This window comes from Cyprinus carpio, chromosome A25, assembly GCF_018340385.1.
Source record: "Cyprinus carpio isolate SPL01 chromosome A25, ASM1834038v1, whole genome shotgun sequence".
NCBI lineage: Eukaryota > Metazoa > Chordata > Actinopteri > Cypriniformes > Cyprinidae > Cyprinus > Cyprinus carpio.
This window is the reverse complement of record NC_056596.1, coordinates 15,514,043-15,658,221: the sequence shown is the minus strand read 5'-3', so window position 1 is coordinate 15,658,221 and position 144,179 is coordinate 15,514,043. Positions and strand designations below refer to the sequence as shown.

Sequence of the window (144,179 nt, the reverse complement as noted above, 5' to 3'; positions counted from 1 at the left end):
CAGATGGTAAATTTGTGCTACAAGCAAAACTTAATGTACATTTGTTCATTTCTACAACATAGAAAATTGGTGCCGTGACCCGGATGTTAGATTTATAAAAAATAGTTTGTGCTTCAAGTAAATCTTAATGTAAATTTGTTAATTTCTACACCACACAAATAGGTTTCGTGATCAAGGTGAAGATTTATAATTAAAAATATTTGAGCAAAACCTAATGTAAATGAGTTAATTTCATTTTTTGATTAAATTTCACCATCTTGAATTATTTTATTATTTTTTTAAATTTGACTTTCTTTTTAACAAAATCCAGATAAGCCATTGCGTATCAGTCTTGCCATTGCATAGTAGTTGCTGTTGACCATGATTGGTCCTCGACCTCTGAGGTAAATATACTCCTCCCACCAGTCACTGACCTAAGAGGATGATAGTAGAACAAAGTTAAGTATCCATAATCCGAGGTATGACACAAATCTCAAATAAAAGTAACTCAAGGTTCATTATTTAAGAAGCTTTCATGCTGTTTTGAAAGAAAGAAAAACTTGAACAAGGTTCTGATTCATTTTTATAATGAGATATGATAAGACTGCACATAATTTAAAAATCCCTCAGAAAAAGTTGCTGAAAATGATTTCGAATAGTAGAGAAAAGAGCGAACTTACATAATTGGAGGCCCACCAGGATTTGAGTTTCAGGTACCATTGCAGTTTGGGGCCCAAGTTCTTCTCAAAGTCCTTTGCCAACCCCTCCATACGCTTGTACTGTTCATCGTCCATCAGAGGGTGAGCTGAGTCAAGATACTGAGAAAAAAAAGAAGAGGAAACAAAAATACAATTATATATATATAGATGTGAAGTGAGCGTAATTTAAAACAGAAGAGTATTTAAAATTCAGTCATATTTGAACTTTTAATAAATATGATAATTTTAAAAAGCAGTGAAAATGCTTGACTTACTCTTCTAACAGTGTCTTTTATAGGAGGCACTGGTAACCGTGGTATTGAACTCTGGAAGCTGTACAGCATTGGCTTTGGCCCCGAAAATACCTTCACCAACACCTGTGTGGACAGCGTTAAAATTGGTTCAAGAGTCAAACATGAGACAAGCATGAATTTTCCAATTACAAAACCAGACAAGTTCTAGTGAACAGCTGTATATCAAAAGCTGACAAAATGACGCAGAGATAACTTCAAAATTAATTAGTGGAACAGTGCTGAAAGTGTGTTATAAAACAAACTTATTAGACCTTGGACTCTCTCTGAATATGATGAAGGGAAATATTTACAGCACTGGGAGTGTTAAAAGTATAGTGCACCGTAAAATTAAAACTCTGGGTCATATGGTCAATGAAAAAACAATGCATAATACGACATAATGTTTGGGTTATTTATTATTCCTTTAAGTGATCAATTCTCCATCAAAGCCACACTCACCAACCAAATCTTTGTTTTTAAGGACAAAGATCCATGGCGATTGAACATCCAGCCGTGCCAGGACAGCAGGTACTTGAGGGCGTTCCTCATAACGAAAGTGACAGCAATCCACAATCCGGTCCCTATCAGCACACCACCAACAACACGCTGCCCTTCTTCTGTTACATACTTACTGCAGGGAAACAAAGCTATTAGGTGAGAAATTAACTGCAGTGCACTTTCAAAAACACTGTAGTTATTAGTTTGTTTGTTGTTGTTTTTTCAGCACTCTATGGTGATATCAACTAAAATAGTTCAAATAGTCTAAGAATCTTATTTTTTAATGACAGACGTGGTAAATATAGTAAATATATTTTATTAAAATAATACTTCAAATAATAATGTTTAATAATTTACTAATCTTTTTTTAATTATTGAAATTATAAAATATTAAATCATCAGAAATCATAATGATTTGTTATTATCAGCACTGTAGTTACACTGTAAGTATTTTACATGGCTCATGCATGCGTTAAACGTTTAATATGTTTTTCAGAGACATGGGATTGTTTGTCAAGACTACTCATAAAATAAGCTGGTGAACAGCGTGTGACAAACATTTCTTGTATAACATTGTAATCTGTTTTGAAGATAATAGAATAAAAGAACTACAAACAGAAACATCTGATTCTTGAGCTTTTCATTAGCAGCGGATTTCAAACGTTCTATAAAGTCTCCTACTACAGGTACAAAGCAAAGTTACGAAAACAACAAAACAAACACAAAACAAATCATCTATAAACAATACATTTACTAGTTAAACTACAACACAAAGAATCAGACCTTTGTGTTTTGAATGTCTTTGGACTTTAGACAGCTATAGTTTTTAACAAAACAAACAAACAAAAAACTGTAGTTAAAACTACAAAGCAAAGAGTAAGACTTTGTGTTTGCATGAGACTCTAAATTTGGGACAGCTATAATTTTCCTATTAAAAAGACTGTCACATTAAATTATGGTAATTTTCACTACAGAAGAAATGCCATATTGACTTATTAATCTTCCAAATGTATCCTAATAAATTGCTAATAACTAATGACAAACGGGTGACCGTTCTTTGGTGGTTTACCTGATTGGTAGGTGTTTAGACAGTTTAGTGAACATCCCAAGGGAAGGGTCTATTTTGGCATATTTGGTTGTGGACATGTAACCCACCAAAACAACCAGCAGCCCTGAGGGACTTCCTGGATAAACCCCTGTCATGACACCATTCTACAGTAACACAAAATAATATCACATTAAACAAATATAAAGAACAGAACAGAATAGATGAATAGCTTTTTAATTAGCATTAATTAGAATTAATATTTTAATAAACTTTACAGTTTTATTAAAATGGTCTTTGCAGTCATTTCCAGAGAACACACTATCCTGAACAATTCAATGAAACATTGATATTTCAAAGTGACATTCAGGTCTAATTAGATAATGTTACTCATGTACAGTAATTTATCAGTTAGATAAGGAGGTCAGTTGTGAGGTCACCTTGAACCTGATGAACCTCTTCTTCCAGGAGTGGAGGCCAGACAGGTAGACCTGGCGCAGGGCCTCGTGACAGAGGTGCAGGTCGATGCCATCGGGAGTGACGGTGAACTGGAAGGCCACCGCCTGATGTGCTTCTGCCATGCTGACTGCACACTCACACTGTGACAGAGAAGAGTAAGACGGCAGTTACACAAGAGTCATAATCAGAATTGATAAAATACATGACTCACAGTTCGGTGGAGTGTGCTGGAACTTTATAAATGGCTACTATGATAACATAAAAAAAAGATAGTGAAGATATCGGATAGTAATACATAAGACCACTAGTGAAAATGCTTCTAGTTTGCATTTATATATATACCCAAAACACCCAAAACCCAATACATTTACTCACTCTCAGACCATCCAAGATGTAGATGAGTTTGTTTCTTTATCAGAAGCTTCACACAGCTTTTCACTTCACAAGACATTAACTGATGGACTGGAGTGGTGTGGATTAATTGTGGATTATTGTGATGTTTTTACCAGCTGTTTGGACTCTCATTCTGACGGCACCCATTCACTGTAATGTATCCACCGCTGAGCAAGTGATGCAATGCTACATTTCTCCAAATCTGTTCCCATGAAAAAACAAACTCATCTACATCTTAAATCAGTTGCGTGCACAGGGAGGGCTCTGGGGGGCTCGTGCCCCTTTAATCGCCAACACTAAAGTACCCTTTTGGTCTGATCTACGTGCCCCTAGACCGTGGGGTAGCACATTTTCAGCAAATACTCATTTTTGGGAGAACGATTCCTTTAAAAAAAAAAGTACATGAACAAACATCGTATTACATAACACAAAGCCATAATGTGAATTTCAAAATATGTTGTTGTAATAAAACATTAGCTGTAATGTAATCTAATCGCATTTGTTCTGTTGTTCAGCGTGACCTCAAGCATTTAATTGCATGACATAACAGAGCTGATTACAGAATGAGCTTTATTCACGACCTCTCTGACTCTTTCACAAGCACTTAGTACTGTAAACATCGCTCTGATGTAAATAAATAAAGCTGCATGGATGTTTGATAGGTCACAGTGATGTCTGACTTTTCGGAGTAATCATAACGTGATAGTTTAAACAATGCATTATATTTAATAACAGGTCTGAAATAACTGAAATAGAATAGAAAGTGTGTATTTAGGGTTTATGTCCTTGTCACATTTTCAAAACAAAGGTGTATTGACCTCTCTTACTGTATGTTAATGGATGATAAACTGGTTTGTACAAGAAACAGGCAGACCACACTCTTCCCTAAACCAGCTAGACAACTTCATTCATACACTACATTGTAGTGTACTTCGAATATATATATATATAATATATATATATATATATATATATATATATATATATATATTATACTCTATATATAAATATATTATACTTACAGATCGTATAATGCAGCTTAAATTAAACAAAAGGCCACTAAGTGCACTTGAAGAGAGTCCACTTTCTTCTTTACACACTTAAGTACACTTTTAAAAAGTGCACTTCGCAATCATGTCATATTAAAAGTTTTAAAGTACATTTTAAATCGTTATTTTTGATCATCTTTTATCGTGCTCTAAAGAAGTACACTTACACTGATGTGTTGACTAACATACTAAAGTACAGAATTATAGCTTTAACTAATTAGTAATATTCCATTTAAAGATACTATATTTTAAATAACTACATTATAACGTTATTACTAATGTGTGATTACAAAGAATCTTTAATACATGACAGAAGATTCAATAGTAATTACATTCAAATATGTTTTAGGACATTCAGCAGCACATTTTAACCATATTTCAATGGCAATAGAAGTAATTATAAAATGACTGTACATATGTGAAAGTGACGTGACGTGTAGCTAAGTATGGTGTCCCATACTCATAATTTGTTCTCTGCATTTCAGCCATCCAAATGCACACACAGCAGTGAGTAGTGAACAAGCAAACACACACACACACACACCGGTACAAGTCTGACTCTCTAACCATTAGGCCACGACTGCTTCAACAGTCCTATTAAAGTAGTTTTTAAAAGCATTCCGAAGAGTACTTCCTTTATGGTGTCCACTGTGGTGTCCATAGAAACTAATGGCAAATGCCAGTAACACATGGTTTCAGCACCATCTGAAAACAATTATGAAACTACACAGATTCTGTTGTACCACACACACACACACACATACACACACACACACACACACACACACACACACACACACACACACACACACACACACCTACATAGAGAAAGTAAATCTCTTAAAATCCTGACCAGCAGGACACAGCAGCATTGGCTCAGCCTGAATTTGGGGGCGGGACTATCTGTTTGTTCAACCAATGACAGATGAGAGACTGTTCCGGAAGCCTAATATGAAAAGACATGATTCAAAAGTTTCTATTTAAATGCACAATAATAATAATAATAATAATAATAATAATAATAATAATAATAATAATAATAATAAAAACTCTTCGGCAAGCTATTTCAAATGTTATTGCAATTTTAGTAAACATATTTTATTACGAATAATAAGAATAATGTAAGTGTTATTATTATTATAAATAAATAATATATTATAGTTTACAACTTCAGACTTTCTTGCTCAACGACCACTCAAACCTTTCTACTTTACGGTACATAAATACAACATTATAATAAGATCGTAATAATTGTTTATGACAGTGATATTATCATCATCTAGTGCCAATCTAATAAAAAATAAATAAATTAAAACAAAAAAAATACTACGAAGGTTAAGTTTTGTAAAGAGGGCGCTATGTTATGTATTAGCAGTGATCACGTGACGCACCGGTGTGGACGGAAACTAGGCGAAAGGTCACGCGCTACTGTGTTGATGATACACACTGCTCAACGCCATTATGGCTCATATGGAAATATGCTTAATAGGTTGGTATTAAATATTCTGCCACTTGTACTGAGTTATTTGATCATACAATAGAAAAAACCACATGTTTGTATATCTATTTGCATAGTCCATGCTCTACGAGAACTATTAAATTAAAGGGACAGCTCACCAAAATATGAAAAAAAAAAAATAATAATAATAATTCTTCATTTACTCATACTAATGCTATTCCATGCCTGTAAGGCTATTTTTATTCTGTATAACACAAAATGAGATGTTAGCCAGAGTTTAGGAAATTGCATTCACTTTTATTGCATTGTTTTCCCTTACAATGAAAGTGAATGGTGCATAATATCTCCTTTCGTGTGGGTCAGCATGAGGGCTAGTAAATAATTATAGAATTTTACATTTTGGATTATTGATTTCTGATTTAAAGCTATAACATATGCGTTATTAATATCTTTAAATGTAACAAGTTAAGCTGGGAGCAAAGCTATTTGTTGTATTGCGTAATTCGTAAGGATTCTCGATAGTAAACTTACTTGGCACCGAAACAAATCGAAACTATGTAACAAGAGGACAAACACTTTGACAAGTTCCCTGATATTATTGCAATCAATAACTAAAATCAAACAGATTCCAGCGCAGCAGTTTTTGCGCGCGCGTAACAACAGCAGCTGAACTAACGCGCTTCCAACTTTCAGCTTATGCCCTGCATGTGTGACACCCAAGAGCACCCACTGACCTCGTCCTGCCACATTCGGGTGCTCTTGGGTGTCACACATGCATTCATTTATAAACATAAAAGCATAAATGACATCCATTAGTGTTTTATTCAAAGAAAACCTGCGCTGCCGTCCGGAATCCCCTTGGGGTTTTTTGTAGGACGTCTGTGTCAAACCATAGGACAAAAATATACCAGGCTGTGCGCTCGTGCACTTTCACCTACTTAACCGGTGTACGAGCTTTACATTCAGTCTCGTGTAGCTGCGTGAATATATAGCTGATTCATTCTGGATTCTTACCTCTACGGCTCTTCTGAGATATGGACGATGTGGATTACTGATCAACGGTTTGCCGCCGCCTGCTTTAAGTGTGAGCTATGAATGAATGTAATAATCAGTGTAATTCACCAGACCCGCCCCTCGCCGTGACGTCACGCCGCGTTTAGGATTGTAAATGTGACATCAGAGGAATCCGGTTTTTTTTCCTCTCGTGTATATAATCATTACAAGGGAAACGTAGAATATCTGAGAATTATATATATATAGTAATCTGGGGGGGGGGGCACTTACAGAACACTATATAAATATGTGTGTGGTGTGCGTGTGTGTGTGTGTGTTTGAGTATATTTACAGCTTAAAATATATAGCCTAGATTTAAATTATATTTATAAAATATATTTTAATGATATTTCTATCAATATTTTATATATATACCAAATTATATTATATAAAAATATATATATTTATATAATAATTATATTTATAAAATATATTTTAATGATATTTCTATCAATATTATATGTATATATTTCAAATGATATTATATAAAAATGTAAAAAGTATATTGCAAGCTAAATATAGTTATTTCATTATTTTTAGTTTTTATTTCTTTATTTATATAGGTGTATTATAAATTATAAATCCCCTCACTACCCCCCACACACACCCATATATATATATATATATATATATATATATATATATATATATATATAGATAGATAGATAGATAGATAGATAGATAGATAGATAGATAGATCGATAGATAGATAGATAGATAGATAGATAGACAGCGCTTAGGAAATATGTACAAATATTGATATAATTAAATTTACTTAAAAATATGTTTATAACATTATATCATGTGAAAATAATTAAAAATAAATGAAAAGTATAATGCATGCTACATATGGATATAGTTTTAATTTAATATATTGCGTTTGGAATGTATTTTATTCAAAAGTGCACAAAAAAGGTTTCCATACACGAAAAATGTAATTGAACGACAACTTTATAAACGGATTATATTAAATATAGCCTATATTAATGCATTAGATGCCTTCTAAAATCATGAAGGTCGTTCTGCAGTGTTGATTAGGGGAAAGCAGGCAGTCTGTGCCCATCTAGAGAGAGAATCCAGAAAACTATTTTGTTCAGGAGGGAGTGACGTGGAGCAAGAGCTGAAGCAAAGTGACATTTTCTTTTCTTTTCCTTTCCTTGTTTTTTTTTTTTTTTTAAAGAAAGAAAGAAGGATATATGGCAGCATACTGTACTTATTCGTGTTATTTTATCAAAAGGCTGCAGTTAATCCGCAGTTCTGAACCATTCCGTTCTTATTAAAGAGGGATTCAGCACACTAACTAACAGCAGAATCATCGTTTTAGCATTTTTACAAGTATAAATCATTCAATTAAAGCGTAAGAGTTTATAATTGAAACGTTTATTAACTTAATTTGAGAACGGCCTCCCATTTAAACAATCTGTAGTTATAATGTACTCTTCGATACGAGTGCGCTACACAGTACGCAGCGCAACAATGTCGCTACCAATGACGTTTCACGATACAGAGGCGCGACTCTGATTGGCCAGTCCACGTGACCCGTGACAGCCAGTCGTCCAATGAGAGTTGAGGATGATGCGACATGCCATCGCACTTCTCCGTCTGATAGAAGCGTGCGGACGGTCTGGAGCGTAACGTGGGGGTAAGTCAAAGAAAACCTTGTTTTATTGTTGAGATTGAAGCTGGTTGCTCATATGTCGTGGTCTGGAAATGACATATGTGGTTTTAAAAGGCTTTGATGACTTAATCGCAGTGTGTTGTAAGGTTAAGAGCTGTAGTAGTTAAGGTGTTGACAGATACATATGCTGCACATGTGCATGATGGGACATTTAACAGCCTTGGACACATGCATGACAGCAATAAGACTAGTAAAATAATTCCCTTGAGCTTGTATTTATTAAAAACCACATCAATGTACCAAAAAGGTAGTTAATCTTACATAAAATAACACAATGTCATAATAGAAGTTTCACTAATTAATGGGAAATGGAAAAGAGACATAAAAGGGGTTATTAAATCACTCAATAATTCATAAGCTTTATGATGCTGTGATGCACACTTAGTGTCAGATGATTAAAAGCTATGATTGACAGCTCCATTTGTTTTGCAAACCACACATGAGTATCATCATTAAGTACTTAAAGCCATGCTGGTGTCAGTCATACTTTGACTTCTTATGAATACAGAAAGAACCTGTTAAATTAATACATTAATTGTTTGTGATTACAATTTAACGAACAGGAGAAGGCACTGTATGACGCATTTTAATTTGAGCATGACATTTACTTATCCTATTTTTTTTTTCTTTGCAAAATAGCTGAGGTGTAGAAATGGACAGAAAAAATGAAAAGAGTGAAGCCAAAGGTATGTTTTTGTGTTATTTATTTACTGTATTTACTATTTACGTACATATATTGTGATATACATTGAATATAATTATGTTAGTGTTCTAAAGAGCTCCATTATTTTGTGGTACTTTATTTTTATCTTTCAAAATAATAATAATAATAATAATAATAATGTTTTAGCAGTAATAACCAGAAATTATACATCTATCTCTATGACAGCTGTGAATATATAAACACACTTTTGGTGAAATACATTTGCTTAAAATGACATTGAGACTTTAAGATGTAATTGCTTTATTTTTGACCCCAGGCAAAGGAGGAAATAAACCTCCTCAGTCCGACAAACCAGAGGGATTTTTACAAGTAGAAAGGTACGACACAGTTTTATATGCATGACTTTATAAAACCAGTATGATTAAGAAAATCACAGACTTCACATCTGTAAAGCTTTGTACAATTTCTGGGAAGTTTCGAATCTTGTTCTTCATAAACATTTGTAAAGTTTACTAAACTTGGGGTTTGTATACATCTGTAAAGTGTTATAATGCTTTTTCAGTTAAGTTTTGTACCATGTTGCTTTAGTAAATGTCTGTAAAGTAAACGTGTTTCATAACCATCTGTCAGATTTAGCAAAGTCTTGTTTTAGTAAACATCTGTAAAGTTTAATAAAATTGTTTCATAGACATCAGTAAAATTTAGCATATTAATGTTTTATAAATATCTAAAAACTTGTTTTAGTAAACATCTGTAAAGTTTAATAAAATTGTTTCATAGACATCAGTAAAATTTAGCATATTAATGTTTTATAAATATCTAAAAAAGTTTTATAGTGCTTTTCATCTGTTCTGTTACTTTGTCTGTAAACTTTCATAAACTTGTTTCATGAACATCTGTCAAATTTAACAAACATCTGTAAAATGTCATAAACTTAAGGTTGCTAAATTTGACTGATCTTTATGAAACAAGTTTACAAAACTTTAGTCATTTACTTAAAAATGTACAAAACTTAACAGATAAAACTCAAGACTCATCTGTTGTACTTTAAAGTAAGGCTGGGCGATATGGCCAAAAAAAAAAAAAAAATCAATGTTTCATATCACTCAATATTGATAATTATCACGATCATTTTAAAATCTTTATTTCTTTCAAGTTTAAAGGCAGATTTTTGCTCCTAATTGAAAGTAGGAAAAAACAGATAATTGTGGTTGTAAACTACTATGGTCAGAAAATGACGAATACTTTTTTACACTCTTCCAGTCATTTTTTTCCTTAACACCATACATATCTTAGTAGAAAAATAAATTTCTTAGTTTCTGCATGTTATAATGAGTGATATTGTGTCAAATCATGAAACAGGGTTGTGTTGTCTGACATTGACATGTATATTCAGCACAGTTTGCAGTGCAGGCCGCAATATTAATAATATTATTAAATTTTTTTGGTCTCTTAAAGCTCCACTTTGACAGTAGCTTGAGTTGACAGTAGAAGTAGCTTGAGTTAGGATGCAGATTTGTGTTCATTATCAAAAGCAGTAATATCTGTAGAAATTGTTACAACCTCATTTTTTTGTGGTGGAATTTAATTATTCTGATTGTTTGAGTTTTATTCAAATTAACCATTGCTCTTCCATAGTGGCTTACATTTAGATAATTATAACCACAGTTAAAACCTCATTGGCATGGTAAAAATGTATTTATATGGTTTCTACATATTTTTATGGAAAAGAATAGTCTAAATAAATCTAGTGTAAATGCACAAACGCTTGATCTTAAGCTTAATCACAAAAAAAAAAAACTCATTATTCCATTACTCCTTTAATACACGTCTACATTAATATATTATAAAGTCCAATATGGATATCCCATATTTCAGCCACAATACCATGGTGTTACTACAGTAAATCCATGGTAAATGATGGCGATTGAAAAGCTTCTGATTGTATCGTTGTGCACAATGTTTCTGCTGTTTGTCAGCACTGTTTCATCTGGCTTTAAACTAGTTAAATCAGCAAATCATTTCTGTTATTCGCTGAATTGAAGCACTTCACACTAATTACCGTTATCATTTTATCGCCCAGCCCTACTTTACAGGTGTTTACAAAACATGAGTTTCATCTGTTCTGTGACTTGTTTTAGTAAACATCTATAAAGTTAAATAAATGTAAACTTTAGCAAACGTTTGTTTTGTAAGCATCTGTAAACTTGAGTTTCATCTGTTAAGTTCTGTGACTTGTTTTAGTAAACACCTGCAATTTTTCTTTAATGTGTTTCGTAAACATCTGTGAAGTTTCTCAAGCTTGTAAAAGTCTGTTGTAAAACTTTGTCTGACTTTTGTCTATCTAGAACAGCGAATTTCCAGCTCCTGCCTAAGATCGTAAAGAGAAGAGTTTATGCCCTGAAGAGGCTCCAGCTCCAGAGCGCCAACATAGAGGCCAAGTTCTATGAAGAAGTCCACGAGCTCGAGAGGAAGTATGCTGGCCTCTACCAGCCCATCTTTGACAAGGTATGCAAATGACTCTCTGTTGAACACGCTCTGTGTACCAAAGTTAGGTGGGAGCTGGTTCACTGAAGTATTTAACCCCTCGCAAACCCTGAACGCTTTCCCCAGCACGAAAGTTGACCTTCAGGTACTACCGTTGCCTGTACGTTAACAATATGAGTGCTAAAGTAAATCCAGCAGAACGAATGGCCAACTGCTCTCATTCAAGCCTAGCCATTTCCTTGTCTGGAGACAAGCTACCAGTTCAGCTGTTACCCACAATGCATATAAAGGGAATCCAGCCTTCCTGTTACAGAGATCGTTTCAAAACCAACGGAATTAATTGCTTTGGTTTTGTGTTACACACTTGTTTACGAAATGAATGCTATGAGTGTCCTGCCCTTGAAATGATGTCATGCAAATGAAATGATGATGTCACATAACACAATGCTGCTTTGTTCAGAGACGGGACATTGTGGCCGGCGCCATTGAACCCACGGATGAGGAATGCGAATGGCAAAGTGACAGGGAGGAAGAGGAGCTTGCTGTAAGTGGATGCTTGTGAGAAAACTGAAAAAACATCATATCTATTGCATATTCAAATTTTCAAGCATTTCATGCCTTTCTATGGAAGCCCTGAGTTATTGAATGTCCAGCTTGAGGATGATAATGGTCTATTTAACAAAATGATTTTGACCCACAGGAAGATTTGCAGAAAAAAGCTGCTCTGGAGGAGAAGCAGGCGGATTCAGCCGGCGCCGATGATCCGAAAGGAGTCCCGGAGTTCTGGCTCACCATCTTCAAACGTGTGGATATGCTGGCAGAAATGCTGCAGGTGAATGCTGGCATTAATTCTCCTTAATATCATCACAAAAAAAAAAAAGACCTTTTCTAGATTTGGGGTCATTTTCTGTGTTTCTCAGGTTTTCTGAGTTGAGTTTAATTATGGTGGAAGGGTGTGAAAATATTGGATAATTTGGTTTTTAATTACAGTTTTAAATAGAATTGAACAGTAATTTGGTGAAATAAAGCAAAATAAACCCTTGCAGCACAGTTAATTTACTTTGATTTAGTGCTGTTATGCACAGCATGAAACGCTGGGCAATAATAATAATAATAGTAACAATTATTATTATTATTATTATTATTATTATTATTATTATTATTATTCATTTAATAATAATAATAATGACCCATAATTTGGAGTATAATTGGAATATTAAATAGAATTTAACAATAATTTGGTAAAATAATAAATCAACAGTGAATAGTTACAGTGATTAACATTGAATTCGCTGTGGTTTAGGATATGTGAGTTTGTATTGGTGCACGCAGGATCACATGTCATTTAATAATGTATAGTTTTCTTGAAATGTCTTTTGTATATGTTAGTGATCGGCAGGACTGTACAGAGTCTGCATCTTCAGAGTTCATCAGTTGATTTTTCTGTGGATTCTCTTAACTTATAAATCCATTTCACAGAATGATTGCCCCTAAAATCAGTGCCGAAAACATGAAGTTGAATCCATGCTGCCTAAGATAAACCATTCTCAGATCTTTTTGTTTCCTGTAGGAGCATGATGAGCCGATCCTGAAACACCTGCAGGACATCACTGTGAAGTTTTCAGAGCCTGGCCAGCCGATGGTTTGTCAAACAGCTAAACATGCTTCTGTTTACTTATAACATTTTTGGAGCAAATAGATACAGGTTTCATATTTAGTAATGTTCAATTGTTTGTCACAACAGAGTTTCACATTAGAGTTCCACTTCGAGCAAAATAGCTACTTCAGTAACACGGTCCTCACTAAAGTCTACAAGATGAAATCAGAGCCGGACGCAGAAGATCCATTCTCATTCGAGGGGCCGGAGATCATAGACTGTGAAGGGTAAGATGGAGAAAAGGCCCATGGTGCTCGCTAATATAAATCCTAACCAAAAGTATTTCAGTATATAGAGCGGTGAAAAGGTTTGAATAATTAAAATATTTTAATGTTTTTGAAAGAAGCCTCTTATGTGCAACAAGGCAGCATTTATTGGATCAAAATAGAGTAAAAACTATAGTTTCAATTAAGTGTCTTCAATTTGAATATACAGGTGCATCTCAATAAATTAGAATGTCGTCGAAAAGTTCATTTATTTCAGTAATTCAACTCAAATTGTGAAACTCGTGTATTAAATAAATTCAATGCACACAGACTGAAGTAGTTTAAGTCTTTGGTTCTTTTAATTGTGATGATTTTGGCTCACATTTAAACAAAAACCCACCAATTCACTATCTCAAACAAATCAGAATATGGTGACATGCCAATCAGCTAATCAACTCAAAACACCTGCAAAGGTTTCCTGAGCCTTCAAAATGGTCTCTCAGTTTGGTTCACTAGGCTACACAATCATGGGGAAGACTGCTGATCTGACAGTTGTCCAGAAGACAATCATTGACACCCTTCACAAGGAGGGTAAGCCACAAACATTCATTGCCAAAGAAGCTGGCTGTTCACAGAGTGCTGTATCCAAGCATGTTAACAGAAAGTTGAGTGGAAGGAAAAAGTGTGGAAGAAAAAGATGCACAACCAACCGAGAGAACCGCAGCCTTACGAGGATTGATTAATATATTAAGCAGCAAAATCTTAATAATAACTATTATTAATAATTGAGCACATAATAATAGATAATTGAGTAGCAATCAGCGTATCAGAATGATTTCTGAAGGATCATGTGACTGAAGACTGCTGCTGAAAATTCAGCTTTGTATCACAGAAATAAATTACACTTCAACATATATTCAAATAGAAAACAGTTATTTTAAATTGTTTTATATATATATATATATATATATATATATATATAGCATATATATATATATATATATATATATATATATATATATAATATATAAATTAGGTTTTTTTTTTTTTTTGGATAAAGATTACTGCTTTTTACTGTATTTTTTTATCGAATAAATTTTTAGCATTGGTGAACACAAAGAGGCTTCCTTCAAAAACATTAAAAATCTTAATAATTATTGCAAAACTTAGACCAGTAGTGTATTTATTTATTTATTTAATTTTTTAAAAAATTTAACTCTTCAAAAAAATTAAAAAACTCAAAATTAATTTAAATGGCACCTAAGTTTGTCACCATTTTTACTAACAGATGATTTTACCATGCCACCTAAGTTTGTCTGGCTTTTTATGATGAGAGGATGACACTCTGCGTTCACATTTGATTCAGTTCTCACATGAATCTGGATTACCAGTGTTTCTAATTGGTGCATTTGCCATTGTTTTTTAGTTGTAAGATTGACTGGCAAAAAGGCAAAGACGTGACAGTCAGAATTGTTAAGAAGAAGCAGAAGCACAAAGGCAGAGGCACGGTTCGGACCGTCACTAAAGAGGTTCCTCAGGATTCATTCTTCAACTTCTTCAGTCCGGTTAAAGGTAAGAGAAAATGTGGTTTCCAAGGCTGAAGAACAGAGAATCACGTTAACAGCACAAGAAAAGACTAAGCCTCATCTCAGTTAGTGAAATAAACCTAAACAAGTCTCATCATTTTCTATTATGTAATGTGACCCAGACTGAGTAATGAGATCTTCTTTGTATGATTTAATTAGACTGAAATCTTGGGATTTAGAGAATTGAGTTAGTTTTCAAATGCTTTGAGATCCATGAAAAGGCTTTTGTTATTATGTGCTATGTCAGTTAGTTCCTGAATAGGTTTGCTGGTTTGGCCAAATAGTTGGTGGTTAATATCAACATAAAAAAAACTTAAAGTCCTCTGTGTCTCTAATGTGTGATTAATTCTAGTATATTTGTGTGCAAATGTACTTTTCAGTGTCTTCTGGACAGCAGGGGGCATCACACAATTATTTTTGTCTGTATAAATGGACCAAACATCCACTGGGTGGCAAATCCTTCTTCCTCATAACTATTCTGTATGTAATACAAACTGTCGTCGTCCAGAAGGCGCTCGATAACTGAATCTCCCATTGAGCTCCGTTCAAATCTCTGTCTTATTGGAAACATTTGGATAGAGAAAAGTGTAATCATTTGAATCTAATAATTCTACAGATTTTAATTGGCAAACAAATGGAAATCCAATGTAACGACAGCATCTGTGTGCATCTTCAGCAGTGGTCTGGACAAAAATACACCTGAATATGACTGAATTAATAGTTATTGAACCATCTATTATGTGACCAGTTAAGGACAACATAATAATAAAACAACATTGTGTCACAGTGACGATTATTTTATATTTAGTTGAATTTGACACTGTTGCTTTTCCTTCACTTCATTCACCCTTTTTAAAAAATGCTGAGCATTGAATGCTTCGCATTTTAAGCACTATATTTCCCGTCAACCCCTCTGATGGGGCGGCAGGTAAAGAATGCCGCCCGTCCTGAACACGGACTGTGGGAAAGAGACGCTCTTATCGTCAATGACTGTGTCGCCGGATGTGTGTAATTCATCTGTTACTGAGGTGATTTGCAAAACATTCCCGTCTGAGGTGTGCCACTTTCACTGAAACAACAGCAGTTAAGCTTTAACTGAATGATGTAATGCTTTCAGGGCTTGATGGATTTCCGAAAAGACTCTGAAGAGACGTCTCCTTCAAGCCAGACTTTGATCAGCTCCTTTAAAAAAAAAAAAACGACTTGCGTTTGCATGTTTGAATCTCACAAAAGCTGTCAGGAACAAGGCTGGGTCATATTACACTATGTTTCTTAAATAGAAAGTAAATGAATATTTTGCATTACAACCTAATTTTAATGACAAATTATTTTTTTTTTTTACCACAATGCTAAAATTGCTTATTATTATCACAGTTGAAATTAAGATTTTTGTGGAAACCATGAAAAAAAAAAAAAAAAAATTCAGGACTCTTTGATGAATAGAAAGTTCAAAACAACAATGTATTTGAAAAAAAAAAAAAAAAAATTCTTGCAAAATTAATATTAATATATTACATAATATTAATAATTATTGCAAAATTAGAAAAAAATCAGGATATATTAAGGTAATGAGAATTCAGTTGAAAATGTAATTAATTGTAGAAAATAAATGATCTCAATAGGCTACATTTGCGTCTACACGGAATATGTTATTTTGGGATTCAGGCTTATGTAAATAAAACTTGTGTTGTGCCAGAATTAATACAGTTTTCTTCTCTTTTCTTTTCTAGCGTCGCCTGATGGAATGGTGAGTGAGACGTCCTGCGCTCTCAGTGTTTTGTTGTGTTTGTAAACCACTGAATAATGGCTAAATGCAGCACACGTCTTTTAGCTGCCTACACAAACACATACTGTAGCCCAGTCCTCCTCTGCAAGTTTAGAAATCACGTCACCAACAAGAAACATCTAAAGAGTTTCCGCGTCAGTAACGCTTCTGCTCGTCATATAGTAACGTGGCTGCTTAAAAAAACACAAGCACAGTCATTGTACAATGATTTTTCAGTTGGCGCATGATAACATCTCTAAACTGTCAAAGTGTTGCATAAGTATGACATCCAAAGATGCTATTTTCAGTTCTGTAATTATAAAGGACCCATTCAAGTTTTTAATGCAGTAATTTACTTTAATGCTCATTGTGTGTGTGTTTGTGTCCAGGATGAAGATTTGGACCTCACTTTAGCTACAGATTTTGAGATCGGACACTTCTTCCGAGAGCGGGTCATTCCCAGAGCTGTGCTTTATTTCACAGGAGAGGCCTTAGAGGACGACGAGAGTGTACGCCGGCTCTTTTTACTATTACTATCACAAGGAAATCTGGGATTGACTTATTATGACTTTAGGCTTGGGTCCTTGAACTGGTCGCTTTTTAGTAGATTTTCATCGTTTTGTTTGCTTTACATTGGCTTAATTGTAATTAATGTGTAATTGGCTTTTTTTTTTTTTTTTACTTTAGGCTTGGGTCCTTGAACTGGTCGCTTTTTAGTAGATTTTCATCGTTTTGAATCACAAATAATGCACAAAAAAGTGCATTAAAATCTATGTGCAATGTGTTTTAATTTTATAATGGAAACAAAATAATATTGTAAATATTGAATGCATCACCCAGACCCTCTGTAAAATAAAATATAACACTTATTTTTGAATATGCATGTAATGCCACGCTGTTTTGCAGTTTGAAGAGGAGGATCTTGAAGAAGGAGAGGAGGAGGAGGTGAGGATCCTTTAATAGACACATTTATCATTTAATAATAGTCCAAATATATGGGCAGTTGTAGTATAACAGCAAATTATTGTGTGTCATTCAGGACCTGGATGAGGAAGGTGAAGAAGAGGATGAGGGAGAATTTGATCCCACGGTGAGCATTTAATTCACCTGGTTTCCTATCATGCATTATCAAATATAATTTTTTTTTTTATTATTATTTTTTTGCGCTATTGATTAGTTTGAGCATTTTGAGCATTTAGATTTTAGTTGGTTACATAAAGCAGCATGTTATTTTTTTATTGTTTCTTAATAGATTATTAAAATAATTGAATCAATTTTAATCAAATGTATCATAAATTTGCAACATTCTATAACAAATTTTAGACTGTGTTTGAAATGGAATACTGGCATACTAGTAGATACTGTATGCTGCTTTCTATTTTTATATATACTGTATTTAAATGATAATGTATAAAATTTTCAGCAACAGACATAGAATGTCGACTTACTGGTTACTGTGCATTTTATATACAATTTCATGTAAATATGTATCAACTATTGGCATTTGGCAGAAATTTGAGTGCATTGCATAGTGGGATACAATATTCCCACTGTGCTCAGTTTTATACTGCACATATTGTGTGCTGTGCACTGTGTAGCCTACATACTGCATACTCCAATGTAGTAGTTGCATTGTATTCCAAACATAGTTGTTTCTGAATCACTGCATTGAATAGATTCTTATTGCTGATCTTGGTTTGATTGAGGTGGTCTGGATTGAAAGCATTAACTTGTATGATGCTTCATGATCCGTTGCATGCCTGATGTGTAAAACTGTGTGTTTGTCCCCCCACTTCCCCTTTACAGGCATAATTCATTTCTCACTTCATGCATTTCTAGGTAAGAGACACCTGAAGGGATGTGGCACTATTTCCCATCTATCTTTTAAGCCATCTTCCCTTCATTGTTATAGTGTTTCTCCTCTGCTTTCACTCTTATGTCACTTTCACATGAAAGGGTTTGTGTGCTGTTAAGTTTTGCTTGAAAATGGCAGATTTTGGTTCATGTGAACCGCATTGCAGTCCATAGCTGCATAACTACATATCTATTATTAATTACGTATAATTAACATTTTTTTGTTCGCAAATAGATGCTAGTCACATTGATGGTATTTTGCGAACATATCACAGTTTGAAACAACGTAAAACAACTGAAAATAAATCAGCTTGGAGGATGCAACTTTAAGTTTAACTTAACTGTAACTATTAATTACGTATAATTTGCGATCAAAAATAGTAATACAAATAAAAGTAATTGAAGTGAAATAAACACTTTTTTTTTTTCGCATTTCTAACATTCATGTCATGTCAGGTTTTGTTGATTCTCGACATGTTGTAGTGTGTATTTATCATCATCAAACAACAACAATACCCGACAACTAAACGTTAGAAATGCGAAGAAATTGTTTTTGCTCAAAGAAAGTGTTGATGCTCAATACTAGTGTTGGGCGATATGCCCCATAATTATGTCATCTTTTCGTCAGCCTGTGAGATTGCTGATGCATGATATTATCATGCTAATTTATTTAATTATTTCAGCCATAGTTATGTATAGGTATATGCCTCATTCGACAGCTCCAAGCCCGTAGACGCATCTGCCATCTTACATTGACCTACTTGACGTCATTCACCATAATAATCAAGGAATTTTTGAAGATGACACAATCCTGCCCAGCCAATGGTTGTAAAAACAGCTGAGATTTAAATTCCTGAAGAAACAGGATAACCTTTCACTGGTGAGAATGCGAGAGAGGGGCGGAACCATAAGGATTGTGGCATCTCTGAATATTAGGGTTGGGTATCGTTTGAATTTTATCGATTCCTAGTTTCGATTCCAATAAGATAAAAAATATTTAGATGTCAAACATTTATGATGTTTCTTTTTACAAAGCATTCTGTTGCAGTTGAATAACATGAGCAAAAATCAGCAGCCTACAGAACACTGCAAGAGGAATTTTGCCTATGCTTTAAAAAAAAAGCACAGCAAAAACAACTAGATTAATATAAATGTAAAATATTAAAGTGTTAAAGACAAATAAACAGTCAGTAATAAAATAGGAACAAACAAATCCATTAATAGCATAAATTAAATACAACTGAACCAATTTTCAGGTACAGAAATTGTAATTAAAATTTGAAAAATATTGCAAATAAAATATAGATGAATTAAAGTTATTAAATATACTCACTCAAGATCGGTGAATGATTTTCTTTTGTTCTTTGATTAACATTAATGACAGGTAGTGCGTCTATAGGCTGCTGTCGCTTTAACACCAAATAGCGGCCCATAGAAACAGTTGCTAATGAGGCATCTACGTATGCATATCTATGGTTTAAGCGATGACTCAACCGGAACGCATCCTGATTGGACACCGTATTCATAAACTCAGTGGAATCGTGTGTGATTGGTTATAACTTGCAACACTGTAAAAACACAGAAAAAGAAATATGATGGAACAAATAAGCCCTAGTATTAATTAAATAGTATTACTAACCTGATAATTATAATGATGATAATAATAATCATCTTACTATTGTCAAAGGCATCAGCCGCAGGCGATATAGTCAATATACGATACTATCATCTACATGGCTTCTAACGTAATATTGTGATTTTGGGGCAGGACTAACTTTCCGAACGATGACAGATGAGGGTGGGGCCAAAAACCTCTGGAGATCTGAATTGGGAAATGAATGCAATTACAGTGAAACATAGACTTTTTTTTTCATATTTTTAATGTTGACATGTCAGGTTTTTTTGATAATAGTGTGAAAGCAGGAGGACGCAACAGTCGAATTTGAATTGAACAAACAAACGAAAGTGTGAAAATGACATTTAAGACTAAACTTCTCAATTTACGCTCACTAAATTAACCTTAAAGGTGAAGTGTGTAATTATTTTAACATTAAAATACTTACTAAGTGGTCTGACATATCAATTTCTGGATTAATAGTGTGCAGTAGTTGGGTTTTGGAAGTAAAAATGCCATGGGAATTTTTTTTTACCAAAAACCGATAAACATTTAAGACAGACCTACTGCTCTTAGGTTGTTAATCAATGGCATATGTTTTTGTTGAAGCCATCGGTTTACATTATTTCATCTCATGTTTTAAATAATAGTGTTTAACAACCGAGTTCTTGGTGAAAAACATTACCCATGATGCTGTACATAAAATTCAACCAACCAGAGACTCACAATGAGCAAATTCCGCCAAAAATGCACTGAGCTCCACCCACTCCCATGAAGCACTGCAAATGACTTAATGGAGTCCATCTCACCATGCTCAACAAGACACAAAAATATTAAAATATGTATATGCATATTTTGTAATAAATGTAAAATATATTGTTTCTATATACAGTATACAATCAACAACTTTAAATGCATAGTTATATATTTCTCCATTTTTATTTTGATTGTCATTCACAGTGCTTCATGGGATTGTAGTTCTTTCCCTCATTAAACTCATTAAATACACAGTCTTGTACCTTTGTCTTTTTGTCCAATTTTAAAATGCTTTTTTGCTTCAAATAAAAGTTTGAAGCAGTTTGTAGCTGGTTGGTTGGCTTATGATGCTTTAACAAAAAAAAAAAAAAAAAAAAAAAGAATGAATGAATGAATGGGAAAAAAATCCTTCTAGAACCAGCGGTGCTGAAAAAGTGAGCAGCATTAATGCACTCTATAGTGTGATTTTGGGACGGACCATCTTTCCGACCAATGGCAGATGAGGGCGGTGCCAAAACCTGTTCGAAAACAATAGTTTTGCTATTATGTTTGATGCAACTATTGGCGCAGAAATCACACACTTCACTTTTACCAAACAAAGCATGTTATGAATCAAACCATCATTAGGCAAATCATTACTTCCCCAGTGCCTGAAATAATACTCATAATTCTCCTTCTATCTTTTATCTGTCTTCTTGTTCCTACAGAAAGACCCTCCTCCTGCAGAGTGCAAACAGCAGTAAGACTGGTGAACAGACAGCCACAGCACAACTCGGCTGTCTGTCAGACAATACGACGATTTGGACGCAGGCCTGATTTCCTCATGGACTTGCCACACTAATGCAATAGGAAACCAAACGCTGTTTAGGAAATGCATGTTTGTTTGTTTGTTTATTTCTCTACAGTTTACTTTTACAGGGATGACCTCAGTATTCTCATTCATAAGTCGTGTGATTTCGCACTCCATAATTGAACCCGCAACATGGATAAAGTATGAAGACGTATGTTTTTCTTTTAGTTTCTATATTCAAAATGTTTGCCTAGAGCTCTGTAAGAGGGTCTAGCAAAGATGCCACGTGTGTTTTGAATTCTTAAAGTCCATATGCAGCCATTGCCATTTTTGCAACATAGCAGGTTTTTGGACACTCCCCATGATATGAACTCCAGGCGTTGTCCAGTGTAGCATCACTCAGGGTTTTTTTTTTGCCAACAAAATGAACCTGCTGTCTTCATGAATCTGACATAACTTAAATTTCCGATTTAGCTGTTACAATGTAGTTACGAAAGTGTTTTCATGTGGGTCAATGGTAGCTGAACGATGTGGGTTGTGGTCTTAGAATACTTCTGATTTGTCTCCAGGGTTGGGCGTCATCGAATTTCCCATCCTTGAGTGACGCATATCCATGCTATGCACGTGGACATGGAATTTCAACAGTATTTTATTTCGCCATGTGGTTATGTGTCAAGTTGCTTGCAGTCATGTACAGAATTGCATCAGTTAGAGTATTGGGAATGTTAACAAGCAGAAGGTTTACTCTCCGTTTGAACTGTGTGCGAGCCATAGCCTTATCTGGAACTTCTTTGGTTTGTAATGCACTATTGTTTCCATTTTGTACAAAATTGACAAAAAGATTCTATTAAATGTTGTGCGACATGATGCTGCAAAGTCTTGTTCTTTTTTTTTTTTGTGGCATAACTGTGAAATCTGACTTACCGTTCTCACCTGGTGGATAAAGCGGGAAGAATTGAGCCATATCTAAGGAACAGAATATCGCAGAAATCTGATGGTATGTTGTCAGTAAGCAATCATCCAGAACCCTCTAGCAACTCCAAACACCCTAGCAATTACATAGCCACATTTAAAATCACCTAGAATGCACTGGCAACCAAATATCATTGCTTTGAGATCCACCTACAACACCTTAGCATGATGTCGCTGGGTTTTGCACAGGTAAACACAGTTCACATTTCATTCAGAACATGTAAAAACATCTAAATGTTCTGTTAAACATGACATTTCTATTCTCCACACCTCATTAAGTTCATTTTACACCACATTCTGTCCTGTTTAAGAGAAATATAATGCTTGAAATGACCGTGGAAGGCTATAATTATTCTGTAAGTGTAATTAGGTGGAAATTAGAGCGGGAAACCGATCCCCACCAAACCAGATTCCAGAATGCGTCAGCCATGTGAGGAATCTCAACACTGAGACTGCTTCACCAATGTGAGGCTGCTTTGTGTCAAATACTTGCTGGCATTCTCTTTGTACTTTCTCGAGTGTGTAATCTGCTGGTTTAGAACCCATAAAGTTGGATCGGTTCTGTGTGGGATCATTCACACGTTTGCACCTCTTGCTCTGGTTTCTTTTGGCAGTTCGGGATGTTGTTTAAATTATCTCGAAATCTTGTTATACTTCAGAGTGGAATGAGCAGAATTTGGCTCTTGCTTTTTTTATCATCATGGCAGGGTTGGAATGACATTATTGTCATTCTGGTTTTGTGATGAATAAGGTCATGAACGAAGTTACAAAAACTTCTCACGGTTTGATATGCAAATATCAGATAAGAATGCACACAAAAATGTTACATCTAGAAAATGTATAATAGTTTTGCAAATGTATGATTATGTAAACCCACATGTGATGGATGGAGAGTCAAGTCCTTGCAGGAAGCTAAAAGCTGTTTTATTTTTCGTAAGGGTGGTCCACCCTTGTGGTGGTGGCCATCTTGGGATCACATGACTAGCCGACAACTATTTTTTTTTTTATATAATTGTATATTGCACTTTTATGGGGGGAATAACGTTGAATCGCTTTGTGAATGAAAAATTTGTTACTCTGGTTGTATATGACATCATTTTATGGGTTGTATGGGCTTTTAGCATACAACAGCCAAAACTCAAGGAAGTAGAACTTTGCATTACAGTAAACATATTTTTCCTCCATTTTTATAGCTATAAATGTATTGTAACAGATTGGACAATTTCTTATAAAGACAGATCAAAGAATCTATTATTTGGTGTTCCAACAACGCCCCCACAGTTTCAAATGTCACGTCCATTGTGGTCTCCCTCTTGTCGCATACATGTAAACACTCTTTCTTTCTCACCCTTTCAATTTCTCTCAAATTATAATGTCACTTTCACTGTACTGGCACTTTCCACAAACAGGGTACAAAATTGGACTTAATACATTAAATAATGTAATATAGCATGTCAGTACAAGGAGGTCCCTTTAGAAAGTGTTTATCTACTTCAAAAAGGCAGAATAAATATTATCTGAGTTTATTTTATCTGTTTTATTTTCTGTTTATTATATGGGGTTGCCGTTTTTACAATCCTATTACAAAATTGTGAAACATTGGTTTAAAAGCGTGATTTGTGTGATTTTTCCATAAATAAAGGCTAAAATGTCATAATGGGTAAAAGTGTTGATTCAGTCTATATTAGACTGTCAGAAAGGGCTTTTTGTCTGACAAAATTATTGATAATGTTTTCTATTAATTGAAGATTTTTTTTTTTTTTTGGATCATTTGTCTTATAATAACTTTGGTAACAGGGTTGAACGGCTGAACATAATTAAGAACTTTCATATGATTTTTCAGCTTATTTAATTGGCTTCTTCTCATGCTGTAGAAAGGGTTCAAATGTTTGTTACTTATAGTACTAGGGATAGTTCATTTTACGGAATTGTCTACGTTAATAGGTGTAAAACGTTCTGTAACAGAGTTGATTTTAATTCTGTTGTTTGATTAAAGTGACTTTTCATGCTGTGTTTGTTGTTGTGTAAAAATTAAATAATTATCCAAAATATCTTACTTTCTGGGTTCCATCATTTTACAGAATTAGAGGGAAAAATTATTTCAGTAACAGGGTTGATTTTAATATTGTCATATTGTTGCCACTTTACATGCTATGTAAATTTTATGTATACATTGTTATTTAAATGATGTATTCATTATGTTAAATAATTGTTTGTCCAAATTATGTTACTTTATTGGTGTTACACTTTTATGAAATTCATATGGTAACAGGGTTGATTTAAGCACTTATATCATTGCTGCAATGTTTAAATGCTATGTCAAGTTATGCAAGATCTTTTCATATCCAAATGATGTTACTTCCAAAAGGTATGCAATTGGGGGAAATGCATTTGGTATCAGGGTTAATTTTGCAGCGTTATATTATCGTTGACACTTTTAAATTCTATGTTAATTTTGTGCTAGACAATTGTTTATGGAAATCATGTTACTTCCTAGGTGTCGGTTTTATGGAATGATCAATGTTTGTCAAGTAGTTAAATTATGCAGCAATTGGGTTGAATTGAATACTGTTAAAGGATTACAGCCAGTTTTCATGTGGTGTTCATTGTTACTTTAATTGTTTATGGAAATTGTTACTTTTTGTGTGTTAGAATTTTATGGAATTAGGGGAAACATTTATATGGTAGCGGTTGATTTTAACTCATTTTTGTTGCAAAATTTTGATGCTATATTAATGTATGCAATATACTTTTGTATCCAAAACATTTTATGTCCTGGGTGTCCCAAATGTACGCAAATGGGGGAAATGTGGTAACATGGTTGAATTAAACACTTATGTTATTGTTGCCACTTTTACATGCTATGTTAATTTTATGTAAGATGATTGTTTGTGAAATTATGATGCTTCCTATGTGTCACATTTTTTTTGAATAATCAATGTTTATTAAGAAGTTAAATTATGCAGTAACTGGGTTGAATTTAATTGTGTTTTATGATTAAAACACAATTTTCATGATGTGTTCATTGTTTTATTAAAAAATTATTCATCCAAATTGTTACTTCCTGGGTGTCCTAAATTTATGCAATTAGGGTGAAAATCACATGGTAACAGGGTTGATTTTAACACTGTTATACTATTGTCGCCACTTTTAGAAGCTATGTTTTTTTTGTTTGTATTTATATTTTTTTATGTAAGATAATGATTTATCCAAAATTATGTTACTTTTTAGGTGGCCCGATTTTTACAGAATTATCCTTTTTTAAGGGGGGAATCATGAAGTAACACGGTTGATTTTTAACATGGTTATGTGATAATTTTTTTCATACTATGTTACTTTTAGGTTAGAATAATTATCTAACATGTAATACTTCTCACTTTAAATAGCACTAATTTGTGTTTTTGTATTACTTTAAAGTTATGGAACTCCAATGTGTGCCCTATTCATGAAAAGTTGAACCCTTTGCATCAAGACCCAGAATGCCTTCTGTTTGTCTTTGAGTTTCATGTGTTTGTCCTCAGTGGATTAACACCACTTCACATCAAAACTCAAGAGCTTCAAGTCTTAAACCCTTCCCTCAAGTCACACTTGACAGTGACCTTACGTTCTTCCCCAGCTGCCCTTGCAGTCATACTGCCTTTGCCTTTTATGGCTGCCCGGTTTGCTTGACTAGTCCCCACAGAAACTCTTGTGTGAGGTCCTTTAATGTCCCACAGCGGAAACAACCACCACTAAGAGCTCAACAGAGAGATTTGTGTTCTGTCTCGGTCTGGGCGGCCCTAAAAAAGTGCTTTATTGTAGCATAGATGTCTGATAATGCAAGAAGGCGCCGTATCTCCAACTGCACTAAATGACTGCACTGTAATACTGAAAGCAATGAAGAAGTGCTATTAAGATCTCTGTTATGGAAAACGATATACCAGTTATTCATATTGTCTTCATCTGGTAGTTTATGTAAAATCTCATCCCACTATATTACCACACACAGCTGCCGTGGATGATGCTGTTTTATCTCTACCGCCACTGGGTATAAAAATACATTACTACTGTGTACAGTATGTTCCCACAGACTTAAACACAATAAACCTCTGTCTGATTATTTCTAGTGCTTCTTGGTCTCCATGCAGGGCTACATTAATGCACAGGCTTACCTGGGATTAAGCCCAGAGCCCCAGGACTGATGAAGGGCCCCTTGCTCTATGACATATTGAGATTGATTACCACAGTTTACAGTGTGTTGTCTATAGAGGCAAATGTAGGCTTTTCTTCTCCAAACACTCTTAATAAAAGTTCTTTATTGGCATTTGTCGTTGAAGAATCTTTAACATCCATGGAATCTTTCCATTGCACAAAAGGTTATTTAGTGAACCAAAAATGGTTCTTCAGTAGCATCACTGTGAAACCCCCTTTTGGAACCTTTATTTTTAAGAATGTACAATGAAGGTCAGTAGGGTCCAGTGTAGGACTGCTTAATAAATAGAAATAAAATTGATATCACAATATGGTTTAGTGCAATTATCAAATCATGAAAGGCTGTGTCAGATAAATATAAGCATTACAGGTTTCAGAGTGAAGCATGACACTGTGTTCATCTACACACGTGCAGCTATGTTTTTTCTGAATCTCGGTTTACTGTAAATGAACCAGACCACTCTTAGACGTTGAAATACTACATCATCAGTGAGTAAATGAACACAGTGATGCTCTTCACTTTGAAACCTGCAGCGCATTTATTTATGTACTGCCAAAATAAAAGATCAATAGTTTTTAAAATCCATTTTAAAATAAAAAGATTAAGATTTAAATAATAGTATTGCAATTTTATAGCTGTAATGTAAAATTTTAACTAAGTATTCATTTTAGTGTACAATAGTATTGTTGCAATATATTTCTTATTTTGTTTTATATATATATATATATATTTTTTTATTCAGTAATAATCACAATAACGTTATGGTTATTGAAAGGTTTAGGCTGGTACTGTGTAGAGAAAATTCTATTATTTTTTTAATTTTTTTATCACGATTTACCGTATATCTAAAAAAAAAAAAAAAAAAAAAAAAAAAAAAAGAAAAAGAAACATGACAATGTCATTTTTTTCCCATCATGCAGAAGAAAAGAGAAAAAAAATCATGCTGGTTTGGAACGACATGATAGTGAGTAAATGATAACCAAACTTTTTTTTGGGTGAATCATACCATCTCTTTTTTTCCCCCTAAATAGATTAGAAAGACAAATATCATTCAATAGACTTATGTAATATCTGCACACCCTTCATCAATCATCACTGAAGCTAGAGTGACTTGCAGAGTGATAATCTTAGATATAAATGTTGAGTCAGTTTGTCATGTTAGCTCATTCATGAATGTATATGGGATAATTATATGCCCATAAAGAAACAATAGTGAAGTATAACTTGCCTGACACGTTCTATACAAAGCAACTTACAATACAACTCGAGGAACAGGCCTTCTAGGCTTAACCAGTGATTAAGTATATTCCATAAGTCACTTCATAAATCACTCTCACCTGGGAATAAAATTAAAACGTTCCCAGCTCAGGTCTTTTCACCAATTAATGTTTATGTAACCATTCTGCAATGTCACTGCTCTTCGCTATGTGAGATGTGAAGAATGTGAATCTTGCTTTGGATTGTGAAAAAGTAAAACTGAGATATTGAGCGAGATAAAAAAGAACATCCATGCACCTAAACATTGTATGCACAGTGTTCAGTGTGAATTGAAGCAATCAAATGATCTTTTTGAATGCTAATGATCAGTTCTCATATTAATTTTAATGCTATTAAAGTCTATGCAAGGTATATTAAAGTCATATTTTGCACAGGTCACTGAGATACAGCCACTTAAATTTTTCTGAACATTACAGTGAGCGTGAATGAAATGAATGAGATTTGTGTGTGGAGGGTGTAGCAGACTTTATCTGATTCATACATGAGTCTTTGAGAAGTCTTTAAGCATGTTAAGTAGGTGTAACGCTTGGTTGCAAACAGAGACAATCCTTTTTTTAACTCTGTATTTTGCATATTGAAAAAAAAAAGTTTTGTTTTTCAACTGGTTTTGCAATAACAATACAAGTTTTTTTGTTTGTTTGTTTTTTTTACTTAAAATTCACGTTTTAAAATATTAACAAGTTTAAATGAATCAGTCATATAAATAACTATTTAGTAATAAAAGCATGTTGAGCAGCAAGTTTTTAGGCTGCCCTTTTGATTTGGAGCTGTGCTTCAGACATTGCTACACTATTGACAATAGACCCCCCCCCCACCCCGCCAATATACTGTTCCTTTAGTAATATTTGTGGGGATTTCAATTAATTCCATTAACTTCTGAATCCATTTACTAAACATATTAGTTCATACAGATCCATTCAGTGACTCTTTATGCAGGTTAAATCATAGGTGGCCAGTAAAGTGAGTCTTTTTGAGCAAGTTATTGCATCATTGAACTGATTCACTGTGTTTTCACGACCTAAGTCTTATTACACATTTTTAAATCACCAAAAATAGAGTTAAACATGATTTTTTTTCTTCATAAATGTCAGCAAAGCAAATTTGTCTTTTCTCCTATTTTTCACTACTTACAGGGAATTTGATTCATTCCATTAACTCGAATCTTGTGAATTCATAATAACTTGCGGATGAATTCAGTTTCTCTTTATGCAGGCTAAATCATAGTTGGCCAGTAGGTGGCGACAAGTGAGTCTTTTTTGATTGAGTCATTGAATCATTGAACCATTCACCAAAAGCAGATGTTTCACTTCAACTACTAAAAAGACATCAGCTGATTTCAATAATGTACTTACATCATTTTAATAGTAAGACTGACTCCATTACTGACGCCAAGCTAAACAAACAACTCTCATTCAGTCGGCTAGTAGATTCTTGTTCATGAATGAGATCCCATATTTATTCAGTTCATTCACAAATTAGAGATATAAAGGGCATATCTGTATTCGTTCAAATGGTCCAACCAATGAAATACAATTTACAGATTTGTCAAAAGTGCTATTATCATTTATTCAGGCATTTTTCTGGATTTTTTTTACGGTCACCCAATTGCTTGTTTATGGAGTCCTGTATGGAATTAAGTTTATATTAAGAGCTATCAGGCTTTGTTATGGCTCTTGGCTTCTTGACTTGTATGTGTCAGCACTTCTCATCCCTGTGCATTGTTTCACAATAGTTTCTCATGCCTCTCTTGGACGTTTGCGCCATTTGTTCTTTTTCCCACGATACGGTAACATTTGCTCTGGCCTCGTCAGACCTGGCTTATCTGAACAATGCTTCAAATAACTATGGGGACTCAAAGCTGTACGTTCCGGCCAAGAGGGCTACATTACGTTTATGAGTGTGAGGAAAGAGCTGAAGCTTTTTTGTGAGAGATCAAGCTTGGAGATCAAGATGCCAAAAATAGTTGTCCCAAACAATTGGAGAGGAGAGCTCTTGACAGAGATAGGGCTTTGACAGGCGAGGAATCCTGCTTGAGAAGCGTCAGGTAACAGCTGCAGTGTTGTTGTGGCACTGTGGCGCTCAGCCTTTCACTGCATCACAAATAATACCATCTTACAACTCTGTTCAACCTACTCTCACTTCACCTTGGCCAGCTCATTTCCTAGAGAGGCTTCACTGGCATTTTCTAAAATTAGATTCGCTTACAAAAATTATGGTAATGATAATTGTTGTACGGTGGTGTATCAACTGGTATTATCATAATATTCTGATATAAACATTTTCATCTACCAAGGTGTTTCCATGGTACTGTACTTCAAGGTGATTTAAAGAACGCTGTGCTATCTGTCTATCTATCTTTTTATCTATCTATTTATCTATTTGGACTGATTTGTAAGTGTTGAACTATTCCAATAAAATTTATAAACTATAAATTCTGAAAACATCCAATAGAATTTAAAACGTTTATTTAAATAATTTGATATCATTGATGGCAAAATATTTCAGGGGATTTTTAAATGTAATGTTGAAAGTAATATATCATATCATAATCCAGAACATAATTTAGCATTTTGCCTCTTAAATATATATTACTTTTCTATTTTTCAATTATAATTTTGTTAAATATTGAGTAATTTCAGTTTTAGGCTTTTGTAATTTTAGTATATATACTTATTTGTTTAGCCTTTTTTTTATATATAGTATTTCAGTTTTATCTTTGTATATTTCTAGTACTTAAACTTAAACTTCTATTTTCTAATTATATTTTATAGATTCCATCTAATGTGTATGTATATATATATATATCTTTATTTCAATGAATATAAAGAGTTTTAATAGTATATTCTATAACAATATATAATAAAAACTGCTCAACCAAAATTTATGTTTATTTATATGATATTGTTTTAAAATAATGATTAAATTGTAAATATTTAAATATTATAATTGTACATATTTTTATATTTTTATATATATTTTAAATTATATATTAAATATTTTATATCTACTTGATCAAACAATACAATTCTGTTTTCTGTCTATTTCAGATTTGTTATATATACAAATTTATAAATATTTAACATTATAATGTCTATTCATATTATATAAACAACAGACTTCTTTTTTTTTCATGAGGAAATATTAAATTTTAATCAAAATGAAAATTTTTCTAATGATTTTCTAAAAATTGAATGTTGTGCATTTTACACTAATCTTCTTTTTTTTTTTTACACTATATGCAGTTACACAGTTATGCAACAGCTGCTTGATCTATTAAACTAGAGCAACTTATGTTCAGCTTTTGTGAAGTGAGGGTGGAGACTCATTACAGTATGAATCACATCATTGTAGTTATTCATAAACAGGGCAGCCATGAACTGGGCTTGAACAGACTTGATTAGTTAAACCAGATTCTGTATAAAGTCCAAATCATTCTAAAAGACCACAAAAGTCCCTCGCTCATTCGTTTGGAAATTACCAGAAAAATCCAACTTGCTGAAACATATTTCTCCAAAACCAGTCTAAACTTCCTTTCTAAGATCCCAACTCTCATCCCACAGATAATGAGGTCACTGCCTGAAATCAAAATACACCCACCAGCACCCATATTGGGCTCTAGAAACAAAAGGCGAGGTTAGAAAATAAACCTGAAAAAAGGCAGCCACAAGTTCTCCCTCTAAAGAATACACTTTCCTCTGATCCTAAATCAGTTATGACATGGCTGAGATGGGATCAGAAGTGACCTCTAGCCAGAGCTAGAATGAGGTGGTAAAATCCCAGCACTCCTTTTTTGGCAGGACTCCTCCCTCAGCAATCAGGACTGAAGTGAGTCATCCGGCAGACATGCCTGGTCTCTTCATGACGCTGCGCTCACACACACACACACACTCACACACACACACCCAGCTATAACCATAAAACAGCCCACTGAGGAGAGGAAATGAAAGGAAAAGGTAAGATGGTTCATCTAAGGATTTTTGATAGGATTTATGATACTGTCAGTCCATTACCCCGGTCTGGATTTTGATTTTGACATTTGAAAATGACTTCATATAACATTTACACACACTCCCACCTCACATTACTTCATTAATAAGTTACTCAACTCTGTGTTTGAGGAATAGTTGTAAAAGCTTATAATGTATCACACCCATAAATCCTCATACACATGTAAGCTTTATAGCAATAAGCAATACTTACTGTACACCCACATACTGTACATGAGACGTGAATAAAAGTAAAACTGAAATCTTCTGACTTTGAGAAAGTGAGTCGTTATTAAAATCAGGTCATGACATGGTCTATCTATCTATCTATCTATCTATCTATCTATCTATCTATCTATCTATCTATCTATCTATCTATCTATCTATCTGTCTATCTGTCTGTCTATCTGAAAAAAAGTGGAAAATAATTATTTTGATTGTATTTGCCAGAAAGGCTTTTGAAAATAGCATTTCATTGGTCAGTTTCTCTTATAAAAGCAGGACCAATTTTGATATTTACAGTATATTTATATTATAGAAAATATGCCATTAAACATTAAATATTATATATAAATATAATCATTTTTATTAATGAAATTATTTTTAAATATGTATAATAGTACTTTTTTTTTTTTCATTCTGAATTCCCAAAGGCTTAAGTGGTCAGATTAAAAATAAAAATAAAGAAATATTCTTGTCTTTGGCTGTCTGTCACATTTCTTATATTCTTATGTTTACATATTTAATATGATGATGTCAATTTTATAGTCTGTCTTTTTATTTTTATTTTTGAAAATGCTATTTACTCTTTAATATATACTTTACAAATCACAAAAATGTAGTAAAAAAGTACAGATTTGATAAAAATCACTATTTAATTTAATTTAATTAATAATTTTGTGGCTTTAGTCAGAACATCCTCAATTATTTCTGAAAGAAAACCAGCCTTTCTTGAAGGATTGAAAAGTCCCTTGTAGTAGAAGTGACTTTGTGAATTTATTTACAATGTTTTTTTAAAAAAATATTATTATAATTATATTTATTTTAGAAAATAACTTTAATCAAATAATAATAAATATATTAGAATAAAATAATAATAAATATTTCACAATGTTTTCGTGTCATATTGTGGTTGTGCACTAGTGTTGTAGTGATTAAACAATAATTACACCATCATAATTTTAAGTAAACGGACTAACTTCATGAGCTGCATCCTAGGACTGAAGTTCACGTGTATGACACTTGTTTGCTCTTTAATAAAATAAAATAAATCATGTATGATATATTTAAATATGTGTGTAATTGTATTAATAAATAATTAATTGTGTTTTATTGGCCTATACAATACGGTATTATATTATTCTGGCTCGATCATTTAAATCTAAGTTCGGACATGTTAGAGGTATAAAGTTTGCCGCCCACTCGCTTCCATTCATACAATCTAGCAACAGTTGTCATGACGTGCTTGAGGGACGGGCGCACGCGGTTATAAAACGGCACCGGTCTCCGCCGCATCTTACTCGCGTCTGCCTGGATTTTACGCACGCATGAAGAAGCCCAGCGTCGGTCGGCGACTTCAGCGGAGATTATACGAAGCTCTGGGACATTCGTATTCTTGTCTTTTCTTTCAGAACCCGAGCATTACCAAAAGCGCAACCAAAATGACGGGCTCGGATATTTCCCACGTGCTGAAGGAAGGCGAGCTGGAGAAGAGGAGCGACAACCTCCTCCAGTTCTGGAAGAGGAAGACGTGCGTCCTCACCACGGACAGCCTGAACATCTACACGGACAACCAGAAGAAGAACAAGAGCAAAGAGCTCAAGCTGCAGTCCATCAAGAAGGTGGACTGTGTGGAGCGCACTGGGAAGTTCGTGTACTTCACGATCGTGACCACAGACAATAAGGAGATTGACTTCAGGTGCCCGGGCGAGGAGAACTGCTGGAATGCCGTCATCACAATGGCTCTGATTGACTTTCAGAACAGAAAAGCCATTCAGGACTTTAAAACGCGACAGGAATCGGAGAACACTTCTCTGGGACAGCAGGAGAGATGCAAGGCTAGAGCACCTTGAGATGTTTCCAATCCAAGCCAAACATGGTGAGAAATCAGCTAGCTTCTATTGAAATGTGGATATTTGTTGAACAAAGACTGTACGTGAGATGTTTTTGAGTTCTTGATTGACATAACTGGTGTGGTTTAGACCACTGGTTACAGATGAATAGTATTATTTATGGAAGGAAACCTGAATTTGCTGAATTCTCCTCTTTTGATTCATTTAGAGATACAGCGAACTGAATCTTGAAGCTTGGACCAAAGCGAAGCTTTGACGATGTCTGAAAGAAGCCCATGTGCTCAGAGTCTGGACTGTCGTTGAGCTGGTCTGTGAAGGTCTTCGGAATAAACCTGGCAATGATTTCAACAAGCAAAACCCTCAAAAGCACTCAAGACTGAACCCTTGAACTTTCTTAAGCGCCTCCATAAGGCTTTGGATATGTACGTGTAAATGTATCTATTTATTTTTACAAAGGAATGCTGCAAGTACCAGTGTTGTATTAAGTTATTTCATGATCTATGTATTTATTTAAATAAATTTGCATAAAACTGAGTTTGCATTTGGACTTCATTTATGATTCATGAATTTATTACAAATCAGTTTTTAAATTGAATTGATTTATAATGTTTCACAACGTTTTCACGTGACAGTTTGGTTGTGTTCTTTCCTTAAACAGTTGGTTACACCATCATAATTTTAAAAAATAATAAGGTATTTCAGCATTTACATAAAAGTATTATAATGACATTTTGTGGCTTTTGTTATTTCCGAAAGAAAACCAGCCGTTTCTTGAGGGAGTAAAAAATCTTTTGTAGAGGAATTAAAAAAAAAAAAAAAAAAAAAATATTATATTTCAAAACCATAACGTTCACTAGTATATATATATATATATATATATATATTAATTCTATTTATTTAAAAAATAAAAAAAATCATAATTTATAATATTTTACAATATTGTTATGTCATAACGTTGATGTGCACTAGTTTTGTAGTTCTTAAACAATAGTTACACCATAATAATAATAATAATAAAATATTTCAGCAGTTGTTTCCATAAGTTTTACTAGCCATATTGACATATTGATATTTCAACTATTTGATGATACTTCAGTTATTTCTGAAAGAAACCCAGGCATTTCTTGAAGGAGTGGAAAGTCCCTTGTAGTAGAGGAGACTTGTTCATTCAGAAATGTGGCGTCATTGTGCGTCAGATAAAAACTCAATAGACCTGTTGTGTAGCATAGCAATATGCTTGTGTTTTGAGCCACACCCGCTGAAAACGTTTATTACATGCTAACATTTTCATAAAAAATAATAAAAATAATAATAATCCTTAAAAACGAACTCAAGAGCTCAGTGATGTTCCTTCAGGTTCTTTTGATGCTTTATTGCGGCTGTAATCTTTACATTTGCCCTTATGAACAGGTGTAGGCACAGATAAGATTATAAAATTAGTAATCCACCCAAACTACAATAAACGCCGGCGTCTTATCAATAAGTCATGTGATAACTGGAAACCACTCATCATTACATACTATAAATTTATGTCATTTGTTCAAACAGCATTAAAACTCCTTTCTTATTTAGTTTTTTATTAGTTATAATGCATTCAAGGGTCAGAATAACTTGGGTTTTGGTTATGTGGACCTAGCAGTGTATGTTTCTTTGTTGAAGTGTCAATAGAGTAAGTGAGAAAACCAGAGCTCTCTGTGGAATTACGCAGCTTTACAGATTATCAAGGCTGGGCTTTGAAGTCGTATCCAGCTTCTATATGGATCAAAGAGACACGCTGATCTAAGGAGCAGCATACAGTCAAGAAATATGTCTGGCTAATTTGGCCCCTCAGCTATGGGGTCCTGACAGACTCGGAGGCTCAGGTTCACTTTGTATTCTCTCGTGGGGCCTGGAGGTCTGGATGTGTGCGGATATCTGGATGGAGACATTTATAACCCGGGACCATAAACCCTGCATATGTCATAGCTATTTAAAGTTTATCGTCTTATTTATTGTTTTTGAGTCACTTTCGAAGGATGGAAGCAGCATTAATGACATAACACAACCTTTACATGTTTGGCACTGGCACATCTATTATTTTTTGTTATAAGAGTTAAGATATGAAATCACTTAAAGGTCTACTTTATTATGAAATATAAACTCGGATTAGGCTAAATCACTTTTAAACCAGACCAGTACTGTATATATCATTTATATGGTTTATTAAAAAAGGTACAAAGGCTAAACAGCATTAAGCTACAATTACATCAGCACAGTCTTGTACTGTTTACGGCACAAATTTGAATTTTAAATGTTTTTCATAGACATTTCATTGAAACAAAACTGGATATGAATCAGAATCAGAATCAGAAATAGCTTTATTGTCAAGTGTATTTACACACACTTAGTGTTAGGAGCTTCCAGTACAGAAACTACAAACATAGTGCTGGCATACATATAATGTAAGGTAATAAAACACTAATAATAAAGAGAATATACAATCAATTATAAATAACAATATAGTAATAAAATATAGAGAAAAATAAAGTGTCAAAAGACTGAATTGTGGTCGACAGGTCGAATCGGAAAGGGTTGTATACTTAAGGTTGGGTTCACAGCGGAAATTTATTTTTTGTCCCATATCTAAAAGATAAGCTGCACCCACCAGTCACTTGTTTGATCTTAAAATTGACATACCTTTATGAATCATTACTGCAGTCCAAAGTCATTGTTTAGTGCTCAATCATATGACGACGCACTGATTCTTGGGAAAACTTTACCTGCCTTTAGTTTGGACCATACCAAGATTTTCCCTTCGCAATTAATCAGATAGTCGCTAGAAAGTTTTAACGCAAGTGCAGCATCTCATCTGTGTTTCTCTTTATTTATTTACCAAATTATGACGTTTTCTTTACAACTTCTCTTCAAAGCATGACTCAATCCATTCTTCAGTTAGATTAAAATAAATATACCATTGTTCTGGCAACAGCTTTTCATTTAGGAGCCCACTTGTATGATATAGTCAATATTTACCACTTTGGAAAATTTTTTGGTATTTCAAACGTTTATAGTGGATGGCGGAATTTGCCCTCACAGTCAGGTGAGCCCTCACCTGAGTCATACCTCTCATTCTTTACCTGTGACCGCATGAGTAAAAAAGAGCCAATCAGAGACCCGATGAAAGAATGTAACTCCTAAAGTGGCATTCAGTTGCGCTCGCAAAGGGAGTCAGTCATCTATTGTACATTAGAAGTGAAATGTTTTTGTGTGAGGTATTGTGCCCTTTTACATGTAAGGCGTTCTGTCCGTGTTTTTTTTTTTTTTTTAGCAGCGCTTCAGTTCTTTGTGGGTGTACATGTCTGTGCTGAAATAACCTGAATGTTTGGCTTCAGGCCACACTCAGATGCCGCCTGATAATTAAATTCAGTTTGACAAAGACTTGACAAGTTCCTTCCTGTGAGATCAAATTTCAAGGAAATCAGGACAGAGCCACATCCTAAATATCATTATAAAAGTGTTTTTTTTTCTTCTTTCCAGAATTGTTTTCTTTTTCTCACACAAATCTTTACCAAATGTAGTTTTTATATATTATATAGATTTCTTATATTTGAGTATTTTTAACATTTTTTTTTTTTTTGGTTACACTATAGATATTATATATCTTATAGAATATGTATATATTATATTACATATGATGTTACATATCCTGAATTATGAAAAACCCACCTAAATTCCGTCCTGAAATAAATTTTTACAAATCTGATTTTATGTTGAATTTCAAGCCAGACATATAACTTAAGTGATATTTTATGGCGACTCTCTCTGACGTGTCTGAAAATGTGGTAATTTTTAATAACATCTGTTATAAATCTACAGCATAAATGTATCATATTCTGCAGCTGTCTAGAAAGCCACAGAGAGAGAATGAGAGTGAGAAAGTAAAGCAATCTCTCTGAGGTAAAATTACATATATTTGCACTTTTACAGCCTAGCTCAAGTTCTTTGAGAAATGCATTATGACTCTGGGTGGAAAGTCCCTGGCACAAGCTTTTTTCAATATGTTTGACCTCTCATTACTCATTCACATCTCTCCACCAGCAGTACGGTGTCCTGCTTTCTTTGAATTAAGTAAAGCAAACCTTAAACAGGGTGTCTTGGGTGTTACCTAGTCAGGGAAAACCCCTGATCAATGATTCAAATAATCAAGGTTTTGATGACTGATGATGATTCTAGTCTTGTTCTTCTAGAGAAAATGCAATGATACTGCAGAAAATGGGTCGGTTGTGCACAGATTTTGGTGATGTATTATTACCTGGGGCAGTAATTGTCTATTTCGCAGACAAATGCACGTGCTCGCACCCACACACAATCAGCAAGCAAGCCACTACCTCATTTCCTCTTCCGACACTTTGTCCTGTTCTGTGGTTGGGAATGTCATGCACCTGTGCTAGGAGCAGCTGTGCCTTTTCTTATAAATGCATGATTTATGTTTCCACTGTTTAACTTGGGCTCAGCTGGGTAGTAACAGTGAAAGCGTAGGAGGAATTTGCACATTAGGGGTCCAGCCGCAGAGGATGTGCACCATTGTATCTGAGATACAATAGCCCGTCTATTTATCTCTATTCTTTTACGGAATGAATGTGCACGTAAATGAATGAAGGTCTGGGCAGGTTGGTAAATTGAAATGTCAAGTGATCCTGGATTTGTAAATCAATAGATATAATCCTAAGAGCTACAGTTCGGATGCAAGTTTAGGATTATACAATGTCTCTTTTCCACATGGCTATCTGTGAAGCTCCCCAAAGAGACTGTAATGGGATGTTTGGTGCAGTTCTGTTGTTACAATCACTGTAGTTTGCAGACAATGAAATTCCACCTATGGGAGAGTTTTCAAGAACACACTGTTATTTGATATAAGAGTCTGCATGGGAAACAGAAAAGGTATCCTTCCCCATGGTCAATAGTAAAATCAACCCGGAAAAGCATTTTATAAGTTCATATTCCACCCAGATTCAATGAAATCCAGGACATACACCAACACAACTGGAAGACCTTTTCTGGTGAACCTGAAGGTGACTGCAAGGAATGGAGGAAAAGCTAAAAATCAGTTGATACTGTCAAATTTTAGGATCAAACACAAAATTGCTTACTTAATTGCTCTCCAAGTGAGTAGATTCAGACAGCAGATTCTCACAACTCCAACTTAAAGATGAAAGAGTCTGTGTGTGCAAGACAAGAACTGTTATAACTGAAATGGAAATACCTATAAGAATACTTGCAATGTACCATTTGCTTTCCTTAAACACTATGTACCATGTCTAGTGGAATGTGAGCTCCACTGTCCTGCAGAGTTTATCTCCAGCCCTGATCAAGTTTACCTGCCTGTAACTTTCTAGTAATCCTGAAGGTCTTGATTAACTTGTTCAGGTGTGTTTGATTAGGGTGGGAGCTAAACTCTGCAGGACTTTGGACTTTGAGGGTCAAAGTAACCCTGGCCTAGTGGATTAATTTTGTAAGTGTAGTGTTGTCTCAAGTGGAACAATTAACTTTTTTCTAGTGAGATGCGTTCACGATTTCTATTTTAAGGAAATTATGTTTTGAACACTTGTGGTGTGTTAGCATTAGATTCAGCATTTACTGCTACATAGGGAATGCTGCAATACTAATACTAGTACTAGTGTATTACAAACTCCAAAAAATTACAAACTACATTTTGCAGCATGGACACAAAATGGCACAGAATAGTACAGAGGTATGTGGAACAGGATGCACTTAATGTTTTCATTCATTTCAATCCTCAACCCACCACAAATCTAAGGTTACTAGACCAGAGCTGGTGGGCAGAAAGAGAAATACTGTAGGTTTGGATATCTTGATTTAATGTCTTTTCTTTCTAGTGTCTTTTCAACAAACAACATGCAAATGGATCTTGAAGGAACATTGAGGTTATAGGTATATGTAACTAATCCTGGTCACACCACTCCAAAGTGGATTGAAACCAGAGTCAACAGTAGTCTATTGAGTCAGTCGCTAATGCACCTTTTTAGGCCAGCGGAGTGATGTTTACTTCCAAATCCCCAATTTTTCCCTGGGCACTGCAGAAAAAATGGCTGCCCACTGCTCCGGATGTGTGTTCACTACTCACTGCTGTGTGTGCGCACTTGGATGGGTTAAATGCAGAGCAAAAAAAAAAAAAAAAAAATCTGAATATGGGACACCATGCTTGGCCACACTTCATGTCACTTTCACCAGTGCACCTCAGGGAAGTGAAGTTTTGCACAGCTCTTACCTGATAGCCTCCATTACACTCACCCCCATCTGGGTCACAGCACCAGTGCAACCGGTTCCACTCAAACCAGTGACAGCCAGCATGGGAGGTGGACACTAACAAGGATGCTAAAGACAGCAGCCTCTAGCGACAGTTGCTAGTGCACCTCTTGAGGTCAGGAGAATGATATTTTACCTGCACAACTCTTACCTGATGGCCTCCATTACACTCACCCCCATCTGGGTCACGGCACCACTGTAACTGGTTCCACTCAAACCAGCCAGCATGGGAGGTGGGGGCTAACAAGGATGCTAAAGATGACAGTCTCTAAGCATTAGTCACTAGTGCATCTCTTTAGGCCAAGGGAGTGAGGTTTACCTGCATAGCTCTTACCAGTTGACCTCTTTTAAATATACTTTAAGAATAACATCAAGGCACACTTTCATCCTCAGATATGTTGTTAGCCAGTGTCAGTTCCGAATGAGTCTACACCATCTGGTGTCTTCATTAGTTATTTCACCACTGGCATGCATGATGGGTATACATCTACTTGCTGGCACACTGACTCAAGCTGTTCAAGTCAAATCTTCAACCTCATTCAAAATACAGTGTTAATGAGACAAAAGAAGCTCAGAGAGGATCCAGGAGAGGGTTGAGGATCAACTTCAACAGGCTAGGCAATGTCAGGGTCAGTCTTGCCTTTCTAACACCGCTCTGCTGCCACCAGCTCATGTCTCAGGTCTTGGAAAAAAGCATAAGATTGTATTACAAACACATACAACTTCTGTCCACCATCCAACCCCCCCCTCCCCCTCCCCCGTACATACATTTTTTGTAAATACTTCACCCCCACAGCTGTGCCTGAGGCAGCAGGGTCTTGTTTATCGTACCCAGTGCAGCTGTCCATGACGGCAACTGCAAGCGGAGGATTAAGAGGAAATGTGACGGAAGCAAGATTGAATGATGAAAACTAGTTCCTATATTCTCAGTTATGAATTGAAGGAATGTTCTCTTTCTTGACAACCTTCCCATATATTAGATCACAAAACAGGGATAAGATTTGTTTGGGTTGCTCAAAGCATGTCCACGCTATATGTCAGTGTGCTGCCCACAAGGCTATCAGCCCCTCCCCCCGAAAAAAAAGAGAGTCTGAGATGGTGGACAGCAGGCCAGAGGTTAGAATTTCCATTCATTTTAGTGGTAGTAGCATTAAAAAAGGCATAAAAAAAAATCCATGTAATTTATTAACCAATTACATTTTCCTGATATTGTGAAATGTGCATCCAGAGACTTTTCCCATTATGCCATGGTGGAGGAATCATCATATTCATAAATGCCAAGGAATAGTGGCATGACAGATTTTTTATATGGCGATGCCAACATGGAGGATGTAGTATGTCCACAAAGCAAGTTGTCAAATGTAGTACATACTCTGACAATATGTAAATTTGGACGCAGAACCACTGAACTTTTTTAGTCAACTGTAGGCCATAAATGTCATGTGACTAATCACTTCAGGAAAATTAACGTCATGACAACGTTGTTTGGCTGATGGCCCCACAGGAACACACACAGTCTGTACTGATCAGACTACATTTATCTGTACCATAGACTGTAAAAAAGATGGACAACGCTCCTTCATAAACTTCAATTTAAGAAAAGTGAAGCCGCCATTGTCCCAATAGGCGTGGCCATGTTGCGCTGAATTAGGACCAGAGTCTATGCAGTAGCGAACTCGGGACCAGAGTCTGAGCAGTAGAGAGCAAAGTGGAGCCGCATCCCGCCCACACTCCCCGCAGAGTCAAAGCCTGACTGGTCCAATTTTTGTCTGCTGACTTTTTGTATAAGAGGTTTGTGTTAAAATAAGGTAAATACAACTCCAATCTCTTCCTGAAGATCACGAAAAAAGTCAGTTGGTGCCTCAGTTCGCTCAGAGAAGCTGTCAGTTTCAGCTGTCAATCATGATGTCACACTCCCATTTTTGATCAAATCTACATCAAATGACATAAACCATGTTTGAAAACAAAATATTTAAAGTGAAATTTAATTATTTAGTTTGTCCCACGTCCCATTAGATTACATGGAGAGGGCGGGACTTATGACCTATACTGTGACGAGCCACCTGGGGGGCGATCGAAACGCGATGGCTTCACTTTTTGAGGACTAGTGCAGCACACTTGATCTGTACCAACAACAATGCCATTTCTTGATTAGATTATATTCTTGTTTTATGTTTCATAACCCAATTTCACTTGCATGTTGAGTTTCCAGGCCTGTCCTGACATGCTGCATTTGGATACACCCAGGAAGTCATAAATCAGTCCCACAGTCCCACAGCATAATACTTCCTGGTGTAGTGGGTTCAGTTCAGGGCTGTTAACAAAGGGTTGAGGGTTCCTGCAAGATGCAATCCTTGAGCTATCAGCACTGTGCCCTTGAGTAAGGCACTCAGGTTATTCCAGTTGGACTGTCTCTAAAATAAGTGAGCTGTAAGTTGCTTTGGGTCCATTACACCCCACATTTGGGATTAGGTGGTTTTGCTGTTGATATGCAGTGTTTAGAGGACATTTCTTTACCATCACAACTTGCATTGATTTGAAGTGATTTTTTTTATCTATTCATTAATTACCTGGGAATCAAACCCACAGCTTAAATGTTGTACCCTAGCAACCCTAGCATTATGCACTACCACTTGAGCTACAGGGACATGTAGAATGGATTCCAGGAATACTTGGGTTTTTATGAGCTATACATTCACAAATCCTTCAAAAACATCACAGATGGTTTCTCAGATCTCTGTCAAAATGTGATTTACAACACAACTGATGAAGTACAAAAAAAAAAAAAAAAAAAAAAAATCTGAATATGGGACACCATGCTTGGCCACACTTCATGTCACTTTCACCAGTGCACCTCAGGGAAGTGAAGTTTTGCACAGCTCTTACCTGATAGCCTCCATTACACTCACCCCCATCTGGGTCACAGCACCAGTGCAACCGGTTTCCACACTCAAACCAGTGACAGCCAGCATGGGAGGTGGACACTAACAAGGATGCTAAAGACAGCAGCCTCTAGCGACAGTTGCTAGTGGCACCTCTTGAGGTCAGGAGAATGATATTTTACCTGCACAACTCTACCTGGATGGCCTCCATTACACTCACCCCCATCTGGGTCACGGGCACCACTGTAAACTGGTTCCACTCAAACCAGCCAGCATGGGAGGTGGGGGCTAACAAGGATGCTAAAGAGATGACAGTCTCTAAGCATTAGTCACTAGTGCATCTCTTTAGGCCAAGGGAGTGAGGTTTACCTGCATAGCTCTTACCAGTTGACCTCTTTTAAATATACTTTAAGAATAACATCAAGGCACACTTTCATCCTCAGATATGTTGTTAGCCAGTGTCAGTTCCGAATGAGTCTACACCATCTGGTGTCTTCATTAGTTATTTCACCACTGGCATGCATGATGGGTATACATCTACTTGCTGGCACACTGACTCAAGCTGTTCAAGTCAAATCCTTCAACCTCATTCAAAATACAGTGTTAATGAGACAAAAGAAGCTCAGAGAGGATCCAGGAGAGGGTTGAGGATCAACTTCAACAGGCTAGGCAATGTCAGGGTCAGTCTTGCCTTTCTAACACCGCTCTGCTGCCACCAGCTCATGTCTCAGGTCTTGGAAAAAAGCATAAGATTGTATTACAAACACATACAACTTCTGTCCACCATCCAACCCCCCTCCCCCTCCCCCCAGGCCATACATACATTTTTGTAAATACTTCACCCCACAGCTGTGCCTGAGGCAGCAGGGTCTTGTTTATCGTACCCAGTGCAGCTGTCCATGACGGCAAACTGCAAGCGGAGGATTAAGAGGAAATGTGACGGAAGCAAGATTGAATGATGAAAACTAGTTCCTATATTCTCAGTTATGAATTGAAGGAATGTTCTCTTTCTTGACAACCTTCCCATATATTAGATCACAAAACAGGGATAAGATTTGTTGGGTTGCTCAAAGCATGTCCACGCTATATGTCAGTGTGCTGCCCACAAGGCTATCAGCCCCTCCCCCCCCGAAAAAAAAAGAGAGTCTGAGATGGTGGACAGCAGGCCAGAGGTTTAGAATTTCCATTCATTTTAGTGGTGTAGTAGCATTAAAAAGGCATAAAAAAAAAAATCCATGTAATTTATTAACCCATTACATTTTCCTGATATTGTGAAATGTGCATCCAGAGACTTTTCCCCATTATGCCATGGTGGAGGAATCATCATATTCATAAATGCCAAGGAATAGTGGCATGACAGATTTTTTATATGGCGATGCCAACATGGAGGATGTAGTATGTCCACAAAGCAAGTTGTCAAATGTAGTACATACTCTGACAATATGTAAAATTTGGACGCAGAACCACTGAACTTTTTTAGTCAACTGTAGGCCCTAAATGTCATGTGACTAATCACTTCAGGAAAATTAAACGTCATGACAACGTTGTTGGCTGATGGCCCCACAGGAACACACACAGTCTGTACTGATCAGACTACATTTATCTGTACCATAGACTGTAAAAAAGATGGACAACGCTCCTTCATAAACTTCAATTTAAGAAAAAGTGAAGCCGCCATTGTCCCAATAGGCGTGGCCATGTTGCGCTGAATTAGGACCAGAGTCTATGCAGTAGCGTACTCGGGACCAGAGTCTGAGCAGTAGAGAGCAAAAGTGGAGCCGCATCCCGCCCACACTCCCGCAGAGTCAAGCCTGACTGGTCCAATTTTTGTCTGCTGACTTTTTGTATAAGAGGTTTGTCTTTAAAATAAGGTAAATACAACTCCAATCTCTTCCTGAAGATCACGAAAAAAGTCAGTTGGTGCCTCAGTTCGCTCAGAGAAGCTGTCAGTTTCAGCTGTCAATCATGATGTCACACTCCCATTTTGATCAATCTACATCAAATGACATAAACCCATGTTTGAAAAACAAATATTTAAAGTGAAATTTAATTATTTAGTTTGTCACACGTCCCATTAGATTACATGGAGAGGGCGGGACTTATGACCTATACTGTGACGAGCCACCTGGGGGGCGATCGAAACGCGATGGCTTCACTTTTTGAGGACTAGTGCAGCACACTTGATCTGTACCAACAACAATGCCATTTCTTGATTAGATTATATTCTTGTTTTATGTTTCATAACCCAATTTCACTTGCATGTTGAGTTTCCAGGCCTGTCCTGACATGCTGCATTTGGATACACCCAGGAAGTCATAAATCAGTCCCACAGTCCCACAGCATAATACTTCCTGGTGTAGTGGGTTCAGTTCAGGGCTGTTAACAAAGGGTTGAGGGTTCCTGCAAGATGCAATCCTTGAGCTATCAGCACTGTGCCCTTGAGTAAGGCACTCAGTTATCCCAGTTGGACTGTCTCTAAAATAAGTGAGCTGTAAGTTGCTTTGGGTCATTACACCCCACATTGGGATTAGGGTGGTTTTGCTGTTGATATGCAGTGTTTAGAGGACATTTCTTACCATCACAACTTGCATTGATTTGAAGTGATTTTTTTTATCTATTCATTAATTACCTGGGAATCAAACCCACAGCTTAAATGTTGTACCCTAGCAACCCTAGCATTATGCACTACCACTGAGCTACAGGGACATGTAGAATGGATTCCCAGGAATACTTGGGTTTTTATGAGCTATACATTCACAAATCCTTCAAAAACATCACAGATGGTTTCTCAGATCTCTGTCAAAATGTGATTTACAACAACTGATGAAGTACAAAAAAAAAAAAAAAAAAAAATCTGAATATGGGACACCATGCTTGGCCACACTTCATGTCACTTTCACCAGTGCACCTCAGGGAAGTGAAGTTTTGCACAGCTCTTACCTGATAGCCTCCATTACACTCACCCCCATCTGGGTCACAGCACCAGTGCAACCGGTTCCACTCAAACCAGTGACAGCCAGCATGGGAGGTGGACACTAACAAGGATGCTAAAGACAGCAGCCTCTAGCGACAGTTGCTAGTGCACCTCTTGAGGTCAGGAGAATGATATTTTACCTGCACAACTCTTACCTGATGGCCTCCATTACACTCACCCCCCCATCTGGGTCACGGCACCACTGTAACTGGTTCCACTCAAACCAGCCAGCATGGGAGGTGGGGGGCTAACAAGGATGCTAAAGATGACAGTCTCTAAGCATTAGTCACTAGTGGGGCAATCTCTTTAGGCCAAGGGAGTGAGGTTTACCTGCATAGCTCTTACCAGGTTTTGACCTCTTTTAAATATACTTTAAGAATAACATCAAGGCACACTTTCATCCTCAGATATGTTGTTAGCCAGTGTCAGTTCCGAATGAGTCTACACCATCTGGTGTCTTCATTAGGTATTTTCACCACTGGCATGCATGATGGGTATACATCTACTTGCTGGCACACACTGACTCAAGCTGTTCAAGTCAAATCTTCAACCTCATTCAAAATACAGTGTTAATGAGACAAAAGAAGCTCAGAGAGGATCCAGGAGAGGGTTGAGGATCAACTTCAACAGGCTAGGCAATGTCAGGGTCAGTCTTGCCTTTCTAACACCGCTCTGCTGCCACCAGCTCATGTCTCAGGTCTTGGAAAAAGCATAAGATTGTATTACAAACACATACAACTTCTGTCCACCATCCAACCCCCCCTCCCCCTCCCCCCAGTACATACATTTTTGTAAATACTTCACCCCCACAGCTGTGCCTGAGGCAGCAGGGTCTTGTTTATCGTACCCAGTGCAGCTGTCCATGACGGCAACTGCAAGCGGAGGATTAAGAGGAAATGTGACGGAAGCAAGATTGAATGATGAAAACTAGTTCCTATATTCTCAGTTATGAATTGAAGGAATGTTCTCTTTCTTGACAACCTTCCCATATATTAGATCACAAAAACAGGGATAAGATTTGTTGGGTTGCTCAAAGCATGTCCACGCTATATGTCAGTGTGCTGCCCACAAGGCTATCAGCCCCTCCCCCCGAAAAAAAGAGAGTCTGAGATGGTGGACAGCAGGCCAGAGGTTAGAATTTCCATTCATTTTAGTGGTAGTAGCATTAAAAAAGGCATAAAAAAATAAAAAAAAAATCCATGTAATTTATTAACCAATTACATTTTCCTGATATTGTGAAATGTGCATCCAGAGACTTTTCCCATTATGACATGGTGGAGGAATCATCATATTCATAAATGCCAAGGAATAGTGGCATGACAGATTTTTTATATGGCGATGCCAACATGGAGGATGTAGTATGTCCACAAAGCAAGTTGTCAAATGTAGTACATACTCTGACAATATGTAAATTTGGACGCAGAACCACTGAACTTTTTAGTCAACTGTAGGCCATAAATGTCATGTGACTAATCACTTCAGGAAAATTAACGTCATGACAACGTTGTTTGGCTGATGGGCCCACAGGAACACACACAGTCTGTACTGATCAGACTACATTTATCTGTACCATAGACTGTAAAAAAGATGGGACAACGCTCCTTCATAAACTTCAATTTAAGAAAAGTGAAGCCGCCATTGTCCCAATAGGCGTGGCCATGTTGCGCTGAATTAGGACCAGAGTCTATGCAGTAGCGAACTCGGGACCAGAGTCTGAGCAGTAGAGAGCAAAGTGGAGCCGCATCCCGCCCACACTCCCGCAGAGTCAAGCCTGACTGGTCCAATTTTTGTCTGCTGACTTTTTGTATAAGAGGTTTGTGTTAAAATAAGGTAAATACAACTCCAATCTCTTCCTGAAGATCACGAAAAAGTCAGTTGGTGCCTCAGTTCGCTCAGAGAAGCTGTCAGTTTCAGCTGTCAATCATGATGTCACACTCCCATTTTTGATCAAATCTACATCAAATGACATAAACCATGTTTGAAAAAAAAAATATTTAAAGTGAAATCTAATTATTTAGTTTGTCCCACGTCCCATTAGATTACATGGAGAGGGCGGGACTTATGACCTATACTGTGACGAGCCACCTGGGGGGCGATCGAAACGCGATGGCTTCACTTTTTTTGAGGACTAGTGCAGCACACTTGATCTGTACCAACAACAATGCCATTTCTTGATTAGATTATATTCTTGTTTTATGTTTCATAACCCAATTTCACTTGCATGTTGAGTTTTTCCAGGCCTGTCCTGACATGCTGCATTTGGATACACCCAGGAAGTCATAAATCAGTCCCACAGTCCCCACAGCATAATACTTCCTGGTGTAGTGGGTTCAGTTCAGGGCTGTTAACAAAGGGTTGAGGGTTCCTGCAAGATGCAATCCTTGAGCTATCAGCACTGTGCCCTTGAGTAAGGCACTCAGGTTATTCCAGTTGGACTGTCTCTAAAATAAGTGAGCTGTAAGTTGCTTTGGGTCCATTACACCCCACATTTGGGATTAGGGTGGTTTTGCTGTTGATATGCAGTGTTTAGAGGACATTTCTTACCATCACAACTTGCATTGATTTGAAGTGATTTTTTTTATCTATTCATTAATTACCTGGAATCAAACCCACAGCTTAAATGTTGTACCCTAGCAACCCTAGCATTATGCACTACCACTTGAGCTACAGGGACATGTAGAATGGATTCCAGGAATACTTGGGTTTTTATGAGCTATACATTCACAAATCCTTCAAAAACATCACAGATGGTTTCTCAGATCTCTGTCAAAATGTGATTTACAACAACTGATGAAGTACACTTTATCCTTTTTAAGTACTTGTCAGAATAAGAAGTATTGTACTGTCCTTTTTTTCATTGTGGGTGTGCTATTATGACTGTGTTTTGTAGCACAATCATGTATTTTTTCTTGTAGGCATCACAGCAGTTCGCTCTGCATTTGAAGTAATTTGTTCTTCAACAAGACCTGACAAGCTCAATTCAGCCAGTCATGACCCACCCTGCTAAAGGAGGCTGCTCCATTTTTCTTTAGAAACAGGTCACAGCAGTCTGTTGGAAACAGACAGGCAGGGTGCCATGGTTGAAGAAGACAAAGGGGGCTTTGTTTATGATGCCCACTGTAGCTCATCTTGCGGTACTTTGAAATATGGGCAGCTGACAACTCGTTACAAGGAATTTCTATTTGTTTTATTTTTGGTACAACTGCAGCAAAATTTTGCAAGGTTAAATCTAACAACATTTGAAATGAAGCTGTAGGAGTTTGGTGGCTCAACAGACAGCACTTTTGCCTCACATAAAGAAGGTCCCTGATTCAGGTCCTAGCTGAGTGTGGCGGTTTTGACTACTAGTTTGATAAGAAAATAGATTTAATTTCAGAAAACAATTGAAAATAGATCTTGATATCTTATGCAATTTTGCTTCTCAAATAAACATATTTTAAGGATGTTTTGATATTTGTACTACAAAACAAGGCAAAATAATAATAATAATAATAATAATAATAATAATAATAATAATAATAATAAATATAATAAATAAAAAAATAATAATAAAATACCCTGATTACGACAAACTGGCAGTAAAAGACAATGGCTGAACACAACAGCTCCACTACACCTGCAAACGGAAGAGTTCAAACTCTTAACTACTAATGAATCATTTTCTTTCTTATAATAAAAAGTAATTTCAAAAATAACTCATGCAAAAAAGCTTCAAAAAAATAAAAAAACAAAGTAGCAACAATAAGACCTGACTTTTTTTTTTTTTTTTTTTTAAGCAAAACAGTTTATCCTAGAATTACGGAGGAGGATTAGGGCTAAGCAATAATAATAAAAAAATAAATAAAACCATCTCGAGATTAAAGTCATCATAATACAAGATTAAACATGTTAAATTTCAAGAAAATTGTTGAAATAAAATGTTGACAAATTATATCATTAAATTTTGAGAATACAGTCATTGTGTTTCGAGAAAAAAAAAAATTTAGAGAAAAAAAATTTAAATTAAATTGTGAGAATAAACTGGATAATCTAATGTAAATTATAAACACTGCACTGTAATTCTTTATTATACAACAATTAGTTATGTTCCTTAAATTTGATTGGCCAAGCGGCATTTCCAAGACTGATGCGACAGTCAGGCCTGTTGGATTACAGACCTAACATGTCATTTTAATACGCACAAAAGAATAGCGCATCTGTTTTTTTTTTTTTTTTTTTTTTTTTTTTTTTTTTTTTTTTTAACATGCAAATCTAATATTTCAGTGTTGATTCAGTCTTAATTCAGCATTTAGGTCTGTGTGGGTTTAATGCTGATTGAGTGTTGATTTGCATTGATTTAGCAGTTTATGTGTGAACTGAATCGACATTGTTTAAATGTTGAATGAGCATTGTTTCAACTTCAATTCAGTATTTATAGTGTGTTAATTCAGTGCTGGTTTAAAGATGATTCAAGTGGAAAAGCATAAATCAAATTTCTGTGTGATGTAGCACAAACAGTGCAGGACAAGTTCTGCAGCAAAACTGAATACTAAAGATTAAGAATTTGAACAAATCCTAACCCTAAATATGAGCAACAGTAATAATTATGTTTTTTTATGCCTAATTATACTGCACAGAAACTACAGTTTCACTTATTGTACCCTGTGGTTACATAAGTCCATTTTCAAAACAAACTGATTTTTTATTGCTTCTGTAGACTAAAATATAATGAATGTGTCTGAAATTGTGATTCATGGCTGAGCATGGTTGTGTGTGTTTCTGTATGCAAGCGAACTCCCTGCTCTGACCCAGTGAACATGTCAAGGCATGACTCTGACGCCTCCCTGTGCTCTGTAATCTGAGATGGCTCAGAGGAAGCTCAGGAGTAGTAATTACTTGGCAAACATCCGCAAGAACAACCCAAACTAGTCAACACCTTGTCCTCCCAACACACCTAATCTAGATTTAGTGTCCTGCCCTCTCACCTCTGACTTTATAAGACATTGTAGTGGTCCATAGTAAATAATGAGTTCTTGAACGTTTGACACTTTCTATTAAATGAAAGACAGCAGACTTTTTTTTAACAAGACTTTCTCAACACTGGCGAGAAAAGTGGGGGATGTATTCTGGAAATCACAAAATCAGGTTCAGACTCACATCACTTGAAAAAGCACCATGGCTCAACATGTCCGAACATGTGCACTAACTGCTAGGTCAGCACTCCAACAGTGTAGTGGATACTTTTATCCAGAGCGACCAGAAGTTCAGACTAGTGATTCAGTAATCAGTTGTCCAACATTCAACTAGTCCATCAATGAGGCTAAGTTTCCCTTTGTTAGCTTTAATATTGTGCGTGGTTCTTCAATTTCTAAGAGAGGATTTTAACAACTTTTAAGAAAGGGTATTAACTTGCTAGCATGCTAATAGTAACTTGTTTTTTTAAAATGTCATATCAGTGTTTTAGTCTGACTGAAATCATACCAACCCCAACATACCGCCCCCATTTTGGGACTTTTTAGATGGACTAACATCCATCAGTCCATCTTCCAAATTGCCTGTTCTATGGTCACAGGGATGCTTGAGCCAATACCAGCCTCTCAAGCCATAGGCAGGAAAACACCCTGGACAGATGGCTGCTCCATCACATGACACAACTCACCCATAGACAATTTAGTTTCCAATTCACATATCCTGCATGTTTTTGGATTTAGGGGAAATCAGAGCACCCAGAAGAAACCCACAGAAACTTGGGGAGAACATGCAGACTCCACACAGAAAGGCCTCCTGAGTCCGCTGGGACTTAAACTGGGGACCATCTTGATGTGAAGCAACAGTTCCACCCACTGAACCACCGGGCTGAACTAACAGATCTTGATAATTGCAACTTGACTTTGTCGATTGTATATGCACACTAAGTTCCTAAAGAATGACTAGCTGTCCAGAAAACCTACTGACCAATCATTTATGAAATGATGTAGGTTAGACATAATGTTCAAGGACACAAATATGATAGCTCATGGCTTACACCTTGCAGAACTTCAACCAGTATTTTTCTGATTACGAGACGCTACCCAAATAGCACACGTACATCTGCAAGATGTCTGTTAAAGATCGCTTCATCTGGAATGCATCTGCTGTGTACAGACATCTGGTAGATGTCTCTAAGATGTCAGTTTTACATACATTCTAAATCATAAACATCTCAAAGACATCTTCTAAATGTCTATTTGACCTCTGATAGAAAATGTCCTATAGACGTATTGCAGATGAGCAAACACTGAAACACAGATGTAAATGCAGACATCAAATAGATGTTTCCATGATGTACATGTACTATCAGGGTATGCTAGACTACCTATTCATTTTACATAAGCATTCAGTAAAGCTAGCAACACTAAATATTGTCTTACCGGCTATCCCAAGAAAATCCCTTTACCACAGTCTTTGAATGGGACACTGTATACCTATTGTGTACAGGCATAGCAACACAAAGAAGACAACACAGACCACCTTGTGGAAAGTCACATTCCGAAAGAGCAAATCTCCAAATGTATGACTACACAGGGGACATTACAGCCAAACAAAGACTCTTTGCAGGCCTTGGGACTGGAGCCATGCCAAGAGCATCCAGAAATTGCTAACAAAGGAAGGTGTAACAGTAAGAACCCAGGAGTCCCACCATGCCTCCAAGGGTCTTGACTTACAGAAGTACTGTCAGAAACACCCACGCCCGATCTACTGTCAATCATGTATGGGTCACGTCCACCTAAAAAAAAGGATCTACTGAGGTTCAATCATTTGATAGACACTTTGTCCTCAGGCATCGAATCTTAAGTTCACGTTTTGTTGTCCCAGAAAGCATATTACACAGCTGTAGGAGGAGGGAATTCTTTTGTGTAGAGTCCAGCACACATGTGACCTAATTAAGCCTTGCATTTTCGGAGCGTTTCCGTCTTCCCCCGCACGTATCAGAGCACAATGGTCCAGTGTATGCGCCCACTCACAGATATGTAGCCTGTAGGCCTTGGTGTAGTTGCAACTACTGTTGTCACTCCTAGACTTGTCCATCAGTGTAATAGGCCGACAATTGGCATTATAAACTGAATGATCACCATGAAGACAAAAAAAACAAACAGTTACCAACTAAACGTTTATCAGACGACTCAATGCTAAAAAATGCTGGCTAGGAGTAACTTATCTTTATACGTTTCTGTACTGGTATCCCTAGAGACTAGATTAACATCACTGTGCAACATAACATCCTGAAACCAAGGGATCATGGATGAGATGTTGAACTAAAATAGCACTTGTCTTCTAACCTATAGCTGTATGTTGATGGTGTATTGCTTAAAAGTGGATCGCTGACTCATACACTCCCAAAAAACCACACCCAACCTCCACCTGGAGGCTTTTTCTACAGTCATAGTTTCTATGAAAATCTTAACTAGATACCCGCAGGTAGGTTGAGGCAGGTCGTCTCATATTTCTATTTCCCTTTGATCAGATCAGACAACAGACCGCAAATACTGCCCTTTCATTCCAAAGGCCTGCATTTACTCAGGGAAGTAGATGAAGGAAGGGGATTTTCAGAAGAATACACACTTTTTTTTACCATGTCCCGACAAGCCCTAGGACTGCCTGCTGTGACAACAAAAAGAAAACTCGAACTGTGAAGGCCTTTGAACCAGAAAAAGGTTTTTACCCATCTCTTATGCACAGATGATTGCTAGTGTGTTTAGGTGAGTGCCAGGGCATAGGGAAGCAGTTACTTTGGTGTTCTGAGTGGTTGCTAGCATGTTTCTAAGGTGTTCTAATGTTGCTTCCAAATTTGTCTTCCTCCCTACTATATAGTATACTGTCCAAATTTAAAGTATTCATTAAACAGTAGGTGAAAAACGCAGATCACCTACCATTTCTGGGCGAGATTCTGAAATGTGCAACAATTGGACACTTTTCTATCCCATAAGGCCATGGGAAAGGATTTGTGAATGGCAGTGAAGGGACAAAACCCAAAGTCTCATGACAATAGCAATAAGATGAATGTAGTACATCTAGATTTCATTCATTCTATATGGAATAGACTTTTTAACAGACGTTAAGTTTATTTCTTATCAAACGTAGAATGTACTCAGACAATTAAGACAATAAACGATTTTGGATGAACCTTAGGTGATTGCTACTGCTAGCACGTTGCTAATGTCTAATGCTAACTACTTAAAGTTAGGACAACCTCCAGCTGACTTTCTAAATTTATTGGGTTGTTTTAAATTAATAACACAAAACTGTCTACATATAATACATATGAAACTATTAGGGAGTTTATGGTTCAAATAGTGGCAAAAATGGTAAAACTCTTTGTAAAACTGATCTAAACATGTTCCTTATTGTGCATGTGAATGTTTCAAAAAGGACAAAGCAACATGTCGAAATGTAAAACTTTACAGTGGTGCTGTAATTGCAACAATCATTAATAAACAGTGAGCCATTGACATCTCATTCATTTCAGTTGTCAGACAAGATAACATTGTACTGTGCTCTGTAAAAAAGGAAAAAGTAAATGAAAAATAATTTTACATTTCAATGGGTTGAACTATGGCTCAGGAGCTCAAGCATCATTCAAGCACAAATTTCCTATATGAATCCTGCATTGGAAGTTTGGTACTTTGACCTTAATATTTCCCCACTAAGGGGTCACTCAAACTTTACAACAAAAAACCTCAGGAAGAGAGAGGGATTTGATGCTTGACTGTACTTGCTCCCAGAAAACCTGAATGAATGTGTTCAAAACAATACAATTTTTATATATAAAACAAATCAAGTGAAACGATCAAATAAATACATTCTGAATTTCAAATGTTCCAAACAAATATCTACACGTTCGATTACTCAGTCACACCTTTGTTATTGAACGTATCGCACTTCATCCGAGCAAAATCAATTAACTGGAACTTCCCAGAAGGCCTCATGTGTCCCTATTGTGACTGACCTACCCAATGCACAACAAACAGGCATGAGTATGAATATTCTTATTATGGCAAGCCATTTTAACATTTAATCCTTACAATGTAGTAGGGCTGCACAATTAATCGAATGCAATTGTCATGCACATATTGTCAGTAAAGCCAGTTCTGTGCTTAGTAGTAAATCTCCATCACCTGCTTTCAGATGGAGCAGCATTTACTGCACAGAGCCGTAGTTCTCTGACAAGCTAAAAAAAAAATGCAGACGATATAATCGTATGATTATGAAATCAAAAAATCGTTTGCGATAAAAAGCATGTGAAAATATCACATTTAATAACGTTTTTACTCCAAACTCACTTGATAACATTAGCCGAGTATTTTAAATAAATCCTTCTGTGAGATGATGTGGCTTGTTACACAGAATAAGGCACGCAACATATTTCATAGTATTCTAAGCAGTGATAAAGGCTGTCGATTAGCATTGCATTATAGATATACTTTATAATAATGATAATGATAATAATAAGAACTCCGATAAACCATATATTGCCGTAGTCGTGTGTTTATTAGTCACGCTGAATCAATGAAAGCATTTAAATCTGTTTATTCAGCAACTGCTATAGGCATTTCCTGGGTTTCTTCTGCGGGCGTAATTGGAATTTCCACACGAGAGCACCCTCTGGCCTTCGGATGTTGATTTCCTACAGATCACAGAACCGTGCTTCACTGAAAGATACACATGGCAATCATATCTTCTGTCTAATCGCGATTTCGATTTCATTTCGATTTATCGTGCAGCCCTACAATGTACTGTCTATTTTCATATCTATTAAATACATACTAGTACTTTTATAAGACACAAGTTGTTATGAATTACATACTCATACACATTTATTAGATACTAGTACTTATTCTAAATGTTACTAGTGCGATTTTTAATTGAACTCTAAAGTGGCCATAACATAAGATGGGTAAAAAACAATTGTGACAAGTACATTTTTATATACTAGTTGTTGTTCATTTTGTACTAGTACTAATTTTTTCAGATACTAGAACCTATTACTAGATATAGTTTTTATTTATTGGACACTAGGACTTATTCATTAGATACTAGTACTTATACCAAATATTACTAGTAAGTTTTTTAATTGAACTCTACAGTGGCCATTCGGACTAGTCATAACATAAAACAAATAACTACTAGTATGCATACGTTTTATTAGATATGGGTACCTATTTAGGTCCTAGTATCTAATGAAAAACAATAGTATTCAATGAATAAGTACTAGTATATCATGAATTCTTACTAGTAACATTTAAAAAGATACTATTCAATAGTGGAATACATACTATTCAGAACTAGTCAATGGCAAGTCAATGGCAATTAAAAAAAAAATGTTACTAGTAACAATAGAATGGTTACTAGTTGCTGCTGAAATAAGTACTAGTACCTTTAAAAAGTTACTAGTAACTATAAGCACTGGTAGCTAATGAATAAGAACTAGTAGCTAATAAACACTAAAGGCTAATGGATAAGCACTATAGATATTGGTACGTTTTAAGGATTAAATGTTAAACCAGCTTGCCACAGTCCATTCTGTTATCGTAGCGCTCTCTCCAATTCTGTTAACTTCATCTAAATCTACACAACACATTTGGTGTCAGAGCATTGTTTCCATTGTGTACAATCAAGTTTGTAAACATTTACTCTTTGTATTGTTCTATACAGAAACACTGTTTTGGTAAAATAATAAAACGAGCAAATTTGTGTGGTCAGTCGTTGACTTGAAAGCATAATAAAATTGCACTGGCGGACTTCACTGACTTTTCGCTTCTTTTTTTCCTCTTTTTGGCATTATTATTAAGGCCCGGTGTATAAATGGAAGAGGAGTTTGTGGGTAACGCGAACACAGACACACAAACCCATTCAACTGCATTCAAAAATGCCACAGATACATTACCTATATTGCAGAGAAAGGGAAGTACATAGGAAAGAGGGAACACGTCAGTTACCGAGAGTGGCAGTACAGTGTTTTACATCCACTCTGAAATGATTATCGGCCATATTAATTAAAACAAGAGTCTCTTTCTCTCTAATTGAAGTGCTTAGTGCTTTATGGTGTGGCTACAGTCAGTAGCAACAACACGGTGGGGCATTCAAGGGGCTATGTGATGGTGATGGTTTGGTTGTGTTTATTGCTAGGCGATGGTCTCTAGGTGACAGCATCTCAAGTGAAGACATAGCTGATGAGTAGCTGGAAGAACAACAGCATGCAGAGGATGAGACAGTGGCGGCCGCTCAATGACCTGCTCTCCTCTTCTGTCTTGTGCCGCGTGATTTGACGACCCAGTGAACTCAGGTTTCTGAAGATACAGGGATTGAGATGCAGGTTCAGTGAGATTAATAGATGATACTGAATAGCATAATGCTGAATGCAGTATGTCTCAAGCTGTACTTGCCTCTGGATGTCCTTCTGTGTTTTCTGTATAGCTGCTACCGAGGCCTCTATGAGGGCGATGTCCTTCACTTCTTTAGTGCATCTTGCACACTGGTTCATGAAGCCTAAGAAGTCAGATAGAGACATATAAAACAAACAATCTAAAAACTTGAATTGGTTTTCGGTTTTATTTTAAAACATATATTTATTTTTGCTTTAAAATAGATATTTTAGTTCTTTAATAATACGGATGTTATTTTTTATTTTATAATACAAGCTTCATTTAAAAATCTACTTGTTAATACATATTTTTTGTGTGTGTATATATATATATATATATATATATATATATATATATATATATATATACATATACACACACATATACACATATATATTAGGTTCATTTTTTATTTATAATATGTTTAATTAATATATAAAATTATATAAAACAATTTATAAATAATAAATTAAATAATTTAGATTTTTCTATCTTTTATTTTTTGATATTTTAGGATCCTTTATAACCAGATTTAGGATTTTTTAAATTTTATAATGCATGTTTTATAATAACTTTTTTTTTTTTTTTAATTTTAGACTAATTTGTTTATACTAAACATTTATTTTAGAATAAATATAATGCTTGTTTCAGAATATTTATTTTTTATTTTAGAACATTTTTATTTTAAAATTATTGTTTTATTTCAGAATAAATATTTTATTTTAATATAAATTTATTTTAAAAATAAATATTTTAGATATATAAAATAAATATTTTATATTTTATTCTAGAATAAATATTTATTTTAGTACAAACTGTTTATTTTGGAATGCATTTATTTAGTTTTATTATTTTATTTTATTTCTTTATTTATCATGTGTAATCAGCCAATGTTCTAAAGCCACTTAAATTTTTATTAAAGCTTTCCCAAGCTGTTTGTCTGGATTGAATCAGTTTTTGTACAGGTATTTAAAAGTTGTGTCTAATTTTTTTTTATAAATGCAGTTAGTTTACTGTAATATACAGCATAAAGTCAGATATTTTTAGTCTCTAATAGTGGAATTGATACACTCTTTCATAAAGCAGATAACTGAAGTTGGAAAATCTGATTGGATTAGTCACGTTTGAAGCTTTTGTAACAGTCCACAGTCAGACAGTCAGACTATTTTAATTGCCAGAGGAACTATTTATTCACCTCCTAGAATAGATGGAGCTGTGTTTGTGTATGGCTTGAAGACTTGCCTTCATTGTCGGATGACTCATGGTTGGGCTCTGGTGTGCTGCTGCTGCTCTCTGTGTTCTGACTGCAGCTGGACGGCTGGCTGCTCGACTTCCTGTGCTTGCCGTTCACCCGCACCTGAGAAACACATGTCTGTCAACCAAACACACCCTGAAGGGCCAGCAGGTCAGCTACATAAATCCTGCTTTACAGAATACTAGGAAGCTGTGGGAGGAACCGTCCTGCGTGACTCACCGTCTGCTGTCCAGCCCAGCTCTGGCTGTAGGAGAAGCTTCTGCGTCGGCGCTGTGATTTCTCTTTTGTCTGGATGATGCCATCTTTCTCAAACTGCACCAGACAGCGCTCCGGATCCCACGGCTTCGTGCTGAGAACAGAACCAGGACGAGGAGTTTATTAGTTACTGAAATACTGCCAATTTTTGGATTTGTAATTTGTATTTATAAAAAAAAAAAAAAAAAAAAAAAAAAAAAAAAATTGAAATATGCATTTAAAGATTAAAATGTATATTAAAAACAGTAAATGAAAATAGTGTAATTCATTAATTAATACTAAAATCTTAAGATGAATTATAAATGAATGTTCATAAAATATACAAAATAATAAAAAATACAATAGTAAATAATAAAAATAAAAAATTGGAAATTAGAGCATCACTTAATTTGGCTTAAAATCACTTTTTTTGCATTTGTGTATGATAATTATTCTGCATTTGTGTATGATAATTAATAAGTATCTATAAATGACATCAATTAAAAGGATTTTATATATATATATATATATATATATATATATATAGATAGATAGATGTATATACACATAATATATAAATATTAATAACATTATAATACATATATATATATAATTATATATATATATATATATATATAAATGCATAAAATTTCATATAATTAATAATAATATCAATAACATTATATCATTTAATAATAATAATGATGATGATAATGATAACAATAACAACATATATAATATTTACAATAATTCATAATTTAGTGATATATAATAATGTATTATTTAATAAAATGTAACACTTTATAATGTCACATTAGATAACATTAGTAATTGCCTTGACTAGCATTATCAAAGAGCAATACATTTGTTACATAATTTATTAATCTTTGTTAACATTCATTAATTGTTCAATGTTAACTCACTTCCATTAAATGTTACGGAACATTTTTTTTTAAATGTATTTTAATAATGTATTAGTAAACGCTAAAAAAAGCACAGATTATTTTTCATTATTAGTTCACGTTAACTAATGCAGATAACTAATGTTAACTAATGTGACCTCATTGTAAAGTGTTACCAATAATAATAATAATAATAAAAAAACCATATACGTCAATGAAAATTATGGAATTAGTTAATTTTGCTTTAAAGCACATTATTTTTCTGTAGAGCTTGTGTATGATAATTAATAAGAGCCTCAGTGTGCTATTGTGGACGTACTCGGGGTATTTGTAGTGCCACTCATTAGTGTCTGTGTTGAAGGAGAAGAGTCGTGGGTTCCAGGGCCGCTCGGCTCGTTCTCGGGCCTCCTGCCGCTGAGCCTCTTCCAGCACAAACTTCTCCTGCGTGGCTCTCATCTGGTCTTTATCCTTAATCGCTCTGGTCACATGCTGCACACCGACAAATCTAAAAACAGACGACAATATTTATTAATAATAACACATTTTACAGCTCTTTGATGTGGTTTAATATAAACCAGAAAAATCAGGTCATTATGAATCACGCTTATTCTTTACAAAGTTGATTTAGAGGTCAAGATTCAAGAGATTTAAGAGTGATATGTAGTCTTCACTAAGGTTTGACTGGTTAACATTAGCAGTAGCCACCTGCTGGTAGGGGCTGTAACTACACCAAAAAAAAAAGAGGAAAATATACATTTAAAGAAGAAGAAAAAAAAATAATATATATATATATGGCTATTATATATATATATATATATATATAAAAGAATAAATTTATAATATTTAACAAAAAAAAAAAAAAAAAAAGAAACATATTTAATAAACATACATAGTTTAAAATATTTAAAAATAAAAAAAAATAACTAAAAAAAAAAAGGCTTTTATGTAACAAAAAATGTTTAGAAATAAAAAGCAATAACTGATCAATATTAAGATTAAAATGTATATCAAAAATATATAAACATTACCTAAAAATATATATTTTTTTAGAATTTAAAATGAATAAAATTATACAAATATATGTCAATTAAACACACACACACACACACACACACACAAAATTATATAATAAAACATTTTTTTTCAATTCAAATCAAACTGCATATAATACAATATATTTTATATAACTATATTTAATATTATTAATATAAAATTATATAAATTTAAAAAGCAAATAAAACAAGTAATTAAAATAAATCAAAACATGTATGGTAAATCACAAATCAAACTGCATATGTGTAATATATTTAGCTTTCCCTGTTAGCCTTTTTGGTTATTGGTTTGGTGTTTTGTGTTTGCGCACCTCTCAGACTCGAACGCCTCCTGCTGGTCGATCTGCACCACCTGTCTCTTCAGCCGCTGTCTCCGTATGTCTGGACCGGGGTTCCACAGCACCTCCTGCTGGCCCGTCCTCTTCTCAGTCAGGTGCACTGTACTGTCCTGGAGAAAGATTGGGATTTCAGACACGTCTGTGAGATCATGTGCTGTCAGCTGCTGTGATAGGCAATCTTGTAACCTGTGCACTTAAGATTGCCTCCATTTCCTCCATAGAGATCAATAAAGTTCTGTATTATCTTCTCTTATCTTTGAAGAGACACTTGAAGGTTAAAGATACTGATGAAACAAGCCAAAAAATACATACTTAAATACTTAACTTATATATAATTTCTTTTTTTTTTTTACATTGCATTTTATCCAAAATGACTTTAATTGCATTGCACAAAGTCCTTTTTTTTTAAAAAAAACAAAACAAATGTAAATTCCTGTATATATATATATATATTATTTTACAATATTTTTATTTATAAAATATATTTTTTTTTTTTTTACTCTAGATGTAAGTTTATATATATAATTTATTTTGTATAGTCATTTTATATACAATATATTTTGGAATTTATAGGGGATATTGCTGATACTGACTGTTCTTTTATGTAAGTTTCTGAAATGATTCTTACCCAATGCCCGTCTACTGTAGCCAGAATGTCTTCACCAATACGGATCTTTCCAGAAATCTGGTTAACGTTGCAAGAGCTGCCAAGAAAAGGCTGGAACAGAGAAAAAGACAACAATTGTAAGATTATAATTAAAAAAAAATGCATTAATTCACTTTCAAAATTACTTTTGGAGACTTGGTCACCAAAATACCTTCAATTTGAATTCAAGTTCTGTGTAACATTGTGTTTTTTCACACTCAATGGTGATTTTTCCGCCAAGCTCTAATGTAACATTAACACACATAAAACCTTCATGAAAAAACATTAACATTGACAGTTTTCTTATTATTTACTCACCTTATGTCACTGCAAATAACAATAATAATATTAGCATAGGATATATATATATATATATAGTATTACTGGCAAATATATATATATTATATAATATATATATATATATATATATATATATATATATATATATATATATACACACACACACACATTTAAATATTAAATTATATTAAAATATAAAATATATAGTATTTAGTAACATTAATAATAACAAGCTAAATATAATTGTTATAAATTAAAATAAAATAATAAAACAAATAAATCAAATACAATGCAATATTAATTTTTAGAATAAGATATGATTTTTATTTTATACTATTTTTTATATTTCATTTAAAAAATAATATTTTACTTAAAAAATAATAATGTTGACAGTTTTATTGTTTAATACGTTGATTGTTTACTTAATGTCATTGCAAATAAATAATAAGAATAAAAATATTAGCATGTGTTTTCAGAATTAAATGAGGTAAATAATGATACAATAATCTAATCTTTTTTTTTTCTTTGATGATAAAGAATAATTAATTGTTTTTTTTTTATTATTATTATTCATGGGTGTACTATATCTTTAAGGCATAATGTAAAAATGAGCACATTCTTTAATTATGAAACTTAAGAGTCCATCACCTTTACAGTGAGCGTATGGCATTGAGATTATATACTCTTCATCTCGGGTCAGAAACAGGAGCCTGGCCTTTCCGTCGAGTATGGCAGACAGAGAGTTCCCTTTAAGAAATCACACTGAACTTAGAACCAGCATCACATAACAAGAGCACAAAGGTTTTGTATTAAAATCACTGCATGTCTGTATTTGAATTGCAGTATCAACTTTATATACCATAAAACTTGGATTTGGCCAGAATGCTTCCACTAATGCAGAATCCGTCCTTCCTATTGCTGATGTAGAAAGCTGAAACGGGAGGGTGATGAGAAACCTGAAAGTACAAAAGTCAACTGCTTATCACATGAGCTTATCAGTTTCCACTGTTATTACAAACAGAGATTGTCATGTTTACAATGTATGCAGAGGAAGTAACCAACCACTACAGACTACAGACATTTACACAACCAGAACGTGTCCAAAAACTTGTTTGAATATCAGTACATTGTTTTAAAATGACACTTGGTTTGATCATCTTTATTTTATTTAATATAATGTCAGATATTTGAATTGTTTCCACTTGATTCTAGAGTCTCACCTGCTCTGCGATGTAAAATGTACAGCTGTCTGTTTGTGGATGCAGCCAGCAGCATCGAAACATCTCTCCTAAAATAGGGTTGTACGGTTTCTTCAGACCCTGAAAGACAAGAAACACACAACTAGTGTAAATATAAATCATACGCACACCCTAATGATAGATACATGCCTTAAGAAGTATACTTCTTCAGTTAGAGTTTTTTTTTTTAAAGAAATCTATTCAGCAAGGATGCATTAAGTTACAGTAAAGACATTTATAATGTTACAAAACAAATATAATAATAACAATAATATTAGAAAAACGAATCAATGCTGTTCTTTTGAACTTTCTTTTCATAAAAGAATCCTGAAACAATTCCTCACTGCAAAAAAATATTAAGCTGCATTGATAATAAATATTTAATGCGAAAAAAAAAAATCATCATAATAGAATGATTTCTGTGACACTGAAGACTTTATTTTAATTTATAATAATATTATTTTTTATTTTACAATAAATATACATTTTATTTTAAGAATAAATATATTGTTTTGTTTTACAGTAATAATTATTTTGTTTAATTTTAGAATATATTATTTTATTTCATATTTTTGTTTTATAATATATACTTTTTTATTTTAGAATAAATATTGTTTATTCTGTGCTATTCTTTTGTACTTAGTATTTATCATAGAAATATGAAAAACAATTTCTCATGTTTTCCACAAAAAGTATGAAGCAGCACAACTGTTTTCAACATTGATAATAATAAGAAATATTTGTTGAGCAGCAAATCAGCATTAGAATGATTTCTGAAGGATCATGTGACACCGAAGACTGGAAAATAATATATTAATAAATTACAAACTGCATTTTACATTTTACTGTTTTTATCAAAAATGATGAGCTTAGGAGACTTCATTAAAAAATGGTGGTGTTTTTATTTGATATCCCAAAATACGCATAAAAACCATGTATGGAAACTGGCTCATTATTCTCAATCTAAAATGAGCATTTCACCCAACTCACCTTTGGTTTCTTGTAGAAGCCTGACAGATACCAGCGCAAGACCTGCTTCATCCTGCAGTATGGGCTCTCCTCCATCACAGCCCTGAAACACAAATATATACCATTATCTCTTCTCCAACAAACTCAATGAAAGCTAAAACCGCTAGTCTCAGTAAAGTGCGTCTGGCTGCAGTAGAGATGATAATGAGGTGCTCACTGGGACAGCAGGTCAGCATGATAGTAGTAATCCGACAGCTTGTCCAGAAATGAACGTGGCTCCAGGATAAACGTTGGCAAAACCACTTTAGACAGGTCCATCCCTGGCCTCAGCTGCTTCAGGAGAGTCCAAATCAAACCCTTATTCTCCTCTGAGACCGTCTCGACCTGGGACGCCTCGCCAACCTATGAGGACAACAGAAAATATACAGTATACAGGGGCGTTTCCTCTGAGGAGGCAAGGTAGGCAGTGTCTCAAAATATTGGATGAGAAAAAAAAATTGTACAAAAATAAAACCACGCCAATATTACAAATTATAACATTAATCACTTGTTTTTCTAAAGAAACACTGTGCAACAGTGACACCAGCAGGTAAAGTTACAGCAGGAGTCCGCGTCTCTCTCGCCTCCCCTGAGCCCATTGAGTTTTAACAGACCCCCTAAAGCATGCGGTGAGTTTGGTGGGGGGTAATTGAGAATAAATGGAGGAAAATCACGTGAGAGGAGGTGATGCCTCCATCGCGATATGACTGGTTATGTTCGACTGTGATTGGTTCATGCGATAAATCGCGCCTCTTGTGTTCATGCGCGTTCTGCGTTTGCGAATCAGTCTGAATGAACAATATAATGGCATTAATGGGAAGACTCATTTAAAAAAGTAAAACAACTCAAATACTTAGATATAACCACTTTGTTACGACAAAATAAGACGTGAAAACTGAAAACATGATCTGTGGGAGTTTTTAGTGAGTAAGTAAATCTCTGTGTCTGTGACCAATATTCTGTGTATATCTGTGAACCGAATAATTAAAAATAGTTAAAAGTTAACTATTAAAAAGAATAGCTGAACATACGTTTTACAAATAAAATATATTATTTAAATCGTTAATGCCTTGAGTTATTATTTTGGAATAAATGTAAAATGCTTAAACACAACTTTGTGAGATTCATACTTGGCAATAATAAACAGAATATTGATTACACTGTTAATGTAAAAAAATATAAAATAGATTTTTTATTTTTTTTGGTAGTGTAAGTAATAGTTATTTAACCAAGAACATGTGACTGGGACAGGAATTTACATTTGATTAAAAAAAAAAAAAAAAGGACTTTGTGCAATGCAATTCAAGTTATTTTGGATATATGCATCTGCTAAATACATAAATATGAACATAAAATATACTTATTGTCATTCATATTCTTTTGAAATAAAGCTGCTTGTGTTATTGACTGATTTAGAGGTGCACCAATTCATTTTTTTTTTGCCTGTTTCACTGGCTATTAATACATTATTCTTTGATGTTATACTGACCCCTATTGGTGAGGATATAGAATTACATAAAACCAAATGTTTTGTCAACAATGCAGTCATACAAATACCATATTCACAGGCATGATCAACCTATTCCGAGACGAAAAGTGTTTAATATTTGGGGGTTAGTAAAATAAAGTGAGAAGTACTCGGCTGGTCATGTGATCTCGAAATGGCTGCCACCATGAAGCGGACCACCCCATGTAGAATAAAACCGCTATTTCTAGACCAGGGGCCTTTATAAAACAAACATGTGATCAGATTTGATCCTAAATTCTATGGATTTCATCCTATGTAAAAAGTGACAAACAAAACCAGATTTTAAAAGCAAAAACAAACATAAAAATGTAATGTAATAAAAATAATCCAACATTGTCTATATTTATATAGTTGAGTCATGAAACTCTTCCGAGCAGCTGATTGGTTTACTTAAAGCCGACTACTCAAACTATTTATTACATAATAAAATAAAATCAACTCATTTCACAAAAAAATTCAACTCAATAACCCTCCACCATCAACAAACAAATACTTAATAAATCTCTTCTGTTCCAAAATTTTCTTCATTAAGTAACAAATATTTAAGCGATTGCTTTTGTTCCAAAAACAGTATAATTTATACTTTCATGATATTTAGTTGAACTGTATCTGATGTGAACAGTTTGGTGCCACAATATTTTTCAATATTTTATTACTTTTGTGTAAGTTTAGTCCTATAGTAGTTTATGCAAATAGTTTTTGGGACAGAAATTGTTTGCAAATAATTCATGCGTTCAAGTAATTTTGGTGCATCATACCTGATATGAATGGTTTCAGTGCCAAAATAATTGTTTTAAATGTTCAGTTGCTGTTTTTTACAGAACAACAAAAGTTTAACCAATATTTCACGCTTCAAATTTAGTCATATTGTAGTTTACGCAAATGTTTTTTCCTCAAATATGTTTCAAATGAGACAATAATTTGCATCCATTTTTCATGACCCACTCAATTTTTGCTGAAAAAAAAAAAAAATCATCAATGTTCTATTGTTAAATGCCGACTCAAAATTCCAATTCATTTCTTTAGGTTTAAAACATTTTAGCCGAAAAAAAAAAGTACTCTGGGAACATTTTAATTGATTAACACACAATTTATCTTTGTTTTAGCATGTCTTCATCGACATGACTGTGTTTAATATGTCACTGCATAACTGAAATATATTTAACTAGCTCTTGTTGGACAAAGCAGTTCATTCAGACCAAACAGAGACTGTGATGAAGCCAAATTAACTTATCACCTCTCCTATCTCTTCATGGGCTTCTTCAACAAATGCTGTGGCCTGCAGGCACACGTCATCTGATTGGTCCATATCGCTCTCCTCCGTCAATCTGCCCCCGTTCTCATTGGCCGCATTGTCCGAGTCTTCATGCGCCTCTCTCTCTGATTTGTCCGAGTTGGCGTCGTTCTCCATATGGTTTTCCAACATGGAGTCATTCAACCTTTAACAAAAACATACAAACGAACAAATGAGCATGTGAGATTTGATTTGGCTGCATTTATTCAATTATATTCATTCTATACATATTTTAAACATGTTTTTATTATTTATCCCTTAATGTTTATTAAAAATTATTATTTTCTTTAATATAAATTGTTGCTTTATCTCGGTGAGATTTGTTATTATGTTCATGTTCAAAGCTCGTCGAGATCAGTTGCCAAAGCAACAAACCACATGATGATCATTTTCACGAGTAATATGAATGGCAGGGCCGTCACCATGGTCACAAGAATTTCAACAAAAGATCAATAACACTATCATCAAAATTACTTCAAAATTCAACCAATAACCAAACAAAAAAATAAACAAAAAAAAAAATTTATCATCTGACTAGCAAACCAAAAAAATGAGTCCTTACCTTGCCAAGAATATATTATTCCTGAAACTCCAAAGACTGGTAAACAAAAACTGAGAAAACCTCAGAAAAAGCTTGTTTACAGTCGAAATGCAGTGATTTCCCTCGGTAGTTCCTGTTTAGATTGACGTTTGCACAGGAAAGCTATGCAGTAACGTGTTTTCCAAAGCTGTTTTTCCTGCTTCTCAGCCTGTCTGACGTGCTTGTACGAGTGTGTGTGTGTGTGTGTGCTGCTGGTGGTGTTAGGTTTACATTCTCCTCATCTCTTCCTGCTCCTCTGCCTGTTGCGTAAACCTGCAGGGTGCAGCTGATTGGACGAGAGCTTTAAAGCGGCTATAAAAAGGGGGGTTTGGAATATATAAATGATTGACAGCTGAAGGATATCACTGGAAAACAACGTCTACTATTTCTCTTCCTCTCAGGTTCAGAAACACTGTGATTTAAATACACTTTGAATCTCAATGGAATGTTATTTAATTATCATGTTAAACTGTTATTAATGTTTGGTGATTAATCACAATTTGTCATGGATATAGGCCTGTGATTTTAGCTATGGATTTTGATTGATGGTATTTTAAGACACACAATATTAACGTCATAGTATTTCTAAGTACTGTACAATATATTTACTGTATTTTTGTATTTAACCATTTAGCATTTATACTAAATTATTATAAATAATAAATATATAATAGAAATACACTTATACAACAAGATTATGAGATATTTGCTGTAAACTGGTGTAAAAATTGAGTTTGCAATTCTGTGCATGTAGAGAAGCAATGAAGTTGTTTTTGTTTAATGTCCATTAAGTCATTAAGTATGCATTAAATACATTAAAGGTTTTGTAAGGGCAGTAATTTTTGGCATACCATTGTGAAGGTGGACGACTTTAATGTAGGTTTAAAATATACAAAAGCTATTTTTAGCGCTTTTTTGCCATTTTATCGATAAACAAAAATAATGGGGAGACAAGAGGAGGCATCTAAAAAAAAAAAATTTAATGAATAAAAATAGAAAAAGAGAATTTGGCAAAAAATGTTTGAGAATATTTCACGTTTATTCTGTGAATATTCTATTGATTTTGTGTCAGTTTAGTCCTAAAGTAGTTTAAGCAAATAGTTTTGGTGTCAGAAATATTTTGAAATTATTTCATGTATTCAACTCATTTAGGCGCATCATACCTGATACCACCAAAACCCACACCAAAAGTGTGAATATTTCATATTTTATATCTTTCATATCATTCAGCAGTAATTGGTCACTTTATTTGGAGGATACATTATTTTCCCCTGACTGGCTGCACGTGAGGTTGTGCACATATCGTAGTTTACTCAAATATTTTGGTACCAAAAACTATTCTCAACAACTCTAAATAATTTCTATCTTTTTTTTTTTTTTTGTAATTTAGTTGCAATGAATCTGATGTGAACAGGTTTGTGCCAAAAAAAAATTTGCCGACAGCAGTGTGTTGATGTAGAGCAGGGGTCCTCAACTCTGGACCTCCAACCTTGATTAAACACACCTACATGCATTTTTGTAGTAATCCTGAAGACCTTGATTAGCTTGTTCAGGTGTGTTTGATTAGGGTTGGAGCTGATCTCCTCAGGAAAGTGGATCACGAGGTCCAAAGTTGAGGACCCCTGATGCAGAGAGATCGAACTTACTGAAGCAGGTCCTGGTCGGTGAGAGGCGAGCTCTGCAGCAGCTGCAGTATGTGTGAGGACTCCGAGGAGCTGCTCAGATCTCCATCCCTGCCGCTCTTCGCCGTCATCTTAGACAGGCTGAAGCAGCTGAGAGCCAGTTCCAGAGCATCCATCCAACAGCGTCCTGGAGAAAACCACAGGCTGTGGTCCTCAAATGGACTCCATATTGAGAAGACAGTTTAAGAGAAGACAAACACCATTGCTCACCATCAGATTCGGACGCTGCTCTGAAGATCAGGTAATTACTAGGTAAGGGTTGTGTGATGGAGCCCACAGATTCTCCTTTAGGACCCTAAAAAAAACATACCCATCAGTCCCAATGATGAGGTCAAGCATACGTTGCATTTCAGAGATGCTGTGGTCTTACCTTCATGGCCCATATGGACTTTTCCAGCGGATGGTAGAGTTTGAAGCAGAATCCGTCCTTCTTTGATGGCCTTTCAATGAGTTTGCAAGCATTGAGAAGAATCGTTCCCACCCAGTGATCTGAACCGGGCGTCTTGTATATCAGGAGAATGCCGGGCTTCAGGATGCACCACAGTTTCGTCCAACTCTTCAATGACCCCCGAATCTGATGCATCCAAGAATCACATCTCAAAGCTACTGAGAAATTATTCAAATGTTTCAAATGAAAACCAATGAGGTTTACCGACCTTTAGCCAGTTGGACATAATAACCACACTTGGATCCTTAAGTGCACTGAGCAGCTCTTTGGCAACCCTCTTCTTTTCTTGTCGATAGTTCTTCTTCTGAACCTGCAATATGTTAGGTCAAGGTTTAGTGAATTGCTCAGACATCAGCTAGGGGGTGCAAGTGGGCAGCAAGACGTAAAATGTCTACAAACCTTATTGAACACTAGAGTGCTCCATATACAACATCAAAGAGCTACAAAACAGCAACAGTGGAGCTACCAGTTAAAACATAGATGAACTGGATTCTTGTGTTCATAATTAAAATCCATTTGAAGTTCCAGATTATGCTTAGTTTTGAAATCTCTCTATTGAACAATTTATCTGTTGACTCTTGTATAGAGTTTGGGTATTTTTATAATATCACAGATGTCACTTCATATTACATACAGCAGATATACCACTTATACACCACCTTTAAATCTCTACTTTAATGATTTCATTTTAGATTGTGGAGAAGAACTCTGATTGGACAAGACAAACGTCACTCATCTAAAATAAAGTCAGATTCACAAGAAATCAACATTTTTATCTAAATGTTACATTTAGGAACTGTATTCAAATGTATAAAAGCCTTTATTTTATTTTTATTTGTACTAATTAGGCTATAGTATTTTCTAAATATTTTTTCAGTAACTTTTTTTCAGGTTTATTTTGTTTTAGCACTTTTGTTATGTGATTGTCATTTTCTGACTTTAATAAATTCAGAACTTCAGTGAAAATTAGAAATTCTAATTTAAATAAAATAATATATTTTTTATTTTATTTCAATTAAAAAACTTTATAGTTTGGGTTAAAAAAAATTAAATAAATACCAAAAACATTTTTTTTTTTTTGTGACAATGTATTGGCCCCCGAAATAAATGTGCTTCCCGTGAAAACTTAATTCTGTAGGAAGTGGGGCTGATGTTTTGAATATTGCAAATTTAAGTTGTAAGATGCCGTACATCAGTCCAAAAATGACAAAACATTATGCATGCAAAGTTTGGTTAGATAACATTTGTAGCTGTTCAAAGCAAAAAACAAAAAATAGGCCAGATCAAAAGCTGTAATAAATATTTGAATAAATGTTTCAGAGTATTTCCTCTAGTAGAGGAAGTGCCTGTACGCAGGTTCAGTGCCGTCCACCTGTTGACTGACACGACAAACAAGCTGCTGTTTAGAGAAACTGGGTCAGGAACTCTGCCTGGAGTGGGAAGCACATCGTACCTTGAGCGATTCTTTCCTTGCCAGCTTCTCCGTGGGCGAGGAAGACTCCTTCTCCAAACCAATAAACATCCTGGATTCCGACTGAAGAAAAAAGAAATCGCAAAACAGAAAATCCAAGTCAACATGAGATCAAAATCGACCCTGTTTGCTTTCTTCATACCGGATCCTGGACTAAATATGATGTGACTTGATGATATTTGACATTTTTCTCAGTGAATATCCAGAATCTGTCACGTTACGGAAGTCAAATGGGTTGCATGTGCCATTTCATGTTGACTTTAGAAAGTCTTAACGTAATAATTACAGTATGTTAACTTAGTTAAGTAAGTATATTAACATAGTAATTGTAAAGTAAACAAAGCTACTTCCAGCAACAACTCTTTCACACTAAGAGCAAAAGGCAGCAAGGCTAAATGCAGCAGGTCTGTTTGGTCAGCTGTCGGTGTCAGTTGAAGAGCAGACCAAAATATGGAGAAGATAGCTTTCGTCTTAGACCCAAATTAGCCTCTAAACCAAATCATACAAACAGTGGAGTCTATACAAAACAACAGTAATGTTTTTTTGCAACAAATAATCAATAATAAAGATCAACAACTGTAAATTTCATATAAAACATATAAAATAATTTTTTATAATAAAAATAACATTGAGCATTTATCTATGTAATAAATGACACTTTATACTGTTATTTTTTTTTTTTAAATAAATAAATACATACATAAATGTGTTATTATTGTAAGCTAAGAGGAAGCTTTTCCACAAGCCATCAAACAAACCTCAAACATTAGTAATATATAGTTTAAAGATGAATATGAACTTGTTTTCATTGTAATACCCAAGGTCTGAAAACAATTTTTCAAATGAAAACATTTCAGTTTCAACATTTGAAGCTCTTCCACCACAAGTACAGGCTATTTTCTTTCCCATCTGCATTATGATCCCATCATATTTCATGCTCGTAGTCAACAGGAAGCTGAACGCACCGCGCTGCTGGGCGAGCGGACCGGACTGACCTCGTCCCTCAGTAAGGGCAAACCGTTCCTCTCCGATTCATTACCTGCAGAACACACACACGCACACCCACACCAACACACAAACACAGCTTTAACATCAATCACTACAGTCAATTAGATTTTTGCTAATTATTAAAAAACAAACAAAACAACAACAACAGCATATCAAAACATAGTCAGCTCATCTGAAGTTGAAATAAATAATACAATTCACATTTTTATTTCTTAATAAATGTCCTTCACAATTCATCATGGTTGCTAGGGTGTTGCTATGCAACTATGCAATGTTTGTGTCTTCTAGGTGGTTACCAGGGCACTGCTATGTGGTTGCTAAGTTATTCTGAAAGGTTTATAGCATGTTTTATGCAGTTGTTAAAATGTTCTAGGTGGTTGCTACCGTCTTCTAGGTGGTTACCAGGGCACTGCTATGTGGTAATGCTAATATAATCTTAAATGCTTAGATAGCTAAAATTTACTAAGTAGTTAACTATTCAGTTCCTAGATTCTCATAAGCCAATAGGTGGTTGCCAGGGCGTTGCTATCTGGCTACTAAGGTATTCTGTCATATTTATAGCATGTTTCTATGCAGTTCCTCGAGTGTTCTAAGTGGTTGCCAGGGCGTTGCTATGCAGTTGCCAAGGTGTTCTGAGACACTTTTAACATGTTTCTATGCAGTTCCTTGAGAGTTTTAGGTGGTTGCCAGGGTGTTGCTATGTGGTTGCTAAGGTGTTCTAAAACACTTTTAGCATTTTTCTATGCAGTTCCTCAAGTGTTCGAGGTGGTTGTGAGGGTATTGCTGTGTGGTTGCTTAGGTGTTTTTTGGTGTTATGAAATTCCTAAAGTGTTAATTGCAGTTGCTAGGGTGTTCTGTGTGGCTGCCAGGGCTTGGGTGTTTTTAATGTTTGTTAAATTTTGTTGCATTTCTATCAGGTGTTTTAGGTGGTTTCCAGAGCATTGCTATGTGGTTGCTAAGGTTTTGCTATGCAGTTCCTAGGGTTTTTAGTTGGTTAATAATGCATTCTGGGTGATTGCCAAGCAGGTGTGAATGACCGTAAGCAGTATGCTCTTGCATGTGTCTCTTGTGTTTAAAGAATGAAGTGTTTCACACATTTAGGAATTGAATGGATACCTGGGCTAAGTGGGTACAGTTCATTGTCTCCTCCATAGGACAGGTTGCGAGTCAGCAGACGTGGGTCAATCTTGGGAGGCGAGGCGGCTGTGGGACAGAGAGAGAACCGTCTGCGGAACAAGTTCTCCTCCTTCATTGTGCCGGCCAGTCTGTCCACCTGGAGGAAAAATTAGGAATGTTAATATAGTTTGTAGCATAATGTGCTGAAATACTGATGGATCATCACAGAAACACACACACACACTCAACGTTAACGCAGCAGTGTTTATGCAGTCCTTTTCCTTACTAAAAATAGATAATCATCAAAGCAAAGTGGGTGTATGTAAGCGAATGTATGTGTCCGCACCAACTTGGATGAAAATGCTTCCAGAAAGCTTATGCAACATAAAGAATTATGCTAAATGAGAAATTCAGCTGACAGAATATAAATACATTAAATTGAAGTCTGTAAATCTGAGTTCACAGATTAAACTGATTCTAAAGAGACAAAAAATGCAACCTACCACAAAATATGGCAAACAACTTTCTGTTATGTTGTCCTTGCAAATGACTCTTATGAGCCTATTCTTGTAACAAATCATTCAAAAAGACTCATGAACTTCATTCATGAATCAGTTTGAATCAGTCCTTTACTGAAAAAAAAAAAACTTTGGCTGGTTAAATCAAAATCAAAATCTGACTGACTTACCCAACTGTAATTTTTATCCATCCATCCATCCATCCATCCATCCATCCATCCATCCATCCATCCATCCAATGATCTAAACCACTATACATACATTTATCCAACAATCTAACCCACTATCCATCCATCCAACGATTTAGCACACTATTCACCCATCCATCCATCCATCCATCCATCCATCCATCCATCCATCCATCCATCCATCCAATGATATAACGACCTAAATCACTATCCATCCATCCATCCATCCATCCGGCTATCTATCTGGCTATATATCTAATTGTCCATCCTTCCATCCATCCACCCATCCATCCATCTATCCATCCAACAATCTAGCCCACTACTAATATATCCATCCATCCTTCCAATGATATATATATATATATATATATATCGTTCGTTATATATATATATATATATATATATATATATATATATATATATATACAGTGGGTACGGAAAGTATTCAGACCCCCTTAAATTTTTCACTCTTTGTTATATTGCAGCCATTTGCTAAAATCAGTTAAGTTATTTTTTTTTCCTCATTAATGTACACACAGCACCCCATATTGACAGAAAAACACAGAATTGTTGACATTTTTGCAGATTTATTAAAAAAGAAAAACTGAAATATCACATGGTCCTAAGTTTTCAGACCCTTTGCTGTGACACTCATATATTTAACTCAGGTGCTGTCCATTTCTTCTGATCGTCCTTGAGATGGTTCTACACCTTCATTTGAGTCCAGCTGTGTTTGATTATACTGATTGGACTTGATTAGGAAAGCCACACACCTGTCTATATAAGACCTTACAGCTCACAGTGCATGTCAGAGCAAATGAGAATCATGAGGTCAAAGGAACTGCCCTGAAGAGCTCAGAGACAGAATTGTGGCAATCGACAGATCTGGCCAAGGTTACAAAAAAAAAATTCTGCTGCACTTAAGGTTCCTAAGAGCACAGTGGCCTCCATAATCCTTAAATGGAAGACGTTTGGGACGACCAGAACCCTTCCTAGAGCTGGTCGTCCGGCCAAACTGAGCTATCGGGGAGAAGAGCCTTGGTGAGAGAGGAAAAGAAGAACCCAAAGATCACTGTAGCTGAGCTCCAGAGATGCAGTCGGGAGATGGGAGAAAGTTGTAGAAAGTCAACCATCACTGCAGTCCTCCACCAGTCGGGGCTTTATGGCAGAGTGGCCCGACGGAAGCATCTCCTCAGTGCAAGACACATGAAAGCCCGCATGGAGTTTGCTAAAAAACAGAGAAATAAGATTCTCTAGTCTGATGAGACCAAGATAGAACTTTTTGGGCTTAATTCTAAGTGGTATGTGTGGAGAAAACCAGGCACTGCTCATCAGCTGTCCAATACAGTCCCAACAGTGAAGCATGGTGGTGGCAGCATCATTCTGTGGAGGTGTTTTTCAGCTTCAGGGACAGGACTACTCCTGGGAAAGATGAATACGGCCAAGTACAGGGATATCCTGAACGAAAACCTTCTCCAGAGTGCTCAGGACCTCAGAATGGGCCGAAGGTTCACCTTCCAACAAGACAATGACCCTAAGCACACAGCTAAAATAACAAAGGAGTGGCTTCACAACAACTCCGTGACTGTTCTTGAATGGCTCAGCCAGAGCCCTGACTTAAACCCAAATGAGCATCTCTGGAGAGTCCTGAAAATGGCTGTCCACCAACATTTACCATCCAACCTGACAGAACTGGAGAGGATCTGCAAGGAGGAATGGCAGAGGATCCCCAAATCCAGGTGTGAAAAACTTGTTGCATCTTTCCCAAAAAGACTCATGGCTGTATTAGATCAAAAGTTTTCTTCTACTAAATACTGAGCAAAGGGTCTGAATACTTAGGACCATGTGATATTTCAGTTTTTCTTTTTTAATAAATGTGCAAAAATGTCAACAATTCTGTGTTTTTCTGTCAATATGGGGTGCTGCGTGTACATTAATGAGGGGAAAAAAAAGAACTTTCAGTTTATTGTATATTTAAATATTTTAACCCTAAAAAGTACATAATTTACCTGCAGTTATTGACTAAATTTGCTAGATGCATTCATTAGATATTCAGGTTTAAAATGTAGGGTAACAAAATGAAAGATTTCAGGTTACATAAGACGACACTAATCAAATGAGCAAATCTAAGCAACATGGGCTTTTAGTTGCAGAGCATCTGAATCAACTGAATCAACTTCCCAGCATCATCCCTTCTCATGAAAAGGATCTAAAAATAGTCTTTGTGCTGCAGTGTCGGTCTGAGTGGGGTGTGGGAGCCACCCTCTATAAGTTGCACAGTTACAAACCCTGCTCTACCTCTCTGTCTCTCCTTACAGCTCTGCAGGATAATGAACCCGCCTTGCATGTGGCCAGGCAGTCAGGTCAACCAATCACAGCTCAAAGCCACAGCTAGAGGGCAGGGTGGGTGGATTCAATTAGCCATGCATCTGGCTGCTGTTCAGTTTTCTCTGTTTACAAGACTATGAGTGGCAGAGAGACAAAAACAAATCCTGAATAGACTAAACAAAAATAACACCTGCAAGGAGAATGAAGAAAGAAGAAAAAAAATATATAAACACAAAAAATGCAGTTCACACACTGTACCATGACTTCAGTAAACATTTTCTATGATGAGCATGTTTTTAGATGATGTATTAAGACTTGCATAAAGTCAAAATGTAAAGGTGATAACTCTTCATAATGTGGAGAAAAAAAAAAAAAAAAAACTAAAAATTACTTTTATGAAAAAAGTAGTTTGGCATAATCTTTTATTATTTTAGAAAATAAATCACTTTTTCCAATAAAACTGCTTATTAAATATGGAAAACCTGTGGTGAGACCAAAGTCACATTGTTCACCCCACATGCAGAAACATTTAGGGGAATGAATGAATGAAACAAAGTCAACAACATCCACAGCACCACACTCGTTTACTCTACCCACTCATTCACAGTCGCCAGTTCTGACCACCTGCACTTGTCACAACCAATCAGCACAGACTATAATAACCACTCACCACACTTCACTGTTGTCTTGTCTCATTGCTACTCGACCATCTACGTATCGCTTTGAGTGTAGAGCCTGGTTTATACTCGCTGTGTCAGCACGAGCGCGAAGATGCATCCACCTGCAGAGGGCAGTTCGGAGACACAAGAGCCAGGCCGATGTTAGAAGATCAGCGACACCCTAGCATCATCCTGGGCAGTAGGTCTGGCTCTCAACCAGGGACATCCATCTTCGACTGCCCTGTCGCAAGCTGAGTCCTCCCTATCATCAACAAAGTCACATACAGGCTAAATCTTCCTCCTCACTACAGAATTTCACCTTCTTTTCATGTATCCTTGTTGAAACCATATACTGATCTTCAAGCGGTAGCCGATCAAACGGAGCACCCCTACTGATAAGGCTGCCTCCTTAACGCACACCTAAAATTCGAATGCAACATTTTTGCAGTCGATTGTGGATTTTTATTTTAAATTCGATCAATGTTAGAAATTCTATTTTTATTTTTTTATTTTTTGACAGCCCTGGTTGCCAATTATCTATTAAGAGAGAATCATTTTCAGGCTTTGTTATAAGGGAAATAATACCCCTTTAAATTGATAAAGTCATTACCCTCTGAGCAATACATTCGTTACACATGCAAAGTAAAGGATCTGTATTAAGTCCCAGAAATAGATGTAGAATTCAAATGAAAGTCTGTCAACAACAGGGGATTTCCCTCTCTACATAGAGAATAGCACTGATTTAATTTCCCCAAGTGTCAAAGTGCACTCACAAAGATCTTTAAAATCCTTACCAATGGTGGGAATATAGTCCTTAACCATTTTAAGAAAATTCTCACAATTATCCATATTAAGTTCAGAGGTATAAAGGTTGTCATAAAAGGTGGTAACAAAATTAGAAATTAAAATTGGATCTGAAACCATTACATTTTTTTTCCAGCAATTCCTCTTCTCTAACACACACAAAAAATCAACTGGAGTTGGTCTCTCCTTCATCAAGCCATTTGGCTCTACATAATAGTTCCTGTATTTTTTTATTTTTTTTATTTTTAGAGGTTTTTAAATCTTTAATTCTTCTAATGGTGAACTGACTGACCTTACATGTGACCCTGGAGTCTGGACCACAAAACCAGTCGTAAGTGTCAGTTTTTCAAAATAGAGATTTATACATCAACTAAAAGCTGAATAAATAATAATTCCATTGATGTAAGGTTTATTAGGATCTGACAATATTTGGCTGAGATACAACTATTTGAAAATCTGGAATCTGAGGGAGGAAAAAATCAAAATGCTGAGAAAATCGCCTTTACAATTGTCCAAATAAATTTTTAGCAATGCATATTACTAATCAAAAATTAAGTTTTGATATATTTACAGTAGGAAATTCACAAAATATCTTCATGGAACATGATCTTTACTTAATATCCTAATGATTTTTGGCATAAAAGAAAAATCAATCACTTTGACCCATACAATGTTTTTTGGCTATTGCTAAAAATATACCCCAGCGACTTAAGACTGGTTTTGTGGTCCAGGGTCACATATTTAAAAAATTCCCATTTTGGTTTATACCCTTCATCAGTTTTGTCAGAGAATATGCCTGAAAACAAGTTCTTCATACTATCATTAAAGGAAGCATCTTTTAAGAGTGAACAGTTACATTTCCAGTATCCATGTAGCCTTGGAGTTTTATCAGTGTTGCTACACAATTTTAAACTAATGTGTTTATGATCTGAGAGAGGAGCAAATAAGTAGAAACATCTTTTTACTAATTGAAGAGCTGAGGAAGAGAGCAAGAAGAGATCAATTCTTGATTGGGAAGACCTGTTTCGATTAGATTAAGTGAATTCCTGTAAATCAGTGTGAAAAAATGCCATGTATTGTAAGAGAAAATTCTGAACATAAAATGTTACGCTCATCATATCGTGTAAATCAGTGGAAAATTAATGGAAATGATGATTCTGTCTGAAGAAATATGAAGTAAATGTATAAATATATCCATATTTCTCCAAGTCTGTGCATTTTTGGACTATAATCCCTTAGTGAAGCTGAAGCTGTGTGAACACAAATAAACCGCAGCAGATGTGACTGTGACTGAATATGAACGCATGTTGTAATTCAATTCAATATATATATGAAACTGAGTTTTGTCAAAACTGTTGTCAAATATCGAAGCTAAAGATTTTAATCTTTCTAATGATACACAGTTTGTCCAGATCAAGTAAGAGTGTGATGCTTCAACGTGCTGTGAATGTGAAACAACAATAATCTGAAACTGCTGGCGATCTTTGCAAATTTATATATTAAAAACACCATGTCATGTGTCTCTCATAATATCACAATATTTGGCATTTTAGGAGAGTTAAGATTATAAAATGTAATGTGGTGCAACTCCCCAAAACAATGATATTTATGAATTAATTATTTATTATATTTGCATAAAAATATATTGTTTTGAAAGATATATTTAAAAACATTTTAGAAAATTAGTTGTGTACACTCAAATGTATTCCAGGCTTAAATATTTGACTTCATGGTTACACCAGATGACATTTGCAGAGTCATTAAATGTACTTCAATCAAAACAATATGAAATTAACATGAATCCAAAAACAAACATGTTAATAAGGTTAAATAAAAACTTTGTGAAGCATTGTCTCTGTGTTTGGCATAAAGGCCTGGCTGATGGAGCATGTGGCATTTCATGGTCTTATTAAGAATTTCAAAAGCTTATTTATTGATGTGACACTTCCTACATCGAAAGGGGCATGGCTAATAATGATTGCAATTCTAAATTTAACAAAATGCCACACTCAATTTTAGATTGAGATGAGCAAGAACATTATTAGGAGCTGGTGTATGAGAGATCCAGCAGTGGTTTGCAATAAAAGTCCCAGGAAAATAATACACTGCCATTATTCACACAAAAACAGCCTGATGTTTTAAAGACAAGCTATTAATTTCTGGTGACACTCTTGGGAGGCTCCATATTTACAGACCAAAACTGTAAAAAAGGCTTGTTCTATGTGTGCCTGATTCATTTAAACAGCATACGGCCATTGTTTAGATATTTCCATTCATAACTGGCAGCCATCGTTATGTTGATGAGGGTTTTGACCCTGCATGCCTGCACTGTGATCTACTCCAGTAATCTTTCAACAGAGCTGAGTAAATGAATGGTAGAAAAACTGAGCAGAACCAGAAGAGTGATGCCAAGCCGCTGTCGGCACAGTCTAACCAGCGTCCTCCTGTGACCCGGCAACTCTGATTTAAGGTCTGGCACTCAACAGCAGCTTCAAAACACTCCCTACTGAGACTTCAGAAGAAAACAACCCTTCATCTTGGCAGCTGACATCTTTAATCGCTTCTTAACAAAAGCCAGCAAAGAGACTAAATCCAGAGAGAGGTTGACGTTGCACTGCTATGACAACTGAATGGATCTCAGTGTAAAAGTACCAGTGAAGTTAGATCCTGTGGGGGGTTCCAAAACTTTTGCACCAAAACAGTTTCTTATTGCAGTCAGTGGGTTAGCGAACTTTTTTTCAGCAATGGAGGTCAATTCCAAAAATCTATCGCTGGAATTAGCTCAAATATCAATATTTGTCATATTTACATTTAAATTAGGGTAAACATACATGCCCTTTTTTCCGGACACATCCTGACTAAGATTTCTATACTGACTAAAATATCCAGGTTTTGGCTTTGTTAACGCTGTGTAGACCGATCAGTGTTTAACATCAAAGTACTGTGAAAGCTGTTGAGAGCAGACTGTTCTGTATACTTTCAAAAGGACTTTCCGTGTACTTTGACGTCATACACTGATCGGTCTGCGCAGCACCGCTTCAAGTTGAACACAATGTACGTGTAATTGCACCGCTTTGACCATTCTCTGTAGAGCCCACCTTCTCATGGTCAATTATGTACAATGCCTGCATGCTATTGGTCAAACTACTTTTTGATCATTACCTTTAGCATGTATGAAAACAGGAAAACAAAGTCAAAACCTGGATATTTTAGGCAATATAGAATTCCTGGCCAGGACGTCTCCGGGGAAAAAGGGCACGTATGGTCAACGTATTTAAATCAATATTTGTCAGCCTTCTGATATTCAATATTCATGTATTTGCACTATATATATATATATATATATATATATATATATATATATATATATATATATATATATATATATAAATTTTTTTCTCAAAGGAACCATCATTCTAATCATTCTTACAAAAACCTTTTTGGTTTTTGCTAAGTTCTGTGAAGTTTTTTATTTTAATAAAAAAATAAAAAATAAATGCAGTGTACATTTATAATAAACATACATAATAAATGTAATAAACATATTTTTATCTTCAGATATACTTTACTAAAACAGAATAGCATGTAGACATTTGCAAACAAATTTTTCTTTTTTTTTTTTTACTGATTAACTGAAACATGCTATTAAAATCGATCTAATTTGTATAAATTAATACAATTTCACAACTTTATTTGCGTTTTCTTCTAGATCACAGACACTATTAAAATATCCAATATCCAACTACTAACAAATGTATCACAACTCTTATACTCTTGTATGGAATTGGCCTTGCATGAACTTTAAGAACTGGACATACATACATAAATAAATATTTTCATGTTGGATCATGTGGGAAAGTTTGTATTTACAAGTTGAACACACCTGAATGCCACCACAAATTTTAAATGAAACCATGGATTTTCTTTGAGCCCAGAGATTCATAAAGAAATGCACCATCTGTAGCTAACAACAGTAACTAACTTTCCTCACAGCTAGCTGCCTCAGTGTTAGCCTTAAGCAAACCCCATGTTTTCACCCATCCAATATCCATTTGCTTTGTGACAAAATCCTTTTTGACTGCTGAGTGAATTTGTGTTTTTGAATGTCTGTGGATCAATGGATCCGGTGTCCGGACGGAATTCACGCCTGCAGCTTCTGGCTAATCTCCATCCTTACTGGCCTTTTAATCCAACTCCTAGCACTGGATTTAAGGCCTGGCCAAATGACCTATTTACTAATGTTGGCAGCACAGTAGCAGACAGAGCATAGTGTATCTCACGAGACAAGGTCTCTGACATACATCGCGTGGTGACCTTATTTTCATTTTACAGGGTTTTAGCTGAATGAGGTGCAAGCGAAGCTGTCAGTCAAGCAGAAAGTAACACATGGGACTGGATGAAACATAAATAAAGGATGGAGACTTTGAGAGGCACAAATGGATTTAGTGTTGGTAAAATAGTGAACAGATTGTCAATGCTACTTCTTCGACAACATGAAGTCAACATGAAATCAAAACTGCTTTTAATACACATTCCTGATCTTATTGTACATGGTTAATTGGTGCATGTTATTTCAAATGTAAAAAAAAAAAAGAAAAAAGAAATATCAAAATGTAGCTTGCTCTACCTCTGAAGCAACTTTCAAGGTGACATCACTAATCCCCTATTTTTTCTACCCCATTTTTATGATGAATTATTAATTAATAAGTATCATAGGGTTGCACCACATGACATTTTACACCCTGATCTGGCCTTAAAATATCAAATAAAAATATCAAAGTTAGTTAAATTTTGCAGACAAACATGTTTTAAACATTTATAAGCATAACAGATTATGCCAAATAGAAATAATAATAGATTATGCCAAAGCATTTTCTTCTCAAGAATTTCATTCTTGTAATGGGGCTTTTTTTCAAATATTAAATAAAGACATTTAAACCACCAAAACACTTTTTCATAACAAAAAACATCAAAACAAACCATAAAACATAAAAAAAAAACATGATTGTTATAGAAGAGGTGTATTCAAGTCACTATATGCATGAACTGCATTTTAAATGTTTTTTAATAAAAATAATGGATAGAAAAAAAAAAAAAAAAATAATGACTCATGTGACATCTAGCTTTCATAATCTATAATTCATGATGGAAAGTAAAAAAGGCTTTTGTCACTGAATAACCTATTTAACTAAAAAAAAAAAAAAGTCACAGAAGTAAAATGCAAACTGTGTTTCATGTAGAGCTGCAACAAAAATTCATAATAATTTAGAATGAAGATATCCGATAGTGAGTTTGAGTATTGATTAGTCACATCTATGTGGCGTGCATGGACAAGCCTGAGCATGTAATAAGGTCACTGGCATTAAACTATGAGTTTCTTTGAAGTGCATAGTATAAAGCATGAAATACAGAAAAAATGCTTTTTATTGAATTAATAAAAATAAAAAAAATCAACCAATTAATCGATCAATCAATATAACCGCAAGTTGCAGCCCTAGTTATATCCTGACTTGGCCAAAAATAACACTGCCTTTTTTTGGGCTGCAAATGGTTTCAAACAACCAGGGTAAGATGCTGGATTTCTCATGACAAAAACTCAAAATCCCAACCCCTTATGGTTTTAAACTGGTTAAACTGGCTTCAGACCTGACACTGCTTCAGGTCAAGGCAAAAATAAAGATGACACCTTCATATTAGTGGTTAAGTCTGACTGAAGTTTGAATCTAAAGGTTCTCAAGTGTGCTAAAAGGAGATCAGGGTGGTATTTTCAGGCCCTCACATGGGGAAAGTCTAAAAGCACTATCTGGCTTCCCACTGAACAGTCCCTTTAAATAGACTGACAGCATGGCCTCCTGGCTCTCAGCTCTACTAATGATGTGTTCAGCCTCGTGGGCGACCGTGACCAATAACAAGGTCATTGGCCAGCTTGTACCTTCATGCTGAGGGCCGGCAGTGCTCAGTCCTACTTTCTTGTCTGAGAAGCAGCAATTACAGTTCCTTGAGAGGCTTGATTGGGTGCTATTCAGGGACACAACCACTAAAGGAACTGAGTAAATGTTGTTTTTGAAGGCCAAGGTAACCCTTGAACACTGTGACTTAACTGCCAAAGGGTCTGCAAAAATATATCCTTAAGAAGTCTGGAAAAAAAGTCAGGTTTGAAAATTATTAAAAGAATAGTTGACTTAACAATGACTGTTCTTCAAAGTCTGTCATTATTTACCCTTCATATAGTTCCAAAGTGTATGTTAATTTATTTGATTTGATTTAAACTTCAGAAGCGTGTCAGTCTAATTTCTGAATGAATCCTTCAGGCTGGTTCTGATCAAATGAACAGAAGTGACTCAAAAGAATGAGACATCACTACTCTAATGAACTCTCAAGATTTTCAAAAATTACTTAAAGGGATAGTTCTTCCATAGCATTTTGTCCTATTTGAAGCTTAAACGCTCTATCCAACAAAAACTCTATCCTACAATTCTTACATTGTTCTACTAACTATATTTTTACCCAAAATATAACATAATAATGTGAATGTTCCAAGATATTCCAATGTTCTAAGAACAAATCTTGTTGATCTTGATCATAACACTATTTAAACAAAAAGGTTTCTTTTGAAAATTCAGCAAGTACAAATAATAAAGACGTTCCAAGAATGTTGCTCTAAGAACGTTTTCTCTCGATGTTATGAACACATATCAAATATTAAATTAGGTATAAGAATGCTCCATAAATATTACTTTAAGAATGTGTTGTCCTTACATTTATATAACTTTAAAATAAAGTATAGTCAAGGTTGTAAAAAGTTCCCTGTTAGCTGGGTAGTCCCTATTTATTATAACGGCATAGAAAAAACAACCATTAAAATTGTATTTTTTTTTTTTTTTTTTGTACTGAAATTGCTAGTAGATTTCACAGTTAATTACAAAGAAACAGCAAGTAATTTGTTGAAAAGTAGAAAGACTGAAATAATCAAATAATCCTTACAACTTCTTTACAGTTTACATTCCTCAACATTTCTCCTTTTGCGACCCACAGAAAGAAGAAAGTTGTGTTTTGTAACTAGGCCTACTGTGGCCCCTGCTGAAGTCGTGTTTTTAGTCTAGGAGTTTTATTTATTCATTGGCGTGTGATGCATTAGAGACCAGCTAATGGTGGTGTGTCTGTACCTCAGCCCTATTTCGAGCAGCTGTGTCTTTCCATCATAACCCAACATCACATCACACACTCCATTTAACACAGATTTTAATGTGTCTTATGTAGGTCAAAGCAGATGAACATGAATTTAAAAACTTTCGTAAAATATCTCCCTCCCTCTCCTGCCGCCCCACACAACCTAATTTCTGCAGTTTCTTGAGGGTTCTGAAATTACACCTTGTTTCTTATCCTCCCCATCAACACTAATTGCAAACAAGGGCAGCGCTACACATAATTAACATCTGATTACACATGTCTGGATTACTGAAACAAATTCCCTTCAAACATCCAGTACAATCTGGAGGATTTTAGTTCATTCACTCCATTTCCCGTTCAACCTCATTAAACCTTTAGTTATCAAGATCCAGAGAATGTTATCAGTGCCATCCAGACATTCTACTGATACGATGCAAATAAAATAACAAAATCATTAAACAATATGACTTCTAACTACAACTGCTTTTATTACACTGATGACTTTTATAATTTCTATGATATAATTAAATTCTATTATTGCATTACTATTGTTATAATTACTGGAGAACATACACTGTAAGGGTAAATTGTGAAAATATAGGTTTATGTATTCATAGCAATGTTAACATAGCCTAGGTTTCACCCTAAAATTAAAAGAAAAAAATTAAATAAATAAAAAATATAAGAAATTATATTTTGTATAGGAAAAAAAGCAAAATCCCATATACAAGGCCATTAATATTTTGTTTTCTGTTCTGAAAATTAAACATAGCTTCTCCAAATTACCATCATGCATGTTTTTTTTTTTTTTTTAATTTATAAATGTTTTTTTTTCATATTAAACCAATGAGAATTGTGCTTAATAATGATAATTTAAAATAATAAAATAATCCCACAGAAAATGTAAAAAATCCTAAAAATGTACTTTATATTTTAATTCAAAATTTACATTTTTGTTTTTACAATTAAACACAGCTTCTCCAAATTCATTACCATCATGCATGCTTTTGTTACATTTATAAATGATTTGTTTTCATATTACAGTAATGAGAATTGTGCTAAATAATGATCACTTCAATAAAATAATGTCACAGACAAGGCAAAAAAATCGATAAATATTTGCTTTAAATATATATATATATATATATATATATATATATATATATATATATATATATATATATATATATATATATATTTAAAGCAAATATTTATCGATTTTTTTGCCTTGTCTGTGACATTATTTATTATATATTTCTGTTGTGACAATTCATGCAAATTCTCATTACCACCATGCATGTTTTTATACATTTACAAATATGATTTTCTTTTCATATTATAGTAATAAGAATTGTGCTTATTGATCACAATAAGAATTGTGATTAATTAAAATAATATAAATTAAACTGTCACAGACAATGATAAAAATCCTAAAAATATGCTTTAATTTATTATTATTATTTTTTTTAAGAAATGAAATGAAATTATTCTTATTTTTGGTTTTGGAAAACCTTGATGAGGGCTTGAATATCATCAGTTTTCAAATATGACTTATTAGCAGAGAATTTCTCGACAACATCTGTTTCTTAACGTTTTGATGACACTAATAGGCTCACTAAGTCACTGAAGTGCCAAAAGACAGATAAGATGTTCTGATCTTTTAATGGAGTCAGAGGGAGTATGTGCACATACAGCACTGACACCAAACTCCAGATTTTCCTACTGAAAAAGAACAGTCTTTCTGCAGCATTAGATTAAAATGAGTTTTGCACATGTGCAAGTGCTGATAGAATAATCCTGCAAATACCAGCTCGAGTGTTAAAGCAGAGGAGGGATTACCCAAGTGTTATGGTTTATAATCTGACCTGAAAGAGAACAAATGCTAATGGAAGTGATCACTGATGTCTTCAACGTGATGGAAAAAACATTAAGATATTGACCTTTAGTGTCCTTTTCCCAATGCTGCATATGTCTATTTCTGTCCTGATGTCCTCTGAGGTTATTGACTGAATGATCAATAGAAACCAGCTCTGGGCTGCAAAAATTAGCACATGGTCATTTGGTTTTAGAGAATGCTAATGTTGCTCCATGTGTAGATAAGAGTAAATGCATGTGGGCGAACACTCAATTAAAATGTTAGTGGGGGTGGAATTATAAACATCTTGTTCTTCTCTGAGAGGTCAAATCACCTGCTCTGGTCCCCATTGTGAGGTTTGACTTTGTCTGAATCTGATTCTGAGTCCATCTAAAGCGATCATGATGAATAATGATTTGAACAGTTCATTTAAGAATTAAGAAACAGTTACATATGTCTTTGCAAAACTGTATCATTTCCTTTCTTCTGTGGAACATAAAATATTTTGAAGAATTAAAAAATTTCAATTTGAATTTTCATGCTGTTTTTTTATACAATACAAATCTATAGGCTGTCAAGTTCAAAAAGCACTGAAAAGCACCATAAATGTACCTTTAATAGATTTTTAGAACGTAACAGCAACTTGTCAATACGAATCAGGAGAAAATAAGAATCATGATTTTGTTGTTTAAAATAGAGATCACATTTCTCCCACATTTCTGAATAGACACCTAAACAAAACAGCATGCAATTTACCAAAGGTTCAAAATGTTAAACGTGCAATCTATTAAATATAATAACAACAACAATAATAATAATAAAAATAATACATCAATTATTTTTAGAAAAAGAAATGGTTTGAGTGATTTATTCAATGACTCAAAGACTTCACTTGTTTTTAAACAAATCTCATGAAAGAATGATTCAATGGCTCACTCATAAAGACTTTGGCTGCATCCGAAATCACATATTTTCCTAATATAGTAGGCGAAAAACAGTTATGTGACGAAGGAAGTTTGTCCATTTATAGTACTCATAGAAGAGTAGGCATTTTAATTACTTTTCAGAAAAGTACAGTATGTACTCAAGAAAGTATGCGACTGTGGACGCAGCCTTCACTTGTTTTCATTACCGAATGAATCAGCATTTTTAAAAGCAAATCTACTGGGAAAGAGATGATTCAATGACTTAATCATAAAGATACTTATTCTCATAATACATGTTTTTAATGAATCTCTTGAATGATCGACAAATTGACAAATGCATTTTTAAACAGTAACTTGTCACCACCTACTGGCAAAACAATGTAAATGATACAATCTTTATTTGAAGCATCAAGTCACTTAAATAAAAGAGATTTACCATTTTGTTCGCTTAACATCAGTGTTTCTATCAAAACTTATTATTATTTTTTTTAATCAAGATCACAAACTTTAATGAATAATCATGCACCTTAATGTGGCATTTTCATATAGAGAAGTTTTTTTGTAAAAACATACTCCACTAATCTTTGCTACTTTGAAAATTATTATTATTTTTTTTTTTTACAATGTGGAAAAGAGCAGCTTGAGTATTCTACTAAATATCTCCTTTTGTGTTCCTCAGAAGAAAGTCAATCATATGGGTTTGAAATAGTATGTGAGAGACCAAATGCGTTTTTATTTTTCAATGAATTATTCCTTTAACTCAGAATAAGGTCAAATGGACAGTAAACATCAGGGTTTTAATGATCTAACAATGAGTTACATCAGTCGTGAGTCATTTTTGGCTTGGTCAGTCAGAAGCCGTAACTGCTTGATGGCAACAATGCTAATGAAAACATGGGAGTGTTCTCCCCCATTTCCTTTTATAAAAAACATCACCAAAGTACGGCCATTAAAGCGTTACAAAGAGATGGTTTGATAAATAATAGCTCACTATCACCATCATTAACTTTTGGACGAGCTGCTAGTTGTAATGATTCTTACAATCTTAATTTGTTAAAAAGTAAGTGATGTAAGAATATCAGTACAGAAATCTGGGACATTAAGAGAGACCTACAGACCTCCTTTAATTTAAAGGTATAGTTACTCCTGAATTTATTTTTTTATTATTATTATTATTCAAGCTCAATTAATTCAAAACCTTCTTTTATCTGTGAAACACAAATAAATATTTTTTTAGTGTTTTTTTTTCTTTCAATGGGGTTCAATGCTATTCTTCTATGAAATTCTTCCAAACAACAAGGACTGGACCCCACTGACTTTGTATTTTTGTGTACATTTTTCAAAACATCTGTATTTGTGCTCCACAGGTTTGGAAAAACATGAGCATGAGTATATGAAAGAACATTCTTTTTTTGTGTGAGATATTACTTTAAATACAATAAACTTCTGATCATCTACTGGATTCCCAAGTCAACTGCCCTGTATACTAACCTGTCACACAGTTAATCTAGGTCTATCAAGGTAAAATCCGTTAAACCTTGACCAAGTGCTACAAAACTTTGTAAACATAACACAAATCATGTTTGCTTGGTCAATGATTAGATGACCCATTTACACACACCTCTAACAAACCAAAACATACAGTTACGGTTGACAGTAAATCCTGGAGGAATTGCATTGGTGGAACATGGATTCAAAATGTCTTCTAGTTTTAACTATACTTGGACTGATTCAGCTCATTCATTGTTCCTGACATTTTTTTACCCTTCTAAATTCCTTCAAAATGTGCTCATGAGCAAAAAATAGCAGCGAAAACCAAAGGGTGCGATAAGCTTAATTTTAAAGCAAGTTCTGATAAAAAAAAGCTGCAGAGAAAATCAGAAGCATTTCTCAATCCTGTGAGTCATATGTAAAAACAGCTGCCGGGGCCCTCTTATTCCTCTGATAGGCTGAAATGGCATCTGGTGATATTTATACGCAGATGAACATTATAAATTGAATTTCATTCTGTAGATCTCTGGAAAATCATCTGCTGCAGTGTGTGAATTATACAATGACTTTCAAGGGAGTTAAAAAGATTTTTTAACTTTTTAAACGAATTTTAAACATCAACTAAATTATTACATGTAAATATAAAAGCAATTTTATGGCATTCAGTCTGCCATGGTTTGTCTAGAATAATGCAAACTTTAATTTTGTGTCACTAAATGTTATTTATCTTCGAGACTGTAAACATTTTTGTGAAATGTAAAGCTATAATGCTGATTAATAATAACAGTAATTCAGTTTATCAATGCATGGATGAAAACTGACCACTATGGAAATCTTTAGATTAGCATACTGTTGCTATGCTTATCTTATTAGATAATATAGGTAAAAATAAGTAAGTAATTAAGTAAATAAATAAATAAAATATAGTTTAAAAAAATCCTTTTAAAAAACTTTCAATAATAATAAAATTAGATTATTAGAAAAGTTTTATTTGAAAACATATATAACATTTTAATACAACTGTGTGTGTATTCTATTTTCAGATTATTTTAAGAATTTTCCTATTCTGACAATTTTTGTTTTAAAATTATAGATAATATACGTAAAAATACAAGGGTTAGTGATAAATACTTTTATTATATTTTTTTCTCCATTTTTGATTATTTAATTTTTTTCATGTTCAGACTTTTTTTTTTTTATTAGGCTACATTTCACTTTGAATGCCATTATTTATGCTCACTTTAACTAAAAACATCACACAGAGAGGATGATTTTTATTGCTGTATTACAAGAATGAGGATTACATTTTGTTAATTAAAGTAAAGAAAATTAATGGCAAATGTGCTTAATTGTCAATCTTAATAGTCCTAAAATTGCTTTAATTTTTCCCAAGCAAAAAACAAAAAAACCTAAACCTCTAAACCCAGTAAAGATCTATAAAAGTTCTCCATAAAAAAAAAAAAATAAATAAATAAAAATGGTTATTTGCTAGAACATGTGCTGCAACGTTATTTCCATTTTTGCTTTTAAAAATATTCTTACATAATAATTCAATGTAATAGAATAAGGTATCGATTTCACTCAAACAGCTCGGAACAGAAACTTTGTAGACTGCAGTTTAAACCAGGTTGCTCATAACAGAAATCAGCGTTCTCTGCTGAAATGATGGTTTGTGGGAAAGCACAGTTGACCTCTCTCTGTACATCAACTCCCCACGGGACGACTCAGCCCCTACCAACTGCACACAAACGCGCTGCAAAGGTGCACCCCTGGCGTGTTTGTTTACACTCTGCGCTGGTTGCCAAGGTAAACATAAGCAGGGAGGGCTGGTGAGCAACAGCGCCTCTGGCACAGGGGTATGTGAAACCCGTCCCTCGCCCTTCTGCATGTGCACAATGCTACATGAGATCACTCTGATGGTTTTTAATCGCATTTCTTGACATTAGCGCTATAGCTATTTGATAACTTTGTACATGCTCTTTGAATATAAGCTGGCCAGAACTTGGCATAACTGCCTAGATTTCTTCCTCCTCATAATTCACCTCTTGTATGTTTATTTTTTCTTTCTTCCCTTAGCCTTCTTCCGACATAAGGAGGAGAGAACAGACTTGTTTACCCTTCATGAAGCACAGTCAGGCATTAAGTACAGACTTGATCAGAGTGTTTATGTAGGCTACCTTAGAATATCTAGTGGGGCCAATTAAAGCTCAGGACGGCCCAATCTCTGAGGAAGCGTTTTCCGCTACAGCACAAAGATCTCCAATTCCAGATGGCATAACATGAAGGGAACACTGTGAACTGTTTAGTTTCTTTGAATCTGTGACCAATTTTGGATCACGCTAATGCTCCATTTCACTTGCTAAATAAGAGTCATGGAAATCTTTATGCCTAGGTATATGTCATACTCTAAAACAGCTAGGTAGCATAAAGCACTAGTATGAAACGTTTTACTAGCGTAAAATATGCTGTGGGCATGTTACCATAATTTAGCAGGTGTGTTATCTACTAGTCCAAAATATTAAGCTGTAGCACTCATTGGGTCTAATGTAACATTTTCACTTACTGAACAGGTTCTAGAGATGGAAATCATTATGACTAGCTTATATTGGCAGAATCAGAATCTTAAACAGCTAGCTAGCATATAGCATTTCAGTTTACATGCTTGAATAAAATATGTAGTGTAGCACACACATTTACTGCTGACATTGATCCATGGCACTCACTGGATATAATTATTTCGCTATAATAAATCTTTGCAACTAGGTTCTATTTTTAGACACCAAGCTAGCTAGCTAGCATAAATCAGCTGACACCATTTAAGTTTACATATTTGTGTAAAATATGTCGTGGGTATAAATGTTACCATAATGTAGCAAGCATGCTAATGGCTAGTCTGAATGTTGAGCTATAGCACTTAGGTCTAATTTAGAAATTTGACTTTGAAATAAGTTTCAGTCATGGGATCTTTGCAAATAGGTAGTTCGCACAGACACAGTGACAGCTAGCTAGCAAAAAGTAGTATGTACAGATATGCAAGGTGTGTGCACATAAGTGTTAGCATAACAAACATGCTACAAAACATTTAGCCGTAGGCAGCACTTGGGTCTACAATTTCACATGTAGTAAGTGTATTTTTTGTGACCAGGTACATGCAGATACAGTACCTAAACAACTATATAGAATAAAACTGTAGCATGAAACGTTTATTTACCTGCTGGAGTAAATGTTCTGGACATTACTGTAATAGACTAGTTTAAAAGCGGTAAAAGATTAAATCCTCTTTTTTTCTGTTTTCGGTTCCCTTTTCCAGTTCTACCTGTCATTTCCTGTTCTCTTTCCACTATGTCTTAAATGTCCTATATATTTCCCCCACCTTTCTCTGTACTTTGCTGTGTCATTCTGTAACAAGCCCCCTCATGTTTACCATAGTCACACTGCAGGCTCAGAGGAGGGAAAGTAGGGCAGGATGTCTTCCAAGCTCCAAACACTGAATGTCAAAGCTAAGAGAACTTGAACAGCAACCAGGAGCATCTGATGCCTTATAGACTTGATGTGGGAAGGAAAAATCTGGAAGCTTCCATTGTAAATTACAGACGGTGTCAATCGTGGCTCTCTAAATCAGATAAAATGGACAAATCAAGTGGTTTAGAAAATATACAGGCAAGAGAAAAGAAAACCTCCTGCCAGGCATTTACTGGCAACATAGTGTAAGATGATTTGAGTGAATGCACTATGACTATAGCATGAAGAAACAAATGTCATTTAGACAGGATGATGAATAAAAAATTAACTACTTATAATGATAGATGTGGTACATGACATATGGTGTATCTATAGTAGCCTATTTACAATATTCACGTACCAAAGGGGGTCAGCATTTGGATGGTTAGCATTAGCATGTATAGCAGATGCCATAACTACAAGATTTTAGGTCCATCTTTTTCCATTGACAAATATTTCTGTTGTCCCATGAGCAAAGATGGGAGACTCAACTCAATGTAAAATCAAATTATGAATTGTAAAGGAAGAAAAACAGGGAAGTTTGGTTGTGTCTGTGCACATATACACTTGGCTGCGCAAACATGCCATAAGCTACTTTACTCAATGGAAAACATATACAGCATGACTGATATTACACTCCTAAAGCCAAAGATTGGCACACTTTCAAAGCTCTCAACATATGTCTGTTTATTACATTGTATTTCTGTAAAGCATATATGTATATAAAACATGCCCCCGGACAGATGAAAACAGCTGCTGTACTTTCTTTTTAAACATAGCATGCTGGTATTGAGTTCCAGGGTGGGAAAGAAGTAGTGTTAACATCCACCCACTTACAGCACATGCTGTAGCACAGTAGGGTGATCTATAAGGCTTCTTCACAAACTTCATCCAGTCTAGAGTAATGCAATATTACTGCACATTCAAATCTGAACAGGCTTTTTCTTGAGATCATACGGTTGGATGCTAAGCAGCAGACGACTATATAGCCGAAGTATCAGTAGAGTGTACTTTCTGTGGCCTGTAAATATTGAATAACTGATATACTGTGTAAACTATTTGTATAAGCGACTGATATATTTAAACAAAAACATTCTCATCCTGCATTCCCAGGTAATACTCTTTGTATCTGCAGACAAAGCAGACAGTCAGGTCTTAATATATTAGTTTAGGTGTAAAGGAATTAACCAGGATGCTTTTAATTAAATAAGTTCCACAACAAACATCTCCACAGATCTTCAGACGCCGCTTAGATGCTGTCAACGAAAGAGGCCATTCTATTTCGCTCCAAAATCAAAATCAGTCCAAACAAAGCTGAAACATGTGAGTAGCCTTTAGCATTAGCATTATCCTACAGTAGCATTTAAAACTTTGAAGAAACCATGAAATCAGAATTGGAGTTGTGTGTGTTAGTTAAAGTAATCTTTATGCTAGTGTATTGCTTAAAATAGCCAAAACTCAAATTATAATGGCCATTTAAGATGTATAGTCTTTGGAAGCCATCAAATTACTGATGACTCATCCTGCATTCATGGGTGTGTCCAACTTTTTGTACAATAAAATGATTCTCAAATCACCTGACATTGACTAGAAGTAGCAAATTATGGTTCACTACAGTAACAAAAATATATGTGCTGTTTGCTAAAAAGTCCTGCCCCATTTAATCCAAAATATATATAGTATATACAATGCACCTGTGACCATACCGGTCAATGAATGTGTTTGAATACACAATCTTACACCAACTGTCTTGGGGAAAGGTCATAAATGATTTAAGCAAAACTTGATTGGCACAGCTAGACTGTTGTCCATCGATTTACATGCACATCAACCTACGTGCTACGTTCTCAAAACCACTGTAAGCCTAAGCAGATCATAGAATCAAGTGCCAATGCTTTCTACCATATTCTTGGTCTTACAATGCTTTTGGGAAACTCAGTTCAACATAAAAACAGGTTTTAAGGCAAGTTTATCAATTTTCAACCAGTTTTGTATTGTTATAATGTTGGTGGTATAAGTAAATGGACATTGTTTATTATTTTTGTTACCTGCACCAAGATATCCTTGTTTAATTGTCAAAAAATCCACCGGATGATTTAAATCACACAAAATTGACTTTTGATAGCTACAGGGATTCTGTGAAAACAACAGATTGTACTTATGAATTTTTGAATCTCTGCTCATGGATAGTCTGATTGAGCCCAGTGCATAATGGGTGTTAAAGTTTTCCAACCCTTTTTCGCCATAGCTCTTTTTCTCTAGTCATATACCACCAATCTATATGGCCAACTGTCATTAAAATACCATCTTGTCAGCGGTGAATTACCCCATTAAGGGTTTACATGTAAATTAATAAACTGACAATGCAAAGTTTTTTTGTGCTTGATCTCAATATGTAATAATAGAACTTTCATGACCTGAAAAATAAAAGATATTCAGTTTTGCAAGCTTTCGGCTTATTAAGCATAATCAGAGTTGGCCTCATTATTAATAACTCATTATTAGCCATTTTCTTTCAATTTTTGCCATTAGTCAATACTGGAAGACACAAATACAAGAAACAATATATTCTAAAACATTTTATGAAAAATTTATTACCTAACATAAAAAATTATACAAAATTCAATATCAACATTTTTACAACAGATAAAAGTAAAGATTTATAATATTGGCCATAATGTGAAAATAATTACCTCTTATTCATTATCAGCCAGAATTCTACATCAATGCATCCTTACGTGCAACAGCAATGGTTTATAAAACCAGTTAACATTTTTATTGATGATAAAAAAATAAAAAAATAAAAAATAAATCAAGCCCACTCCCATGCAGATGCATTGCTAGAAACAACCTGGCCATATTTCAAGCTTTCAAGCATGAGCCAAGCATGAGTAATCAGCAGTTCCTATTGGAATGCGGTACTTGTGGATGAGAGGCTTAATATGAAGAGTTTGGCACTACTGGAATGTAGCAGCTCCAAGCAAATTAACACACAGCTGTTAAAAATGTTGTCATAATGCTAAAATAAATGCGACAATCGTGTTACCTTGAAGTTAGTCTGAAACATCATACCAAAACAGTTTTATCACACGACATTTTCAAGGGAAACAGGACGATCAACAACAAAAACACATGGGATTCTACTTTTTAATTATTATTTAGATTTTTTTAGTTTATCCACCAGGAACTGAAGTGCTACCTTCCAACTGCCACTGGTCGAAAACACACACACACACACACACACACACACACAAACACACACACACATATATATATATACATATTGGATATATATATATTGGATAGTACCACAAAGCCACACAGTTTCCTCTTTTTATGAGAATTAACTTACAAACAGCTTATTTAAACTTTTTACAATCCAACAACAGCTCTGTAGCTTTAGTATCAGAAACCACAGTAAAGAGCTCAGCTGCACAGACAGGAAGGGCAGTCTGACCAGCCAAAAACTCTTTAAAAATAAATCAGCTGTCTGGAGTTCTCACAAAGAGCTATCAGCGAGAAAAGCCACAGTTGGAACAGGAGGGTATGAATAAATTAAGGAACAAATACTGGGCTGTTAGGGTAGCTTGATTCTTGGTTTGCTCTTCCCACCATACTGGTTATTTCTGTCTGAGTAATGTGGTCCTGAATGTGCACTAGCGGTCAACCGTTTTAATGAGCAGGGTTGAACTATCGTTCATATCTCAAGAGACATTTCTGTTATCCTAATGAGAGAGAAACTTACAAGTAAACTCACGTTAGGTCGACACACTATTTACACCCTACTGCTGGTGGGGAATTGAATGACTGTGGTTGATGTCAGCGGGGTCATGACATAATAAAAACAGAAGTGATGCTATTTATACCATCAGATGTAGAAACAGAAATGACATTTAAGGAATAATTTACCCAAAAATGGGTATCCATTGGCCATCCAAGATGCAGATGAGTCTTTTTTGCTTTATCAGAGTAATTTGGAGATTTTCAATGGAGGAAGCATTATTATGGATTATGGACGTACTGAAGTTAAAAATGATAGATTTGTTTAAAACAAAACATGCAGCTTTTCACTTCACCAGATGTTAACTGATGGACTGGAGTAGTGTGGATTACTTATGGATTATTGTGATGTTTTTTTATCAGATATTTGGACTCTCATTCTGACGGCACCCATTCACTGCAGAGGATCCATCGGTGAGAAAGTGATAAAATGAAAAATTTCTCCAAAATTTCTCCAAATCTGATGAAAAGACGAGCTCATCTACATCTTGGATGGCCTGGGGGCGAGTACATTTCTTAGAAAATGTTCCACTTTGGGTGAACTATTCCTTTAATGTAATTAATATAATGTTAACATAATATTAAATATGCATATATTATTATTAAACTTATGGATGCTGTCTGGTCAATAAAGCATTCACTCATACAGTAACAAAAAATAACACTACTAATGGCCTCTCATACTCTATGGCTTAATTAATTTAAAAATCAATTAAATATTATATTATATAAACAGTATTAAATATGCATGTTATTAACTGTAAACTAATTGTATTTATATTAAACTGTAACGCTTGTAAAGGGAACTGAGCTGATACTATGCCAATTTGAATAATATTATTGTTGTTACCTTTATATTTAAATACTCAAATGTTTTTTTAAAAATATTTCAGTTCTTAACTTAAATATTGTTAACAAATAAAGGTGTTTAATGTAATACAACAACGTATTATTAGCAAATCTATACTTTTTACCAAGAGGATTCGGTTCAGTAATGTCTAAATAATGGAGGAGGCGGACAGTAGGCGACTTTATATGAAATATGTGTGACATCAACTGCAGATATGAAAAATATAACAGAACAATGCAGCGCTGTAACGTTTTAAAGGCTTCGTGCTGGTTAGGGATGGATCCATCCATCGATGGATGGATGCCGGAGAGGAAATTCAATAATCACATTCACATCCAAATGCAAATAATCAATGCTGCTCTTCGTGGTTATTTATTCTGAACAGCAGCCCATCATTCCATCCCTATCCAAAGCACAGAAGCTGTAATAGTCATAATTTCATATTTCTATCTGTCTTACCTCTCTGGTGCAGTCGCAACTTCAGCCCTCGAAGACCGAAACGTGGCAGGAGATCTAGACGTATCCGAACGACTTCATGTCAGATCTAGAACGGCTCGGTTTGGGTTCGATGCGGTTCCGATCACCCCAGCAACCGTCAGTCGTGTATTAAATAGAATGGAACTGTGCAACGCTCCCGTTTGTCCCGAAACAAAGTAACGCTCGCGCCTTGTGCCGTCTCAAAATGTGGAAAGGCCGCTCGAAATGCTGTTTTCCAAACGCGATACAGTGGAAAGTTGGAAGTTAACCGCGCACTCCTGCATCCTCAAGAGATGGAAGATAACGGAGAAATAAAATAGCGGTCCATAGCATGCCATAACCGCTGGCGTACAGCTGTGTATTCTGGTTGCGCGGACGCCAGGAAATGCCTTTGGAGGAAAGGAGGCGCTTAACCAGTCACAGTGGAAACGCGTGCGCTGGATTTAACCCTCATGCAGCCTGACGTCATGTTGGACAGCAGAACTTTTATCCTTCATGCTCTGATTTACCCAACTCCTTATATATAAGATTTGCATGCATATTAAGACCTGTCCATCCAGCTGTTGAGATTCATACATAAAGGCTAAACATAAACTAAACATGACATAATGTAACAAAATGTAAAAATGTGTCATGAAAATACACCAAATAGGATTAGGTTTTGTTTTATAAAACAATTAGGATTGTGTGTGTTACCTAAGGAGATGATTATGAATGTTTCATGAAATGAATAAATCTTTGCATGTATTTCCTTTGTCATGCAGCCAACATTATTCTGAATGAATATTCTACTGTCTTTATTATTTATAGACAAAGCTTTACAATTGTAAGAAGCTTCATATTTATGAAGTGTCATTAAATTGTATTCAGTACATCAAAAAGCGGACAATCCCAAAGAATGGACACAATTTTCATAATTTGATAATAGGTTATGAAAAGAGTATTTGTTTGTTTGTTTGTTTGTGTCATTTAGTTATACATATATACTTATTGATTCGATGTGCATCCAAACATGGAGATTCTTAAAAAATGGACACGATTTACATAATCTTATAATGGGTTATGAAAACACTTCCGTCCTTTGTTTGTTTGCTTGCTTGTTTGTGTAATGTTGTTTTCAACTCTGGATCTAAATCAGTGATTGAGTTAACAGCACTAATAATCACTCGTTGTCATTTAATATGAATTAACTCAATGTTATCAGTATCTTTAGCATAATATTGTATAATTCAGGTGGTCAGCAGGGAAAGGGTGGGCTTATATTCATGAAGTGACTATAAAACCCAGTGTGAAATATGCCTGCTTGATATTTCTGATTAGCTTTATGAGGTGTAAAGACAGGAAAAGTGCTTTGGTGCCCTCTAGTGCAACAAGAAGAAAATGTTCCATATAAACAACTATGTTCACAAAAGATTAAAAAAAAAATATATATATATATATATATATATATATGGTTGAACAACAGTTATATATTTGAAACAAAAATAAAAAAGGCATCACTATTTTAATATTAATTTAAGAGCTGAAAAGAAACAACTGATATGTGGGGAAAAATGTTAAAATGTTAAAGTATTGCAAATTCTGATCAAAGAGAAGCATGAGCAGTAAAAATGGAATGTATAGAGCTTTATAAAATATATTTAAGCAATATTACATGAGTAAGAGTGCAGGTTATCATAGCTGTGCTGATATTCAGTGCAACATTAATAAGTATATACAGTACATTACAAATCCCAAGCGAATAATCTTGACCAGCAAAGAATGTTGAAAATAAGCATAAAACTGTCCCATATATAACATATTCTCTTAAATAACACGTGATAAATGTTTTGTGAAATGTACAGGGGTTACAGTAAATATATAATGCCAAATTATACAAATATTATCTTTGGAAAAGTAAAATAAAATAACATAAAAATGAAAGTAGAAAAAAAATCTCTTGATTAAAATATTAGACATATTTACCTGATCAAGTGTATCAGCATTTTCAGTGTTTTTAACGTTTTTAATTTATTTATTCAAATTAAAATGTTACTCATATTTTGAATATTTTGCAGGAAATAAATTACATCCAACTATATGTAAAGTGTGGATTTCATTATTTTGAAATCAAGTTTAAAATGTGCTTTATACAATCTTAAATCTGTCTAATCAGTCAACAAGGGACATTTTATTGTTGTTTTAGATATTCTGTATTCTCATAGATCTGGGGTGCTGCTGCATTCTGATAAATTAAATCCATGTTTGTTCCAGTTCTTGATCGAATTATGTCATACGCACACTGGTGGAGGTAAGAATATTGCTCCTGTTGTAGAAAATGGCAAATAAAAAAAATATAAAACATAAAATAGTGCCAAAAGAAATAAAAAAAATCTTTACTATAATTGTCAGCTTTTTTGTAGAAGTACTACAACAATTGTCAGCACATACTTTTATGATTATGTCAAGGAATAGTCTGGGTTCAGTAAAAGTTAAGCTCAAATGAAAACATTGTGGCACAATGTTGGTGACCACAAAAATTATTTTATGGTCAAAAATGTTTAATTACTTGTCCCTCCTTTTCTTTCACATGATTTCGTGTTACACTGAGACACTTAAATTGAAGTGAATGAGGCTATTTTATAAATGTTTTTTTCAGCTTTACAGCCCAACGAATAAACCATTTTAAGAAAATAAATAAATAAAAATATTTAAGTGCTTTCAGGGCCTTTAAAACTTGCTCCATTTATTTACCCTTTAAGTGCTTCACTGTAACCTGCTGTCAGTTGAGCTTAACTGGTACTGATCCTGGAAAATTCCTCTCTAGTGCCTTACCTCAGTCTGCACCATGAGAGGCCTGTGCATTTGCATATCAGTAACAATTCCATAGACATCCACCATACTGTCTCTTTCAATCTGGAAGATCAGGTGGTCAATGGCAATGAAGACCCCTGTTGCCACACCAGAACTGAAACAAACAAACAAACAAACAAACAAACAAACAAACAAACAAACAAACAAACAAACAAACAAAACTTAATTTTGAAGTATTCCCAGACTTTTAGTTCATATTTTTATTTAATGTGCTCATTTCTCACCTGTTGTCAATCATCACTTTATTCAGGACAATGTGTTTAACGTCTGATTAATTCTGTCTGTGACAGATCTCATTACAATGTAGTAAAAAAGTGGATATAACTTCACCCAAGATGATTGTTCCCTCAAGGACCACATTTGGGAGTTTTTACATCAGATAAATTCACTGCATTTTTAGGACAATTTACCTTTTTGCATTTGTTAAAGCAAGCTTAAACAAGTCCCTAAAGTCAGTGCTGTTTGTGGATCATCCTCAAGTGTCAGTTCTTGCTATTAAAGGTTTAATTAGGCTGCATTTTCCTTCCCCCCGAGGCATCCTAGGTGTATATGACTTTCTTCTTTCAGACGAATCCAGTTGGAGTTATGTTAAAAATTGTGGTAACACTTTGTATGAAGCCCATATTTATAATACATTATAAGGGTATTCTTAAGTCATTATAATCAATGCATAATGGATTATAAATAACCTTATGTTGTATCATCTAATAAATATTCATAAGAACAGTTTTAATATATTCTAATATTTACTTATTTGTGGTTATAGCTTTTAAGAGTATGATGATTTATAACACAATGAACACGTTGCATCTACTTTTATAATTGATTATATTTCTCATAGTTATAATGTATTATAAGTCTCATATCTCATAATTTTTTCCTCCCAAACAGCCATAAGATCAGATATCATATCAGATGAATGTGTAATATAACACATTTGGTTTGAACTATTTTTATTGCAATATCAGTTTGATTATTTTGATGGTACCCTTTAAACAGCTGTTGATAAGTAACTCTGCAACTACATATCAATTAGCGGTCATTAGACTATTAGTATGTCTGCTACTGTAAATATATATATACATTTTATTTTGATGATCAACCAACAGATAAACTGAAATAAGTGTCTTTGCAAGTACGTCAAATTATTCTACCATACTAGATTCTTGAGCATACTAATACTCTAATGAGAGTTAGTTGGCATGCAGTTGCAAAGTTGCTTATAGTCGATTGGTTAAGGGGACCATCAAAATAAAATGTTACCATATAAAACTTTGCATTTTTTTTTCATTTGGAGTATTAAGATCACATCAATTAATTAACATTAGCTCCACAGGAAACACTCAAATAACACTCAACATCTAACCACTCACAAGCTGTAGTAAGATACTGTGCAGATTTTTAAATAAACAATGTCAAGATATGATACAGTCCATTATACTGTAAATGAAGTAGATTTAATATGGTGTTCATTGTGTGTTTTAAATAATCATACTCTTAAACTTATAACCACAAATACGTATTATATATATATATATATATATATATATATATATATATATATATATATATATATATATATATTAGGAAAAAATATATTATAGGGGTGTGACGAGACACTTTTCCCATGAGACGAGAAGAGACACGAGACTGGGTTCACGAGAACGAGACGAGACGAGATTTGTAAACTTTTTAAAATAAATCCCCAATGATGAAATATATAGGGAAAATTTGTATTTTATTTAACTGAAAACACAAAATGCAATTGTACTTTATGAAATTAAACATCTATTTTAATAAATTTTATGCAGGTATAAACAACATATAAACACTGCATTGCACAAATTATACAGGTCCTTCTCCAAAAATTAGCATATTTTGATAGCATACAAAGTGTACATAAAAAATAAATAATAAGATTCGACACAAACTAATATAAGGTTATATATATATATATATATATATATATATATAAAAGAGAAGTGTTAATATATATAATATATATATAATATAGAAATATAATATATAGGCAATATAATTTATATTTCGATTTGTGTCGTTTATTATTTTTAAAAAAAACAACCCTATAAATTAGCAAACAGACAAATACAAATAATATCCCTTTAAAGTAGCAGTCAGTCAAGTTTATTATTTAGTAAACTGATTTCCACTTCTAACTAAAAACAAAATTTTTTTTTGCCATTTAATTTTTCTCAACTCCTTTTCTGGTTTGCAAAAGCACACGCCTCTGGCTAATAGGACCACTGAGACTCATATACATTTTCACATCAATTTATTAAAAGGGTTTAACCACAAAACTACATGTTTAGGGCCCTATGAAATGTTTAATTTTTTCTCATCATATTCGGCATTTATATTTTTTATTGTTACCAAATTCTGTGTGTTTAGCATGTCTAACTAGAGAACCTTTTGAATGCATAGACAAAATGAGCTTAATTTATTCATTTTATTTTTTCTTAAAGTAGCATTGTGATTTTTTCCCCCCTCAGAAATTCGACTACAAATATAGAAGAAATTTATATATATATATACAAAGATGTGTAAGCAGTGTGTATTTACATTTTTCAATGGTTTTCAGTTTAATGAAGGCATAATACAACATTAATTTCAGTAGGGCCCTATGAAATGTTTAAATTTTTTCTTCATCATATTTATCATTTAATTCTATATGAATTTAAACAAACTTTATTTTTTTTTGGCAAGCAAAGGGGATTATATTTTTCTGGTTACAATTAAAATTTAAACATGGAAGAAATGTTGTGTGATTATTCTTTTTAAATTTTATTTGACGGGTTGCTGTGAATACCCTTACAGTTCTGTGATATAACGCTAGTTTTACTCAAATCAAACAGTAAAATGCTCATGAAGTGACTCTCAGAGCAGTTCTAGAGATGTTGTTCATGTGTTTACGTCCTCATTTTATGAGACGGCAGATGCTGAAATCACCGCGAGCATCACGCGTGCTTTAGTGTGTGTGTGTAAACCGCGCGTCTGCACAATACATTAACAGAAACAGGCAGAACATACAGGATTCATATTAAAATCGACTATTGCAGCTTTATATTTACAGATACTAGTCCATGTCGTGATTTGATTTAAGTATAATGACCTACTTTTGGTTAATTCAAAATTTGAGAAATTCCGTAACATTCTGTGTTAAACTGTGAATTCAGTTTTTATGACTGGATAAAGACTTAACTGTGTAATTTTCTCACTTATCATGCGGCCACTTGCCTGATGTGAACATAATATCTTACATAAATTACTGTACATACGACTGGTGAAAGGGCCAGTGTAATGCAAATATATCTGAAAGGTCTGCATGAAGATATCGTCACCTTCTCGCGAGACCAATCAGATCTCGCGAGACACATCGAATCTTGCGAGATCTCGTGCCACGAGATCTCGTCACACCCCTAATGTATTATAATTGTTGTTATGATTATTCATGAGTTGATATAACATAATATGTTTTTTTGTTATAATGCATTATGCATTCATTATAATGCTTTAAGAATACCCTTATAATGTATTATAAATACGGGCTTCATAGAAAGTGTTACCAAAATTGTCTTTGATCTTTCAAGCTCTATCATTGCAGTCAGCAGGTGTTGCATTGCTTAAGTCCGAAAGACGTGAAATAAAAAGTGCCCTTCCGTAAAAAAAAGTGTCTCACACAGCTCCTGGCGGTGCACTAAGGCCTCCTGTAGTGAATCGATGTGTTTTTGTAAGAAAAATATCCATATTCAAAACTTCTTCAAAAAATCACTTGAATCTAGCTTGCACTCACTGTTGTAAATGGAAGCAGTTCTGGGGGAATTACCTTTGAGGTCAGCTTTGCGCATGTGCCGCTCAGAAGTGATGCACGCGGAAACACAGCGGAGAGATAAAAAAAAAACAACAGTCACTAATTAGAATTACAAAACAAGGATTTGTAAAGAAAAAAATGTCACAGGATTTCGATACAAGCCAAGAGGAGACTGGTTTTCCTTTGCTAAAGTAACAAAACTTTGCTTCCTTTGATCCTGTAAACAAACGCTGGTTTTCACGAGACTCACTGGTGCATTCACAACGCTGACCCAATACGTCATGCTCCCGGGACTGATTCTGTGTACAACTGTTGGCACAAGCTAGATTAAAGTGCTTTTTATTTTTTGAATATGGATATTTTTCTTACAAAAAATGCATCAAGTCACTACAGGAGGCATTTGTTCACCCCTTGGAGCCATGTGAGACACTTTGAAAGATCAAAGACAATTCTTTTTATTTAACTTGTTTTGGACTGAAGCACTGCAACACCCGCTGACTGCAATGATAGAGATTGAAAGATCAAAGACAATTTTTAATATAACTCCGACTGGATTTGTCTGAAAGAAGAAAGTCATATACACCTAGGAAGCCCCGGGGATGAGTAAAACACAGCCTAATTTTCATTTTTGGGTTTACTAACCCTTTAAATTAACCACCCTTCACCATGGGAGTGGTGGAAGAGGACCTTAATCTCACTTATCCAGTTTCCATGTACCCACAATATTCCACACCAAACCATCTAAAAACCAATCAATCCACCTCTTCCCCCCTCTCTTAAGAATCTATGACTCCACCTTGGCACTCCTCTCCCCCTATCCCCCCTCCCCTTCAGTCCCATTGGTTCCCCTTGGTCTCTGTCCAACTGGCTCCCCTGGGTCCTCCTTCTCACTGGCTCTGCCTTGGTCCTCCATCCCACTGGCTCCTCTGGGCCCTTTGTTCCACTGGCTCCTTCTTGGTTCTCCGTCCAACTAGCTCCTCTTGGTCTTTCATCCCACCGACTCCACCTCAGTCCTCCGTCCAACCAGCTCCTTCTTGGTACTTTTTCCATCTTGGGTCTCCATCCTTGGTCTTCCTTCCCACCGACTCGTAGGTCCTCAATCCCACTAGCTCCCTTTGGTTCTCTGTCCTACTGGCTCTACCTTGGTCCTCCATCCTTTTAGATCCACCTTGGTCTTCTGACCCAATGGCTCCTTTTGGTCTTCTGTCCTACTGGCTCCACCTTAGTCCTCTGTCCTGCTGGTCCCCTCGGTCCTCCATCCAACCTACTCCATCTTGGTCCTCTGTCCAACCAGTTCCACCTTGGTTGTCCATTCAACTAGCTCTGTCTTGGTTCTCTGTCCCACTGACTCCCCTCGGTCCTATGTCCAACCAGCTCCGCCTTGGTCCTTCATCCCACTGGCTTTCCTTGGTCCTCCATCTCACTGGCTCAGTCTTTGTCCTCCTTCCAACCAGACCCCCTTGGTCCTTCGTCCAACTAGCTCCACTTTGGTCCTCAGATCCTCCAGCTCTGCTTTGGTCCTATGACTTTTGCTGAAATCTCCAGTTTGTCTGGCTCCCACTTGGATTTTACGGATCTATTCCCTGTGCAAGGTCCTGGCTCTCCCTCCCTACTACACACAGTTGCCCTCTACAAGCAACACTCATTTGCCCTGAATGATCTTTGTGTTGTTATTCTCCTTGACTCCTATCTTATCTACTCATTTTACTTATAAAGCTGAACTAAGATCATAACCACTTCTCATACTCCTGCAACCATAAAAGTAATATAAATTCATGAATGTTAGTTTATAAAAATCTTATATTTAGTAACTTTACCTGCAATGGACCACAGCTGGAGAGTGGCGTGAGTACTGGTCCATGTGTTTTCTTACCAGGCCTCTGAATTCAATGAGGACTTCAGTGGCCGTTGGAATTCCATAATCTGGCCATTCGGTGAAGTGGAACTGGCATATGTTACGAGTTTCTTCTGTTTTCACCTACAGAATCATATTATCAGATATAAATCAATCACATGAATGTGTATATTACTGATTTAAGAACAATAACAAATAAATGATAAATTTCTGTATGTTATTGAAAAGAGAAATGGAGATATCAAATGCAGAAAGTGTTCCTTCACATTTTTGATTTCGAAGTCTCTTATGATCCAATTCTCCAGTTCTGTCTCTGAGGTGGTTGTCACAGAGATGTTATGATAATTATTAGTGCCAGATGGCCAGTACTTCTCACATTTCATTACCTGGAGAAAATTACAGAGTGCTGGTTAACTTTTTTATACATATACAGTATATATATATTTTTTACATTTCACTACTTTTCAACGTGACTAATAATATTTCAATAATAAATTTTGAAATCACTCATCCCTGCTCATTGCATTTGTTCAGCATCACTATGGTGTAGATGTTCTTCTCCCAGATCATTCTCCAGAATTCATCCACTGTGGTGGGCAATGGACACTGAGTAGCTATAAACTCTTCTCTTGACTTGTAGCCCTGACCACAAAATGTTTCGAAATCGAAAAACATACATAAATGAAACATACAGAAGTCAATTTCTCTTCTGTCTATGTACTTACTGGGACATAGCTGGCATTGATGTAATCATAAAAGGGGCTGCCACATACTGATAACTTGACTCTTGAAGCATCATCTCAAGAAGGCAAACACAATACAATTAGTATCAGATAGTTATTCAGTAAAACAAGAAAAAAAAAAAAAAAAAACTAATTTAGATAAAAGAAAAAAAAAAAATTCAATAAGGCTAAATTCACCCTGTATTTTTTTTTTTTTTTACATAATAATGCAAGGCTAAATTCACCCTGGATTTTTTTTTTTAAGATTTCCAGTTTTTAAAAAAAAAAAAAAAAAAAAAAAAAATATATATATATAAAAATATATATATATGATTCACAAATTAATCAATGTGCAAAGCATTTCCTGCACCTTTTTTTCATATTAACATGCATTTTTTTTAGAAGCCTCATGTGACTTTGAAATTTAGTAACAACTATATATAAAGGTGTCAAAAGGTGCCTCTCTTTTTAAGTTTTGGCCCACATCACTTTTATTTATTTATTTATTTTTTCCACATGACAAAAAGCTTTTTATGAATGAAAGTTAAGCAGTAAAATGCATGTATGTTCCATTTCCCATTTAATTTTGAACCACATTCATATGTGGAACCTAACAAAAAATATACTTTTGTTTTTACAACGTGACTTTAGTATGAATCATCTGGGTAAAATTTATGTAATTTTATATTCATGCTTTTTTTGTATTCATTATAGTTCTGCACTATAATTCTGCATACGAACAGGCAGTCTTTAGAAGCGTAGTATGATTTTTCTAAATTTAGTATCAACTATACACAAAGGTGCTGAAAAGCTCCTCCTTTTTTAATACCAGTGAGGCCAGACACAACAAAAATAGTAGTGCAATTTTGGTATGATGGTATTTTCATTACACTGGTTCTTCTGATTCTTTCATTTACAGATGGAAATTGTATAGCAGAGAGCTAATGGGACTGGAGCTGGCCATTTCTGTACAATAAGCAATAGCTGGTTTGCTTACAAGGTAATACATTGCTGTCACGGTTCTTCTTCTTGTTTTCAATAGCCAGGGCAGCGTTCTTTGACTGTGCTATTCCAACAGTTTTCAACTTCTGCAACAATACAAACCATTTTCTTAGACCTAGACATTATTAACATTATTAAGTCTGCACAGCTGTTTGATAATACTTTCGTAGTAAGTATCATAATCTTTTATATTTCCCATCTGTACCTCATACTCTTCAGCAAAACCATCTGCATGTTTCTGCTTAAAGTGGTCTTCATAATCATCTGTTCTCATAGCAGTATTACTGTGTACCATGAAACAAAGAATAGATTGTGTAAAAAAAAACATACAGGAAAGAATCAATTTACAACATTGTGAATTAATAAAAAAAAAAAAAAAAAAAAAAAAAAAAAAAAAAAAAATATCTCTGTAAACCTGAAGAAAAAAAATTACAAATAATAATATTTAATTATAAACATATCAAACAAAGTTACCTAAAAATGTGTAAAGGGATGTCAGGATACTGATCCTTTGTTTGTCTAGAACAGAGAGTAATAGAGATTTGTTTGTCTAAAATCTAAGATCTAAAATCTAGATGACTTCTGTATCTTAAACTCCATCCAACATCACTACTCTGATTGTATTGGCAACTCACCTTTTTGAATAGAAGAAGAGAATCAGAATGATAATAAAGACAAAACAAATCGCTGCCAAAACTACACCAACAATCAGCCAAGTGTTCGACTCAGGGGATTCTACACGAGAATATGGTAAAATTATTAAATGCTCCCAAAAGAGATACAGTTCAGATGCTTCTATTATTGTTGTAACAAATTCCATATAATTTTGTTGTTCATTCTCCAAGGTCAGGGAGGAGTTTATATTGTAATGGGTTTAAAAATATATATATAATTCTACATACTGGTATATTGTGAGATGCAGAAAGTTTCTCCTTCTGTTGATTTGTCACCTGCCACAGCAGTGATGCAGAATGTGTAATTGACTCCAGCAGTCAAATCACTGATGTTATAAGAAGTGTTAGTAGCTGTTGCATGTGTCCTTTTCTCAGTCCATTGAATTCTAAAAAAATCTCTTTTTCCAGCTGGTTCATCCCATGTCAGAGACACAGATGATATTGTGATTTCAGTCACTCTGAGATTCCTGACTATCTCTGGCTCTGCGTGGGGAAGAGAAAAATAAATCTGTTGGTAACAGGGGGAATTGAAATGATACAGTTGTATAACATTTGTAGTTGCAGCAGAGCTCAGTGAGTCTGTAGGCATAAAATGTAAAATTTTCTACTTAAGGTAAATATGAGAAATATTTAAAATAGTGTCAAGGTTGAAACTAAAAATTAAAAATCCAATAACGGGTCTTAAAAGAACAACCAAGATCACATTTGTGACAACATCCTCAAATAAAACAACACCAACAAAAAGATAGTTAGTGCTATTTATTTTGATGGAAGTTAAATTGATAGTTACACCATTATTCTTATTTACTCTGTAACTGGAGTTCCCTTTCAAAGGTTCACTCAATGCTGCCAATTGTGTGAAGGCCATATAGAACACTGCCAGTTCCCTTTCAGTCGGTCACTGTCGACATCACGTCGGTGACCTACAAAATGGGATATTGCTTCGATAGACCAATCTACATCGAGTGTAAACTAAACGAGCCAATGCACATTGGTATGCAATTATTGCATCCAGCTGCCGTTGATCACAGTGTGAGTATAAGAAGGCAGCAGGTGCAATGCATATCAGCTTTTCGATTCAGAGCCGAGCGACAGTATCTTTCTGCTGAACTGTGTCTGCTGTGAACTACGAGTTCAGCATGCTCTTGGAAGAATCCCATGTTGGCGAGATGGTACTTCAGCGGCGGTCGTTCCAGTGTCGAGTGGATTGCACACTTCAGGCTGCACTACCCCCTGTCGCGTTGCAAGCGGCCATCTCCGCTGTGCACCTCAGCACTAAAAGAGCATTTCCTAAAGAGCGAATTTCCTCTTAAAGAGCTCCACGGCTGCATCTTTATAAGGATGACAGACTGGCCTTATAAGGATGCTGTTTCATCCGTGTGTTTCTGGGTGCAGTCGTTACCCTGCCTCACGTGTCTGGGCGTCAAGCATGCTGAGGTGGCCATCGTGGATGCGTCATGTTCCTACTGCAGGAAGATGACCATCTCGGAGCTGTGAACCAGGCTATGCTACCTTAAGGGGGGCAGTGTCCCGGTGCCTCTGCCGCAGTCTGGGGCTCATTCTGGTGGACAGATGAGATGAAAAAACCACTTCCGGGCAGTAGCGTGGGCAGTTTGAGGGTTACAGTGGTGGCAAATCCCACAGGGAACCGACCCTCTGGGGACCATCGCTCCTCTTGCACCTCCGATCCAGTGGAGCAACCCACGGAATGTGCTGGGCCCTCTTCAAAGAGCGTACCAGCGGCATCCAATGGGCCTCCCCCCCGACCAGATGTCGATTCTCAGCCATCGGAGGGAGAGCTGTCAGATGAAGATTCGGCCGCAACCCGCCCTCCGGTGGCAAAGCCTGAATCGGTTCCAGAAATGGCAGCTATGCTTTCCCGGCCGCTGAGAGGGTAGGCTCAAGTGGAAACCTCCACTGCATCCCAAGCCCTCGAGGTTGGATGACTGGTTTCTCGGGGTGGCGCGCGCTTGTTCTCAGCGCCCCGCCCCAGTGCCTTTCTTCCCGGAAGTGCATGATGAGCTCACCAAGTTGTGGACGGCACCTTTTACTGACAGAAACTGGCTGGTGGGCTCCTCCTCCCTCACCACCCTCAATGGTGGTGCAGTGAAGGGGTATTCGGCTATCCCACTGGTGGAGTGGGTGGTAGCTATGTAATTGTGTCCTAAGTCTGCCTCCTCCTGGCGTGGAGACCCGGTGCTTCCTTCCTGGGCCTGTAGGCATTCGTCTGGCCTAACCGGCAGTGCCAATGCAGCTTGCAGGGAAGCTGCTTCCACCTTACATGCTATGGCATTATTGCAGGTGCACCAGGCCAAGGCACTGAAGGACCCGCACGAGGGTGGTCACAATCCGGAAGTTCTGAAAGAACTCAGAACCGCCACTGACCTCGCACTGTGAGTGACGAAGGTCACTGCGAGTTTTCTGGGTCAATGTTAGGGACGTAACGATATTGACGATATTGCGCTATCGCGGGTGGTAAACGTGTCTCGATATCGCCGTGGTGGGTTACAATATTAAAAGGTCAGGTGTCCGTCAAAAAGCAAGAGGAAATAAACACAGTCCCGTTGAACAAATCATTGTTAACTACATAGACCATGATCCTTTGCACTGTGTCGTCACAACAACCGTTGTTAAGCCAATAGGATTGCACGCTTCACGCTGTCCACACAAGCTCACAGCAAGCCAGCATGGCCGACAGCGATACTTGTAAGGATGAAAACAACAAAACCAAAAGGAGAGAAGGTGGTGGACAGACAATGGACTATGTGCAAGCACTGCCACAGTAAACTGCGATACAAACAGGAAACACAAAGCAACAGGGCGGTATCCTATTCTGTCTTCATTAGCAAAGACCTACCTGTGTATACCCGCTACCTCGGTGCCCAGTGAAAGGGTATTTTCAACAGCAGGGGATATTGTAAATGCCCAGAGGTCTCTTCTCCCTTGCAATGTAGATCTTTTGATCTTTCTAAAGAAAAACTTGAACATTAGCTAAAGGATAGTTCAGTGTTTTTCAGAAGGCTTTTTGCCAGACTGTTTAAGGATTTTTTTTACTGTTTTTTTTTTCTTCTCCCTTGCAATGTAGATAATTTTATTTTTTTTTGATGAAAAAAGTGAACATAAGCTAAATGATAGGTCAGTGTTTTTTAAAAGGCTTTTTGACTGACTATTTTATTTAAGGTTAAGTTAGTTATGTTCCTAAATACCAGTTTTAAAAGGCTGCTTTTATTTGCCTTGCACATTTAACCTTTTCAGTGGTGAGTTTAAAATATTCCAGCGGTCCCCCCAGAATGAGTTTTTTTAAGACGACCGTTATTTTAGAACGTTCCCCTTACTGTTTCCATGGCGACGCGTCAGGCTTGTCACGTGACACCACCGGGTCTGCAATAACACTGTATGACAGATGGATCGCTTTTATTTCGTTTTTCCTTTTTAATTTCAAATATTCACAAACTTGCATACCATGTCATGACCATCCGATATTCCGATTCATAAATATGTGTAAATCAGTGTGTTGGGTCGTTTAAAAAACCTTTCTAAATTATCTTGATCGTGATCTGTAATGTGAGATAGGCGCCGCCATGTTTGTTCACGCTGCAGTTCAGAGAGTCCTGTCAGTCGGATTTACAGCCGTTAATTCATCAATTTCTCCCGAAATACAGGTAATAAGTGGCCGGTGAACTGGGTGAAGAATAGAGTGAACTTTATAGTTACTTACACTATGTGTATCTGATATGAATAAAAAACATCTGCAAATTAAATTTGAATGGATTATTATTGTTGCTTCCATAGACATATGCGTGTATTTTTCAAACTCTAAATGTATTGTTTTACTAGTATTTATGTGTATTTAAATATCTGAAACCTAAAATATACATTATGTGGTTAAGAACACTACATAGTTGTGATAATATGAAAAGAGAAGTGCACGTCTGTCTCTGGCTCAGCGCCAGCCAACACGCGAAAACGCAGTTTGAATTTGGCAGTTATGTGACATCACCGAACGTTTCTAAATCCCCAAAATCACACCACACACCCAAAGTAAACAAAACTATAATCCCATACATTTTGTCTAATATGTATTGACTGTTTTTCTGACTTAACTTGATCTTTGTTTTGCACTTAAAGGGAATTCCCTATTGTTTACAATTGTTCTAGTTGCTTCTTAACTTGAACATTGCACAGAAGAATCAGTTATGCAAACCAAATATTACTATACAGAATATTGATGTTCCTGACTAACAACTTGCACTTTTAAAAGCACTATGTGATCAGCGTTTTATGTTGTCATGGATCCATAAATACAACAATAAATTCCCTGTTGACTGGCAAAAAGCAGAATAAATGTCAGTATTTTTTCGCTATTATCATCACAAACACTATCGTGAGCTATTTAACAATACCGCGAGCTTTTCCACAGTATCGCAATAAATATCGTTACCGTGAGGTCAATATCGAAATTGTATCGTACCGTGAGATTTGATATCGTTACATCCCTATGTAACATGACTCATGCGATGTCCACGCTCGTGGTCCAGGAACGCCATCTCTGGCTGTGTCTGGCAGAGATGAGGGACACTGACAAGATTCGGTTCCTCAATGCCCCTGTGTCCCAGACCGGCCTCTTTAGCGACGCAGTTGAGAGCTTTGCCCAGGAGTTCTCGGCTGCACAGAAGCAGATGGAGGCGATCCGGTGGGCAACATCCTGCTCCGGTGGGCAACTGCTACCTCCACCTGTCCACCGGCTGCAGCGCCTCAGTCTGCTCATCGCCGAGGGCAGCCCCCCGCGTATGCCTCCGCTACTGCGCAACTGCTGGAGAATCTTTTGTTTCGTTTTTCCCCCCGTCGTTGGCCTCATGGCTGGCGGGTACCCAAATACTAGACAAAAGAGCAGTTTCCTTTATCTCTGGGTCCCAGGAGGGCACGGAGAGTTGCGGACGGCCAAGCACCGGACCTTACTCATCCTCCTCCTTCACCAGATGGCAGCAGTGGGTGGTTCGAGAGCATCAACAAAGGCCCTAATCACGCACCCTCTTCCAACCCGTGGAACCAGGTGAGCCCTACACCCCATACTCACACCACACTCCGGCCTGCTCACAATCCGTCGTTGGGTTGGGGTGCCAGTGTTCCGCCTCGCTGCCCCACTGCGGGTACGGCAGTTGTTCTGCTGGTCCTACTTGTACGGTTTCTATGCGCCCTGGTCAGCGCTACCCAGCCCGTCTTGCTGGCTTCTGCGGACCATCAGCCTCGGCTATGCAATTCAGTTCGCCCGGCATCCCCCCAAGTTCAGCGGTATCCGCTTCACTACAGTGAAATTGGCCAATGCCCCCTGTTCTGCAGGCAGAGATCGCAGTCCTACTGGCAAAGGATGTGATAGAGCCGGTCCCCCCCAGCCGATATGAGGGCGGGGTTTTACAGCCCTTACTTCATTGTACCCAAGAAAGGCGGTGGGTTACGGCCAAACTTGGATCCGCAAGTTTTGAACAGTGCCCTTCATCGGTTACAATTCAAGATGTTGACGCAGAAACGCATCTTCGGGTGCGTCCGTCCTGTGATTGGTTGCAGCGATCGACCTGGAGGATGCGTACTTTTCATGTGTCGATCCTTCCGCACCACAGACCCTTTTCTGCGGTTTGCGTTTGAAGGACAGGCATATCAGTACATGGTCCTGCCCCTCGGGCTGTCCCTGTCTCCCCGTGTCTTCACTAAAGTTGTGGGAGTCGTGGAGATCATTTCGTGATGCTGTTCACATTCCGGGCCTGCTCAAACATACAGCCGACAAGCTGTCTCGAGCAATGCTCCCAGGAGAATGGCGACTCCATCCCCGTATGATCCAGCTGATTTGGAGTCGTTTCGGAGCCACTCAGGTAGACCTGTTTGCTTCTCCAAAGACCTCTCACTGCCAGTTGTTCTACTCCCTGACCTAGGGAACTCTCGGCATGGATGCACTGGCACACAGCTGGCCGCCGAGCCTGCGCAAATGTGTTTTCCCCAGTGATCCTTCTCGCACAGACACTGTGCAAAAGTCCAGGTGGACCTGGTTCCCCGAACTAGTGCTCCTCGCGACAGCCCCTCCGGACCTGGTTCCCCGAACTAGTGCTCCTCGCGACAGCCCCTCCTTGTCCGATTCCTGGTGAGGAAGGATCTACTGACTCAGAGACGGGGCACCATTTGTCACCCGTGTCCAGACCTTTGGAAACTCCATGTCTGATCCCTGGATGGGACACGGATGTTCTAGGTGACCTACCCCAGGAGGTAGTGAACACCATCACTTTGGCAAGAGCGCTATCCATGAGACATGCTTACGCCTTGAAGTGGAACCTGTTCATCGAGTGGTGCGGTCGTGCTTTCCTTTCTGCAGCAAGGGCTGGAGGCGAAGGTTGTCTCCCTCCACCCTCAAAGGTCCAGGTTGCTGCTATTGCTGTGCACCTTGACCCCGTGAATGGGAAGTCTCTAGGTAAGCATGACCCTCATCATCAGAATCAGAATGAGCTTTATTGCCAGGTATGCTTACACATACGAGGAACGGGAATTTGTTTTCATGACAGAAGCTCTGCAGTGCAACAGAATGAGGGCGACAGAACAAAAAACACAGATAATAAAAAGAATTAAAAAAATAAAAAATCAGGTTCCTTAGAGGGGCCAGGAGGTTAAATCTTCCATGGGTCCCAGTTGATACCCTCTTGGGACCTGACTCTAGTGCTAAAATCACTACAGCAGGGCCCATTCGAGCCGTTTGCATTCAGTTGAGCTAAAGTTTCTTTCATTAAAAATTCTACTCCTGCTTGCACTGGCCTCCATCAAGAAGGTAGGGGGGACCTGTACGCATTTCGGTCAATGATTCATCCCAGACCAAGTGGTGAACCTGCAAGCGCTGCCCCTGGAGGAGGCAGACCCAGCCCTGGCTTTGCTCTGAGGTATCATATCGATCACAAGTGCAGTATTGGAGTACCTCAAGGTTCAGTAATAGGGCTGTTACTCTTCACGCTTTACATGTTACCCTTGGGAGATATCATCAGGAAACATGGTGTTAGCTTTCACTGTTATGCTGATGATACTCAGCTCTATATTCCTTCGCGGCCCGGCCAAACATACCAATTTGAAAAAAACTAATGGCATGCATAGTAGATATAAAAAATGGATGACGAGTAATTTCTTACTGCTAAACAGTAGTGTTAATTATAGGACCTAAAAGCTCTGCATGTTAAAACCTAGGATGCTGACTAAGACTTGATGGCTGCTCTGTCAATTCTTCGTCATCAGTTAGGAACCTAGGTGTGCTATTTGATAGCAATCTTTCCTTAGAAAGCCACGTTTCTAACATTTGTTAAACTGCATTTTTCCATCTCAGAAATGTATCTAAATTACGGCCTATGCTCTCAATGTCAAATGCAGAAATGTTAATCCATGCGTTTATGACCTCAAGGTTAGATTATTGTAATGCCTTATTGGGTGGTTGTTCTGCACGCTTAGTAAACAAACTCCAGTTAGTCCAAAAAGCAGCAGCTAGAGTTCTTACTAGAACTCTAGTATGACCATATTAGCCCGGTCCTGTCAACACTGCACTGGCTCCCTATCAAACATTGTATAGATATTAAAATCTTGCTTATTACTTATAAAGCCCTGAATGGTTTAGCAACTCAGTATTTGAACAAACTCTTGTTACATTATAATCCTCTATGTCCGCTGCGTTTTCAAATCTCAGGCAATTTGATAATACCTAGAATATCAAAATCAGCTGCGGGCGGCAGATCATTTTCCTATTTAGTGCTTTAAACTCTGGAATAACCTACCTAACATTGTTCAGGAGGCAGACACACTCTTGCAGTTTAAATCTAGATTAAAGACCCATCTCTTTAACCTGGCTTACACATAACTCACTAATATGCTTCTAATATCCAAATCCATTAAAGGATTTATAGACCAGATGGTGGATCAGCACCTAGAAAGGACCTCTACAGCCCTGAAAGACAGTGGAGACCAGGACAACTAGAGCCCCAGAGACAGATCCCCTGTAAATACCTTGTCTCAGACGACCACCGGGACAAGACCACAGGAAACAGATGATTCTTCTGCACAATCTGACTTTGCTGCAGCCTGGAATTGAACTGATGGTTTCGTTTTGTCAGAGGAGAACTGGCCTCCCGACTGAGCCTGGTTTCTCCCAAGGTTTTTTTCTCCATTCTGTCCCCGCTGGAGTTTTGGTTCCTTGCCGCTGTCGCCTCTGTCTTGCTTAGCTGGGGACACTTCATTTACAGCGATATCATTGACTTGATTGCAAATTATTCCACAGATACTATTTAAACTGAACTGAGATGATGACATCACTGAATTCAACGATGAACTGCCTTTAACTGTCATTTTGCATTATTGACACACTGTTTTCCTAATTAATGTTGTTCAGTTGCTTTGACGCAATCTTTTTTGTTTAAAGCGCTATATAAATAAAGGTGACTTGACTTGACTTGACTCTTTGTCTGTTACGGAGGCAGCCAGAAGGGGAATGCCGTCTCTAAGCAGAGGATGGCCTACTGGATTGTGGATGCCATAACCCTGGCTTATCAGGCACAGGGTGTGTCCTGCTCACTCAGGTTGCAAGCTCACTCAACTAGAAGTGTTGCATCCTCCTGGGCGCTGGCTCGTGGTGCCTCACTGACGAATATTTGTAGAGCTGCGGGCTGGGCAACCCCTAACATGTTCACTAGATTCTATAGCCTTCATGTAGAGCCGGTATCCTCCTGTGTTCTCACCTCAAACGGGTTAGTATCAGCTTGCTTAAACTGCTCCAGAGTGTCCGTACTGTAGACCCTGTTGAGTTCCTCCATCACCCTAGGCAGCTGGACACGGGGGAACATCCGGCGCCAGGCCTCCATAATGAATCGGTGAGAATCGTGGAAGGAAGGGTTCCATATTGAGACCTAAGCGGTACTCGTATGTGTATAGTCCATGGTATAGCCTTAGAGCCCATATTTCCCCGGCAGACTTCTGCCTTCCCAAGAGGGTTTTAATCATCTCAAATTTCTCCATATACACCTAAACGGATGCTTTATGTGTATTTGCTTCAGAAAACTCCTTTGGGAAGGATGGGGCTTCCGCAGCATCCCCGTTCCAAGCGGAACGTGTATGTTTTCCCAGTGTTATCCAATCTCACCCAGTGAGGTAGTACTTTGACAATGGTGAGTGGAACTACTTGTTCCGAGCCCGGCCTACACCAAATAGGGGTGCAAGTAGGGAACTGAGATGTCACGACCCGTCGCCACGGTTGCTGTACCACCGCTGAGTGGCTGGGTTGCAGGCACGGCTCCTCAGCGAAAACCCATGCTCGCTTTTTTATTACAAGTGAGGATACATATGGTAAGTGCACTGTTGCGCCTGACAACACACCATGGCACTCTTGCAAGAGTGCAAGATGCAAATCTGTTTTTTTTTTTTTTTTTTTAAATAATAATAATCTTAATACCTAACACATGCTTAGATACAAATCTTTTTCTTTTTTTTTTTTTTGTAACTGGAGGTTACATTAATAGTCACACCATTACTTTAATATTTACTCTGTAACAGGAGTTTTTGATGGAGATTTGTACAAAAAGAAAGGCAACAGATATATATATATTTTTAATGTTACATACCAGTATATTTTGATATGCAGAAAGGTTCACTTTCTCCTACGTCATCTGCAGTAAGAGCAGTGATGGAGAATGTGTAATTGACTCCAGCAGTCAGACTAGTGATGTTATAGGAGCTGTTAGTAGTTGCTGAATATCCATTTATTTGATCACCAGTCCATTGAATTTTAAAGAAAGGTCTTTTTCTGACTTGTTCATCCCATGTCAGAAACACAGATGATGTTGTGATTTCAGAAACTCTGAGATTCTTGATCACATCTGGCTCTGTTTGGGGGCAAAAAGGACAAATCATAAATGCTGGTGAGAGATGGAGTTGAAACATGTGAGACTGATACAATTAGGAATTCATAAAGCATTTGTAGAATTTGTACGTGCTTAAGATGTTGCTGCAGAGTTTTCTGCAAAAGGCAAGTAAAAGACGTCTTACTGGTATAAAGTGAAATCTGACTGGCTCTCCCCTCTGTCACATGATCAGCTGCTACTGCAAACACTCTGAATGTGTAATGTTCCCCATGAGTCAGATGATCTATTTTGATGGAGGTGTTTTTAGTAGTCACATTGTTATTTTCATATTCTACACGGTAACGGGAGCTTTGGCCGTTTGGTTTAGTCCAGTTTAGTAAGACAGAGGATGCTGTAATATCATCAGCTGTGAGGTTTATTATGACGTCAGGCTCTATGAGTAAAAATGACAAACGTTTAGGAATTAAAATGCAAATATTGAAAACTAACCATAGTGAAGATTTAAATATATGAAAGGAATAAGTCAATATGAATATCCAGCTAAGCGAATCAGGAAATATTTAAGTGGAAAACATACTAGTATAGTTTGAGGTAATCACTGATTCTCCTTCTGTTGATTTATCTGCCGCAACAGCTGTGATGTTAAATGTATAATTGACTCCAGCAGTCAGATTAGTGATGTGATAGGAAGTGTTACTAGATGTTGAATTCTCAGTTGTTTTATCACCAGTCCACTGAATTTTAAATAAAGATCTATTTCCAACTGGTTCTTCCCATATCAGAAACACAGATGTTGTTGTGATTTCAGTCACTTTGAGATTCCTGATCACATTTGGCTCTGTGTGGGAAGAGAACAGCAAATAATTATTCATAATTAATTAAAAGAGCTGTTAGAACAATGTTATTATAAATTATTACAATATTTTATAATATTATCATATTTTATAGGATTCCAGGTACATCAATGAGATGTAATTGTACATGGTCCCACTAATATAGCAGATTTCAGATGGCAGCAATGCTAAAATCTCAGAAATTTACTAATTTAAGAGGAAAACTACTAAACATGCATGAAATTTGTACAAAGAAGAAGAATAATGATTTTTTATATATATATATAATTCTACATACTGGTATATTGTGAGATGCAGAAAGTTTCTCCTTCTGTTGATTTATCTCCTGCCACAGCAGTGATGCAGAATGTGTAATTGACTCCAGCAGTCAAATCATTGATGTGATAGGAAGTGTTAGTAGCTGTTACATGTGTCATTTTCTCAGTCCATTGAATTCTAAAAAAATCTCTCTTTCCAACTGGTTCATCCCATGTCAGAGACACAGATGATATTGTGATTTCAGTCACTCTGAGATTCCTGACCATCACTGGCTCTGTGTGTGGAAGAGAAAAATAAATCTGTTGGTAACAGGGAGAATTGAAATGATACGGTTGCATAACATTTGTAGTTACACCAGAGCTCAGTGAGTCTGTAGGCATAAAAAAAGCATAGAATTTTCTACTCAATAGCTGTGTTTCCACTGTCGGGCCAAAAGCGGGCGTGCTAGTGCGTGCCAGAGCCAGTCGCGTTTACATTGTCACTACCGGTTCTTGATCGTGCCTCGGTGGTGCTTACTTGGGACCAATGGCTCGGGTTTTTTGGCCCGACGAAAAACCTTGGTCCAAAGTGGGCCAGCTGGGGTTAGAGGGGTGGTTATGAACAAAGGTGGAGTTTATCCGCGTCTGCAGAGCGTCAGCGCCGCGGATCATTTCAGAAAGCTAACAGCTATAACACCAGCATTAAAAACTTTTTAAAATAAGTTGAGCTCAAAACTTACTTTCAGTCAGCAGGGAGTGTTTGAAATAACTTGATCCGATGTGGATTATAATCACCATACCAGGCAGAAATATTTATAAGCGATGCAAAAGACTGCATGCTAGCCATTAACGTCACCATAGTAAAAATGGTAAATATGACCACTTGAAGAAATCAGACGTCAGCTTCTTATTCTCTATCACAATCGTGTATTTATTTAGTAACATATTTTATCTGTCATAAGTCTCGTCTTGAGTTTAGACCCCGTAGCCTATGTCATTAAAATATAGTAATGTTTTTTGTTCGGGAGCTTTTATAAAAATATAGAAATTATAATTCTTTCTAAATGTGATTAATGTGACTACAAATAAACAGAAACCGACTCGACTGAATAAGCAGGTTATGTTCATAACGCTTTATTTCTGTGTGACTAATTTTAAATCCTGATAAATTAATTCATTATGATCAATGTATCACTTATAGTAAAACACCAATGCTTTTGGATTTATAAAAAAAATAACAAAGCATGCAAACCAACTGCCACTTTTATCATGTTCGTTTTGTGATCGCGCTAGTTCCAGTGACTTATTTCTTATTATTTTTTTGATAACTTCTCTTTGTTGGTGAAATGATAGGGTTGCGTGACGTTGTTCCTGAGAGGCGTGTAAAGGGCGGGTTTTAATGAAGCGCAGCGGAACTTCTGGCCTGACGGTGAAAACGCAGCTCTATTTTGGCCTCGTGCTACAGGCCTGAGGCTATTAGCCCCACCCGGCCCGTTTAAAGCACTGGCTCGCACTTGCCCGACAGTGGAAAAGCGACTAATGTGAATAAATATGAGAAATATGACAGTTTCAAGGTTGAAGTCTCAGAAGACTGCTCACTAAAAATTACAACTCCAATAAGATCACATTTGTGACAAGATCCTCAAATAAAACAACAACAAAAGTTTTGTGATATTTATTTTGATGGAAGTTACATTGATAGTTACACCATTATTCTTATTTACTCTGTTACTGGAGTTCCCTTTCACAGGTTCACTCAATGCTACCAATTGTGTGAAGTCCATATAGAACACTGCCAGTTCCTTGGCATGTTCACAAGAACTGCCTTCTGATGTCATCACATTTTATAAGAATACGCACGTGTCACCATCTAAAGCCGCGTTCAGACTGCACGATTTTAGGCCAGTTTTTGGCTCGCCGACAGGTTTTGAGTAATCGCCGACAAATGCCCGAAATCACAGGCAAATCGGTGCTCGTTCACGCGAATGACAATCACGCAGTGTGAATGAGCAAAGACGCGATCTGAGAGAATCGCCGACGAGTCGCCGATGCCCGTGAGATATTTGGCATGCTAAATATCTGGACCTGTCGGCGATTCAAAATCCTGCTGTGTGAAAAGTGTTCTGACTGAAAACTACGTCGGCGATGACTGACAGCCAATGAGAGAGCAAGATACAGAGCAGTGGGGAGTTCGGGGAGGAGTTATATACCACAATATCAGCAAGCGTGGCTTTGTTTCAGAAAAAGGCTTCTTCTCGGTTTATTTGGACCCAAGAAATGGAAGAAAAATTAGTCGAAATTTGGCAGGAGCACCCGTGTCTGTTTGACGTTTCATCTGAGCTATCCCAGTCTCACGTGAGAACTCCGGTCTTGCACGCGTGATATCGCGTTGTTTCCTTGTCACATCTCGCGTGTGTTTGGTTGTTAAACGTAGTTTGCATGCCAGACAGAGTTGTCGGCGATTCTTCCTATTGTAAAGTCATGCAGTGTGAAACCTTCTGTCGCCAATCCATCGTGCAGTGTGAACACAGCAGCGACTGAATGCTGGCCAAGATAGTCATGCAGTGTGAAAAGAACAGTGACCCGACTACTTTGAAAATCGTGCAGTCTGAACTCGGCTTTAGGAAACAATTCTTCCGGTCTATATTTCATCTCATGTTTCAGTGACTTTTTGAAAGGATTATTTCTCCTCTTGGTGAAACAATATGGATTTTAGGAGGTGTGTTCTTGCCATGCTCACTTTATTATTACAAGTGAGGATTCAAATGGTAAGTGCACTGTTGCACCTGACAACACACCATAGCAGTCTTGCAAGTGTACTAGGCCGATGTTCTGAAAGATTTGGATGAAGTAGCTGGCTTGACACCTTAGGCAGTCAGAGAGCTCAGGTGGGCCACTGACTTGGTGCTTCAAGCCACTAAGCACAAGGCTCGCACGGCAAAATGGCATTCAGCTGCATTACAGCGTCTTATTCCCCATCAGGCTTGACGCTGTTTTGGGTCACCCTTGCTCCAGCTCTTCTCAGCCTCCCTCAGAGAAAGGAAGGCAGGTGCAATGGCTTGGGATAGGGTGGGGTGGTCTTCCTCACTCTGAGAGGGTCATTCCTGATCAACTGATCAGGAAAAAGGAGGGCTTGAATTCTCAAACACGGACTGTTTTGAGACATGGGCCTGTCAATAGCAGCCAGTAGTTTCATTCCTATCTGAACCAATTCAAGCTGGGATGAAGAATTTGTGTAGATCTATTGCACATGCTCCTTGTTTTTATGTTGATAAATTTGCCGGTTGTTCTGATGGGTCTACTTCATATGCGACCAGTGCAGTGGTGGGTCAACATCCAATAGCAATACATATCCCGGGGTCTTTAAATCTGGGAGTGGACTTCCTGTTGAAGCAATGCTTCTGCAGGATGGAGGTGGATTTGTTTACCTCAGGCTAGACTGGCAGGCATGATGAGGTTACTATTGAGTGGAGACTGTTTGTAGCTTGGCGCAGGGAATGCAAATTGTACCCTGTTCACCATCCAGTTAGGTCTGTGCTTGACTTTCTTACCCTTTATGGCAGGTGCAGCTTCTCTGAAAGTGTATGTATTGAAGCTGAGTATGTACCAGTTGGGGGGACGCTCCTCAAGCTTTGGATAAAACCAAAATGATGAAGCTTTGCTCTAATCCAAAACAAACACATCTGAATCAGGTCTTTAGGATTACTAGAGCCATCCAATCAAGTATGTTTGGGCAGTTGGAGCTAAACCCCTGAGGACAATACTGCAGACCAAAGGCAAAGTGCAGTAACTACACATCTGGTCAAAATTGAGTTAAGTCCTAAAATGAGCTTTGTTATATCTGTTCTGTCTTGTGACAAAGTCTCGGTTAAATTTTGTCCCGTTTCAGAGAAATGAGAGTGTCAAAATTGCAGTAACTACAAAATCCAAGCTAATACCAAGGCAAACCACAGTAAGTGAAGTTACTGCGTTCTGGCTTTGTTTTCCTGGCTTTGACATACAGATACTGCACGGTCTGCCTTGGTATCCTGCGGCCAAATGATGGCGTTAAAACGCAAATATCCAAAGATGGGTAAGGAAGATAGCAAAATATTATTTCCTAGCAATGGCAGCTATATAATCAGTTAACATTAACAAGCCAGCCGCTAACAAATTAAACAGCCTACCTGCATTGCTTCATATCCTCTCTGACAACGTAATGATAATCTGATTTATAATCGCATTGATGTTTCTTGATTCGGATATCTCTCTACGTTTCAGGCAGCTAATCCAATTGTAGTAACAGGGGTTATTCCTTCAAAAGTTAACTGGCTACAGTAAAGTTATATAATTCATCAAAGAACCGCTCTGTATAAAAGTTATACAACGGAAAGCAGTTTGTCCCCTATTCGCAGGCATGCAGCATATGACAACCCGGACCGGTTAATAACAAATTCTTAATTGATAAGTTATCATTATTTTTGCACAAATCACCATTTCATTTGTTAACATAGCTGTTCGAGGAAGGCTTTATGACCAAGCGGAATCCTCTGCCGCCTGGTCACTGCCGGTTCACAGTGATCGGGACTCGCGCTGTCTGCAATTCCCTTCACCGTCCGCGTTTTGATTTCGGCAAATCAGTTTGGGTGAAACACAACAAGAAAGCTGAATGAACACATTTAGTTTGTAGATACTGCACTTTTCTTTTGCAATAGTGTTTTAGTTGTGTAAAGTCATCCAAAGGCAGAGTGCAGTGTCTGCATTTTGGTGGTCAAAGGTCACATCAGTGGTCATGGTTTTTATCGATAAAAATGTGTGCGGAGAGAAGAAAAAATGATAAATGCTGGTGAAAGAAATTAAAACTGATGTAGAAATGATACAAACAAAAGCAGACTGCTTTCTGATTAAAGCAAGGAAATGTGAGAATTTTTCAAAGCTGAAAGTTAAGAAGATTCACTCAGATTAAACATCCAATCAGAGGACTTACTGGTATACAGTGAAATCTGATTTGCTTTCCCCGCAGTCACATGATCAGCTGCAACTGCAAACACTCTGAATGTGTACTGTGCTCCAGGAATCATATAATTTATCTCGATGAAGCTGTTTTCAGTAGTTACATTGTTATTTTCATATGCTACATGGAAACGGGAGCTTTGGCCAGTTGGTTTAGTCCAGTTAAGTAAGACAGAGGATGTTGTAATATAATCAGCTGTGAGGTTCATTATGATGTCAGGCTCTGTGAGTAAAAAATGACACACATTTAGGGATTATAATGTGAATCCTAAAACTTGTAAAGACTCATCAGGAAAAGTATAAAACATACTCATATATTTAGAGGTAACCACTGATGCTCCTGTTGATTTATCTGCTGCAACAGCTGCGATGTTAAATGTGTAATTGACTCCAGCAGTCAGACCAGTGATGTTATACCATGTGTTATTGGTTATTACATGGTTAGATGTTTTCTCATCAGTCCAATTAAGTTTAAAGAAATATCTATTTCCAAATGGTTCTTCCCATATCAGAAACACAGATGATGTTGTGATTTCAGACACTCTGAGATTCCTGATCACATCTGGCTCTGTGTGGAGGAGAGAAAAGCAACTAATATGTGTTGGTGATATGATATATATATATATATAATATATATAATATATATATATATATATATATATATATATATATATATATATATATATATATATTTTTTTTTTTTCTTCACAGACCGAGCCTTTTTTCTGGTTCAAGGAGTTTGTATAGTGCTTTGTAAAGTGTTCACACACAGTTTTATTTGAATAAAGCCTTTGTTGTTTATATTAACTCTATCAAAAAACACAATAATCTTAATACTTAAAACATATACTTAGATACAAATCTTTTTTTTTTTTAAATGGAGGTTAGATTTATAGTCACAATATTACTTTAATATTTACTCTGTAACAGTTGTTTTGATGGAGATTTGTACAAAAAGAAAGACAACAGTTTTTTTTTTCTTACATACCAGTATATTTTGAGATGCAAAAAGGTTCACTTTCTCCTATGTTATCTGCAGTAAGAACAATGATGGTAAATGTGTAATTTACTCCAGCAGTCAGACTAGTGATGTTATAGGAAGTGTTAGTAGTTGCTGAAAATCCATTTATTTGATCACTAGTCCATTGAATTTTAAAGAAAGATCTATTTCCAACTGGTTCATCCCATGTCAGAAACACAGAAGATGTTGTGATTTCAGAAACTCTGAGATTCTTGATCACATCTGGCTCTGTGTAGGGGAAGGAAGGACAAATCATAAATGCTGCTGAGAGATGGAGATGAAACATGTGAGACTGATACAATTAGGAATTCATAAAGCATTTGTAGAATTTATAGGTGCTTAAAATGTTGCTGTAGATTTTTCTGCTAAAGGCAAGGAAATGTGAAGGTCCAGAAGATTAATTCAGATTAAACATCCAATCAGAGGTCTTACTGGTATAAAGTGAAATCTGACTGGCTCTCCCCTCTGTCACATGATCAGCTGCAACTGCAAACACTCTGAATGTGTAATGTGCCCCATGAGTCAGATGATCTATTTTGATGGAGGTGTTTTTAGTAGTCACATTGTTATTTTCATATTCTACACGGTAACGGGAGCTTTGGCCGTTTGGTTTAGTCCAGTTTAGTAAGATAGAGGATGCTGTAATATCATCAGCTGTGAGGTTTATTATGACGTCAGGCTCTATGAGTAAAAATGACAAACGTTTAGGGATTAAAATGCGAATATTGAAAACTAACCGTAGTGAAGATTTAAATATATAAAAGGCATAAGTCAATATGAATGTCCAGCTAAGCGAATCAGGAAATATTTAAGTGGAAAACATACTAGTATAGTTTGAGGTAACCACTGATTCTCCTTCTGTTGATTTATCTGCCGCAATAGCTGTAATGTTAAATGAATAATTGACTCCAGCAGTCAGATTAGTGATGTGATAGGAAGTGTTACTAGATGTTGAATTCTCAGTTGTTTTATCACCAGTCCACTGAATTTTAAATAAAGATCTATTTCCAACTGGTTCTTCCCATATCAGAAACACAGATTTTGTTGTGATTTCAGTCACTTTGAGATTCCTGATCATATCTGGCTCTATGTGGGGAGAGAACAGCAAATAATTAGTCATAATCAACTAAAAGAGCTGTTAGAACAATGTTATTATAAATTATTAAAATATTTTTTAATATTATAATATTTTATATATTATAAACTTTTACAATATTCCAGGTACATCAATGAGATGTAATTGTACATGGTCCCACTAATATAGCAAATTTCAGATGGCAGCAATGCTAAAATCTCAAAAATGTACTCATTTAAGATGAAAACTACTAAACATCAATGAAATTTGTACAAAGCGGAAGAATAATGATTTTATATATATATATATATATATATATATATATATATAGCAGAATGTGTAATTGACTCCAGCAGTCAAAATATATATATAATTCTACATACTGGTATATTGTGAGATGCAGAAAGTTTCTCCTTCTGTTGATTTATCTCCTGCCACAGCAGTGATGCAGAATGTGTAATTGACTCCAGCAGTCAAATCATTGATGTGATAGGAAGTGTTAATAGCTGTTGCATGTGTCCTTTTCTCAGTCCATTGAATTCTAAAAAAATCTCTCTTTCCAACTGGTTCATCCCATGTCAGAGACACAGATGATATTGTGATTTCAGTCACACTGAGATTCCTGACCATCTCTGGCTCTGTGTGGGGAAGAGAAAAATAAATCTGTTGGTAACAGGGAGAATTGAAATGATACAGTTGCATAACATTTGTAGTTACACCAGAGCTCAGTGAGTCTGTAGGCATAAAAAAAGCATAGAATTTTCTACTCAATAGCCGCGTTTCCACTGTCGGGCCAAAAGCGGGCGTGCTAGTGCGTGCCAGGGCCAGTCGCATTTCCACTGTCACTTCCGGTTCTTGATTGTGCCTCGGTGGTGCTTACTCGGGGCCAATGGCCCGGGTTTTTTGGCCCGACGAAAACCTTGGGCCAAAGTGGGCCAGCTGGGGTTAGAGGGGTGGTTATGAACAAAGGCAGGGTTTTTCAGCGTCTGCAGAGCGTCAGCGCCGCGGATCATTTCAGAAAGCTAACAGCTATAACACCAGCATTAAAAACTTTTTAAAATAAGTTGAGCTAAAAACTTACTTTCAGTCAGCAGCTAGTGTTTGAAATAACTTGATCCGATGTGGATTATAATCACCATACAAGGCAGAAATATTTATAAGCGATGCAAAAGACTGCATGCTAGCCATTAACGTCACCATAGTAAACATGGTAAATACGACCAAAAATAACAAAGCATGCAAACAAACGGCCGCTTTTATCATGTTCGTTTTGTGATCGCGCTAGTTCCAGTGACTTATTTCTTATTAGTTTTTCTGATAACTTCTCTTTGTTGGTGAAATGATAGGGTTGCGTGACGGTGTTCCTGAGAGGCGTGTAAAGGGCGGGTTTTAATGAAGCGCAGCGGAACTTCTGGCCCGACGGTGAAAACGCAGCTCTATTTTGGCCTCGTGCTATAGGCCCGAGGCTATTAGCCCCACCCGGCCCGTTTAAAGCACTAGCTCGCACTTGCCCAACAGTGGAAAAGCGGCTAATGTGAATAAATATGAGAAATATGACAGTTGCAAGGTTGAAGTCTCAGAAGACTGCTCACTAAAAATTAAAACTCCAATAAGATCACATTTGTGACAAGATCCTCAAATAAAACAACAACAACAAAAGTTTTGTGATATTTATTTTGATGGACGTTACATTGATAGTTACACCATTATTCTTATTTACTCTGTAACTGGAGTTCCCTTTCACAGGTTCACTCAATGCTGCCAATTGTGTGAAGTCCATATAGAACACTGCCAGTTCCTTGGCATGTTCACAAGAACTGCCTTCTGATGTCATCACATTTCATAAGGATACGCCCGTGTCACCATCTTAGATTTTATATATTCTATTCAGGAAACAATTCTTCCGGTCTATATTTCATCTCATGTTTCAGTGACTTTTTTAAAGGATTATTTCTCCTCTTGGTGAAACAATATGGATTTTAGGAGGTGTGTTCTTGCCATGCTCACTTTTTTTATTACAAGTGAGGATTCAAATGGTAAGTGCACTGCTTCACCTGACAACACACCATAGCAATCTTGCAAGTGTACTAGGCCGATGTTCTGAAAGATTTGGATGAAGTAGCTGGCTTGACACCTAAGGCAGTCAGAGAGTTCAGGTGGGCCACTGACTTGGTGCTTCAAGCCACTAAGCACGAGGCTCGCGCGGCAAAACAGCATTCATCTGCATTACAGCATCTTATTCCCCATCAGGCTTGAGGCTGTTTTGGGTCACCCTTGCTCCAGCTCTTCTCAGCCTCCCTCAGAGAAAGGAAGGCAGGTGCAATGGCTTGGGATAGGGTGGGGTGGTCTTCCTCACTCTGAGAGGGTCGTTCCTGATCAACTGATCAGGAAAAAGGAGGGCTTGAATTCTCACACATGGACTGTTTTGAGACATGGGCCTGTCAATAGCAGCCAGTAGTTTCATTCCTGTCTGAACCGATTCAAGCTGGGATGAAGAATTTGTGTAGATCTATTGCACATGCTCTTTGTTTTTATGTTGATAAATTTGCCGGTTGTTCTGATGGGTCTACTTCATATGCAACCAGTGCAGTGGTGGGTCAACATCCAGTGACTTCACCCTTGGAGGCAACCCTAAGAGCAATAAATATCCCGGGGTCTTTAAATCTGGGAGTGGACTTCCTGTTGAAGCAATGCTTCTGCAGGATGGAGGTGGATTTGTTTACCTCAGGCTAGACTGGCAGGCATGATGAGGTTACTATTGAGTGGAGACTGTTTGTAGCTTGGCGCAGGGAATGCAAATTGTACCCTGTTCACCATCCAGTTAGTTCTGTGCTTGACTTTCTTACCCTTTATGACAGGTGCAGCATCTCTGAAAGTGTATGTTTTGAAGCTGAGTATGTACCAGTTGGGGGGGACGTCCCTCAAGCTTTGGATAAAACCAAAAAAGATGAAGCTTTGCTCTAATCCAAAACAAACACATCTGAATCAGGTCTTTAGGATTACTAGAGCCATCCAATCAAGTATTTTTGGGCAGCTGGAGCTAAACCACCGAGGACAATACTGCCAACCAAAGGCAAAGCGCAGTAACAACACATCTGGTCAAAATTGAGTTAAGTCCTAAAATGAGCTTTGTTATATCTGTTCAGTCTTGTGACAAAGTCTTTTAGTTCAATATTGTCCCGTTTCAGAGAAATGAGAGTTTCAAAATTGCAGTAACTACAAAATCCAAGCTTATACCAAGGCAAACCGCAGTAAGTGAAGTTACTGTGTTCTGGCTTTGTTTTCCTTGTTTTGACATGCAGATACTGCACGGTCTGCCTTGGTATCCTGCGGCCAAATGATGGTGTTAAAACGCAAATATCCAAAGATGGGTAAGGAAGATAGCAAAATATTATCTCCTAGCAAGGCAAATGGCAGCTTTATAATCAGTTAACATTAACAAGCCAGCCGCTAGCAAATTAAACAGCCTACCTGCATTGCTTCATATCCACTCTGACAATGTAATGATAATCTGATTTATAATCGCGTTGATGTTTCTTGATTCGGATGTCTCTCTACATTTCAGGCAGCTAATCCAATTGTAGTAACAGGGGTTATTCCTTTTAAAAGTTAGCTGGCTCCAGTAAAGTTATATAATTCATCAAAGAACCATTCCGTATAAAAGTTATACAGCGGAAAGCAGTTTGTCCCCTATTCGCAGGCATGCAGCATATGACAACCAGACCATGTAAATAACAAATTCTTAATTGATAAGTTATCATTCTTTTTGCACAAATCACTGTTTCATTTGTTAACATAGCTGTTCGAGGAAGGCTTTATGACCAAGCGGAATCCTCTGCCGCCTGGTCACTGCCGGTTCACAGTGAGCGGGACTCGCGCTGTCTGCAATTCCCTTCACCGTCCGCATTTTGATTTCAGCAAATCAGTTTGGGTGAATGCAAACAATGTGATTATCCTGAGCACAACATCCAGCTAGGCAAGAAAACATGCACTCTACCTGAGTGATGACTTCTTTTGCTATTTTACACGCCAGTGGTTTGTGTGTAATGTGAGTGACATTTTTTTTTTGCATGACATTAAAATTCCCTTTAATATTGTACATAAATACGTTTAAGCAAACAAATACGATTTTTTTTTTTCTGAGAACCTTTTATCCACCTTTTATACATATATTTAACCGCAGACATGGAAATGATGTAGTACAGGATGTGGTACAGTACAAATTTTTTGAGCATTCCTTATTCTGTGCCTTATTTTCCTATAAAGAATCACAATTACCCTTATTTTGCTTTATGGCATCCTTAGTTATATTGTTAGGCAAAGTTTAAATTCTGTGAATTTTTAACTACTGTTTTAACTACTTGGTCTGTAGTAATGTTTTTTCTTTTTCTTTTTTTTTTTTTTTTAATAAAATGAGCAATACACTCTTTGTGGTGAAAGGAGCATTGCGATAAGATGATCTTGAGCCTTACTACTGATCAATTTTAACATTCACAACATGCAAACATCAATAAAACTATTAAAGTTATTAAAAACAATCAACATGTAGAAAGAAACACAACAAGAAAGCTGGATGAACACATTTAGTTGGTAGACTTTTCACTTTTCTTTTGCAATAGTGTTTTAGTTGTGTAAAGTCATCCAAAGGCAGAGTGCAGTGTCTGCATTTTGGTGGTTAAAGGTCACATTAGTGGTCATGGGTTTTATCTATAAAAATGTGTGCGGAGAGAAGAAAAAATGATAAATGCTGGTGAAAGAAATTAAAACTGATGTAGAAATGATACAAACAATAGAAGACTGCTTTCTGATTAAAGCAAGGAAATGTGAGAATTTTTCAAAGCTGAAAGTTAAGAAGATTCACTTAGATTAATCATCCAATCAGAGGACTTACTGGTATACAGTGAAATCTGATTTGCTTTCCCCTCAGTCACATGATCAGCTGCAACTGCAAACACTCTGAATGTGTACTGTGCTCCAGGAGTCAGATCATTTATCTCGATGAAGCTGTTTTCAGTAGTTACATTGTTATTTTCATATGCTACACGGGAACGGGAGCTTTGACCTTTTGGTTTAGTCCAGTTTAGTAAGACAGAGGATGTTGTAATATAATCAGCTGTGAGGTTCATAATGATGTCAGGCTCTGTGAGTAAAAATGACAGACATTTAGGGATTAAAAGGTGAATGCTAAAACTTGTAAAGACTCATCAGGAAAAGTATAAAACATACTCATATATTTAGAGGTAACCACTGATTCTCCTTCTGTTGATTTATCTGCTGCAACAGCTGCGATGTTAAATGTGTAATTGACTCCAGCAGTCAGACCAGTGATGTTATACCATGTGTTATTGGTTATTACATGGTTAGATGTTTTCTCATCATCAGTCACATTAAGTTTAAAGAAATATCTATTTCCAAATGGTTCTTCCCATATCAGAAACACAGATGATGTTGTGATTTCAGACACTCTGAGATTCCTGATCACATCTGGCTCTGTGTGGAGGAGAGAAAAGCAACTAATAAGTGTTGGTGATATGATTGATATACAGTGTGTGTATATATATATATATATATATATATATATATATATATATATATATATATATATATATATATCTATATATTATATTCATAGATCCGAGACTCTATTTTGATGGTTCAAGGTGTTTTTAGAGTAGTCACACACAGTTTTTATTTTGTTGGTTTCATATTATCAAAAAACACAATACACGGTAACTTAAAACTATACTTAGCCTGTTTTTTTTTTTTTTTAAATGGAGGTTACATTGATAGTCACAGTTTTAATATTTACTTTGTACAGAGGATGTTGTAATATCATCAGCTGTGAGGTTAATTATGATATCAGGCTCTGTGAGTAAAAATGACAAATGTTTACGGATACCGTAGTGAAGATTTAAATATATAAAAGGCATAAGTCAATATGAATGTCCAGCTAAGCGAATCAGGAAATATTTAAGTGGAAAACATACTAGTATAGTGTTGCTAGTGGAAAAGTCATACTTTGAGTATAGTTTGAGGTAAAACACTGATTCTCCTTCTGTTGATTTATCTGCTGCAACAGCATAAATGTTGTGATGATAAAGCCTGTGAAATAATTGACTCCAGCAGTCAGACCAATGAAAAGGTTTAAATGTGAAGGTCCAGATGATTAATTGGTTATTACATGGGTCTTAGATGTTTGATTCATCAGTCCAATTAAGTTTAAAGGAATATCTATTTCCAAACTGGTTCTCTGCCCATATCAGAAACACAGAGGTGTGTTGTGATTTCAGTCACTTTGAGATTCCTGCAATGTTATTATAAATTATTACACTCAATCCAGGTAAAACAAAAAAAAATAATATTAAAAAACAACAAAAATATACAATAATAACAAATTTAATATAAATCAATACACATCAATTGATAAATATATATAATCAATTGAATATAGGATTCCAGGTACATCAATGTTTGATGTAACCACTGATTCACAAAGCGGAAGAATAATGATTTGTACATGGTCCCACTAATATAGCAAATTTCAGATGGCAGCAATGCTAAAATCTCAAAAATGTACTCATTTAAGTATGGGTGCCCATTTTTAAACCCATAATAAAACTACTAAACATCAATTAAATTTTTTAAAAAACTTAACAATAATGAATTTAACCACTAAACATTTTTTAATATAATTATACATACTGGTATATTGTGAGATACAGAAAGTTTCTCCTTCTGTTGATTTATCTGCTGCCACAGCAGTGATGCAGAATGTGTAATTGACTCCAGCAGTCAAATCATTGATGTGATAGGAAGTGTTAGTAGCTGCTTCACGTGTCCTTTTCTCAGTCCATTGAATTCTAAAAAAATCTCTATTTCCAGCTGGTTCATCCCATGTCAGAGACACAGATGATATTGTGATTTCAGTCACACTGAGATTCCTCACTATCTCTGGCTCTGTGTGGGGAAGAGAAAATGAAATCTGTTGGTAACAGGGGAATTTAAATGGTACAGTTGTATAACATTTGTAGTTACACCAGAGCTCAGTGAGTCTGTGAGCATAAAAAAGCGTGCATCCACTCATTCAGATTTTTGCTTGGGAGCCAAGTCGATGTTATATATTTGCTACAAAGCCATTCATCTGTTCGTGAAGAGCTGTTCCTGGTTGGTTTGATGTCGCAGTACAGTGGTGTCCCTGCAGCAGTGATTCCCCTGGGCGCTTCAGCTGAAAGATCATTTTTCCTAAAAGAGCAAATCACGTCGATTTGCGTCTTTTTCAAGATGCCATTTCGTCCGTGTCCCTCTGAATGTGGTCGTTTCCTCTCCTCGGTTGACAGTCACGAGCGTTGTCTTCAGTGTCTGGGCTTCAGTGTATGAGCATGGCATTGCTGCGATAATGTCTCTCACTCTTCAAGGGGAGTGCATCAGGCCCCTCTGCCACCACCTGTCCCGGTTTCCCTGGCTCGAGCAGAGGACCGCTGGCTGGCACTCTGGTGGATCTGAGGGTGACAGTGAGAGCTTCTCCCCCGCCAACGCCCCATGAACCTCTCACTTCTCCCGCAGCACATGTCCCGTGCGGCTTCCGATTGAATCTGTGGCTGTCCCAGCCTGTCTTTCGGTGCGCCGCCCAAAAATCAGATGTCGATTGCAGCACCGGGGGATGGGCTATCAGCCTCTGAGGATAAAGGTTCGGCGGGGCTGCCCCCCTTGGGTGTTGTTGTTGCTGCCGAATCTGACCCAGAGCTGTCGGCCTTGCTTGCCCGGGCAGCCGTGAGCATCGGGCTGGAGTTGACTACACCACCCAGCCCTGAATGCTCGCGGCTGGACGACTGGCTTCTCGGCGCGGAGTGCGGCTCACAACCGCGTTCTGCTCTGGTTCCTTTTTTCCCAGAGGTGCATAAATTGGTGACGAAGTCGTGGATGGCCCCTTTTACAGTCAGAAGCCGCTCGTCTTGCACTGCCCAACCCGTTGGCTCCTTTGGATGGTTCGACTCGGCTATGCGATTCGGTTGCCCCGGCGACCTCCAAAGTTCAATGGCATTCTCGAGACTTCTGTGGCACTCCGGGACGCCTCTGTCTTGTGTGATGAGATTGCTGTTCTGTTGGCGAAGGATGCAATCGAGCCGGTCCCTCCAGCTGAGATGAGAAAGGGGTTTTACATCCCTTACTTCATCGTACCCAAGAAAAGCAGTGGCCTTCGATCTATCTTGGATCTGCAAGTTTTGAATCGGGCCCTGCATAAGCTCCCGTTCAAAATGTTGATGCAGAAATGTATTATCAAATGCGTTCAAACCCAGGATTGGTTTGCAGTGATCGACCTGAAGGACGCATATTTTCATGTCTCGATCCTCCCTCACCACAGACCATTTCTGCAGTTTGCGTTCAAGGGTTGGGCATGGCAGTACAAGGTCCTCCCCTTCGGGATCTCCCTGTCCCCCATGTCTTCACGAAGGTCATGGAGGGCACCCCTGCCCCACTTTGTAAAGTTGGGGCTTCAGGTCAACTGAGAGAGAATCTCTTATCTCGGTTCCTCCCAGTTCCTCCAGAGGCAGGACAGTGGTACCACTGAAATATTTTCAGAGGCTTCTGTGGCATATGGCATCCGCAGCCACAGTCACGCTGCTTGGATTGCTTCATATGAGACCACTTCAACACTGGTTACACTCCCGAGTCCCAAGATCTGGAGTTGCTGGCAGTACATCTAGCTTTATGGCGGTTTCGGCCGCTGTTGCTAGACAAGCAAGTGTTGGTCCGCACAGACAACACTGAAGCTGTTTCATACATCAACCGACAGGGCGGTCAGTTACGATCACGTCACAGGTCTCAACTCGCCCGCCATCTCCTCCTCTGGAGTCAGACGTGGCTCAAATCGCTGCGCGCTGTCAACATTCTGGGGGAGCTCAATCGTGCAGCCGACACACTCTCACGACAGCTCACTTTACCCGGGGAATGGTGACTCCATCCTCAGACGGTCCAGCTGATCTGAGAAGGGTCTGGCTGCAGACTTGCACTTGCACTCTCAGACTTGCACTCTCAGACACTTGCGCTTCCGCTAGCGACGTCACTTGCAGTCTTTAATATTTTTTTATTTTGTTCTATTCACTGATTACTTTTTGTTTGAATCTCTCAACATTTTACAACAGTAGCCAGGTGGTGAAGACAAGAAAAAAAAAACTAAATTACAATGTCTCTTATAATCGTCAGAAATCGTGCGTGTTGCCAATGGAGACAACACGCTGTGGTGGTGATTAAGCGATTAAAACTAAATTAGTAGGCCTACTACTATAACGTACAGGGTCCTGCAAGAAAAAGAAAAGACCTGCAAATCCGTGGTCACAGAACAGCAGAAAATTAACCCAATGCACAAAGTCTCTTGTTAAGCATTTTCCTCATGTAGAAAAACATAAACAGTTAATATGGTGTAATGTAGTAAGGTATATTAAGTTATTTAAAAGACCAAATTCGATATATAGTTATTATTTAATGTACTACAAGGCAAGCAGATGGCTATGAGCACAATGCGCAAAACGCTTAATGTGGCATAATAACAGACTAAGATGATAAAGACAATTCAGGTTCTTGCAGGACACTGTACGTTATAGTACTAAATTAGTTTTAATAATTTAATCACCACCACAGCTTCTTGTCTCCACTGGCAACACGCACAATTTGTGTCAATTGCAAGTGATGTCGCAGGTAGCGGAGAGTGCAAGTAGCGATTGCAAGTGACACTGTAATTTAGTTTATTTTTTCTTGTCTTCACCACCTGGCTACCGTTGTAAAATGTTGAGCGATTCAAACAAAAAGTAAAAAATAGAACAAATAAAAAATAAAGACCCCTGGGCACGGATGCACTGGCACACAGCTGGCCTCGGGCTCTACACAAGTATGCGTTTCCCCCAGTGAGCCTGCTCGCACAGGCACTGTGCAAGGTCAGGGAGGATGAGGAACAGGTCCTGTTAGTTGTGCCTTACTGGCCCACCTGGACCTGGTTTTCGGAACTCGTGCTTCTCGTGACAGCCCCTCCCTGGCACATCCCCCTGAGGAGGGATCTCCTCTCTCAGGGGTTGGGCACCATATGGCACCCATGTCCAGATCTTTAGAACCTCAACGTGTGTCTTCTGGACGGGACACGGCAGACCTAAGTGATCTGCAACCAGTGGTAGACACTATCACTCAGGCTAGAGCTCCCTCTACAAGGCAGGCCTTTGCTTTGAAGTGGAGTCTGTTCATGAATTGGTGTTCTTCTCACCGAGAAGACCCCCAGAGATCCTCAGCCAGAGTATTTCTTTCCTGCAAGAAAGGTTGGCGCGTAGGCTGTCACCCTCCACCTTGAAAGTGTATGTGGCTGCCATTGCAGCCCATCACGATGCAGTGGATGGCCGGTCCCTGGGGAAGCATGACTTGATCGTTAGGTTCCTGAGGGGTGCCAGAAGGTTAAATCCTCCTAGGACACCCCTGATACCCTCCTGGGACCTCTCTATTGTCCTGGCTGGACTTCAAAGGGGTCCCTTTGAGCCACTTGATTCAGTCAAGCTGAAGTTCCTATCTCTCAAGACAAGCGCGCCTTGTGTTCGGGCTGGCCTACTCTCACGTTGGCCTGGATGTGTCCTACGGCTAATCCCATATGTGTATTCTTCCACGGTAAGTTTTCCCTCTTGGTAAAACCATGTCTTCCCTTGACAGACCCGCTCAGTCAGTCTCTTTTGGCAGCTGTTCCATCCCCACTCTATATGTGGTACTGCCCCCTGGGTCAGTCCATATCAGTATCTCCACATGTCACCTCCCTATGGGTAGGATGTGGTCTCCGTAGTGACCTTTTCCCTAAGGCTCGCTTCCCCATCATTCTGCCAAGCTGAAAGTACAAATAGGAAAGATTTAAAGATTTGAAGCACTGAAGGTTGAAACTAACCTTCACCTTTGAAATCCCTTCCAAAAACTTTTTGTGGATGGAACAGCAGCATGGCCTTCTCCAGCAGTGATATACTCCCCCTTTTGGTCCCCTTTGGTACCAAAGTCAGTGAATTTGCACTGGGGCTTTGGGAAGGTTATGACCTTAGTGTAGCTTCTGTGACATGCAGCGCCACAAGGTTGTGACGGTGTTCAGGTTGTGGCATTTTCCATGGACCCCATATGTCGTTCGACATAATTCTTAGTGACCAGCAGATAGGGAATGTCTCGGTTATGTACGTAACCCTCATTCCCTGATGGAAGGAATGGAGACGTTATGTCCCCATGCCACATCTTTGAATGATTTGCTCTTGCCGGGACAAGTTCTCGGCTCCTCAACATAAAACCTGAATGAGTGGATGTACGCTGTCGCCTTATATACCCGTAGGCATGGGGAGTGGCTCAGCATGCAAAATCCACTAGCCAATTTTCATTGGCATTTCTCTTAAAATCAGAGATGACTGGCCTCCCAAGTGAGACCCTATATGTCATTCAACCAAATGTCTTCATTCCCTTCCATCAGGGAATGAGGGATATGTACGTAACCGAGACATTCCCTTTTTATAGGTTCACTCAATACTGGCAATTGTGTGAAGGACATATCCTTGTTCCTTTGGGATGTTCACAAGAACTGCCTTCTGATGTCATCACATTTTAAAAGGATATGCCCGTGTCACCATCATTTTCTTCTATTCAGGAAACAATTCATCCGGTCTATATTTTGTCTCGTGTTTCAGTGACTTTTTGAAAGGATTATTTCTCCTCTTGGTGAAACAATATGGATTTCAGAAGCTGTGTCCTTGCCATGCTCACTTTTTTTATTACAAGTGAGGATTCATATGGTAAGTGCACTGTTGCACCTGACAACACACCATTGCAGTCTTGCAAGAATAGCAGGCCGATGTTCTGAAAGATTTGGATGAAGGAGTTGGCTTGACACCAAAGGCAGTCAGAGAGTTCATGTGGGCCACTGACTTGGTGATTCCAGCCACTAAGCACAAGGCTCGCACAGCGAAACAGCATTTAGCTGCATTACAGCGCCTTACTCCCCATCAGGCTTGAGGCTGTTTTAGGTCATCCTTGCTCCAGCTCTTCTCAGCCTCCCTCAGAGAAAGGAAGGCAGGTGCAATGGCTTGGGATAGGGTGGGGTGGTCTTCCTCACTCTGAGAGGGTCATTCCTGATCAGCTGATCAGGAAAAAGGAGGGCTTGAATTCTCGCACATGGACTATATTGAGACATGGGCCTGTCAATAGCAGCCAGTTGTTTAATTCCTGTCTGAACCAATTTATACTGGGATGAAGAATTTGTGTGGGTCTGTTGCACAGGCTCCTTGTTTCTAACGTTGATAAATTTGCCGGTTGTTCTGATGGGTCTACTTTATATCGACCATTGCAGTGGTGAGTCAACATCCAACATCCAGGGACCCTTGAAGGCAACCCTAAGAGCGGTACATATCCTGGGGTCTTTAAATCTGGGAGTGGACTTCCTGTTGAAGCAATGCTTCGGCAGGATGGAGGTGGATTTGTTCACCTCAGGCTAGACTGGCAGGCATGATGAGGTTCCTACTGAGTGGAGATTGCTTATAGCTTGGCGCAGGGAATGCAAATTGTACCCTGTTCACCATTCAGTTAGTTATGTGCTTGAATTTCTTCAGGAGCATTTTTTGGCAGGTGCAGCTTCTCTGAAAGTGTATGTATTGTAGCTGAGCATGTCCCAGTTGGGGGGGATGTCCCTCAAGCTATGGATAAAACCAAAAAAAGATGAAGTTTTGCTCCAATCCAAAACAAACCCGAACCTGAACCAGCAAACCAAGGTCTTTAGGATTACTAGAGACATCCAATCAAGTATGTTTGGGCAGTAGGAGCTAAACCCTGATGACAATAGCCCTCCAGGAGCAGCACTGGACACCTGTTCTAGTGCATTAACAAATTCATTGAAAAATGTGGCACAGAATTCAGTTTGTTTAAACATGCTCTATGTAGCAAGTAACAAGTAACTTATTTACGTACTGGTATAGTGTGAGATGCAGAAAGTTTCTCCTTCTGTTGATTCATCTGCTGCCACAGCAATGATGCAGAATGTGTAATTGACTCCAGCAGTCAGACCAGTGATGTTACTGAAGGTGTAAGTAGTTGTTAAATTTCCACTTGTTTTATCATCAGCCCATTGAAGTTTAAAGAAATATATATTTCCAGCTGATTCACCCCATGTTAGAAACACAGAAGATGTTGTGATTTCAGACACTCTGAGATTCCTGATCCCATCTGACTCTGTGGAGAAAAAAAAGGGAATAGGATTATTAATACATTTGGCATTTGTAGTTAGACTGGATCTGAGTGAGCTATAATTTTTTTTATTTTTATTTATTTATTTATTTATTTTTGACTCAGTGCAGGTAGATGTGAGATGGTTCTAAAGTTTCAGAAGATTCATTCGGATTAAATGTCCCAAAAGATTGTTACTAATAAAGATCATAATAATGAGGATTTTTGGGTCAACATTTGTAACACATAAAAAAATAATAATAAAAGAAAGCATTTTATAAAAGTAATGCTTTATTTTAAGGACCAATTATCACTATGAACTATTAGCATGCATATTACTAGCACACTGGCTGTTTATTAGTATTTATAAATCACATATTAATGCCTTATTCTGCATGACCATATTTTAGATGCCTAAATCTGACCTCATACCTAAACTTAACAACTACATTATAACTATTAATAAGCAGAAAATTAAGAGTTTATTCAGGGAAAATTCTTAATTAATAGTGAATATTTGTTCCCTATTCTAAAGCGTTACTAAAGTCTTTATTGATTATATTCGCCCTATTAAAACACTTAAACTAGATGACATGCTTGTATATATTGAGATACCAATAGGTTTACCTTGAAAATCATAATATCTACATTATTTATTTTACTAGATATTACATTGATAGTCAGAACATTATACTGATAAGTTATTTTTGTAATAGGAGCTTTGGAAGGAGATTTGTACAGAAGAGAAAGAAAAGTGCATAAGAGCGGTGCTGGATATGGTAATAGTTGTAGTGTTTTTAAAATTATTATATGGCACAGAAGTCAATATGTTTGTTCGATATGAAAGTTAACAGATAATTACGCACTGATATATTGTGAGATGCAAAAAGTGTTTCCTTCTGTTGATTGATCTGCTGCCACAGCAGTGATGCAGAATGTGTGACTGACTCCAGCAGTCAGACCAGTGATGTGATAGGAAGTGTTAGTAGTTTCTATTGCATTTCCGATCAAGTCCAATTTCTGATCAGTCCAATTAAGTTTAAAGAAAGATCTATTTCCAAATGGTTCATCCCATGTCAGAAACACAGATGATGTTGTGATTTCAAACACTGTGAGGTTCCTGATCACATCTGGCTCTGTGTGGGGAAAGAAGAACAAATTATAAACCCTGGTGAAAGAAAAATTAAAACAGATGTAGAAATGATACAAACAAAAGCAGACTGCTTTCTGCATAAAGCAAGCAAATGTGAGAATATTTTAGGGGTGGTAGTTCAGAAGATTCACTCAGATTAAACATCCAATCAGAAGCCTTACTAGTATACAGTGAAATCTGACTGGCTCTCCCCTCAGTCACATGATCAGCTGTAACTGCAAACACTCTGAATGTGTACTTTGCTCCAGGAGTCAGATCATTTATCTTGATGGAGGTGTTTTCAGTAGTCAGTAAAACACTTTCTATTGCATTTCTGAGCATGTCCAATTTCTGATCAGTCCAATTAAGTTTAAAGAAAGATCTATTTCCAGTTGGTTCATCCCATGTCAGAAACACAGATGATGTTGTGATTTTAGACACTCTGAGATTCCTGATCACATCTGGCTCTGTGTGGGAAGAGAAAGACAAATCATAAATGTTGGTGAGAGATGGAGTTAAAACATGTGAGACTGGTACAATTAGGAATTCATAAAGCATTTGTAGAATTTGTAGGTGCTTGAGCTGTACAATTTTTTGCTCAAGGCAAGTAAATGCGAGATGACTGAAGGTCCAGAAGATTTATTCAGATTAAACAACCAATCAAAGGTCTTACTGGTATACAGTGAAACCTGACTGGCTCTCCCCTCGGTCACATGATCAGCAGCAACTGCAAACACTCTGAATGTGTACTGAGCTCCAGGAGTCAGATGATTTATCTCGATGGAGGTGTTTTCAGCAATCACATTGTTATTTTCATATTCTACACGGAAATGGGAGCTTTGGCCGTTTGGTTTAGTCCAGTTTAGTAAGACAGTGGATGCTGTAATATAATCAGCTGTGAGGTTTATTATGGTGCCAGGCTCTGTGAATTAAAAATTACATACATATATTTAAATATTCACTACAGTAAGTTTTCAATATTCATATTTTAATCCCTAAATGTAAGGCACCAGTCAATATGAATATCCAGGTATGGGAATCAGGAAACATTTAAGTGGAAAACATACTAGTATAGTTTGAGGTAAACACTGATTCTCCTTCTGTTGATTTATCTGCTGCAACAGCTGTGATGATAAATGTGTAATTGACTCCAGCAATTAGACTAGTGATGTGATAGGAAGTATTACTGGTTGTTGAATTTCCACTTGTTTTATCACCATTCCACTGGATTTTAAAGAAAGATCTATTTCCAACTGGTTCTTCCCATATCAGAAACACAGATGATTTTGTGATTTCGGTCACTTTGAGATTCCTGATCACATCTGGCCCTGTGTGGGGAGAAAACAGCAAATAATTAGTAATAATGAATTAAAACGGCTGTTAGAACAATTTAATAGGGATGCAAGTTATTTATCGGACAGATAAATTATCGACCGATATGGGTAAAAATTACGTCATTTTTATTGCTCCGATAAATAAATGAAATCCGATAACGAGATCCAATAAAGAACTTTTGCTGGTAAATCAATTAATCAGTCTGATTTATCTGAGATTCATCTGCTTTCTGAGTGCAAGTGACTGCAGCTTTAAACTGCAGTCACTCTCAGGCTGTCCTGCTCATTACGTAATCATCTGTGAACATGTCTTCTCTGGTCTGGAAGTTTTTCTCGTTGGCAGTGGAGGACAATACCATTGCTATTTGCAACGCATGTTCAGCAAGGATTCCAACAGGAGGAAAAAAGGCGTGAAGTTTTAATACAACAAAAGTTTTATCGCACTCGAAAGGTCGCTGCAAAGCTGTATTAAAAGAATATGAAGCAGCCGGGGCAGCAGCAGCTACTAATGCTAAGCCCAAAACATGGAGCATCGATGTCTCCATTCAGCAGGCATTTGAAAATTGTAAAAAGTTTTCCAAAGACAGCGAAAAGGCTAAAGCCATCAACGACAAAGTCGTTGAATTTATAGTCTTTGATGACCAACCTTTTTCCGTGGTAGAGGATCCGAGATTTCGCGGGTTAGTAGAGCATTTGGAGCCACGTTACACCCTTCCAAGCCGCCGCTTCTTCTCAGATGTTTCCCTCCCTGCCTTGTACAATTTGGTCACCACACACATTCAGAATTTGATTGACAAGAATGGACTACACATAAGTTTCACCACGGACATTTGGACATCTGA

General features: G+C 36.5%; 6 protein-coding genes across 8 annotated transcripts in view; 2 read left to right on the top strand and 4 right to left on the bottom strand.

Moving 5' to 3' along the window:
- Positions 1 to 7,025, bottom strand: part of LOC109051291 (carnitine O-palmitoyltransferase 1, liver isoform-like) — a 21,520-nt gene extending 14,495 nt beyond the window's left edge. For both annotated transcript variants that reach the window (XM_042715695.1, XM_042715696.1), the window contains exons 1-7: positions 6,888 to 7,025; positions 2,954 to 3,112; positions 2,538 to 2,680; positions 1,430 to 1,601; positions 953 to 1,054; positions 660 to 797; positions 336 to 413 (exon numbers count right to left, since the gene is read on the bottom strand). In XM_042715695.1, coding sequence (XP_042571629.1) covers positions 336 to 413; positions 660 to 797; positions 953 to 1,054; positions 1,430 to 1,601; positions 2,538 to 2,680; positions 2,954 to 3,094 — 774 coding nt within the window. In that variant the 5' untranslated portion in view covers positions 3,095 to 3,112; positions 6,888 to 7,025. The remainder of the gene's footprint in view (positions 1 to 335; positions 414 to 659; positions 798 to 952; positions 1,055 to 1,429; positions 1,602 to 2,537; positions 2,681 to 2,953; positions 3,113 to 6,887) is intronic.
- Positions 7,026 to 8,421: 1,396 nt separating this feature from the next.
- Positions 8,422 to 22,851, top strand: LOC109051141 (nucleosome assembly protein 1-like 4). Of its 2 annotated transcripts, XM_042715694.1 has the most exons (15): positions 8,423 to 8,568; positions 9,244 to 9,290; positions 9,585 to 9,645; positions 11,617 to 11,776; positions 12,216 to 12,299; positions 12,456 to 12,587; positions 13,326 to 13,397; positions 13,500 to 13,639; positions 15,045 to 15,190; positions 16,935 to 16,951; positions 17,359 to 17,478; positions 17,876 to 17,914; positions 18,009 to 18,059; positions 18,776 to 18,808; positions 21,902 to 22,851. In XM_042715694.1, the coding sequence occupies exons 2-14, from the start codon at positions 9,257 to 9,259 to the stop codon at positions 18,779 to 18,781; spliced, it is 1,062 nt and encodes a 353-aa protein (XP_042571628.1). In that variant the 5' UTR covers positions 8,423 to 8,568; positions 9,244 to 9,256; the 3' UTR covers positions 18,782 to 18,808; positions 21,902 to 22,851. The 2 variants fall into 2 exon arrangements, with proteins under 2 accessions (XP_042571627.1, XP_042571628.1); XM_042715693.1 differs by lacking the exon at positions 18,776 to 18,808 and having other exon boundaries at positions 8,422 to 8,568.
- An 11,064-nt stretch (positions 22,852 to 33,915) lies between these two features.
- LOC109051143 (pleckstrin homology-like domain family A member 2) lies at positions 33,916 to 35,018 on the top strand. Its single transcript, XM_019068699.2, has 2 exons — positions 33,916 to 34,510; positions 34,693 to 35,018. The coding sequence occupies exon 1, from the start codon at positions 33,960 to 33,962 to the stop codon at positions 34,482 to 34,484; it is 525 nt and encodes a 174-aa protein (XP_018924244.1). The 5' UTR covers positions 33,916 to 33,959; the 3' UTR covers positions 34,485 to 34,510; positions 34,693 to 35,018.
- A 20,030-nt stretch (positions 35,019 to 55,048) lies between these two features.
- Positions 55,049 to 99,118, bottom strand: LOC109048196 (oxysterol-binding protein-related protein 5-like). Its single transcript, XM_042715692.1, has 22 exons — positions 98,657 to 99,118; positions 74,128 to 74,284; positions 72,969 to 73,042; positions 71,986 to 72,066; positions 70,741 to 70,842; positions 70,455 to 70,658; positions 70,295 to 70,379; positions 70,049 to 70,211; positions 67,766 to 67,967; positions 65,179 to 65,363; positions 64,983 to 65,064; positions 63,975 to 64,073; positions 63,614 to 63,710; positions 63,403 to 63,501; positions 62,627 to 62,724; positions 62,437 to 62,526; positions 61,782 to 61,918; positions 60,738 to 60,923; positions 59,502 to 59,631; positions 59,270 to 59,384; positions 58,049 to 58,151; positions 55,049 to 57,952 (listed from the first exon to the last, which is right to left on the bottom strand). The coding sequence occupies exons 2-22, from the start codon at positions 74,261 to 74,263 to the stop codon at positions 57,817 to 57,819; spliced, it is 2,604 nt and encodes an 867-aa protein (XP_042571626.1). The 5' UTR covers positions 74,264 to 74,284; positions 98,657 to 99,118; the 3' UTR covers positions 55,049 to 57,816.
- Positions 99,119 to 100,299: 1,181 nt separating this feature from the next.
- LOC109051559 (receptor-type tyrosine-protein phosphatase eta-like) lies at positions 100,300 to 127,658 on the bottom strand. The gene is given in 20 exon segments (XM_042715691.1): positions 100,300 to 100,979; positions 101,489 to 101,621; positions 107,174 to 107,334; positions 107,478 to 107,597; positions 107,719 to 107,853; positions 107,937 to 108,010; positions 108,931 to 109,021; positions 109,141 to 109,219; positions 109,410 to 109,454; positions 109,571 to 109,670; positions 109,838 to 110,092; positions 119,239 to 119,499; positions 119,663 to 119,911; positions 120,056 to 120,316; positions 120,610 to 120,864; positions 125,535 to 125,783; positions 125,871 to 126,128; positions 126,549 to 126,809; positions 127,014 to 127,262; positions 127,407 to 127,658. Coding segments are annotated over 17 exon segments (2,607 nt in total). The 5' UTR covers positions 125,875 to 126,128; positions 126,549 to 126,809; positions 127,014 to 127,262; positions 127,407 to 127,658; the 3' UTR covers positions 100,300 to 100,844.
- Positions 127,659 to 134,284: 6,626 nt separating this feature from the next.
- On the bottom strand, positions 134,285 to 143,325 carry LOC122135694 (receptor-type tyrosine-protein phosphatase eta-like). Its single transcript, XM_042715929.1, has 6 exons — positions 143,071 to 143,325; positions 142,677 to 142,925; positions 142,186 to 142,470; positions 141,738 to 142,007; positions 140,617 to 140,877; positions 134,285 to 134,613 (listed from the first exon to the last, which is right to left on the bottom strand). Exons 3-6 carry the CDS (start codon positions 142,343 to 142,345, stop codon positions 134,285 to 134,287), a joined length of 1,020 nt encoding a protein of 339 aa, XP_042571863.1. The 5' UTR covers positions 142,346 to 142,470; positions 142,677 to 142,925; positions 143,071 to 143,325.
- Positions 143,326 to 144,179: the final 854 nt, after the last annotated feature.

What these genes read in the sequence shown, in the direction of transcription:
- LOC109051141 (XM_042715693.1), top strand. Translation starts at nt 9,257, where the DNA reads ATGGACAGAAAAAATGAAAAGAGTGAAGCCAAAG. An exon ending in TGAAAAGAGTGAAGCCAAAG is followed by an intron (nt 9,291 to 9,584) that starts GTATGTTTTTGT and finishes TTTTGACCCCAG; the next exon opens with GCAAAGGAGGAAATAAACCT. An exon ending in GGGAGGAAGAGGAGCTTGCT is followed by an intron (nt 12,300 to 12,455) that starts GTAAGTGGATGC and finishes TTTGACCCACAG; the next exon opens with GAAGATTTGCAGAAAAAAGC.
- LOC109051143 (XM_019068699.2), top strand. Translation starts at nt 33,960, where the DNA reads ATGAAGAAGCCCAGCGTCGGTCGGCGACTTCAGCGGAGATTATACGAA.
- LOC109048196 (XM_042715692.1), bottom strand. Translation starts at nt 74,263, where the DNA reads ATGAAGGAGGAGAACTTGTTCCGCAGACGGTTCTCTCTCTGTCCCACA. An exon ending in AGTCCATATGGGCCATGAAG is followed by an intron (nt 70,380 to 70,454) that starts GTAAGACCACAG and finishes TGTTTTTTTTAG; the next exon opens with GGTCCTAAAGGAGAATCTGT. An exon ending in ACCGACCAGGACCTGCTTCA is followed by an intron (nt 67,968 to 70,048) that starts GTAAGTTCGATC and finishes TTTTTGTTAAAG; the next exon opens with GTTGAATGACTCCATGTTGG.
- LOC122135694 (XM_042715929.1), bottom strand. Translation starts at nt 142,345, where the DNA reads ATGCTCAGAAATGCAATAGAAAGTGTTTTACTGACTACTGAAAACACC. An exon ending in TCAGATTTCACTGTATACTA is followed by an intron (nt 142,008 to 142,185) that starts GTAAGGCTTCTG and finishes TTCCCCACACAG; the next exon opens with AGCCAGATGTGATCAGGAAC. An exon ending in CTGCATCTCACACTATACCA is followed by an intron (nt 134,614 to 140,616) that starts GTACGTAAATAA and finishes TTCCCCACACAG; the next exon opens with AGCCAGAGATAGTGAGGAAT.